At 36.8% G+C, this 144,179-nt stretch overlaps 1 pseudogene; it reads right to left on the reverse strand.

Moving 5' to 3' along the window:
* Window positions 1-22,143: 22,143 nt before the first annotated feature.
* Window positions 22,144-114,261, reverse strand: LOC101114074 (actin-related protein 6-like; annotated as a pseudogene).
* Between the last annotated feature and the right edge of the window lie 29,918 nt (window positions 114,262-144,179).

A 144,179-nucleotide genomic window follows, 5' to 3' on the forward strand; every position in this document is an offset into this window, starting at 1 on the left:
TATGTGCCATTATATCTTACCCTTATATTACTGCTACATGTATGGCTATGCTATTTCTACTTCATTCTCTCTCATCTTCTAGGATTATAAATGCAAATAAGCAAAACTTTTTTGCTACATTCTAAATCCATTTTATGCTATATTTACCCAATTTTCTCTTTATTTTTCATTTTAATATTACCTTCTAGTTCATTAATTATCTCTTCAGTTGTCTCTAATTTATTGTTAAATATATTTCCTAAGATTGTATTTTCAATTATTATATTTTATAGTTTTAAGATTTTAAAATTTTGTTAAATTTTCAGTTATCTGAAGAATATTCTCCATCTTTTTTAGAACAGGGACAGATATTTTAAAAGTCAGAGCTAAATAACCCCAAATCTAGAGCATTTGATAAGGCTTTAATATAGTTTTTTTTTCTGAATAAAATGTTTACATTTTACTCTTCTTCAAATAAGTCTTACTGTGTTTAACTGTATGCTGGAGATGGCATTAGTAAACATATTTACAGATATAGTAACATTTAGAATGATGTTTCTCTCCAAAAGTTACTTTTCCCCCTGTTAGGTAGCTGGATCCACTAGAAATCCACTAAAGAAAATTTTAATTTCCTTTAGTCTGAAGGGCAAGTTTGCTGATTTAGAATGCTGGGTTGGAATTTTTTTTTTTATAATACTTTAAAGATATTTCATAATATTTTTGGCCTTCTTGGTCCAATTGGAGGAAGAATGGCACATGAAACTTAACTGCAATCTTTAAAAGGAAGTTTCTACTTTTGAAGTTCATAATTATTTTTCAATGGTACTCATTTGTGGTATCCCAAAGACAGGGAATCACACCTTCCTTAGGATGCCATGGATATCAATATTTATATCTGTAACTTCTCTGAATTGTTGAAAGTGCTCTTCTATCTCCTAGGTTCCATCTCTGGAAACTAAAATTCCCTATAGGAAAAGCAGACACAAGTTTTTCATTTCTTCCAATCTGCTCTCATTTTATGTTGGGAATTTTTCAGTTTTGTTAGCTTTTTGTTGCTTTGTGCTTTACACACAAACACACACACATATGCATGTACATACAAATGCAGACACCACATACAGATGTCAAATTTTGTCTGTATTTCTAGTTACAGTCACTTGGAATATTGGTATGAGTTATGCAGTCTACTCTCACTAGAAAGGAAAATTTCCCTTCCCCATTTTTCCAAAGTCTATTATCTGACACATTGCACTTCCTCAAATCAGAAACTCAATATAAATTCTATAAGCAGTCCAAAGTAAATATCACAAAGTGTGCACACACATTTCTTTTATTCATAGTAGGTTAACCTCAGACCATGATGTGATTCACATATTTTATTATATCCACTCTACTATTACACACACATGTAACAATTATGCAAACTAATTTTCAAATCTATGAAACAGATTGACAAATTCAGTAAAGAAGATGATAAGTAGAGTGATCTTGCTAGAGGTAAACATAATAACTGCATCTTGAAGTAATGGCTGTCAGGAAGAATTAGTCAAAATTTAAAAGAATAGTCAAAATTCAAACATGCAGCAGTGAAAGACAAATCATTTGTTTCTACTTCAATACCATGCAAAAGCATTAATGTGCAATACTGAAAATTATAATAGTGTCTCCATGTTATATAAAGAAATACCAAAACTTACTTAGTAAGATCTATCTTTAAAATACAGTAAGCTTTGTGATGAACTGATTATGAACTTTATTATGAATTTCTAAACATAGATTGGTAAATTTCAATTGTACTCACCTATATAATTCTTTTTATGATTAGTATCAAAATAAATTTCCTTTCCTTTCATTATCTTCCATCCTTTTCATTACTTTCTTACATTTCCAGTAGTAACTAATCCTTCAGAATCCATGTTTCTTTATTAGTTGCAATAAAATAATGTAATTTCAGTTTACCGTGGCTATATTTTAAATATTTTATGATTCTTGAAGTTGGAATACATGTTTTAAGGCCTTTTTTTTCACTTTATAACACTAACACTGAGCTGTTTTCAGTGCAGAGAGAAGAAGCAAAACATTGCTGACACAGCAAATCTCTTTTTCTGCTGAGCTTTTTATCCATTTTGGCCAGTGGTATATATTGGAGTCTTTAAATTATTTCTTTTCTGTTCATATAACCCTGATGTATAACAAATTGAACATCAAGCTGAATGAGTATTCTTACTTACTGAATTTATTTATTTATTTAGATCACTAAACTAAACCAATTTGGTACCTTATCTGACCTCAGCTAAACTTCTGGGGAACTGGATATATATCTAAACAGATGGGAATTTAGCCAAGAAAAAGTCTTTGGTTTGCTCTACCAAGCAAATATATAAATGGAAATGTAAAAAAAGGAAAAAGAAAAAAAGGAAGGCAAGAATATTTGCAAGCTCAGTATATTTTGATGGCATAGACCAATAGTCATTCATGATTCAAGAAGTTAGCCTCTGCAATGATTTGTCACCTTTTCCTCCTAAAAATAAAGGCCATTTTATATGTGAGATTACCTAAAAACTGTTGCACTAGTGCTGGAAATAATATTTTATAATATAAATGCAATACTTGAGACAGATATGAGAGATTTTTAAATTTTCTTCCTCTATTTTACTGAGGTTAAAAAAAACATTATTTTGAGAAACTTGAGCAAGTCTACAATTTCAAAGTTATGCATTTTAAAATGGCTAATTAAATGCATCTAATTCCCATCTTCAACTCCTAACCATTTCAGCATCTTTAAACACACCTGCATTTCAAATTGGAAGGATAGACAACAAGCCTGAGGATTGTTTCTGGTGTTTAGTGCTCATGCATCAAGGATGCTAGTCACTTTGCAATGTGTGCAATACTATATATTGTGCAATACTATAAAATACAGTAAAGTAGTCACTTATAAGAAAGTACCAAAAAAACCCAAATTGCTAGGTGATGGGACAAGACTTTTGAAAGAAAGGAAAAAATTAAAGGAATTCAAGAACATGGAATCTATAGGAGAAAATTATGGGCACTGAAATATTTTGAACACTTAGGAAACAGAACAAGTGTTTCTGGGAATACAAAAATAGAGCAAAAGTCTTGGCAATAGAACCCTGAGCTGCAAGGGCACTGAAAACAAAATTTTTGCCCAGGACTGACTTCACTTCCTAAAACTTAAAAGAAGCTTAAAATTTTGGATTTCAAAAATTTATTTTTTCTGGCAAAAACAGAATTAAAGTGAGAGTGTCTGAGATCCAAGTAGAATTACTACTTACTGACAATGACTGTGAAAGTAAATTCTAATTCTGAATAGACTCAGGGGAGTTTCTGTATTCAGATACTTAATTTTCTCTTAGTGCCACAAATTCTGTTATTTCAAAGGTAGGATACCCTTATCCTGAAGCACTGAATTTAGTCCTTGGAACTCTTGGCACCAGAATTCTAGGAAATTCAAGGACTTAAAACATCATCTGGTGAATATCTCTCCCAGTAACAGGAGACTAGATGTTTAGGACTGCTATCTCTTTGAGAGCAACTAGAAATGTTAAACAAAATATTAAGAGTAAATCTGTAGCAAAACAATAGGGACTATGCAAAGTATTGACGGTCTGGGTTAATTTTAGCTTGGAGAAAAGTAAAACCCAGAAAAGTGAGCCCAGATTTTGGCGTTCAGTTTTCTCTTCAGTGATTTTCTTCTTCCTAAATTTATTGCTGAGCAACCAAGGAAGTTGAACAGTGTTTTCTGTAGACTTCTGGGGACAAAAATTGAAATTTGAGACTTCCAATAAGTTATTTTTTGAAATAATCTATCACACTTCCTGATAATGTTTGAAAATTTCCCTTTCAGTTGGATTAAAAGTATGTGAAATTATTGAAAAAATATAGCTTTTTTTTCATACTCCTCTATTTAAAACCTATTCCCATGTAAATCCCCAAGAGTACAGGCTCTTTCTCAGACTAAGAAACTATTCTTCTTCATGATTTCATAGTTTGAATATTACCTAATTTTTTACTTAATTTCTACTGTAATTTAGGGTAACTGACATCTGGTCCAGTGTCCTCATGATATTTCTGAAAGTATTCCTTATTTCCTCTAAATGTTAAGCTAATAAAAGCTTGTGATATTGTGTTATTGTTTCTTAATGGGCCTAGTGACTTGTACAGGGCTGAGGACAGCATATGTCATCAATAAATGTTTCTTTAATTTTTAATTAGTTGATCCTTTGATCCTCTCATATATCAGTTATTGTCTCTACCATTTATTCTAGGGTGAGATCACATAGTTTCCTGAATTCTCTTATGTAGGGAGAGAGCAAATTAGCCAAGATGGCATATTGTCTTTCCCACCCCATGTTTTGTAAATAATGACTGTGTAACAGCTGAGATCATTTATATCACTGCACATGCACATCACAAGCCACTTTGTGCTGTAGGGATATGATAGCTTCACCTAGAAAGCAGCGGTATTTAATCCTGTGTCATGACTGTATCCGCTGTGTCAGTCATGAGAGCAGAGAATATAGTGTGTCTACTCCTACAGCTGCTGCATCAGCCAGAAGAGAATGATGTGTCTATAGTTCCCATGGCTTTTCAAGTTTTCTTCCAGCCTCTTTGCTTGCACCTTGCTTACCATGGGTCAGTGAACAGGGCGCACAGTGAGATACAGCAGTACAATTGGCGTCATGAACAGGATCAGTAATACATCTTATCCAACACATGTATTGAATTCTTACTGTATTCCTGACACTGTTCAAAAATCTTGAATGTTAAAAAAAAATCATAAAACAAAACAAAAAACAGTAAAAGACTCTAAGCATTTCATTGGAAGAATAAACCATATAAGTACGACCCAGGAATACAATTTTGAATTGCCCTTGAGCCAAATGAATATAAAAGTATTTTTTAATAATATGGTAGAAATCAATATATGGTGATCTCTTAGGAACAGAATATAAAATTTAAAAAAATGAGATAGACAACTTGTGAAGATATAGTGCCCATATCAGACCCCAAACAGAATAAATCATCAAATTCATGGTATTTTGAAATGTGATTGTTTAAACTGGTAAATGATTAAGAATTATAGAACATCCATATAATATGTTTTTGTCTTTGAAATGTTTGGTGAGTGTATTTAATGGGCAGCAAAATGTTAGGTTTCGAACCTAACTCCCAAAAAATCATATGACGTAACCACTATTGGGTTTATTCTTTGGAAGAAATGTAGATAATTACTTTAAAATGGTTCAAGATGCACTAAGCCCTTTGTGATGTCATTTTTGCCTACAACCATGCAACACTTCACTTAGTAGTTATATTGTGCCTCTAAAAGCTTTTTGAACACTACATTCTGTCTCATATCCCATGATTTTTACTTCTGCTCCTTCTTTTGTTTGAAATACTTTCTCCTCTTCATCCCACTCCCAACTCCTTTTCTCAGCTCTCTCCACATATCAGTCAAAACTCAGACAGCACCTCCAGGAATTTTTTAGTCCACTCATACTAGGCACATATATAAGAATTTCCTCTGTTTGGATCATAGAGTGAGGAAAGAGAGATAGGTAAGAGATAATCCTAGAGTAAGAAGGAGAATGGCATTGAAATGTATATTATCATACATGAAATGAATTGCCAGTCCAGGTTCAATGCATGATACAGGATGCTCAGGGCTGGTGCACTGGGATGACCCAGAGGAATGATATGGGAAGGGAGGGAGGAGGGGTATTCAAGATGGGGAACACATGGACACCCAGGGCGGATTCATGTCAATGTATGGCAAAACCAATACAATATTGTAAAGTAATTAGCCTCCAATTAAAATAAATAAATAAATAAGGCTATATAATGGGTAGTCTTGTATATCATTGAAACAAATTTGAACCCTATTTTGCAAGTAATAGTAAGACTCAATAGTTTTCCACAAGGCAGGGATATATTCCAGCCAATTATACCCTGCTCTTACATTGTCACGATCAAGTTAATATTTTCCAAATATTCCAATGAGAATATTTTGAGGATTAGAATCCAAAGCATATTTAAAATAACCTCAAATATATTACTATTTCTAATTTATGTTTTCTGTTCTTTTTAACTTCTGTTGAAATGTAGTTGATTTACAGCATGGTGCTAGTTTCAGGTATATAGCAAAGTGATTCAAACATATATAAACATATATATATATATATATATATATATATATATATATGTACATTTGAATATGTGAGTGTGTGAGTGTGTGCTCAGTTGTTCAGTATGTCCAGCTCTTTGCAACCCCATTGACTCATAACCCACCAGACTCCTCTGTCCATGGAATTTTCCAGGCAAAAATACTGGTGCTAGTTGTCATTTCCTCCTCCAGGGGATCCTCTCAACCCAGGGATTGAATCCATGTGTCCTGCATTGTCAGGCAGATTCTTTACCATTGAGTCATCTGGGAAGCCTATGTGTGTGTGTGTGTGTGTGTGCACGTGTGTATTTTTTAGATTGTCTTCTGTGTTTTAATCTCTCATTTATATCTGTTTATTTATGGGAAAATTCTACTTAAATATTGTTTCACATCAAGATAAGACTGTGTTATATAAGCACATTAATTCTGTCTTTGTATGGACAGTTAAAAGTGGCTCTCTCTTCCTACTATCCCAGGATTGAATTTGTTGTTGCAGTTGTTAAAGTTTAGAAAAATCATGAACTGAAAAGCAGAAAACCTACCTAAAATTGTTGTGATGCTATCCAGGCATCATTGTTATCATCTAATGAAGACTTGAAATAGAAGACTGATACCATGGCTACCAAGAGAGACATTTTTGGTTCTATAACTACTGCACTATTCCTTCATCATCCTCATTCAGTTCTCAATTTTTTTTCAGTTCTATTTATATCTAGGGATTTGCTGGTGGCTCCATCGTGGTTTAGATGGTAAAGAATCTGCCTGCAATGTAGGAGACCTAGGTTAGATCCCTTGGTTAGGAAGAGCACCTGCAGGAGGACAAGGCAGCCCACTCCACTATTCTCGCCTGGAGAATCCCATAGACAGAGGAGCCTGTTCGGCTACAGTCCACAGGGTCACACAGAGTTGGACATGACTGAGTGGCTAAGCATACCCATTTATAGCTAGTCAAATCTCTTCCATTCTCATTGCAATTGTTCCCTGTCTACAGCCCTCACTCCCTATAAAATTAGAGTTATTATTATCCCATCCTTGGGCAATTACACTAGCTTCCACACTGGATCTCTGGGTTCTTTTTAACCGCTCTCTATTTCAAACAAACTTGTGTATCTTATGTCATTATTCTTGTCAGAAGTATTTCCTTGTTTATAGAATAATATTAAAATCTGTACTTTGGATTCAAATCCTTCTAAGAAGCATTGTTTCTCTTTATATTTTCCAAAATGCTTCTTATACATATCTTTATACCAACCTCAGAGAAACCCAGATGCTTTTACTTTCTGTGAAAATATTCTCAATTCCTTCCTTGGGCTGTTTGAAGTCCTTTCTGTAGACTAACGGCTCTGGTGATTACAAGTCTCCACTGATGAGGAATCCCATCCAGAAAAGCTCTTTCACTCCTTTGTATGCTTATGATGGCATTTCTCTCTTTTCCTAGTTTCACTTTGCTAGTTTAAAAGAAACACTTGATATCCAGTATTATCTTCAAACATATAATGCTGACAGTGGGTTTTGAGGGTAAATACAGGACAAAACAATTAGTAAATATTTATCTTCTGTGACAATTCCCGACCTCTTACTGTTTTACAGATTACAAAAGTATAGATATCAATTAAACAATACACATGACCCAATGGTAAGAGGTTGCTAGATGAGGAAACTGAGCTTCAGAGAATTATGTGGTTTGCACAAAGATTCACAGTTAATAAAGCAGAGGCAACATTTGAACCCTGATCTCCTAACATGGAAGTTTAGGGCTTTTGTGGTAACCAGGATACATACATATTAAATAACTTGTCATTTGGCATGAGAAGACTCTTTGAGGGCAGTGATTATGACTTAGTCCTTATATCAGTTCAGTTCAGTCACTCAGTCATGTCCGACTCTTTGTGACCCCATGAATCGCAGCATGCCAGGCCTCCCTGTCCATTGCTCCCGGAGTTCACTCAGATTCATGTCCATCGATTCAGTGATGCCATCCAGCCATCTCATCCTCTGTCGTCCCCTTCTCCTCCTGCCCCAAATCCTTCCCAGCATCAGAGTCTTTTCCAATGAGTCAACTCTTCACATGAGGTGGCCAAAGTACTGGAGTTTCAGCTTAGCATCATTCCTTCCAAAGAAATCCCAGAGCTGATCTCCTTCAGAATGGACTGGTTGGATCTCTTTGCAATCCAAGGGACTCTCAAGAGTCTTCTCCAACACCACAGTTCAAAAGCATCAATTCTTTGGTGCTCAGCCTTCTTCACAGTTCAACTCTCACATCCATACATGACCACAGGAAAAACCATAGCCTTGACTAGACGGACCTTAGTCGGCAAAGTAACGTCTCTGCTTTTGAATATGCTATCTAGGTTGGTCATAACTTTTCTTCCAAGTAGTAAGTGTCTTTTAATTTCTACTCAGGCACAATCACAGTGTCCAAAAATATTTCCAATTGTTCTCTGTTATAATCATTGTCTTGGTGCCTCTTCTTCCTTGAGACCCCAATGTCTTTCCTTAAATACTCAAAATTGTAAAACTAAATCCAAGATGTCATTGGATATGATCTCTTGTCTTAAACCTTAAACCCAATACTTGTCTTAAACCTCTCATTATCTTCTCTTTTTAAGTCATATCTCCCCTGTTGACTTCCTTTTTGAGAAAGCCAATATTAATAATGGAAAATAACTTAATCTCAATCACATTGCATTAATCGTTGGTTTGGTTTACTGTTTTCAATTTCAATTTAACTAGAAATAGTCCTGTAAGTTGAAGGAAACAATTTCTTATAAAACGACACTAGATGATTTAGTGAAGAGACAGGGGAGATGTTTTTGAGTGAGATTCCTTTAAATCACATTTGTAGTGATTACCCATTTGGCCTTAATCTAAAGTCAGACATAATTTTAAAGTTAATGTTTTCTTTTCTGCTTTCAAACATTTGTCTACATTTTATGCACAGTGATAAAGCAATTGGGATTTTAAGAGCTTAAAGAGACAGGCTTACTATATTTTTAGATGGTTTATTTATTCTTGCACAATTTCACTTCAACAGGAGTAGTCACGATGTCCACTAACCTTGCATCTACAGAATGAGGGGGCTGTTTTTCTCCCCCCTAGCCTGCACCATGCCAGAATACCATCCTCTAAACTTTCTTCCATGTCCTCTCTTAAAGTACATAATGCTTTGGGGATGCTTGCATGTGTATTTGCTGGTGAATAATGTTTAGGCTTATACTGTCCACATTTCAAGTGAAAACTTACCAATTACTTATACACAAATACAAATAAATAGCATACATTTTAATAAACAGTAAATTTTGAGAAAGAAGGCACAAAGCATTAATAGAGGCAGAAATAAGTGGCTTGATGGAATTGAGTAAAGTATTTAGGCAGGAAAAGAAAGTGAGAAATCCTGGAAGAGAATATTTGCTTAGCCTTGAGCTGGCAAAATTGCATACATGGATAAAACAAGATGGTGCCATGAAATCAAGAGGGTGACCGAGAAAAGTCTTCTTGTCAAGTAGTATGTTTTCCCTGTTTAATACATCATCTTTTGTTCTTTGTTTTCTCTCAAATAAATTCTCTTTGAGAGAACACACATTCTAGAAAATAAAATGTTCAGGCTACAAAATGACATCTCAATTACTTACACATTCAATCATTCTTACAAGTAAAACAAAACTGATCAATAATGTTTGCTGTAGTGTGCCCCATTAAGCTGCTTTCCTTCCTACTATATCTTCATAAAGCTTTCTATGCTCAGAAGGATAAGGACTGAAAAAAACAAATATCAGCTAATATATATCAAGGAGAAGCTGGGTATATGATATTCTAGATCTCTTAATGCTAATCCTAATTTATCTCCTTCAAAATCAATAAAATGAAATTCTGAGAACATGTACATCTTTTTCATATCCTTAATTTCTACTCTGGAAGTTGTCTTCTCTGGGATGCATTTGGAAGAGACAACAATTACTGTCAATATACCGAATGTTCAATTTGCTCTTGATTTCTGTGATATTTTTATATTAATTTTGAGTAGTCATTCTAACTGTTTCTTAATGTATGTTATATACAATTTCCATTTCTCTTGCTTTTTCCCCATTATCCTTTGATGTAAATTTAGCTATGGTTTTGCATACATATCAAGAAATAAATTTAAACTTGATGAAAAAATATTTTTTCATTTCCCATTTTCCCTTCCCTCTGCTCTTCTGTTTACATGCTATATATTCTTTAATACAACTGTAAAATGAAAATAGTAATAGCAAAGGATAATCTTTTGATTGACTTTATAACTCTAGTAAATGAGAAGAATAATATTATCTATCATATTTATTTTTGTTTCATTACTTTTCTGTTCTTTCTTCTTTCCATTTTTCTTTACTCTTTCTCTTTTATTCTTTTGTGACTATGAGTTTCTAAAGGTCACTAATCCTAGTACCAGGTATATAGTATGTTCTCAATAACTGATTGTTTGCTGGGAGGTTTTTTTTTTATTATTATTATTACAAATTCAATTTCACTATCAGTGATTGGTCTGTTGAATTGTTGAATCCCAGAATGAACTCTATATTATAACACTCCATAGGCTGCTTTGCCATTGGTTTCTAACCTTTATTAACCTCTTCTTATCCTTTCTGAATTCTATAAGGTCTATGATAACATTATAGTCAACATGATTTATACTAATTGAGCACTTAATAATGTGCTGGGTATTTAGGGTATAGCAATTAACAAAACAGTAATCTTTCCTATTTTGATGTTTTCTTTGCAGTGAGGAAAGAAAAAAAAAACCTGATTAACAAGTAAAACATAAAGTATGTAAATTGAATATAAATTTAAAGAGAAAAGCACGGAAAACAGACAGAGGATATTGAAGATGGAGGCAATCTAAAATGGTCAGTGAAGTCTTCACTAGCTAGGTGTCATTTATAAAATAGCTTGAAGAGGTGAGGCGTGAGCTGTGCTGGTTTTGGGGACAGAGCAAACCCAGTGGTGTGTCACATGTTTTGGCCTGGCACATATAATCAGCATGGCTAGAGTGGAGACATCAAAGGGGAGTTTAGTCAAAGAATAGATCATGCCCTTAGGTTCTTTTCAGTGATAAAGCCTATTTTAGTCAGGTAGGGGTGCCATAACAAAATACCACAGACTGAGAGGAGGCTAAACAGCAGAAATGTATTTTCTTAAAATTCTGGAGGCTGGCACGTCTGAGTCAAGCTACTGGCTGGTGCAGGTCCTGAGGAGCACTCTCCTCCTGCTTTGCCATCTTCTATCTGTGTCCTCACTTGGCAGAGAGAAGAGAGAGCTCTCCGGTATCTCTCCTTAGAAGGGCACCATTCCAATCAAAGCAGGGCTGCACCATGATGATTTAATTTAAATTTAATTACCTATCTCCCAAAACAGGCCCACTGGAGCTTTTACCTATGACTATTGGAGATACACAATTCCACCCATAGCAAAGTCCAAAGAAGGAACACAAGCTGCTCTGAAAAACCCTGGGCCAGTGTTACTCTGAAATTCTCTGTGCACTGAATAAATAGCCACTGAATTGTTGCTGAAACTCCAAAGGTCAGGAAGCTGAAGGGCAATTCGTGAAGGGCCTCAGTGATTTGTCTGGAGCTGCTTTATACATGTGCATAATCAGTAACATGTGCAGAATTGGCTATTCTATGTTACTAAGTAAAACACTCATAGTGCCCTATTGAGTATGTACACACGTATTTCTTATATGTATATCTTGATTCTCTGCTCAAGTGCTCAGTCCTTAAGACTCATCTTCTATTATTTTTCTAACCACAACAGTACCCAGGCCAGGGATAAGTTCACAATAGAAAATCTTTAAGTGACTTCAATATAGGGATATTTTATCTTTATATTCTTTATTAAGAAAGCTTTCATAGCCAGGATATAGTGAAAGATTCATGAAATACAATCAGAGCTGTAAACGTGCTTTTAATCTCATATGTCCATATCCACATGTGTATCTGTGTGTATATATAGCACAGCAGCTATGAAAGAAGCAAACATTTACACATATGATAATTTTGCTGCCTTAGATATTATGATGATTGTCCCAAATTTGTGTTTTCCAAGGATACGTTTGGTTAAATAAAAACGCTCCATGAATATTCAGCTGCACTTTTGAATTGAAATGTCTACTGTTCTGAAAACATTTCAAGAGTATTTCTACATTTAATGTTCTATTACATCTTGAAAGTCTAGCTCACTGTAGGGAAGAGAGTTTGATTTGCTGATTCTTTTAAGACAGGCCTGTGAGGTGAGTCAAAAATATCAGCTGGAGAAATAGTTGTGATACAGGCTTGTTTTATTCTTTTGAGCATTTCAACAGAGTTAAATCTTTTTACTTTATAGATATGGGGAAATGATTCTTACCATTACTTTCTAGCGATCAAGCAGTTATGGCATGAGCTAATAAATAAATTTTATAATTCATAAAGGGAATATCACTTGCTAGATCCCCAATAACAGTTTTGGAGCTAATAAACTGACTCCCAGAAGAAAATTATAATAAATGATGACCCATTAACACAGCTAAAATTACAGCTGAGATCAAACACAGCTTGAGATCATTCCTATTGAAAATATGAAACAGACTTGGATTCCACTCCTGTTAAAATTTAGTTGAGTGGCTTTGGCCAGGTCATTTCTGTTTCTTTGAGGTGCTTCATCTGGAAAAGAAATAGAAAATGATATTTACCTGAAGATAATCTCAGTAAGATTCAGTATAATAATGTAATGTGCAAAAAGCATTTAGTAAGCTGAACAACAGTATTCAGCTATTTTAAAAATCATCTAAAGTAAGAATCTCACCTTCCATATCTTTGCAAATGTTCAACCTCTTACTTCTGAGAAGAGAGAGAATTCAAATCTATAAGTTAAATACAGATCCTGAAAATGGAAGGTAATGTAAAATAAAGGTTCACTTAACTCTTTCTCTCTTTCAAAATTGACTCTTTATCTCTTTCTCTTTCTTTTTCAGAAAGCCATCCCTCATTTAAAAAATTCCATGTAAACTTTCCTTTTGTAAATTTCTGAACTTCTCTTGTGCAGTAGGAATGGGATTGGACAGACATCTGGAATCACCCATTATCTTGGCTATAATTTGGCATCTCCCAAGATAGTTCATATTAACATATTCCTAGATGGCATGAGTTTTCATATGCCTTCATAGCATAACTTGCGTATTTTGGAAGGCATTTCTGAGAACAGATTTTTTCGACAATGAACATGCCAAAGGCTTGACATGAAAAGTACTTATGCTAATGTCTGTCATTCTCTCTCTGCCAGTTCATCTTTCCTGGGCTGGCCCTCTGCCATACTGGCACCTGAAATGCAGCAAACAATGTCGTTGGATGCTGAAGGTGTGGCCGTAAGTTGTGGGTATCTTCCAAGCAATTACCATATGGTGTGCAATTCAGCTCTTCATCTCCTTGTTCGATGAGAGAATAATTACAATGACAATAATACCATTTAATAATGTATTTTATCTTTATAGACTATTTAATTCCCATATTTCTGTGCTTTTAAATAAACTGGTGTGGGGGACCTAAGGCAACAATTAAAGTTTAGTCACCTCTCCTGAGTGGGAGGCTATTCTATATGAAACAATCCTAAAGCAGGCTTAATGAAGAAACCAGGGAGATTAGCATATTGAAACAGAATTAGGGAGGAACTTAAAGGAAAGTAAATTATCAAGTGAAGCATGCCTTCTTGCAAAGCAGACCCTCTGTCCAAATTTCTTTTTGTCAATATCATTCACGAGAAATATTTTGTGAAGTATCGATAGAACAAACTAGAGAAAGAAAAGCTTTCTGGAGGTAAGATGCCCTCAAAAATATAAATATGCATTGGGCTCTCTATGAGACCCCAGATCCAAGGTCCACTAGCATCAATTTTATGAAACTGGACCACAGTTTTCACAATATTGTAAACTAGGACATTACTGTATGCATCTCATAAAGTGAAGGCTAAAAGATCATTCAAAGCTTATTTAGCTGATAAATATTTAGTGAATACCAATGTGTTGAAGATATAAAGGTTATGTAAGTTGTGGTCCCCACAATCAAGGATTTTGCATCATCATAATGGAGACTGAAAATTAAATAAAGAATTTTGATCCATCACAATAAAAGGCTATGGTAGAGGAAACGGCAACCCACTTTAGTACTCTTGCCTGGGAAATCCTATGGACAGAGGAACCTGGGAGGCTACAGTCTATGGGGTCTCAGGAGTCCAACACAACTTAGTGACTAAATCACCAGAGCATATAACAACTGTGGGTATCTGGAAGTCTTCCTGGATAAGATAATCACTGTGCTGCATTCTATAAAGAAAATTAGAGTTAATCATATAAAAGAGGAGAACAGATTTATATACGTAGAAAACAACAAACTCATAGTTAATAGAGAATTAATCTCCACTACATATTCAAGAAAAAGATGGAATAAAATTTATGATTCGTTTTAAAATATTTTATCTCTCTCTGTGTGTGCCCAGTTGCTTCAGTCACGTCTGCCTTTTTGTGACCCCATGGACTTGTAGCCCACCAGGCTTCTCTGTCCATGGGATTTTCCAGGAAAGACTACTGGAGTGGGTTGCCATGCCCTCCTCCAGGGCATCTTTCTGACCCAGGGATGAATCCTTATCTCCTGCATCTTCTGCACTGGCAGGCAGATTCTTTACCACTGAACCACCAAGGAAGTCTATTTCTCTCTATTGATTTGTAAAAGAACCTTCTCAATGGAAAGCATAGACATTTGTCTTTTCCTTTTTATGAAGAGGATGTGGTAAATAAAGAGGTTAAGTTAGCTGTCCAATTTAAACTCTAATGGAGAGGAGGACCTGGTCCTAGAAGAGTGGTCTTCTGATTTCCCATGTAGTACTCTGTGTATGCACCACCTGCATGAGGAAAATGGGCTTTGATATAGGTATCCAGGATGATTAGTTTATAAATTAGGAATAAGCTTTAAAAAATCTCCCTGAGAAAGCTACATTTGCCTCTCCCTATTGCAATCTATTGAGAATTTCTTCCTTGCTCCCATAGATAGTTTATTTAAATTTTCCTACTTATGGCATAAAATTTCAATCTCAATGAAACCATTCATATATTTAAGTACTGTTAAGTAACAACATAGCCTTCTCTATCAAGCGACTAGAATTAGGCATTGAATAACATTTCACAGGGTACTATTGAAAAACTTGTATGTACAAAACACTTTGGAGTTACAAGGGAAAGTGTATGAGAAAATAGCAAATATTAGCATAGGATTATCCTTTCTGTAGTAGCTGGTAATATAGTAAGAAACAGTGACTGACAAGGAGTTCTAAGTGAAGACAGAAAAGGTACAAAAAAACATCAAAATACTCTCAGGATTTAAAGAAAGATGATTCTAGGTTCATTGTGAGGATGCATGAAAGATTTCTTAGAGGATGGAGAGTTTGTGTTGGAATCTAAAGGGTAGCCTTGACTTTAATAGATATGAGCTCAGAATAGTTGCAGACAAAAGCCACAAAATGAAGAAAGACTAGGTATCAAGAAAGCCTAGATTATATTGTATAAATAGAGTAAATAGGATTATATGGTGGTAAATCCACCTGGAAAAGTTAGATGTTATAAAAATGTTTATATTCCAGATAATTATTAGGACTAACATCTGTAGCTTTGTGTTAGAAATTTAATAACTTTCCTTCAAAAGATGTGTATGTAGGTAGGTAGGTCATATACACATAAAGCATAGAGTTTTAACCTGTATTCCATCATTTATAGATATCTAAACTGAGGCTAGAATAAGTAACAGGCTCATACACATTTATACAGGTTGTGAGGAACAAAAACAGTCTATAAACCAAGTGTGAATTATCCAGCCTCTGGATTTGCATTGTTCTCAGGATAAAGTTCTTACAGTAGCATAGAAACTTATCCTTCTCAAACTTATCTCAATTTGCATTCCAGTTCTCATCATCCCTCAGTGCACTCAGCCTTCTCCTTATGTTGTACTCTTGGTGTAACAGCTCCCAGGCCTCTTTTCAAAACCGTTAAGCCACTGAACATCGTGTTCCTTCTTCCAGAAAGTTCTTCTTTTGCCTGGATATTTACACATATCACTCAGTTTTGTGAAGGAGAGAAGCCTTTATGTGAAGGAAGCTCTGACCCTAACTATGCAGGATGAGATGGGGGTGGGGTGGGTAAACCTTGAACTGGGTGATTTATTTATTTATGTAGTCATAATTTATAACTTGCTTACTTCCAGAAAGGATTTGAGTCAGCTAGCTAAAAGTTAAGATACTGGCAAAAATCCTGTTTTGAAATTCTTTGATGTGAAAATTATACTGCACAAGTTGGCGTACCAAGAGTTTCTCGTCTGACTTCTGCCTCCATGTCTGATCCATTTCAGCAGTGCAATTGCTTGATGATTTTTTTTTTTAAGCAAATTTAACTGAACAACTCACACTCTCAGAAATGCTTTGATTTTACTTTGGTTTGTGCTCAAGGCAAAGATTTTGGCTCTGGTTTTATCGTCCACAATTGAGAATTCACTTTAAATGAAATGCAAGGAGAAATCAATGTCCAAAGTCTTTCCTGAAAATTAAATGAAACCAAACACTCAGGATACACTAAGCATCCAGGTTTTTGTAAGTAAACTTGATCAAAAGGTGAGGAACCTGAGGGAGTCTATTTTTCTCCATTAGGAAAAGCCCAAGGGCTAGTAATTAAAGAGCTAAGATACTCTTCCTCTCTAGTGCCAGCCCTAATACTTTGTGCATGAGTGAGAGATTGTAAATTGTCCTAAAAGTGATTCTGTGAATATTGGACGTTTTGTCAAGCTTTCAAGCTCTCTTTTCACATTTCTCCTTCTCCCCTTACTCTCTAATTTGGTTTAAGGTTATTGAAAAACACTCCTGATGTAATAAATATATTGTTCCAGGGAGGGGCTTTATAGTGAAGAAAATTAAAACCTGCATTAATTTTTGCACTAAATTCTGTAACAGTTTAGTTATATAACATAAAATGTACTTTTGTGAAGTCTTAAAAAGCATGGTTTTCAGGTGTGCATCTTGTAGCTATTGTATTTAAAAAGAAAGGTATTCAATGAGAAGGAAGATCCCCTCAGAGTAACACTCACCCTAAAGAAAAATAACAAATCACTATTGAAAAGTTAGAGAAAAACGGAATTTTTGAGCATGTCATAGAAAGAGGTGAGGATTCAGAAGAAGATCTGAGGGAAAGAAATGAGAATCTGGACAACAGAGGCTGGAAGACTGAAAAGAGCTATACATCTATATTGTCTGTGAAGTTCTGTCAATCAGAGGGAAATGCTCATGGAACAGGTTAAGGAGTGTTGGTTCCCCCTATCCCTAACATATTTTGCTCTCTGTCTTATTTATTGCCCATGCAGACAGAAAGATTTGAAAATATAAAGACAGAACATCCTGATTCAAATTTTTGATTCTTATATTTACTCCCAGGCTTAAAACAACTACTTTAGTACATAATATTAATTATCACTTATATTTGTCCACTGCTGTTAACTAAACTAGCCATAGCATTGGAAAAAGAGTAATATATAAAAATATCCCTGTTACCTATACGAATTCTGTATTTGTCTGTTCCATTAGCTATGGCCTGATTTTGACAATCATGTTCTCAGTTAGCCACTATACGCTCCATTATTAGGAAAATGGCATGATACGAATAGCAGTGTATAGCACAAAGCACTTACTATGCGTCAAGCCCTGTTATGAACATTTTAAATATATTAACTCATTAAATTATCCCAATAACCCTATGAGAGGTTTGTTGTCATCATTTTACAGGTGGGGAAAATGAGGCAAAAAAAAAAAAAAAGCCTAAATAACTTGCATATAGGTGTACAGCTAAAGAGAAAGCTAGAACTCAAACCCAGGCTTTTATGAATCTGGATTGTTATTTATGGTTGAATTCATTCTCTTATTAATGTATCAGTTGACACTGGGATCACCTTCCTGTTCTAAGAGGACAGACAGTCAGTCAGATTGATATCTGCTAATGTGTTTAATGGGAAATTCTGTTTATGGCCAGTCCCCTTCTCCTAAACAATCATTTCTCCTCTCTTTACATTTTAATAATGGACTCTTGGAGACCATATTAGGTTCAGCGTTGATAACAGCATCTCAGTGTAATTTTCTCATTTGAATCCTTCTCACCATCAGCTAGTGAGGTGGGTACCATTAACCCTTCAGGTCAGTGATGAAGCCTAAATATCAGAACAATTATGTGATACCTTTGGTCAAGGAGCTGGTCTGTGCTATAGCCCAGTATCAGAAGGCATCTTTAAATTCCTGAGCTCTGTGGTGGCATGAATATTTGTGTCCCCCAAATTTATATGTTGAAATCTTGACCCGCAAGGTGATCGAATTTGGAAGTGGGATATTTGGGAGGTGATTGGGTCATGACAGTGAAATCCCATGAGTGGGATTAATACTCTTGTAAAGAAGTGTCAAAGAGTTCTCTTGCCCCTTCCACCAAATGAAGGTAGAGCAAATAGACAGCTTTCTAGGAAGTGCAGTCTTGCCAGCTACCAGACCCACTGCTGCCTTAATCTTGGACTTCAGAACTAGAAGCAATAAATTTCTGTTGTTTACAAGCCATCCAGTTTGTAGTATTTTGTCAGAGCAGCCCAAATGAACTTAGACAGTTTCTTTCTTCTATATTATGTGAGTAGCTTAATATCTGATAAATATCCTAATTAAAATCCTAGCAGAAGACACAAATAATAACTAAATGTGAGGCAAACATTGTTGGCAAAATGTAACTTTTTTTTTAGTGCAGCCCCAAATATTTAGCTATAAAGTTAGGATAGGTCTCAATATGACAGTGAGTTTTATCTTCATAAGGGAAATTGGATACACTAATAAAATTAAGTACAAATTATTTCAAGATGATTGCTTGAATCAAGTTATAGTAATGTGGTGGCAATAAGTTGATAGGACTGAGTAAAGAAAATTTTACTAAGAATACTACCAGCAAAAATTTCAGGCCTAATTAGTAAAATATAAGCAGAAGGCAACTTCCATGAACAACAAGCAAGAAACAAAAATAAACTTTTCTCTTTTTCTTTTATTTTTTTGAACTCTTTATTTTACATTGGAATATAGCCAATTATGCAGAAGGAAATGGCAACCCACTCCAGCACTCTTGCCTGGAAAATCCCATGGATGGAGGAGCCTGGTAGGCTATAGTCCATGGGGTCGCAAAGAGCTGGACACAACTGAACGTCTTCACTTGCTTCATACTTTATCACTGGAGAAGAAAATCACAACCCACTCCAGTATTCTTACCCGGAGAATCCCATGGACAGGGGAGCAGGGCGGGCTGTGGTCCATGGGGTCGCAGAAAGTCAAACACGACTGAAGTGACTAAGCAAGGAGCAATAGCCAATTAACACTATTTTGATAGTTTCATGTGAACAGCAAGAGGACTCAACTATACATATACATATATCCATTCTCCCTCAGACTCCCCTTTCATCCAGGTTGTTACATAACATTGAGCGGAGTTCCATGTGCTATACAGTATGTCCTTGTTGGCTATCGATTTCAAATATAGCCGTATGTACATGACTACCCCAAACTCCCCAGCTATCCCTTCCTCCAAACCACCCCAACCCCCATCCACTGAAACCATAAGTTTGTATTCTAAGTCTCTGAGTCCATTTCTGTTTTGCAAGTTCATTTGTATCATTTCTTTGTAGATTCCATTTATAAAGGATGCCCAACGATATTTCTCCTTCTCTACATGACTTACTTCACTCAGTAACAAAATCTCTAGATCCATCCATGTTGCTGAAAGTGGTATAATTTCATTCTTTTTAATGTGAAAGCCATTCCAAAGGCCTTTTTCTCTGTGCAATTGCTTATGTGCTAAAAAGGTTTTTAAACATAAAAAAAAAAAAAAACAGAAGCTTGCTGTTGCAAATCAACTCTGTCACTTAACATATTTGAAAAGTGAAAGTGTTAGTCACTCAGTCGTGTCCAACTCTTTGCAACCCCTTGTTCGGTAGCCTGCCAGTTTCATCTATCCATGGAATTCGCCAGGCAAGAATATTGGAGTGGGTAGCCCTCCCCTTCTCCAGGGGATCTTCCTGATCCAGGGATCAAACTTAGGTCTCCTGTATTGCAGGCACATTCTTTACCATCTGAGCCATGGCTGTGATAATTCAACTTTATGTCAACACTCCACTTGTGGCTGGTGCCAGCCATACATATCGTGCATAACCATTCATAAACCAGGTCTGAATTTTTTCTCTTTGGTCAGAAGTGGGTTAAGGGAAAGGTAAACAGTGTGAAAGTGAAAGTCGCTTAGTTGTGTCAGACTTTTTGAGACCCCATGGACTACAGAGGCCATGGAATTCTCCAGGCCAGAATACTGGAGGGGTAGCCTTTCCCTCCTCCAAGAAATCTTCCCAACCCAGGGATAGAATCCAGGTCTCCCATATTGCAGGTGGATTCTTTATTAGCTGAGCCACAAGGGAAGCCCAAGAATACTGGAATGGGTAGTCTATCCCTTCTTTGGGGGATCTTCCCGACCTAGGAATCAAACTGGGGTCTCCTGAATTTGCAAGCAGATTCTTTACCAACTGAGCTATGAGGAAAGTCCAATAGCTTATGAAGGAAGAGTAAATGCTCTAAGTGTTAGTTCATGTGACTAACGTGTCTCTCCTGAGTCCAGTCTTGTACAGACCACTTACACTTGACACAGCAAGCTACTGGGCAAGCCTAACCTGCACTGGGGAAGGGAAATGATGCAAGGGAAGAACCGAGTCAGCGTTTCTGCTTGTTCAATTTGCATGAATATATGGTTGGAGAAGGAAATGGCAGCCCACTCCAGTATTCCTGTCTAGAGAATCCTGTGGACAGAGGAGCCTGGTGGACTGCTGTCTATGGGGTTGCACAGAGTCAGACACGACTGAACTAACTCACCAGCAGCAGCAGCAGCATGGCTGGAGATGATGGCTAATGTTCAGAAATGTGAAAACTATGAGATAAGATTCTGAAAGATTGAATATCAATGTGCCCAAACACTGCCCAGCATCACAAGAAAGTAGCATATCACATTATTTGCCTGGAAGAATATCAAAATTTGAAGAACAGTTTCTACTAAATGCATACTGCTTTTGCACCATTGTAGAGTCAAAAAATCATTAAGTGGAACCATTGTTAAGTCAGGGACCATCCGTAGAAACCAAACGTAATTGTAGTGGATAGCTCTTTCACCCATCTGTCTCTTCATCTTAATTTTCCTTTGGGAAACTATGTTCTTTCACTGTAGGCTATCTTAGTAGGACTGTTAAAATATCTGAAGCCATGGGGCATGCACATGATTCTAGTTAAAGGACTGCTAGTAATTTGATACATGAGCCCAATGACACAAGAATTTCATCCTAAAAATGGTATAGAATTTTTATGAGTGAAATAATGCATTTCTGAAACACAGTAATGAACAAAATCACTTTATTAAATTGGCTTTGATCTTCACCCTTTCAAACTTATGCCAACTAAAAAATAAACATTACACAAACATAGATTACTTTTTCCAACTTTAGTAAGTAAAAACTGCAATTTAAAAATAAACTGGTTAATTCTAAAAGAGAGATGTCATATCAGCCTCAACACAACTCTGGTCAATTCCGAGCCAGTCACGCAAAATGATCTTCTAAGGGAATCTGACCAGTGGGACAGTTAAGTTTGTGCTTTTGGCTATAAAGAATTAAACTTAAATTGCACTCACTCTTTCCTCTTTTAATAAAAGATAACTTTCTCTTAGAAATGGTAAAATCATTGTTATAGTAAGTCTAGCTCTTAAATGAAAATATGGGCCGAGTAACAGTTTACTTACTAACCTAGCTAAGAAACCTTTGAAAATTAACCATGGATCAAAGTATTTATCTAAATTCAAGATGTTATCTTAGGATGAGCAGTAACACAGGTCCTTAACTTCCTTTAAAAAGAACACTTAAACTTTTATCACAATCAGTCAGCACTTTAAGAAACGGTTCTTCAATACAAAGTTTCTCTTCACAGATGCTATGTCCATTTTCTTCATAATATTTTCTTATTACCACTGTATCTTCAAAATCATCATTCCCTGATACCAATTTTCCACCTTCCCAGGCATAAATAATAGGGTTGTCAGGCACCACAACAGAAACGTCGGAGTCTGTTGGACTGAACCATGGAACTTCTGAGAAAATCCTGGGAAAAGAGACCAGACTTTCCTCCTGTCAAACAATGTTTTTTTAAAAAATAAGACAGCATTACTTTTGTTCTGAATTGAATAGGACAGAATCTCCATTTCTTGAATGCCTATATCAGAAGAATTAAAAAGTATTTCTGGAACAGCAAATCTCTCATTGGCCCGAATAATTTTTTCCCCAGATTCATATTTTCCACTTAACACCATCTCTTCTCTTGGCTTACAGAAGCCCTTTAAAATTGCAATAAAGTCAGGTAAAACATAGTCACTGTTAAGACATTTTCTTCTTTCAACTTGGCAATACCTATCTCTCTACAAAAATTCTGAGACAAAAAGTATATATCTTCTTTCCCTTGGTCAGTCCCGTGTTTCGTTCATAACATGTAACTGCCTGTAAGGTATGATCTCTTTTAGATGATTTAATATTTATCTTATTACTTATTTTTTCTTTTTACTTCTAAAATAAGGAAATACATGTCTAAAGGAATATCCATTCCTACGATGATACAGCGTACTTTGGAACAATTATCTTGGAAATAACTATGTGCACAGAGAGCCCCCCAAATCTACTTTTAATACTGCTAGAAACTTGCATTCTTCAAATAAGATTGCATTCAATGATTTTTGAAGTGAAGTTAAAATATGATTCTATGCTAATAATGTTAATAGCTAAAAGACAAAGAGACATTTTCATGACTATAACCGATTTTGGCTATGTAAGCTCTGATATCCAGCACTAAGATTGTCATTTTAGCAAAAACCTAGCCGCTGTTGCTTTCTTTTCTGATTTTTCCACTCACATTAGAAACAAAATTTTATTGCATACATTTTCAGCTTACCAAACAAATTAGCATTTATTGTATGATAATCTTCATCTGTGACCTTTTTACAGAACCCAAATGCTTTCTGACTAAGACCATAATCTTGATCTTGAGATGTAAAAGGTACATTTTATGCTCAGGTTTAACTGAAACAAGCATGAGATTAAATTAATTCTCTCTCTTTCTCTTTTTTTGAAGGTGTATGTGTATGTATGCATGATTATAGAAATAATAATGCAATTTGCTTTGTGGTTTAGCATTTTCAAAGGATTTTATTTGAGAGATAGTTTGCAAAAGTAAAGGTAAAAGAAAATTACAGTAACTGAGTCAAGCAAATCTACTTAAGCAGCTATGATACAAGTTAAAATTAAATGATTTGCTTATAAAAAATTGCAAGCAGTAAGGTAAAACTAGGTTATATTCCTGAGTTGGAAAGATCCCCTGAAGAAGGGAAAGGCTACCCACTCCAGTGTTCTGGCCTGGAGAATTCCATGGACTGTATTGTCCATGGGGTCACAAAGAATTAGACATGACTCCAAAATCACTGTAGATGGTGATTGCAGCCATGAAATTAAAAGATGCCTACTCCTTGGAAGGAAAGTTATGACCAACCTAGATAGCGTATTCAAAAGCAGAGACATTACTTTGCCAACAAAGGTCCGTCTAGTCAAGGCTATGGTTTTTCCAGTGGTCATGTATGGATGTGAGAGTTGGACTGTGAAGAAGGCTGAGCACTGAAGAATTGATGCTTTTGAACTGTGGTGTTGGAGAAGACTCTTGAGAATCCCTTGGACTGCAAGGAGATCCAATCAGTCCATCCTAAAAGAGATCAGTCCTGGGTGTTCATTGGAAAGAATGATGCTGAAGCTGAAACTCCAAAACTTTGGCCAGCTCATGTGAAGAGTTGACTCATTGGAAAAGACCCTGATGCTGGGAGAGATTGGGGGTAGGAGGAGAAGGGGATGACAGAGGATGAGATGGCTGGATGGCATCACCGACTCAATGGACATGAGTTTGGGTAAACTCTGGGAGTTGGTGATAGACAGGGAGGCCTGGCGTGCTGCGATTCATGGGATCTCAAAGGATTGGACACGACTGAGCGACTGAACTGAACTGAAAGGAACTGAGAAACTTTCAATTTCACTTTCTGTCCACCAAAGATCATAACTCATAAATTAATGATTGATTTAGATAGCATATTCAAAAGCAGAGACATTACTTTGCTGACTAAGGTCCGTCTAGTCAAGGCTATGGTTTTTGCAGTAGTCATGAATGGATGTGAGAGTTGGACTGTGAAGAAGGCTGAGCACTGAAGAATTGATGCTTTTTAACTGTGGTGTTGGAGAGACTCTTGAGAGTCCCTTGGACTGCAGGGAGATCCAATCAGTCCATTCTGAAGGAGATCAGCCCTGGGATTTCTTTGGAAGGAATGATGCTAAAGCTGAAACTCCAGTACTTTGGCCACCTCATGCGAAGTGTTGACTCATTGGAAAAGACTTTGATGCTGAGAGGGATTGGGGGCAGGAAGAGAAGGGGACGACCGAGGATGAGATGGCTGGATGGCATCACTGACTCTATGGATGCGAGTCTGAGTGAACTCCAGGAGTTGGTGATGGACAGGGAGGCCTGGCGTGTTGCAATTCATGGGGTCACAAAGAGTGGGACATGACAGAGCGACTGAACTGATCTGAACTGAAAGTCAGAAGGATGCTCTTTTGAAAAAATGAGGACTAAACATAGATTAGAATGATTATTAAAAGTATGATTACAAGTAAACATAGGTTACAAATGAATTTTTAGCACATTTTGTAGTTTGAAAAAGAAGAAATTTCTGTTTTGGACCATAGAGATTGACTTGCGTGATTGAAACACAAAATAGTTCAGAGATATGATGAAGTTAGCAAAAAATTATTTTTAAAAAAGAGAAGACAGAAAAGAAAACAAAGTTAGATTTGTATAATGCTGCTGCTGCTGCTGCTAAGTCATTTCAGTCGTGTCGGAGTCTGTGACCCCATAAGATGGCAGCCCACTAGGCTCCCCATCCCTGGGATGAATACTGAAGTGGGTTGCCATTTCCTTCTCCAATGCATAAAAGTGAAAAGTGAAAGTGAAATAGCTCAGTCATGTTCGACAGGTAACGACCCTATGGACTGCAGCCTACCAGGCTCCTCTGTCCATGGGATTTTCCAGGCAAGAGTACTGGAATGTGGTGCCATTGCCTTCTCCAGATTTGTATAACAGAAGCTACTATTTTTCTTAAAATATAAGATGTTTAAAGCTGAATAATTTTAAAATAAAATTTAAAATTGAACAGTTTTTAAAAATAAAATATCAGTGATATTCAGAGATATTAAGTAATCAACACATCTCCACTTCATCTCACATTGAATAAGCCTGGCTTCAAAGGCAATATTACATTGGAAATTAACCTTGCTATAGGAAAATAACTGGTCAAATCTGACATTTGGCATTTCAACAAGAAAGGAGGTGGGGGATAATTGCGTAAGCAGATTTCCTCTACTCTGTCCCATGCTGAATAAAAGGAACACTGGCCACTGTCATTTGTGGCTATATGGAATGCATATTTTAATTTTATCATGAATTTCCAATCTGTCATATAGTTCATTCTGGTGAGACTGGAGAATTTAGTGTAGAGGTGTGTGTGTGTGTGTGTGTGTGTGTGTGCGCGCGCATGCACGCATGAGTGTGTGCATATGTGTGTGTGTATGTTACCTGAAAGAGGTGGTGTGGGAGTAACTAATATGAGGGTTGGATGTAGCGATTTGATGTGTCAATAAATAAAATAGAAAAAAAAAAGTGAGAGTAAAGAGGATCTCTAGTTTGTGAGATAAGAGAAAAAGCAGAGCCTTCAAGGTCTCCTGTGAAATTAGAAACAGCCTTGCAGGATGAGAGAGGGAGGAACTTAATCTTATGGAAAGGCTGGTGAGGAAACAGTCCCTTCCCCCTGTTCCTCTTTTCGGTGCAGAGCCATTGCAACAGCTGAGGATCTCACGAACTTTAGAAAACAAAGGATTACTAGATCAGCCATTTTAATTGCACTGGTCAGTAAATTCAGTATAACAGTGTCTGATCTAACTTTTAACAACTGTCTTTCTTAATCAACAAATGTTTTAGGTGGAGTGGCTGGTCATGTCTGTTAAAATTGTTGAAATAAGCAGCAATTTTTCAGATATAGATAGCTTAAGATGGCAAATGAAAGAGTTGAGAGTCTTGTTAAAGAGATGAGACTCATCTCATTAGTTGTTGTTCAGTTGCTAAATTGTGTCCAATTCTTTGCAACCCCATGGACTGCAGTATGCCAGGCTTTCTTGTCTTTCACTATCCTGGAATTTTTTCAAACTCATGTCCATTGAGTGGGTGATGCTATTTCATAATATTCTTGCCTGGAGAATCCCAAGGATGGGGGAACCTGGTGGGCTGCCATCTATGGGGTCGCACAGAGTAGAACATGACTGAAGCAATGCAGCAGCAGCAGCAGCAGCAGCAGCAGCAGCAGCAGCAGCAGCAGCAGCAGCAGCAGCAGCTTCTATTACTAACTGTGTCGGGACTGGGGAGGTAGGTAGAAAGGAGACTGAATGACTCTTTGCAGAAAACTGAAATAAAATCTTTTGTCTTGTCAAAAAAAAAAAAAAGACTCTATCATGATTAGAGTTTGTTTTTATAGTCAGTGATATAAAGAAATGCCCAGGTTGTCAGTTAACCATGTTAGATCAGGTTGCATTTTCAGGAACATAGTTTGCCTGGCTGGAAAAGCAGAGTTACAGGATGAGCTATCTAAAATGAAAAGAAAAATTCAACTCACAATTATTTACAAATAAAGATCAAAGTGAAGAACTTTTTTTTCAAAGTTATGAGCAAGACCTTAATTGCAAAAGGGCCTCTGACTCTGTTTAGTGTTCTACTGTTGTCATTTCAAAAGTCTTAATACTTTCTGAAAAGGGGACTCCACATTTTCATTTTACACTGGGCTCCGCAAATTTTATAACCAGTTTTGAAGTTGTAAGATGTGTAAGAAAAAAGATCTTGATATTGAAATCATGCTTAATTTTTATTTTTTAAACATTTTTTATTGATATGTAGTTGATTTATAACTTTGTGTTAGTGCTGGGTGTACAGCAATGTCATTCAGTTATGCATATGTGTGTGTGTGTGTGTGTGTGTGTGTGTGTATTCTTTTTCTATTATAGGTTATTATAAGATATTTAGCATAGTTTCCTGTGCTCTACAAAAGGTCCTTGTTGATTATCTATTTTATATATAATAGTGTGTGTGTGATAATCCCAAAACTCCTACCTTTTTCCTTCATTTCCCTTTCAGTAACCATAAATTTATTTTCTATGTCTGAAACTATGCTTAATTTCAAATTATCATTTTTCAAAATGTTGGAATTGCTTCAAAAATACCACTCCTTCCCATACCTAACCATTTATTTCTACTTATAAAATTAAGGAATTCCTTGGGCTTATTTTTGAAATGGTATTCTGATGTGTTGAGGGGAAAATAAGACAAGAATTATGACTGTAAAATTTCATTAAAATATCCTCCTTATACATAGTAGCATTTCATTGCTTGACAGAATACCAGAGATAAAGTTGTATGACCTGGACTCTTCACATTCACTTTCCTTGTACCAAGCAGGGAAATTGGTTATTGCATTTTCCAGGAGATTGAATTGTTATAATTATATTGCATGTTATAATAATATTTGAACAGCTCCCAGTGTCTGGCAGGTGTTTATCTATTTTTTTTTTTCCCCCTCAAGGGTTTGTGAATGTTGTTCTACCCAAGAACACTTTGGTAGCAAATTGTGGGAATGTTTAGGAGTCTTTGGGAAGGGTGGTTCCTTGACCTACTGAACACAAAAAAAATTCAATTAAAATAACAAGTGGGATGATGTTCATTTTCATGACTAAGAAAGCCACTTTTATTATCATATAGATTTTGTTTTTATAAAATTTAGAGACTAACTATTGGCATTTTTCTCTGTGATTGAAGGTAAAAACTAGAAAGTGACATTTTTGTTAACTGGGGGGAGTTGAAATTAACTTCTTCTTTATTTGAAGATCCACACTTGCTTCTCATTCTCACATTAAAGAAAAAAAAATCCCCAAAACTATATTCTGTTGATTTCATTTCTGAAGCATCCTTTGATCTTTCTGTTCCTTATTCCAGCCACCATCATCTTGATCCAAACCAGATCCACATCTAAGCTAGACTACTGGTTAACACTGGTGTCATTTTCTTTCAATCTCTTCTCTCTAATGTATTCACAACACAGCTGACGAGATCTTCTTAAGCCACAGATCTGATCAGTTGGCTTCCCTACTAAAGTAAAACAACCAATGTGTTTTTTATTCTGCTTGTAACAAAATCCAACCACTGCAGTTCTGTATCTAACCCCTGTTTCATGCCTCTCATCTTTCATCATTAATATTTTCACATTCTATTTTCTTTGTTCACTGAAAATTATAGTTTCCCAAATGTACTATACATTGTTTCCTTATTTAAAAAATATAAAAGACTTTTTGTCAATTCTGCTTCCTTTTTTCACCTCACATCCACCCAAGTGTGGCTGACTGATACATTCTCATCATAAATCCATTCAACTAATATTAATAAGTTTTTCAACTTCTAGAACTTTAGAGGCACTCAGAAATGAGAAATAAAATCCTTTGTTGTATGAAACTTATGTTTTAGTGATTAAGATATTAATAAAATAGAAAAAAATATATAATGATGTCTGGTAGTGATTTGTTGTATGACACGTAGGACAATCAAAATAGGTGATATTTTCGACTGATAATGAAGATGGATTTTCTGAGATGTTTACATTTGAATCTGAATGTACAAAATATGCCAATTAAAATAACAAATACATGAGCATTCCTGGGATAGGGAACAAGAAAAGAGACAGAAACTGCAAGAGTTACTGTGTGATCAGAATGAAATAAAAACAGGTAAGAAGGGTTAAGGAATGTAACTCAGCATCAGACTTTGTAGAAACTGATAGGCCAAGGAAAATACTTTAATTTTAGTCAAATGTAATGGGGAACTGCTGATAGGATGAGATTGGGATCATCACATGACGTTTTTAGGTTTTGGAAACTGCCTCTGACTCCTCTGAAGAGAATATACTGTAAAGAAAAACTGATAGAAGGAAAGCCAACTAGAAATTAGGAGTTCATTGCAGGAGTCCAGGGCAGAGATTCGTGTGGCTGACACATGAGGAAGGTAATTAGATTTGCAACAGAATCCACTGATAGAGTTGAAATTTAAGAGAACCAGGCATTACGAGTGACCATAGGGTTTTTGACTGATAAATAGTAAATGATTGTAACACTTACTGAGAAAGAGATTAAAGAAAAAAGGAAAGATTTGTGGGTGGTGAGGGAAGTATTACATACTTCAGTTTAGAACACAGGAAGTTTAATATTTTGTTGCAGAGGCTGGCTACTTACTTATCAAGCCAATATTTTCTTCCTGGGAATAATATAGTAATACTCTACTAGCTTACTTGCATCTAGGTTGGTGCCTAAAGTGTGGGAAGAAGTCGCATAATCCACTGCTGAGCTATTTATTTTTGTCTCTGTGTTCCTCTGTCTCTCTTCTGAAGACCTGGAAGTAAAAAACCACATATTGAAGAGGAAAACTATGGAAGGGGTAAGGAAAGCTATTGTGGATGGGGGAGGGTCTTGAGTATGTGCTATAGTATATCAACCAGGGTTAATAACACTACCAAAAATACAGCAATATGAACAGGTAAAATTAGATATAAAGAATTGTTAGATTAAAACAGAGAATCAGAGAAACAAAAGTTTGGTTAGGAAGAATTCAGAGAATTGTAAAGCAAATATAGAAAGTAGTGCTTATCCCTAGGCTGAGATAAAACAAGAAAGGAAGCGCCTTCATCCTAGGACTAACACCCAGATTTATTGGAGATGCCATGACTTTGGCTCGTTGAATGTAAGAGAATAGAAATGGTCCTGCTTTGGCAGAATGTGATGAAAATCCACTATTTGGACCTTTCTAGGAATATGGCCTCTAGGGTGTCAGAAAAGGTTGCTCACAGTAATATAGCTCACTGAGGATATTTTGCTATTAAATCTTCCAACAGAGTTGTCAGGGAAATCTCCAAGCTTCCTGATGTTGCTCGCCAAATAATTGATGCTTTTGAATTGTGGTGTTGGAGAAGACTCTTGAGAGTCCCTTGGACTGAAAGGAGATCCAACCAGTGCATTCTAAAGGAGATCAGTCCTGGGTGTTCTTTGGAAGGAACGATGCTCAAGCTGAAACTCCAGTACTTTGGCCACCTCATGTGAAGAGTTGACTCATTGGAAAAGACTCTGATGCTGGGAGGGATTAGGGTGCGAGGAAAAGGGGACGACAGAGGATGAGATGGCTGGATGGCATCACTGACTCGATGGACGTGAGTTTGAGTGAACTCTGGGATTTGGTGATGGACAGGGAGGCCTGGCATGCTACAATTCATAGTGGGGTCACAGAGAGCTGGACATGACTGAGCGACTGAACGGAACTGAACTGATGACTGTTCAAATCAGTAAGCATATGCAGGAGAAGCCATCCACATTCTAGGTAAGCACAGGAAAAGCCATGGGCACTCCAAGAACCTATTTGGAACTCACTGGAGTCCCCAAATCATTTCCTTATAAAATGTCTCTCTGATGCCTTTTGAGAACAAAGTTTAGCATCATACCTACAAGCCAAGGAAATATAAAAGGCCAGTACAGTTTTCAAAGATCAAGATATTGGGGATCAATTTGGAACTGAGGGAAAATAAATTGATGACAGAATTGTCTTCTAGCTTACTGGGTTTCTGACAAGAATCTGGCTGTTAGTCCTGTCTTGTTCTCTGATTAAATTGTTCATTTTTCTTCCCTCTGATTGTCTTCAAAATACTCTCTTTGGGGTGAGGCTGGGGTGATATTTATTTTATCCTGCTTGGTGTTCTTTGAGCATTTGTGGTTCGGTGTCCATTGTTAAATGTGAAATATTCTCAGACATTATACCTTCAAATATTTTTGGTCTCTTTTCATTCTGAGAATATAATCACATATATACTAGGGTATCTGATATTGTCCAACAATTCTTAGATGCTCTTTTTTCTTTTTAAAATATTTTCCACTCTTTTTATCACTTTACATTTCAGTTAGGGTAATTTCTATTGATCTATAGAGGTCAGGAAGCAGCAGTTAGTACTGGACATGGAACAACAGGCAGGTTCCAACTAGGAAGAGGAGTACGTCAAGGCTATATATTTTTACCCTGCTTATTTAATTGATATGCAGAGTACATCATGAGAAACGCTGAGCTGGAAGAAGCACAAGCTGGAATCAAGATAGCCGGGATAAATATAAATAACCTCAGATATGCAGATGACACCACCCTTATGGCAGAAAGTGAAGAGGAACTAAGAAGTCTCTTGATGAAAGTGAAAGTGGAGAGTGAAAAAGTTGGCTTAAAGCTCAACATTCAGAAAACGAATATCATGGCATCTGGTCCCATCACTTGATGGGAAATAGATGGGGAAACAATGGAAATAATGTCAGACTTTATTTTTTGGGGCTCCAAAATCACTGCAGATGGTGACTGCAGCCATGAAATTAAAAGACGCTTACTCCTTGGAAGAAAAGTTATGACCAACCTAGACAGCAATTCAAAAGCAGAGACATTACTGTGCCGACTAAGGTCCATCTAGTCAAGGCTATGGTTTTCCCAGTGGTCATGTATGGATGTGAGAGTTGGACTGTGAAGAAGGCTGAGTGCCAAAGAATTGATGCTTTTGAACTGTGGTGTTGAAGAAGACTCTTGAGAGTCCCTTGGACTGCAAGGAGATCCAACCAGTCCATTCTGAAGGAGATCAGCCCTGGGATTTCTTTGGAAGGAATGATGCTAAAGCTGAAACTCCAGTTCTTTGGCCACCTCATGCGAAGCGTTGACTCATTGGAAAAGACTCTGATGCTGGGAAGGATTGGGGGCAGGAGGAGAAGGGGACGACAGAGGATGAGATGGCTGGATGGCATCACTGACTCAATGGACGTGAGTCTGAGTGAACTCCGGGAGTTGGTGATGGACAGGGAGGCCTGGCGTGCTGCGATTCATGGGGTCTCAAAGAGTCAGACATGACTGAGCGACTGAACTGAACTGATAGAGGTCAATAGATCTCTTATTGATCTATTGATCAAGTTCTTTGATTCTCTCTTCCATTGTGTCGAGTCTACTGATCCCATGAATAGCATTTTTCATCTCTGATAATGTGATTTTTTAATTGTAGCACTTCCATCTGTCTCTTTTCAATAGTTTCTATCTTTTCTACTGAAACTAACTCTTTGATTTCATGTTCTCCTGTATTTCCATGAAAATCTTTAACACAGTGGTCATAGTTACTTTAAATTTCTTGTCTGGCAATTCCAACATCTTGGCATACCTGAGTTCAGTTTTTATGATTGTTTTGCTTTTTCTGAGTATGTTTCTGAAAATGGGACCCTCTCCAGTATTCATGCCTGCAAAATCCTATGGACCAAGGAGCCTGGTGGGCTAGCCCATGGGGTCACAAAGAGTTGGACATGACTAAACAACTTCATTTCACTTATACCTTGTGTTAATATTATATTTTTGAAATTTAGACATTATATAAATCAGTAGAGGCTGATATAAAGGCGTTGTAAGCCTGGAAATAAGCATAAGTTCTGCTAGTCTTCTGATGGAGGCTTTGAGTTAGTTTAGATAGGAATTGAGCTGGGTTTAAAATTTGTCATTTTTGTTGTTGCTGTCGTTCACCTTTGCATGCTGTCATAGGCTTCAGTTAGTGTAAGTATTGGTTTGGAAGAATAAAGTATGCTCAGTTTTTAATTTTAAGTCTTCTTTTGGCTCTGTGCCTTGGAGTGGATCTCTTTGTTCATTCTTTTACCTCTCTTGCCTTTTTTCTTTTTGTTAGCAGTACTTATTGTCTTGAAGATTGTTAGCTTGGTGGTAGAGGCTCTGAGGGAGTGTATACCCTGTTATTCAGATTCAACCTCTGACAGAGAAGCATCATGTTCCTGAATCTTGGGGGTTGAGCCGTCTCAGTTCTCCTGCCCATCCCTCATCTGTAGCTATAGGACCAGCTTACAATCTTGTTCTTCTGTTTTTCCCCTCTTGTTCTTTTCTCCTTTCTCCCAGCTACAATGACTTTTCATCAAGACTTTATGATAGTAAGGCTTGTGGTCTTTTCCCTCTCCATATAAGGCTTTGTTCTATTATGGAGTTAGGGAAGAAGAGTCTAGACAAAATTTCCTGCCACTTCTGCATGACTGCCATTCCCAAATTACATCTGTACCACAATAGGTACCTTTTAAGATTGCTACAAACTTTCTATCTGGTGGCATTTGTGGATAAAGAGCCTGTTATTCCCCAAATTCTGTTGCTCTCATGTTTTCATGCTGTCTTGTTAACTCACCCTTGCCTTTAATCAAATTATCAACTCTTATAACTTGACTCTTTTCCAGTGTCTATTGCTTCTTCCCAGGATAAGAACAAGCTTGTGTCAATTCTGTTCCCACAGCTACCAACTCTAGATTTTGGGGACAGTTGTTTGCTCTCCAAATTTGAGTCTCTAATTGGTTCAAAAAAGTGCATGGATTTGAAGTTAGTTTGACTCTTTTCCCCTGTGTTATAGTGAATCTTCTTCTGTTTCTGCAACCTGGGCCAGAAGCCCAAAATCCACATGATAGGCTTTAAACTAAATACTAAATATATACATAAGATAGACAGAATGGATTTCTAAACATTAAGAAATTCAGCATGTAAGTAGTATGACAAATTATATAATTTTAAAACACACTGAGCAATGTAAGATAATGTTTATATATGTATTCATATATAAAGTGTAAAAACAGATGGAAGAGTCCACAGCAAATTTATGGTAGTGATTATCCCTAAGGAGAAGGTAATAAAAGAATTTTTAACTTTATTTTCAGTATTATATTTCTTTTATTTAAGAAAAATCACTTTAATGTCCAACTACCATATGAAACAAAGTATCCCTAAGGCCAAAAGCATCATCTATTCCTTATGATGTGCCACTATGAGCTTAATTAGTAGTTCAGCTATAGTAGCCATTCTGCAAACAGTCAACAGACAATTGTTTTTAATACTCTGTAGTGTTGAATGTATTCCAATTTTATCAGCGTAGACCGTACAATAATTTCATATTTCTATTTAATGCTCAAGCTTAACATTATCCCAATAAACTTTGTTTTTTGGTTTTTTTTTTTTTTTTGATTCTAGAAAGGGAGCACTTTTTTTTTTTTTCCTGAGAGCATACCATAAGTACAGTGAGTCTTCTACATATGAACATTCAAGTCACACATTTTCAAGGATGCAAAAATGCATTCACATGTCCAATCACATGAGTTAGTTAATTCACATATCTGACTTACATTGTCATATGCATGCAACTTCTATAAGGGTTTGTGCTTTTGTGTACTTTACTGTACAGTACTGTATACAGTACAGTCTCTTTATTTGAAACAGGATGTTCAGAAGCAAGCATAAAAGTAGTGGTCATGTAGCTCGTACTGCTAAGAAATATTGTTGTTTAGTCATGTCTGACTCTTTGCGACCCCATTGACTGTAGCATGCCAGGCTCCTCTGTCCTCCACTATTTCCTGGAGTTTGCTCAGTTTCAAGTCCATTGAGATGGTAATGCTATCTAACTGTCTCATCCTCTACTTCACCCTTCTACTTTTGCCTACAATTTTTCCCAGCATCAGGGTTTTTTTCCAGTGAGTTGGCTCTTTGCTTCAAGTGGCCAAAGTATTGGAGTTTCAGCTTCAGCATCAGTCCTTCTAATGATAATTCAGGGCTGATTTCCTTAGAACTGATTGGTCTGATCTCCTTGTAGTCCAAGGGAAGCAGTCTTACAGGACTAAATCTTTAACCTGTGGGATCTGATGCTGTCTCTGGGTAGATAGTGTCAGAATTGAGTTGACTTGTAGGACCATCTGATAGCATGTGGAGAACTACTGGTGTGGGGGAAACTGTCTTGCTCAACAGGGAAACTGGGTCCTAGAATCACCTTTCAAACAGGTACCAAGACAGAACAATAATGGGAAAAAATATATTAAAACAGTTTTTATATTTTATCTAAGACATAAATAGTTTTTCTCACAAGTCTCTAAATGTCTTGTAAATTTCTAGGCATGCTTTTTTTCTCACTTTGAAGCCTACATGGTATAGATCCACAGACCCTAGACCTACAGAGAGTGCTCCACATGAAAACTGCCTCCTTTTTTTAAAGCTACTGCTTTCCTATCAGCATCCTGCACTTCCGCTATTTGTAACCATTCTAACTCCCTGAAAATGCTTCTTTCTTTTTCTCATCATTGGAGGATGGTTCCTCAGGTTCAATTAGGTTTCCAGGTTTCTGTGGGTCTTATAAACTCCATGCTATCTGTTGCCAGAATAAATGGTTGAGCTGAGTTTGGGCACTAGTCGAGTCAGGTAAAATGCCAGACAGGGCCTCCATACTAGGTCACTGTTTAAAGTCAGATATTCTTCAGATAAATAGGATTAATTTCCTTTTTAAAACTCATATAAGAGTAAACTCCGTGAGATGGTGATGGACAGGGAGGCCTGGCGTGCTGCGATTCATGGGGTCACAAAGAGTTGGACACGACTGAGCGACTGAACTGAACTGAACTGAATGCCTTCATAAGATATTATTTCTTCTTTAAATTTTAACTCACATTAATTAATTAATCCACATCTCAATGTTGGCTTTACTTGAATTAATTTGATGAGAAAGGCTATCATGCCCACTAACTACTCACTGCTAAGAGTCTGCATTCTTTCTGGGGAGAAATACAGCCACATGAGAAAAAATTAGAAGTACATTGAAAAGAGTGTGTTATTCAGTAAGTAGTAAAAATACCACCATTTTAATCCAAAAGCTCAAGAAGTTAGAAGAGGGATGAATGTAGACAAGCAATGCTCTTCAGAGAGTCTTCAAAAGGTGAAATGTAGCACCAGCAGTTTTCCTCAGCATCTCCACAAAAGAAAGATATAACATTTCCCTATAATTTTAACTCCAGTCTTTATCAGTGGTATATAGTTAAAGATATTAAAGAATGGTTGATGGTTATAAAAAATAAAATATTAGTAGGAAATTTAAATAATAACTGTTTTCTTTACTCAATGTATTTTTATCTAGGAATATTGGAATTATATAATCATAGAATAAATGAAATTATTAAAATGTAATAAAATAAAGATTCATTTTATCTAAATCAGCAAGTTTTGTCATTGAAGACTTACTATTTGCAGTGGTGGAAAGGAAAGTGCATAATTACATCTATAATAAACTAAACAAATTACTGTATTTTAAAGTACTTTGAAAGTTTTTAAAATAAGACATTAATTAAGTAACAGTGAAAGCAACTCTGCTTTTCTGTGTGTTATGAAGCAGATACCAAGGACTTTCAGAAATGAGAGGATGGACAAGCTTAACCAAGGAAAGCCAAAAGAATTTGAGTTCTTTAAACTTTTAGAAACACTAACAAAAATGAGGTGGAGGGAAACAATAGTGAAGACTTTGCCTCCCTTTCTCTTTTTATCCTCTCTTATCCAGCAATTCATGGGCCATAACAGGACTTAGATGTCCAGTTTTATACTGTTAATTATCTTGTTTTGGAACTTGCTCTTTATAACTATGCTCTTCAAAAATAAGAGTAATAAATAAAAGCGAGAAAAATAAGAAAAACTTCCAAAATCTATTCCCTTCTCTTCACTGTACTTCTAGTGGGGCATTTGTATTCATTCATGTCATCCTTGGTTCCTATCAACTCTCTTCCTTGCTAGAGTGTCCATTAAGGATAGGACAGATAGGATAACACATTAAGCGCTAAAATGGGAGATGTCTCACATCTGAGATAATTATTTTGCCCTTATTACTAGGAAGCATAGTCAGTAAGAATAAAATACTGATAATTTGCCTCTTCCACATAAGCCTGCCTTGCCCTCTGCCTGAAAGAATTCACTGATTCAGCTGCCTGTAGTACTTGCCATGGGCCAATGCTGAGAGTGATGACTGTGTTCTGTCCTGTTGTAAGGACTGAACTCCTATCTACAGTCAAGAACATTAATGTCTCAAGAGTTTTATATTTCTAGACAGCAAAGAATAAAATATAATTATAAAATCATTTTACAGTAAGCCTGAAATCCACGCTGCAATCTATGGAAGAAATACACAATTAAGAAGAAACCAAAGAAATAAAAATAACAAGAAAAGTTTATTGTTCCTTAAATATGAGAAACTGACAACAAAAAAACACAATGTGGTCAGTCAATTCAATTAATTGTCAATAATGTAGTGAGAAGGTTCCTAACTGGCCATAATAGATTGAATCTGCATTCTCTAGTGACCAAATAAGTTAAAGGGAAGGAAACTTTATAATCAACTTAAAGTTATGTTATTATTGTTGAATTGTATGGATAAAAGATAACTTAAAGCTAATTAACTATAACATCCTCATCCTTGTCTCAATTAGTCAGGTAAGAGTAATGAGATATCACCTTGGTTTGCATGATAATTATGTTGGTAGGTGACATGATATGTATGACATCCTTCATGATCTCCCACAAAATTGTTACTTGGATTTGACACATCAGTAATTAAAATGCTTTTCTATCAACATTGAAGTCAGAACTTTTTATTTCAGTTCAGTTCAGTTTAGTTGCACAGTCGTGTCCATCATCAACTCCCAGAGTCCATCCAAACACATGTCCATAGTGTAGATGATTTGCCATCCAACCATTTCATCCTCTGTCGTTCCCTTCTCCTCTTGCCCTCAATATTTCCCAGCATCAGGGTCTTTTTAAATGAGTCAGTTCTTCGCATCAGGTGGCCAAAGTACTGGAATTTCAGCTTCAACATCAGTCCTTTCAATGAACACCCAGGACTGATCTCCCTTAGGATGGACTGGCTAGATCTCCTTGCAGTCCAAGGGACTCTCAAGAATCTTCTCTGATACCACAGTTGAAAAGCATCAATTCTTCGGCTCTCAGCTATCTTTATAGTCCAACTCTCATATCCATACAAAAGTGAAAGTGAAACTGAAGTCACTTAGTCCTGTCCGACTCTGCAACCCCATGGACTGTAGCCTACCAGGCTCCTCCCTCCATGGGATTCTCCAGGCAAGAGTACTGGAGTGGGTTGCCATTTTCCTTCTCCAGGGGATCTTCCCGACCCAGGGATCAATCCTGGGTCTCCCGCATTCCAGGCAGACGTTTAAACCTCTGAGCCACCAGAACTTACATGACTCACATCCATGCATGACTATTGGAAAAACTAGCCTTGACTAGACGGACTTTTGTTGGCAAAGTAATGTTTCTACTTTTTAATATGCTGTCTAGGTTGGTCATAACTTTACTTCCAAAGAGTAATTGTCTTTTAATGTCATGGCTACAGTCACCATCTACAGTGATTTTGAAGCCCCCCAAAATGAAGTCTGCCATTGTTTCCATTGTTTCCCCATCTATTTGCCATGAATTGATGGGACCAAATTCCATGACCTTAGTTTTCTGAATGTTGAGATTTAAGCCAACTTTTTAACTTTCCTCTTTCACTTTCATCAAGAGGCTCTTTAGTTTTTCTTCACTTTCTGCCATAAGGGTGGTGTCATCTGCATCAGTTCAGTTCAGTTCAGTTCAGTTCAGTTGCTCAGTCGTCTCTGACTCTTTGCGACCCCATGAAAAGCAGCACGCCAGGCCTTCCTGTCCATCACCATCTCCCGGAGTTCACTCAGACTCAAGTCCATCGAGTCCGTGATGCCATCCACCCATCTCATCTTGGGTCGTCCCCTTTTCCTCCTGCCCCCAGTCTCTCCCAGCATCAGAGTCTTTTCCAACGAGTCAACTCTTCGCATGAGGTGTCCAAAGTCATCTGCATATCTGAGGTTATTGATATTTCTCCCAGCAACCTTGATTTCAGCTTATGCTTCTTCCAGCCCAGAGTTTCTCATGATGTACTCTGCATATAAATTAAATAAGCAGAGTGGCAATATACAGCCTTGATGTACTCCTTTTCCTAGTAACTTGGAAAAAAATATGTAATATCTCATATGTGGATTTAAAGAAAGATACAATAAACTTATTGACAAAACAGAAATAGACCCACATGAATAGGAAGCAAACTTACGGTTACCAAAGGGGAAAGAAGAGTTTGTGATTAACACATGCACACTACTGTATATAAAATACATAACTAATTTGGCCACCTCATGCGAAGAGTTGACTCATTGGAAAAGACTCTGATGCTGGGAGGGATTGGGGGCAGCAGGAGAAGCGGACAACACAGGATGAGATGGCTGGATGGCATCACTGACTCGACGGACGTGAGTCTGAGTGAACTCCGGGAGCTGGTGATGGACAGGGAGGCCTGGCATGCTGCGATTCATGGGGTCACAAAGAGCTGGAGACGACTGAGCAACTGAACTGAACTGAATTAGGTTCTACTATATTGCACATGGAATTATGCTCAATATTTTGTAATAACATAAAAAGAAAAAGTTTAAAAGAGAATATAAATATGTTATACATATATTTCCTGACATGGGACAATGGACTGGTTGATAACTGGGAAAGGAGTACATCAAAGATATATGTTGTCACCCTGCTTATTTACCTTATATGAAGAGCACATCATGCAAAATGCTGGGATGGATGAAACACAAGCTGAAATCAATATTGCTGGGAGAAATATGAACAACCTCAGATATGCCAAAGACACCACCCTAATGGCAGAAAGCAAAGAGGAACTAAAGAGCCTTTTGATGAAGGTGAAAGAGGAGAGTAAAAAGATGGTTTAAAGTTCAACATTCAAGATATTAAGATCATGGCATCCAGTCCCACCACTTCATGGCAAACAGATGAGGAAACAATGAAAACAGTGATAGACTTTCTTTTCTTGGAATCCAAAGTCACTACAATTGGTGGCTGTAGCCTTGAGATTAAAAGACGCTTGATCCTGGGAAGAAAAGCTATGATGAACTTCCATCACTTTGCCAACACAGGTTCATCTAGTCAAAGCTGTGGTTTTATCAGTAGTCGTGTATAGATGTGAGAGGTGGGACCATAGAGGAGACTGAGAGTTGAAGATTTGATGCTTTCAAACTGCTGGAGAAGACTCTTGAGAGTTTATTGGACAGCACGGAGATCAAACCAATCAATTGTAAGGTAAATGAACCCTGAATATTCACTGGGAGGACTGATGCTGAAGGTGAAGTCCCAATACTTTGGCCACATGATGTGAAGAGCAGACTCACTGGAAAAAATACTAATGCTGGGAAAGACTGAAGGCAAGAGGAGAAGGGGAAGGAGATGACAGAGGATGAGAAGGTAGCATGGCATCATTGACTCAACTGACACAAGTTTGAGTAAACTCTTAGATATGGGGAAGGACAGGGCATTTTTTTATGCAGCAATCCATGAGGTCACAAAGAGTCAGACACGACTGACAACAATGGATACATATACATATTATTTTCTTTGCTCATGTATTTGTCGTTTAGAAGAAGAATCACTTTGCTGTGCATCTGAAACTAACACCGTGCTGTAAATCAACTGTACTTCATGGAGCAAAAGGGACTAGATTCAAATTTCCATATGACATAACAGAAAATGAAAGAAGAAGAAGAAAAAAGAAAGTCAGTTTCCAAGATATTAGACTTCAATTAGAAGGACTGAGATATTTGAGAGATGAGGGCAGGCAAAAAAAGTTGAACCTTATGATTATTCCAGCTTACTGCCTGACAAACATTTCTAGATTATAGTGCTCGCAGGAGAAACCCAGACAATGGCTAGTTGTCTCTCAGAGCTTAGGAGACAGGCCTGGGAATTTGGAGAGGTCAGTGTGTCCAGAGTATAAAAAGCACATTTCCAGAGATGATAAAATGGCATAGGAGACAATTCTGGACATCTTAAAGGAATTTACCATGAGTAATAGACAGAGTGGTGATCAGAATATGTATGTGAAGAAATTATGTAGAGCCAGGAAAAATAAGAAAGACCAGTAAGATTAAAGGAAACAACAATCAAAGCACACATATGGTTAGGCATAATTTCTGTTCTCTGTAGTCAGAGTGGTAAATCTTGTAATTCATGGAACTTCTTGGAGCACTAAGAAGTTCTTGCCAAAAACTGGGGGAAATTTTAGCCTAAACCAAATGCAGCTCGAGCACTACCCAACAAAGCTTAAAAGGTGTGATCAAAAATGATAAAACAATTCATCCAATCACTAAGCACAGGCAGTGGTGGTGGCTGGCGCACCAAGTGCAGGCGAGAGCTATCCCATGTCCGACGTCAGGGGCAGCGGCCTAGAGTGCCAGGCTGCAACGGTGCAGGAATGGCCAAGAGGAGCCACCCCGCGTCCAAAGCCAGGGGCGGCGGCTGGGAGGAGCCACGCCAAGTCCAAGGCCACGGGTGGTGCCTGAGGCCAGGGGCGGCGGCCGGAAGGACCAACCCCACATCGAAGGAGTGGTGGCTGCCTGGGCGCAGTAGGGCCTAGAGGAGCCATCCTACGTTGAAGGTCAGGAAGGGCGGTGGGAAGAGATACCCCTAATCCAAGGTAAAGAGCAGCGGCTGTGCTTTGCTGGAGCAGCTGTGAAGAGATAGCCCCATGCCCAAGGTAAGAGAAACCCAAGTAAGATGTAGGTCTTGCAAGAGGCCATCAGAGGGCAGACAAACTGAAACCATACTCGCAGAAATCTAGTCAATCTAATCACCCTAGGACCACAGCCTTTTCTAACTCAATGAAACTAAGCCATGCCTGTGGGGCAACCCAAGACAGGCAGGGCATTGTGGAGAGGTCTGACAGAATGTGGTCCACTGGAGAAGGGAATGGCGAACCGCTTCAGTATTCTTGCCTTGAGAACCCCATGAACAGTATGAAAAGGCAAAATGATAGGATACTGAAAGAGGTGCTCCCCAGGTCAGTAGGTGCCCAATATGCTGCTGGAGATCAGTGGAGAAATAACTCCAGAAAGAATGAAGGGATGGAGCCAAAGCAAAAACAATACCCAGTTGTGGATGTGACTGGTGATAGAAGCTGTAAGGAGCAATATTGCATAGGAACCTGGAATGTCAGGTCCATGAATCAAGGCAAATTGGAAGTGGTCAAACAGGAGATGGCAAGGGTGAACATCGACATTCTAGGAATCAGAGAACTAAAATGGACTAGAATGGGTGAATTTAACTCAGATGACCAGTATATCTACTGCTGCGGGCAGGAATCCCTCAGAAGAAATGGAGTAGCCATCACGGTCAACAAAAGAGTCCAAAATGCAGTACTTAGATGCAATCTCAAAAATGACAGAATGATCTCTGTTCGTCTCCAAGGCAAACCATTCAATATCACAGTTATCCAAGTCTATGCCCCAACCAGGAATGCTGAAGAAGCTGAAGTTGAACGGTTCTATGAAGACCTACAAGACCTTTTAGAAACAACACACAAAAAAGATGTCCTTTTCATTATAGGGGACTGGAATGCAAAAGTAGGAAGTCAAGAAACACCTGGAGTAACAGGCAAATTTGGCCTTGGAATGTAGAATGAAGTAGGACAAAGACTAATAGCGTTTTGCCAAAAGAATGCACTGGTCATAGAAAACACCCTCTTCCAACAACACAAGAGAAGACTCTACACATGGACATCACCAGATGGTCAACACCAAAATCAGACTGATTATATTCTATGCAGCAAAAAATGGAGAAGCTCTATACAGTCAAAAAAAAACAAGATAAGGAACTGACTGTGACTCAGACCATGAACTCCTTATTACCAAATACCAACTTAAATTGAAGAAAGTACGGGAAACTGCTAGACCATTCAGTTATGACCTAAATCAGATCCCTTATGATTATACAGTGGAAGTGAGAAACAGATTTAAGGGACTAGATCTGATAGGTAGAGTGCCTGGTGAACTATGAGATGAAGTTTGTGACATCGTACAGGAGACAGGGATCAACACCAATCCCCATGGAAAAGAAATGCAAAAAAGCAAAATGGCTGATTGGGGAAGTCTTACAAATATCTGTGAAAAGAAGAGAAGCTAAAAGCCGAGGAGAAAAGGAAAGATATTAGCATGTGAATGCAGAGTCCCAAAGAATAGCAAGAAGAGATAAGAAAGTCTTCTTCAGTGATCAATGCAAAGAAATAGAGGAAAATAGCAGAATGGGAAAGACTAGAGATCTCTTCAAGAAAATTAGAGATACCAAGGGAACATTTCATGCAAAGATGGGCTTGATAAAGGACAGAAATGGTCTGGACCTAACAGAAGCAGAAGATATTAAGAAGAGGTGGCAAGAATACACAGAAGAACTGTAAAAAAAGGATCTTCATGACCCGGACAATGACGATGGTGTGATCACTCATCTAGAGCCAGACATCCTGGAATGTGAATTCAAGTGGGCCTTAGATAGCATCACTACGAACAAAGCTAGTGGAGGTGATGGAATTCAAGTAGAGCTATTTCAAATCCTGAAAGATGATGCTGTGAAAGTGCTGTACTCAATATGCCAGTAAATTTGGAAAACTCAGCAGTGGTCACAGGACTGCAAAAGGTCAGTTTTCATTCCAAACCCAAAGAAAAGCAATGCCAAAGAATGCTCAGCTACTGCACAATTGCACTCATCTCACACACTAGCAAAGTAATGCTCAAAATTCTCCAAGCCAGGCTTCAGCAATACGTGAACCGTGAACTTCCTGATGTTCAAGCTGGTTTTTGAAAAGGCAGAGGAACAAGAGATCAAATTGCCAACATTTGCTAGATCATGGAAAAAGCAAGAGAGTTCCAAAAAACCATCTATTTCTGCTTTATTGACTATGCCAAAGCCTTTGACTGTGTGGATCACAATAAACTGTGGGAAATTCTGAAAGAGATGGGAATAGCAGAACCCCTGACCTGCCTCTTGAGAAATCTGTATGCAGGCCAGGATCAACAGTTAGAACTGGACATGGAACAACCGACTGGTTTCAAATAGGGAAAGAAGTACATCAAGGCTGTATACTGTTACCCTGCTTATTTAACTTATCTGCAGAGCACATCATGAGAAACGCTGGACTGGAAGAAACACAAGCTGTATTCAAGACTGCTGGGATAAATATCAATAACCTAAGATATGCAGATGACACTACCCTTATGGCAGAAAATGAAGAGGAACTAAAAGCCTCTTGATGAAAGTGAAAGAGGAGAGTGAAAAAGTTGGCTTAAAGCTCAACACTCAGAAAACGAATATCATGGCACCCGGTCCCATCACTCCAAGGGAAATAGATGGAGAAACAGTGGAAACAGTGTCAGACTTTATTTTTTGGGAGCTCCAAAATCACTGCAGATGGTGACTATAGCCATGAAATTAAAAGACCCTTACTCCTTGGAAGAAAAGTTATGACCAACCTAGGTAGCATATTCAAAAGCAGAGACATTACTTTGCCAACTAGGGTCTGTCTAGTCAAGGCTATGCCTTTTCAAGTGGTCATGTATGGATGTGAGAGTTGCACTGTGAAGAAGGCAGAGCTCCAGAGAATTGATGCTTTTGAACAGTGGTGTTGGAGAAGACTCTTGAGAGTTTTTTGGACTGCAAGGAGATCCAACCAGTCCATTCTGAAGGAGATCAACCCTGGGATTTCTTTGGAAGGAATGATGCTAAAGCTGAAACTCCAGTACTTTGTCCACCTCATGAGAAGAGTTCACTAATTGAAAAATACTTTGATGCTGGGATGGATTGGGGGCAGGAGAAGAAGGGGACGACCAAGGATGAGATGGCTGAATGGCATCACGGACTTGATGAACGCGAGTTTGAGTGAACTCCGGTAGTTGGTGATGGACAGGGAGGCCTGGCGTGCTGCGATCATGGGTCGCAAAGCGTCGGACACAATTGAGTGACTGAACTGATACAAAAATATGTATAAACTGGAAAAATATCCTGCCATTGACAAGGTAAAATTCACATATTTTGGCATGGAATAAAAAATTATTGGGCATGCAAACTGGGAAATAAAATCCATAAGGAGGGAAAGTGTAATCCATCAAAACTGAGTCATATATTAAACAGTTGACAAAACTGATAGAAAATAACCTAGAATGGTTATTATAAGTGTAATCTATATGTTCAAGAAGATAGAGAGAAATTTGAACATATTCAGTAGAGTCCAGGAAAATATAAAAAGACACAAATCAAATACTAAGAGATGAAAAATATGTTTCTGAGATAAAAATACAATAGATAGGATTTTCAACAGATTAGATAATCAGAAAAAAGTGGTGTATTTGAAGACAACAATAGGAACAATGCAAAATATAAAGAAATAAGTGGTTACTAGTGGGCAAGAGCAATATACAGGCCAAAATACTATGTATAAAATAAAAGAGAAGGGCATAAAATACAGCACAGGGAATAGAGCCAGTATTTAATAATAACCATAAATGGAGTATAATCTATAAAAATTTTGAATCATTATATTGTCCATCTGAAACTAATATAATATTGTCAATGAACTACACCTCAATAAAAAAGGAAAAGAAAAAGAACTGGAAAACTAAAAAGTACAAGTAGCCAGAACAATCAAGAATATAAATATTTTGATTAATGTTATTAATCAGTTTGACCTAATTGACATTTATAAACTACTTCACTTCAAAACAGCAGAAGTCTCAAATGCTGAGGTAATGTTTACTAAAAAAGTTCATATTCTTTGCCATAAACAATTCTGAATAATCTAAAAAGATTTAAGTCATGCAAAGTGAATTTTTGTACTACAATGCCAGTCAGTTAGATATGAATAACAGAAAGAAAATGGGGAAATACAAATCATTTTAAACTAAATAACACATTTATAAACAATCCAAGATTAAAGAATAAAGTAAAAAATAAAATCAGAATTTAGTTACTTCTAAAATGCTAGTTAGAATTTACTTAAAATTAGTTCCTTAAGCTGATAAATAAAAAAAAAAAAACTCAATATTTCACAATTTGTGGTGTACAACTAAGGAAATATTTAGAGGGAAATTTAAAATAAGTAACTATTTTACAGAAGAAAATGATAGTGATAATCTCTCAGTCCTGTCTGACTCTTTGTGACTAGTGGACTGTAAGCCACCAGGCTCCTCTGCTCATAGAATTCTCTAGGCAAGAACTCTGGAGTAGGTTGCCATTTAGAGGAGAAGAAACCCTCAAATCACTAGCTTCAACTTCACAAATAAAACTTTTTAGAATCATATGGCAAAGTCTCTTTACAATGAAGGACAACCTATTCATAGGTTCTGTGGATTCCCTTGTGGATATCTTTGGGAGTCATTTTTCAGTTAGCTGCAAACAATCACTTTCATATATTGTACTAGGACTTGATTAAATATATTTCATCATTGATAAAAAAATACTAAAGGTCAATCTAGCCATGGTTTCAAGTTCTCAATGAACCACTTCATGAACCAATAAAATTACACTTATCAAAATATAAACAAAATGTAAGATTAAAAAAACACTTTCAGACATATAAAAAGTGAGATTCTTTTTCATGGACTTTCTTAAAAACTTGTAGCATTTGCAGGAAAAAAAAAATGTTAAAAAATCCAAAGAATAAAGTTATATAGAAATCACACACACATGAAAAAAATAATATGCCAAAGTACAATAAATGAAATCCTGTGAAACTGAGCATATACCTAAAATGTAATTGAAATGCATTAGAACAGAAAGTGAGGGTTCTGGAAATGATGAATTTAGGAGTGAATTGTACACAATACATAGTGAATATGGTGGAGGATGGACCAACTCAGTGATCTAATAGAGAATAAGTGTGTGTGTGTGTGTGTGTGTGTGTGTGTGTGTGTGCTACATAATTTCAGTCAGGTCTGACTCTTTGCAACCCTATGGGCTGTAGCTTGCCAGGTTCCTGTGTTCATGGGATTCTCCAAGCAAGAATACTGGAGTGAGTTGCCATGCCCTCCTCCAAAGGATCTTCCCAACCCGACAGGACTACATGTCTCTTAAGTCTCCCGCATTGGCAGATGTATTTTTACCCCTAGCATCATCTGGGAAACCCGATATAATATTTTAGAATGAGAGCATTGAAATTAATGTTCTGAATATAAATGTTATCAATAAACTTGATCTGTATATATACAGTGAAAGTGAAAGTCTCTTAATTGTGTCCAACTCTTTGCGACCCCATTTCTGGAATTCCCCAGGCCAGAATACTGGAGTGGGTAGACTTTTCCTTCTCCAGGGGATCTTTCCAACCCAAGTATTGAACCCATCGCTCCCGCATTGCAGGTGGATTTTTTACCAACTGAGCCGTAAATGAATCCCAAGAATGCTGGAGTGGGTAAACTATCCCTTCTCCAGGGGATCTTCCTGACCCAGGAATTGAGTCGGGGTCTCTTGCAATGCAGGTGGATTCTTTACCAACTGAGCTATCAGGGAAGCCAATGTATGTATATATATACATATATAAACACACACATATATATGTAACATGTATTTTCACGAATGAGAGTACTTTGATGCATCTCAAATACTCATGTATTAATTACCAAAAGTCAAGATAATAGGCTATAAAGAAAGCTTCAATAGTTCAAATCATCAATATCATTATTATTATGTATTTTAATCACAATTAAATTAAATAAAATAAACAGATAAAAAGATCTCATATATTGAGGAAACTAAATAACATATAATTAAATAACTCATATTTAAAATAAATTAAAATAAGAATTAAGAAATATATAAAAATAAATGGCAATGATTTATTTGTGAAGTGAAGAATAAGATTTACTTAGTTGGAAAAGCATAATAACAAGAAAATGTAAAAAAAAGAAAGAAAAACTGACACTCAAGTCAAAAAAATTAAGGAAAACAATAATGTGAGCCCAAAGAATAAAAAATAAGGAGAAAGAAAATAACAAAGAAGGAGAGGGATAAATTAACAAGGTAAAGAATAACAGAAACAAAACTAACAAAATAAAATTCTGGTTTTTGAAAAATTTTTCAAGATAAGAAAAACTCTCATAAGACTGAAAAAACAGTGAAAAAGACAGTTTTTATGCCTTTTGCTCAGAATTAATTGATTATAAGTAGATAAAGTCAATGAAACAAAGTAGGATACAGTTTTATTATCTATGAAGAAAATGGAAGTTATACTAAATAAGAGAACTCAACAGTATATTAAAATTATATTTCATAATTAAGCTTGGTTTATACAAGGAATAAAAAGATAATCCAATAAAGAAAATCTATCAGCATAATTTGCCTTAAGAGAAGAATAAAATATTGAAAAGTCATATGATTAGCTCAAAAATTATAGAATAAGCTTTTGAAGAACTTTAGCATCTCTCAGTAGTAACAGGTATTCTCAGGCCTGAGATCTTGATTTTGAAATGCTATCCTATAATTAAAGGAAGGAGAAACATTTGGGAAAATGCTTATTTTAAAATTTAGGCAAAGAAAAACACAAGATGAACTGGAACAATTAGTTCTGAACTAGGACCAGAAAGTAAAGAAGTAATAAAACTAAATAAAAGAATAATGCATGTGGAAAGGATCCAAGAACCAACCTGAAAGAGTTCCTGAAGGCCACAGCTCAGTTTGAGCTAGAGCAACCACAAAAAAAAAATCAATTTTCTATATCACATAAAGCATCAAATAAATATTCATGTGGCCAGTAATTAAAGGAATGAATAAATAAGTGAATGAAAAGAAGGGATTAATTTTTCTTACAAAAGAATTCCAAATGATACATGTAGGCACTGTCCCTCCAGATGGCGACTCTGATAATTTCCTCACCTCCCCCACCCCTCTGACTGTAGGATGAGATTAGTGTTTTCCTTACATAGAATAGAATACAAACAAGAGAGATAGGAAAGGGAAGATGCGACTTTACAATGGAAAAACCTGGCAACATAACCTTATCCAAGTAATCAAAGTTAATATCACAAAGTTAATGACAATCTGTAGTTATTATATACACCCATATATAATAACCCACCCACTCATGAGAAAATAAATCAGACAAATCCCAAATAGGAAAAATTCTACAAAATATCTGATCAATACTTCTCAAAATCATGAAAAAGAAGGCATGAATGACAAACTATCACCAACCAGAGGATACCAAGTAGACAAAGTAACTGAAAAAATGTTGCATCCTATACTGAATCCTGAAACAGGAGAATAATATTAATGGAAATCTGTTGATACTTGAATAAAAGTTGAAGTCTAAACAATAGTTATGCAACACTGGGTTTTAATTTTGAGAAATATACCATGATAATTAAAATCTTAAAATTAGAGAAAATCTGAAAATCCTCTGTACTATATTTGTAACTTTTCTATAAGCCTAAGTTTTTTAATTTAAAACTAAAATATTTTATTGACATACTGTTGTTCATAGCAGTTTCTTATGATTCTTTGTATTTCTGTGATATTGATTGTAACTTCTCTTTTTACATCTTCAATTTTATTGATTTAGGCCACCTCCTTTTTTTTTTTTTTTTTTCAAGTTTGCTACTGTTTTCTTTGCTATGACCAGTGCATTTTCTTGGCAAAACTCTATTAGTCTTTGCCCTGCTTCATCCGCATTCCAAGGCCAAATTTGCCTGTTACTCCAGGTGTTTCTTGACTTCCTACTTTTGCATTCCAGTCCACTATAATGAAAAGGATATCTTTTGGGGATGTTAGTTCTAAAAGGTCTTGTAGGTCTTCATAGAACCGTTCAACCTCAGCTTCTTTAGCATTACTGGTTGGGGCATAGACGTGGATTACTGTGATACTGAATGTGGTTTGCCTTGGAAACGAACAGAGATCATTCTGTCGTTTTTGAGATTGCATCCAAGTACTGCATTTTGGACTCTTTTGTTGACCATGATGACTACTCCACTTCTTCTAAGGGATTCCTGCCCGCAGCAGTAGATATAATGGTCATCTGAGTTAAATTCACCTATTCCAGTCCATTTTAGTTCACTGATTCCTAGAATGTTGACGTTCACTCTTGCCATCTCCTGTTTGACCACTTCCAATTTGCCTTGATTCATGGACCTGACATTTCAGGTTCCTATGCAATATTGCTCTTTACAGCATCAGACCTTTTTGTACCAAGGGAACATTTCATGCAAAGATGGGTTCGATAAAGGACAGAAATGATATGGACCTAACAGAAGCAGAAGATATTAAGAAGAGGTGGTAAGAATACACAGAAGAACTGTACAAAAAAGATCTTCACGACCAAGATAATCACAATAGTATGATCACTCACGTAGAGGCAGACATCCTGGAATGTGAAGTGAAGTGGGGCTTAGAAAGCATCACTATGAACAAAGCTAGTGGAGGGGATGGAATTCCAGTTGAGCTGTTTCAAAACCTGAGATGATGCTGTGAAAGTGCTGCACTCAATATGCCAGCAAATTTGGAAAACTCAGCAGTGGCCACAGGACTGGAAAAGGTCAGTTTTCATTCCAATCCCAAAGAAAGGCAATGCCAAAGAATGCTCAAACTACTGCACAATTGCACTCATCTCACGTGTTAGCAAAATGCTCAAAATTCTCCAAGCCAGGGTTCAAGAATACGTGAACCGTGAACTTCCTGATGTTCAAGCTAGTTTTAGAAAAGGCATAGGAACAAGAGATCAAATTGCCCACATCTGCTGGATAATGGAAAAAGCAAGAGAGTTCCAGAAAAACATCTATTTCTGCTTTATGGACTATGCCAAAGCCTTTGATTGTGTGGATTACAATAAACTGTGGACAATTCTGAAAGAGATGGGACTGGTGGATCACCTGACCTGCCTCTTGAGAAACCTGTATGCAGGTCAGGAAGCAACAGTTAGAACTGGACATGGAACAACAGACTGGTTTCAAATAGGAAAAGGAGTATGTCAAGGCTGTATACTGTCACTCTGCTTATTTAACTTATCTGCAGAGTACATTATGAGAAATTCTGGGCTGGAAGAAGCACAATCTGGATTCAAGATTGCCGGGAGAAATATCAATAACCTCAGATATGAAGATTACCCTACCGTTATGGCAGAAAGTGAAGAGGAACTAAAAGCCTCTTGATGAAAGTGAAAGAGGAGAGTGAAAAAGCTGGCTTAAAGCTCAACATTCAGAAAAACCAAGATCATGGCATCCAGTCCCATCACTTCATGGGGAATAGATGGGGAAACAGTGGAAACAGTGTCAGACTTTATTTTTTGGGAGCTCCAAAGTCACTGCAGATGATGACCACAGCCATGAAATTAAAAGATGCTTTCTCCTTGTAAGAAAAGTTATGACCAACCTTGATAACATATTGAAAAGCAGAGACATTACTTTGCCAACAAAGGTCCGTCTAGTCAAGGCTATGCCTTTTCAAGTGGTCATGTATGGATGCGAGATTTGGACTACGAAGAAAGCTGAGCACTGAAGAATTGATGCTTTTGAACTGTGGTGCTGGAGAAGACTCTTGAGAGTCTCTTGGACTGCAAGGAGATCCAACCTATCACCCTAAAAGAGATCAGCCCTGGATGTTCTTTGGAAGGAATGATGCTAAGGCTGAAACTCCAGTACTTTGGCCACCTCATGAGAAGAGTTGACTCATTGGAAAAGACTCTGATGCTGGGAGAGATTGGAGGCCCAAGGAAAAGGGGACAACAGAGAATGAGATGGCAGGATAGTACCACTGACTTGATGGATGTGAATTTGAGTGAACTTCGGGAGATGGTGATCGACAGGGAGGCCTGGCCTGCTGCAGTTCATAGGGTCTCAAAGAGTTGGACACGACTGAGCAACTGAACTGAACTGAAAGTTTGTTTCTGTGCCTCATTATATTGAGATAAATAAATTTAGATAACTAATAATGACCATTTACAAATGAACTCCAAGTGAATTAAAGACATATATGGGAAGTTGGTAATAACTTCTTCCAAGGAGTAAGCATCTTTTAATTCCATGGCTGCAGTCACTGATGCTGTAAAGAGCAATATTGCATAGGAACCTGGAATGTCAGGTCCAAGAATCAAGGCAAATTGGAAGTAGTCAAACATGAGATGGCAAGAGAGTGAACGTCGAAATTCTATGAGTCGGCGAACTAAAATGGACTGGAATGGGTGAATTTAACTCAGATGACCATTATATCTACTACTGTGGGCAGGAATCCCTGAGAAGAAATGGAGTAGCCATCATGGTCAACAAAAGAGTCCAAAATGCAGTACTTGGATGCAGTCTCAAAAACGACAGAATTGTCTCTTTTCATCTCCAAGGCAAACCATTCAATATCACAGTTATCCAAGTCTATGCCCCAACCAGTAATGCTGAGGAAGCTGAAGTTGAATGGTTCTATGAAGACCTATAAGATCTTTTAGAACTAACACCCAAAAAAGAGGTCATCTTCATTACAGGGGACTGGAATGCAAAAGTAGGAAGTCAAGAAACACCTGGAGTACCAGGCAAATTTGGCCTTGGAATGCATTATGAAACAGGGTAAACACTAATAGAGTTTTGCCAAGAAAATGCACTGGTCATAGCAAACACCTTCTTCCAACAACACAAGAGAAGACTCTATACATGGACATCACCAGATGGTCAACACCGAAATCAGATTGATTATATTCTTGGCAGCCAAAGATGTTGAAGCTCTATACAGCCAACAAAAACAAGACCAGGAGCTGTGGCTCAGATCATGAACTCCTTATTGCCAAATTCAGACTTAAATTGAAGAAAGTAGGGAAACCACTAGACCATTCAAGTATGACCTCAATCAAATCCCTTATGATTATACAGTGGAAGTGAGAAATAGATTTAAGGGCCTAGATCTGAGAGATAGAGTGCCTGATGAACTGTGAACAGAGGTTTATTACATTGTACAGGAGGAAGATATCAAGACCTTCCCCATGGAAAAGAAAGTGACCGTAGGATGTGACATATAGCATGGGAAGAGGAAACATTAAGCATATGAAGAAATGCTCAAACTCATCACACATTGCACGTGTTATAGGTATCGGTGTTTGGGGATTTCTTTTCTTTTCTTTTTATTTGTTTAGTTTTTCCTCAGTGACTTCAAGTTTAATTGAGAGAGCAGAGGTGCTGCATTGCTGCTCAAAGAAAGACCCATGGCAGCCTAGGCTCCAAGCTAAACAACTTTTTTTTTTTTTCCCAATTGAATAAAAATCCGTGGCATAGCCAATAGCAACTTAATGGCCTCTTGCCCTAGTCTTGGACTTGGGGAACAGAGAGAGTGGCTTGGCCTTCTCTTTGGAACAGGTCACTCTCGGCCTTGGGTCTGGGAGTCTTGGGTGTCAATCCCTGAATGGGGATGGGATTATGTCTGGGACACCTCCAACCAGTGATGGGCATGGAGCTTGGATCCCAGACTCCCCCAGTGGTGAAGAACCCCATTTCTAGCCATTTTGGAAACAAGTGAAGCAAGAATGAGGTAATATTAGAGTAGACATGGGCACAAATGCAATTGTTCCAAACAGCATCGTGGCAGAAATTTGTCAATTAGTTGGACACTTTATGAGCTAGTAGTTTTCTTCCAAGATATGTATTTCAAAGTAATTTTCACACATTGCTAAAGAGAATATGAAAGTAGTTTTTCACCACAACATTATTGTACAAGGTAATAGAAGGTCAGGGAGTATCCATAGCCTGGGGAGTGACTGGGGAGTAGAATGTGATGGAGGACCACATGCAGTTAGATGTAGCAGATGAGATATTCACAAGCAACATGAGTGCCTAGCAATATAAGTAACAGACTGAGATCTATAATAGAATATAAAATGCATTCATGTTTATGGAACAATAATAAATATTTCATAAAAGAATTTACCAACAAAATATATATAGTTTAGTTAATAGAATGATTGTCCATGAGGAAAAAAAGTGGGAGAAGGTAATGGTAATAACAGGGAAAATTAAATTACAGAAGTCCTCCCCCTTAGCTATTGAAAATAAGTTCCAAGACACTTGGTGGATAGCTGAAACCAAATGTAGTACAAGCTATGTATTTACTATGTTTTTTTCCCATACCTACATCATTATGATAAAGTTTAATTTATAAATGGGGCACAGGAAAATGAACAAAAAGAATAATTAGAGCAATTATAACAGCACACTGTAATAAAAATTACATGAATGTGGTCTCTCCACCTCAAAATAGCTTATTGTACAAAACTTAAAGACTTTTTCATCTTTACTAAGTATGCGTCATGAACTGGGGTAACTGGGGCCATAATTTTTGCAACCTGAGGTGTGACAGAAAAACTACTCATATTTATTTCTCCTTCACAATTTTTTAAAAGATTTTTTGATGTGGACCATTTTTAAAGTCTTTGTTGAATCTGTTGAAATATTGCTTCTGTTTTATGCTTTGTTTTGTTTTGCTTGGCTGTGAGGCATGTAAAATCTGAGTTTCATGACCAGAGACTGTACCCACTGCAGTGGAAGACAAAGTCTTCACCATTGGACTGCCAGAGAAGTCCTCCCTTCTTCACAATTTTTGATCGGTTATTCATTCTTACTCTACATCTTAGCAACTTCAATATACAATTGTTTTTTTCTTTATCCTTTTTTCACTAAAAGATAACATTTTGAGTCTTCTCTTTGATATATTCAAGTTGTGAGCATTACCACTCTTGCACTTTGTGTTCATTATTAAGTAAAATAAGGGTTATTGGAACACAAGTGCTGGCTACAGGAGGGTAGTACCTATGGGTTGGGCAGATCGAAGACACATCTGGGTCTTCAGGGAATAGGATGGCATGACAGTTTATCTCCCTACTCAGAAGAGAGGGCAAATTAAAAGTTATGAAATGTTTACTTCTGGAGTTTTTCATTTAATCTTTTCAGACCAATGTTGATTACAGAAAGCAAAACTATAGACAAAGGGTACTATGGGAGAAAAAAAAGATATCTGAAGGAAGAAAATGTTAATAAGAAGGGCAGTTCTCTCTCAGAGAGCAGTGATGATATTTGTCAATGCTTCTATATTTTATTGTAATATAGGCATATCTCATACTTCACTTTTTAAAAAATTGTGCTTCAAAGATACTGCTTTTTTTTTTTTTTAACAAGTTGAAGGTCTGTGGCAGTCCTGCATTGTCAAATGATGGCTAGCATTTTTTTTAGCATTAAAGAGTGTGTGAAATGTCTTTCTTTCTTTATTCCTGGTCTTAGTTGCACACAGGGGATCTTAGATCTTCCTTGTATCATGCAGAATCTTTAGTTGAGGCATGGAAGATCTTTTAGTTGTGGCATGTGGAATCTAGCTCCCTGACTAGGGATCTAATTCCCTGACCCCTGGTCCCCTGCGTTGGGAGTGCAGAGTCTCAGCCACTGGACCACCAGGGAGGTCTCAATAATGTGTTTTGTTTTAATTTTAAATTTACTTATTTTTTTCACTGAAGGATAATTGCTTTACAGTGTTGTGTTGGTTTCTGCCAAACATCAATATGACTCAGTCATAGCTATACATATGTCCCCTCCCTCTTCAACCTCCCTCCTATCTCCCTCCCCACCCCGCCCTTCTAGGTTTTTGCAGAGCCCCTGTTTGAGTTCCCTGCGTCATATAACAGATTCGCATTGGCTATCTGTTTTATGTATGGTGATGTAAGTTCCAATTTTGAGGTATATGCATTGTTTTTTAAAAGACATATGATATTGCATACTCAATATACTATAATATAGTATATATAAAACTTTTATATGCAGTTGGGAAATCAAATAAACTCATGTGTCTTGCTTTATTGTGATATCCACTTTATTGAGGTAGTCTGAAGCAGAACCCAGAATATCTCCAAGGTGTGCATGTATAATAGAAAAGAACTAATCTAACTCCATATTGAATCTGCTTCTTTTACTTTAATCTTTGTGTTCTACTGCTTTTTTTTTGCTACAAGTTAATCACTAAAGGGATGTTTCTCATAGCCATGTATAGTGGCCTACCTCCAGAAACCTTACCTTCCATGTCTGAGTGTGAAGTTAAAATACCTTTGTTTAAGCTCACAGGAAGCATCCTGACAGGGTTCACCTGTGAATGGCTGTAGGAAAAGTGAAAGTGAAAGTCACTCAGTCCTGTCTGACTCTTTGCGACCCTGTGGACTATACAGTCTATGGAATTCACTGTAGTAAAAAAGATATCAACACATCCCTTCTGGAGTCTAACTGAAATTAAGATATATTTACAAAAGCTTATCACATTTTTTTTTTTTTTACTTTACTTCTTTACCTTCCTCTGTTTGTTCTATAAAATAAACTAGCATCCAAACCCAGGCACAATGGTTCTTGGACACAAGTCCACCATCTTCTCAGTTGGCTAGCTTTCTGAATAGAGTCTCTGTTCCTTGCCCCAACATTAGGATTTATTGGCCTATCATGCTCCAAGCAGTGTGATTTTGGACTCAGTAACACTGTACATAATAATGTTGGAGTTGTTTACACTCTCATAGAACTGTAAGGATATATTCTGCCAGTTATTTGCTTACTTCATCCTTAAATCCTTGAAAACCCCTGACCAGTCCATGATTCATGATGCAACTCTTCATTAAGCTGTTTAAAAAAAAAAAAAAAGACTTTGAATTAGGTTGTTCAATAAAAATTCTGCCTCATAATGGATTATGTAAGCTTTCTCTTCTGCCATAATTTCAACTATTAAGTGAATCCTTTGAGATCAGCTCTCCCTGATAGCTCAATAAATAAGCACATGCATCAGAGAAACACTTCCTTTATCCACTCCTCTAATTCATTTACCCAAACATGAAAACTTTGTGAACAGTTTTGCAAAAGCTTGTCAAGTGCTTATTTATCTCCCTTTGATACTATTTTAAGGATATAGTAGGTATTTCCTCACCTATCTGTGTATGAGTCTAAAATTTCTAATTTTCTTTGTTTTTTAAATTTGAATTCCTAGAATTATCTTTCATATAACATCTGTTACATGTTTTGCGAACATTGTATGCTTTCTATAAAGAATTTAATGTATACATGTAAAAGGCGTAAACTGAACTTATATAAATGACAGTGGGCAAAGTTTTTTGTTTGTTTTTCTATAAATTTTCTACTCATCTCTTTGGATAAGCAAAATGTTCTGTTTCATTTCAGAGTATGTATTTTATACAGAAATGATATTTTTTTCCTAGCAAAACTTAAATATCCTAGTCATTGGCATGTTTAAAATTCAGTTATTTGGTTTAAATATTGTTTCAGGTTTTATCTACTCTCCCCCAGCCTAAATTTGGCCCCAAATCTTAAATGTTTTCTCTTTGTTCTACTTTCCAGGGTAATGTTAGGCTGAAGTCCCCATGAAGTTCTGTGGAAATAAGTATCCCAATCCATACTTTTCTTGTCCCAGCTGTACTTATGCCAAATCTTTCAGAGGGTTTTTCCATATCATATATATATGTGAACCTTGTAAGTTTATAATACTGCTTAAGGTGCAGTACTAAAAAGTTCTTTTTTCCAAACTATCTTTACCCACTAATCCTACCATATGAATTTTATAATCATTTTCCAAAATGATCCTTTTTAATTTGTTTTGAAATTTCATTGTGCTTATAACTTCATTTGTGAGACTGATATCTTTACAATTTTTATTGTAAATTTATTTAGGACAATTTTTTATCCTTCAGGCAAGTATAGTATTTTCTTATATAACTTCAAATTGATTTTTTGTTAACTTTTTTCTGTGTGTGTGTGTGTGTACACACTTTCAAATATAATTTTATTATATTTCTGAATCAGTTATTCTTAATTACTATAAATGCAATTATTTTTATATATTTTCTGCACTGGTCCACCACAGTATGGTTTTTCAATAGTTTATTCAGCTTTTTGAAAGATAATTTTACCATCTAAAAGGTGACAATTTTTCCTCTCTGTTATATGTCAATATTTTTCTTATCATATATACTAGAGCTTCCAAAAATTTCCAAAAATGCTAGTAGATGAAATATTTTGATCATAAATGTTTTAATGCAAATGGATCTAGAGATTTACAATTACAGATAATATTGGTGGTAAATCTGAGTGGTGATTCTTAATCACATCACCCAATTATTAGAGGTATCCTTATTTAATTTCCCCAAAGTCTTGGGAGTTACTGGGGTTTTATGGGAAGCAAGTTCTGGACATGAGAATGTATTCATAAGCCTATTTTTGTTTGCTTTGTTTTAAAGAGGAGACCCCTAATCAGAATTGTGCTTCTTTCTTTTCAGAACCATTAACAAATAGGCACAAAGATATATTTGCTTTGCTTAACTACCTCTACAGTTTGCTACAGAAAGAGTGAAGCTTACTAAATAAATCTGCATAAACTATTCATTGGGAATAAAAAGATAAAATATAACTATTTATGAAAAATTAACTATGGGCCAGATATTATAATAAAAAATATAGCTGTCATCAGACATTTGAAAAGTTAGTGTTGACATTTTTCTTTATTATTTCCTCCCCTTATGTACACTTACACATACACACACACACACACATGTTCTTGAGAGGTAATTACTGTTACTTTTTTATAGGAAACTGAGACAATAAAGCACTAAAGTAGCTTGTACATAGTTGCTGCTACTGCTAAGTTGCTTCAGTCGTGTCCGACTGTGTGAGACCCCATAGACGGCAGCCCATCAGGCTCCACTGTCCCTGGGATTCTTCAGCCAAGAATACTGAAGTGGGTTGCCATTTCCTTCTCCAATGCATGAAAGTGAAAAATGAAAGTAAAGTTGCTCAGTCGTGTCCCACTCTTAGCGACCCCATGGACTGCAGCCTACCAGGCTCCTCCGTCCATGGGATTTTCCAGGCAAGAGTATTGGAGTGGGGTGCCATTGCCTTCTCCTGTACATAGTTACTTAACTATTAATGCTGATAGTTGGATGCAAAATTCTGTTATTTTCACTTTAAGATGATGTTCCTGCCACTGCACCATGTTTGCCTTACACAATAATGCATTATGGAGATATATGGGAGAAAGAGAAATATTTCAACCGAGGATGTTCAAGAAGGCTTCCCATATACAATCTGGGATGTCAAAAATGACTTCAGCAATGGATATAATTGGATCATAATCAAGGATAGTCTTCTTTTTAAATCTTTGTAATGTTAGAATTTCATCAATATACACTGAGATAGAGAAAGTTCATCTAAAAGTTTGAGAAGCCCCATGCAGCATCTATAAAATCTGATAAGTAGATCCAGCCTGATAATCATCATTCATGCGTGCATGCCTGCTAAGTCGCTTCAGTCATGTCCAACTCTGTGTGATCCTATGGATTGTAGCCCTCCAGGCTCTTCTCTCCATAGGATTCTCCAGGCAAGAATACTCGAGTGGATTGCCATGCCCTCCTCCAGGGGAATCTTCCTGATCCAGGAATTGAACCCAGATTTGCTCTATCTCCTGCATTGGCAGGCAGGTTCTTTTACCGCTAGCACCACCTGGCAAGCCCTGATAATCACCATAGATCTCTGTAATTTCACTTAGCAACTGTAAATTTCTAAAACATCTAGGCTGATTTGTTTCAAATATTGTTAGACTAAGTAGTGAACCGTTATAACACTGTAGTAAATTCAAGACAGTATTTACTGTGAATCTGAGCCTGCAGACTCAAGATATATATTTATATATACATATATATATACACACATATATATTTATATATACATATATATGTAGATGTATACAAGATATACATATGTATGTGTATCTATGTATGCATATATATGTATACTATATATATATACACATACTCATATATGCTTCATCATTCACTATCAGTTTCTAATTACTGAATATCCACTTTAGGTCTACATAATATCCTAGAAGCGGTCTCCAATGCCATATGCTATATAAAATGTTCATGTCCCTTTTCTTATATATGTACTATGCATGTGTTGATAATAGAGGTATTTGGAAAAAAAAATTAGATTGCATAAATAGAAATACAATGTCCAGGATAAAGTTTGCATTTGCTCAACTCTATGAGTTGATTGGCACAAATGTGGTTAGCACATTTAGATTATCTTATTTAACTCTGGATGATAAAGTTAATGAGTCATATTGACAAACATTGGTACATAGGGAGGATTTCCTTAGTTTTGGATAGACATAAAACCTTGCTATATGAGTGGTTTAACAAATTTGGTACTTTATACTTTGAGAACATGAGAATCAGGGATGCAACATAGCAGTCTTCAAACTTTTAAAGGGTTTCACGGAGCAGGCAATGGCACCCCACTCCAGTACTCTTGTCTGGAAAATCCCACGGATGGAGGAGCCTGGTGGGCTGCAGTCCATGGGGTCGCTAAGCGTCGGACACGACTGAGCGACTTTACTTTCACTTTTCACTTTCAGGCATTGGAGAAGGAAATGGCAACCCACTTCAGTATTCTTGCCTGGAGAATCCCAGGGACGGGGGAGCCTAGTGGGCTGCCGTCTATGGGGTCGCACAGAGTCGGACACGACTGAAGTTGACTTAGCAGCTGCAGTATGTAGCAGTAGTAAAACATGGAATTTCCCGGGGCCCGGCAAGGACTGGAAGGCTACGGGTCACAAAGTTAGACACAACTGAAGCTACAAAGGGTGCAGGAAAGTTTATCAAAACAAAAGGGTAGAAGTTATCATAAAGAGAGAGAATTATTGGAATAGGTCATGAGAGAGAGGAATTCTGGGAACACAAAGTGAGAGGGGGATGATTTCATCAGTTGGAGAGATGAAAAAAATGTTACAGTGGTAAAGAATTCAAGTTTATCCCTCCTGATTTTTTGAGAAAAAAAGATATGCTGATCTTGGCAGGCAGAATTTCTTGTTATCAGAGGTATTCACACTATGAAATGACATGCTGGAGGAATTCAACCCTTCAGTGGAGGATGGAGTTAGATAATCCATGATATCTTCAGACATTGCATCCATGATTATATGAAAAAATCCACTCACTATCAGTTTCATTATTTCCATGATAATAGTTCCAATCATGCTCAACGCTGATTCAAACTTCAAGGCTTTTGCAACCAGAATCTACACCTTTTTCAAAATTCAAGGGTTTTCTCCTCCCCTCTCCTGTTGGCTAACATAACTTTCTGTTTTGAAAAGCAGGAAAAAGCCCAAAGGTATCATACATATCAAAGAGCTTTTGAAATATAACATTTTGATGAGTTAAAAAGTAAAGCAGTAAGAAATAAGTATGGATTAAATGTCTCCTAAAAAAATGGGTGGTAAAAATTGATAGAACAGCACCTGGCAAACCATACTGCGGACTTTGCCAGGCCCGAATGTTTGAAATATTCTTTGTTACACTTGACAAAGTCAACCCTGCTGAGTGTCTCAAAAGATATTGCCATTACAGGTTGGCAAAGCAACCCATAAATACACAGTGCAAGTTTTCAAACAGTTTCTTCAATCCAGAAACAAAATACAGTCCAATTCCTTTTAAGTGAAAGAAGATTTCCTGGGCTGTTTCCAATTGGGGGAAATAAATTTGGAAGAACACAGCTTTTGAAAATAGCATTGCTGATATAATCATTGCCCTTCCAATCAATGAAAAACTCATACTTCAGTTTTATATAGTACATTGTGTATTTTTTTTTAGTCCAAAGGGAATATTTTGCTTCATATATATATAGCTCCTTCTAAAATCATGTCATTACTGATGTGGCTACTACCTCACTCTTTCACTCACTTCCTTCTTTTTGTCTTCTTTCTTGCATCTTCTATGTTCTCCTCTCCCCATCCACTGACCCCTCTCCTATATTCTATATTGTAACCATTATTCCCATTTATCCTTTTCATTTTCTGTTGCTTTAACTACAAGCATGACAGTAAGTTCTTTAGCAGCCATACTGTGCTCCAAAGTGAATTTTAATTATGAAAGTCAAGCACCGAGAATAACAGAAAAGGATTCCTGGGCATTACTGACTATGGAGCCACCATATCAGTTGTAGACTCACTGTTTCATTTTCATTTATGAGAAATATAACATTTCTTTGTTTAAAGTACTGTTGAGTTTCCAGTTGAATATAGCCAAATTGTATTCTAATTGTTTTATCAATAGAATCAGAGAATAAGCTAGAAATAATCCCAAAGTATAAAATTCAACCCATGTGAATCCTGCTCTGGGAAACATTCATTGTTCTCAGAAAACAAGTAGCATTACTCTTGCTCTGTTTTCTCATATCACACTTTATAGAAATATTATGATGACTGGATTATCTTTCTCTCTCTCACTCATTTACTGTAGAGGACTGGTATACCCAGAGAACTGAAAAAAGTGACAGAGAGCCTGCAATACAGGGATAATAAATATGCTCTAAATTAGTTTATTATTGAAAAGGTCCAAGAAGGACTTCTCTGGTGGCTCATGAGTAAAAGAATCTCCCTGCAGTGCAGGAGACATGGGTTCCATCCCAAGGCTGGGAAGATCCACTGGAGAAGAAAATGGCAACTCATTTCCCAGTATTCTTGCCTGGGAAATGCCATAGACAGAAGAACCTGGTGGGCTACAGTCCAGGGGATCACAAAATAGTCAGACACCACTTAGCGACTAAACCACCACCAAACGACCACTATCACTGAGAAGGCAGGTAAGCCAATGGTCTTATAACAGGAAAATGTGGTAGTCAATGTGGCTTACTCACAATGCTGGCAAGACAGTTCCAGCAAAGAAAACAAGGGCCTGGGAGGGAGAAATAGAATATCAAGGAGGCTAACAAGTCAGCTCTTAGGCAAAGGAGAAAGGCTGAGACTCAGGCATGGGAAATGACATCTGAAAGGACACCTGGTTACAGAATCACTGCAGCAGGACATTGATGACAATCAGAGTAGAAGGTTATACAGAATTGATGCAGATTTAGTTAGGGATTCTTTAAGACTTCCAAGGGTTAATATGTTGTAATTTTGTTGGCATGAAAAGGGAGCAATGAAGATAAGAAAGATCAAAACATTTTCATAGCAGTTTGGTATTTGCCTCCTGTAATTCTACTCTGCTTATAGCAATGATAGATGAATTGATAGCAAATGACTCTTTCCTAATCCATTTCTAGCCCATCAGAAACCAGTATTTTTAAGCTTCTAAAATATTAGGGGACTTTGGAATTCTGCCTTAATTCTTTTTCACTTTCATTTTATATATACATAATTCTATATATCCCACTGCATCAAATACTATCCAATTAGGAAAAATGAATGCTGCAAATATTTTTCAATTCCCACTCCTGTCTGTATGCATACCAGTCCTCACTAATCAGGAAACACATTTTTACCACTATGAAAGAATTTCACCCCAAAGTTCTTTCAAATCAGTACTCTAGAAAAATGCCACACTATTTCAGGATAGAAATTCAGTATGCAATATTTTTTCCATTCCTGTGCCATATATTAAAAGTCACCAAATTTTCATGTCCATTAGATCTCCTTCCTTAGCTTGAGAGACACAGAGCCAACTGTTTGTGCACCCAGAATTAATGCCTGAAACTCAATTCAGTCTTCTCCCTCCACTGCAACATTCCTCCAACATTCTTTCTCTTGTCACCACTAAATGGTACCATGTTCTTTCCTGTTGTTCAGTGAAAAATTTCAACTTTAACTTTGTCTCATCTTTCCCTTCTTCCCTGCCTATAATCAATTGTAGAATTGTGTTAGTTACATTTTCTAAATATATACTTACTCTTTTCCCTACTCTGTGAAGTGAAGTGAAGTCACTCAGTCATGTCCAACTCTTTGCGACCCCATGGACTGTAGCCCACCAGGCTCCTCCATCCATGAGATTCTCCAGGCAAGAATAGTGGAGTAGGTTGCCATTTCCTTCTCCAGGGGATCTTCCCAACCCAGGGATCAAACCCTGGTCTCTTGCATTGCAGGCAGACACTTTAACTTCTGAGTGAGGGTTGTATGATTTTGTTTTTTTTGTTGTTGCTGTTCAGTGACTGAATAGTATCTTTTCATCCTCATGAACTGTAGCACGCCAGGCCCCTCTGTCCTTCACAAGTTTCTATGATTGCTTGCCTAGATTATTAAAGCAGATCAAAGTTTGTTATTTCCAATTCATCCTCCATGTTGAAGCCATAGTGATGTTTATAAAATAAACTTCTCTGCTTTTCGTTCTATTTTTCCACTGACCTTAGAATAAAGTCTAGCTTCATGAAAATGTTTATAAGTATCTTCATTATCCTCTTACCTCTCTACATTTCCTCTTTTTCCCATCTCATTCAACAGTATGCTACAGAGACTTTCAATATTTTGTGCATTCTATTTCTTCTACCTACTACCTTTTCTTCATATTTTGATGCATAGCTGATGTCATAGAACACTTTGACATCTATACATTGCTCATTAATTTATCAGCAAACATATATTCAGCTTATATTATGTGCTTGAGCATTGTTCTTATTGTACAAGGGTAAGAATACCACTCTTCCTGCATACAGTTATTATTTACTGAAAAGGCATTTAACAATCAATAATTGTAGAGCTATTTATAACAACTACTGGATCAAACATATGTTAAACATTACTTTTAATTTACTAATTGGAATTCTTTTATCTACTAATCTTGGAGCAGATGATCCTTGATAGAATAAAAAGCAAAAACACATACTTACCTAGATTCCCATAAGTATATAATAAGCCCAGTGTCAGTTGGCACCCCCTTACATGAAGAAAGGATATAAATGGATTCTGTCTATGTGTGTCCCTATAAAAGATTCCTGATCTTGGTATTTAGAGCTCAATGGATGTGTTGAAACTACTTTTTTTTTCTGTAGAACTGGGACATTGGTGATAAAAAATGAAACTTTATCACCCTCGTCTATTTGGGGATGAAAAGTCAAGAAACTTTTCAGTGTTCTTTGGATGATCTTGTCTAGAAAGTGGGGAGCCAGAGATTTGCTTGAGCAAAGGATTGTTGTGATTAGGCTTGCATGTAAGGTACATAATTCTGTGCATTTAGGATGGAATTGCAAAGAATAAATCATGGGAACATCCAGCATGAATATGGGAGGCTTATCCCTGCAGTGACAAAGTAAGATGGTTTGTGTCATCTATTGTACTGCCCTATTAAGAAAATCACCTCTTCTCTCTGTAAATCTAATATACGTCTAATATATAAGGAAGTGATAAAAACTGGACAAACAAAAAGATTAAACAAGTGATAAAGAAAGAACAAAACCAAAACACATCTTGTATGACTTAAGTATGAAAATCATCCTAGAGTTTATCCCTCTACTTCCCTCTGTTCTCATTCAATCTCAAAAAGAATAGCTATGAAGAAGTTTATCCAGAGATAAATAAAGAGTATAAATTAAAGACTGATAAAGTTCAACAAAATCCCCAAGATCATTTTCAAAATGAGAGAGACTCAGGATAAAATTGACAGATCTGAAAGCCGAATAGAAATCTTTTGCTTTTCCACAAAACAATTTTGAAAGGGATATTTTGGAGAAGGCAGAGTGAACCTTTGTAGATGATGCTCAGAGAAAGTGCTGACCTTTTGCTTTCTCAGGGGCCAGGCTCCATAAACTGTAATTGGGCAGATCTGGAACTGCTCTCAATCTTTCTCTTGCAGCTACAGGGCTACTCTGTTGACACTGATGATCAGGACACTAGTAGAGGGCAGCAAGAGGCAGTTCTCTACACTTCTCCTGAGACAAAGCATAACAGGCCTTCCTGGGCACAAGGAAGAAAATCCAGCTCATTAAAGAAAGAAAGTTTTCTCTGACATATTGCCCTCCTCCTCGCACATTTCCCCTCTTGTCTTCATTTCTAAGCCTGACCCCCTTATCTCACCTTTGCCCAGAGGGTCAACAAAACTTCATGGTTGACACTGATTTTCTAACAGCAGCAATTTTAACCCAGTAAAAAGTATCCCCAAAGCACAAAAGGTATCAAATTAAAGTGCCTCTCCAATAACTTGATACTGTGACTAATTCACAAAGGTATAAAGTGAGGGAGGTGTTGTTTAGTTCTTGGGTTTTGTAATCAAGTGGATGTTCACCTGCCCTTGTCTCACCTCTTAGTTGTTGTGAACAACCTTTTTTTAATGGGATGTTTCTGTATCTGAGATCCACATCTATGCATTTGTTCTATAGGCTAATATTTGTCTTCATAGTTTTGCTGCTATGATTATCTTTCTAGACAATGCGATAAGTTCAGTTGCACTCAAGAATCCACTTCCTTGCCTTATCTTTAACTTAATTTATCATGGAAAGTTTCAAACCTAATCAAACTTTCAGAAAATATTATAATTAATAACCATAAATATTTCATCTATGTTCAACTTTCATCAACTCTTATCCAGTCCTTTCATATCTATACTGCTCTGTCTTTTCCCTCATTCTATACTATTTTAAAGCAAAACTCAAGTATCATATCTTTTCTTCTGTAGATATTTTAATAGGGGATATTGAAAAGATGACAAATCTTAAAAAAACAAATTGTCATACATCTAGGCTACCTAAAGGATTAATAAGTGCTTCTTATGATCATATATGTCAATTATCTCAATAAATGCCTAGAGGTATATTTGTTTAGTACAAATTCAAGGTCTATTCACTATGATATGTCTTTAGTTCTCTTCCAATTTATAAATTGTATCTTCACTATTTTTTTCTTGAACATTACAAAACTGAATCTTTGGCTTATAGAGTTTCCCACAGTTTCAGTTTTGGTAATCATACTTTTCATATCTTTTTCATAACATTGTTTCATATTTTCTGTTTCCTTCATTTTCTAAAAATTGATCAAGTTTTAATCATATTTAGATTTGATTTTTTTGAAAAATTTTCTTGTTTAGGTGATATTGTGTGTTTCCATGAGGAAGTATACAAATACTTGTGTTTCTTTTTGAAACTATGTTTTTTTCACAATTATTGAATTTTTCTACAATTTACATTATTTAAATTGCATCAATTTATGCTAAAATTTCTTATTACAATACATAACAGCTTATTTTACACATGGATTATACTGCTAAACCTCTCTGGCAACAATCAAAGAGATGTAAATGATGGTGAATGGACAGGCAGAACTGATAAGGTAGAAATGGAACAGGTATCTTTTTTTAAAATATAAATTATTTATTTTAATTGGGGGCGGATTACTTTACAATATTGTATTGGTTTTGCCATACATCAACATGAATCCGCCACGGGTGTACACGTGTTCGCCATTCTGAAGCCCCTTCCCACCTCCCTCCTCATACCATCCCTCTGGGTCATCCCAGTTCACCAGCCCCGAGCATCCTGTATCATGCATCGAATCTGGATTGGTGATTTGTTTAGCATATGATATTATACATGTACAATGCCATTCTCTCAAATCATCCCACAGAGTCCATAAGACTGTTCCATACATCTGTGTCATTTTTGGTGTTTCGCATACAGGTTTATCATTACCATCTTTCTAAATTTCATATATATATGTTAGTATACTGTATTGGGACACTTATCTTGAAGAAACTGATTTCATATTCTAACCCTTGAAAAATAATTATGCAAATATAGATGGTACTAGTAACTCTGAGGTCAGCATTGAAAGTATCTGCATAGACCATACTCATTGATCTAACCATAGTTCAGTTTACACTTTAATTTATGTCCCAAAGGAAAACAGGTAAATAATGGAGATAAATGATGTCCAGTGTCCAATAATGCATACTTTGGAATACCTGGAAAAATACATACATGTACATGCACGTGATAAATTAATGTATGCTTTTAATTAAAATATGCATGAACAAAAGTACACAAATTATATCAGAGCTTGATGAATTTTTTCTGAATTTGAAGATGTCATATAACCAACACTTAAGTAAAAAAAAGAAAAAAAGAAAACCACAATATCAATATCTTCCTAGGTGACTCCTCTTGTCCCCTGATAATCACCATTCTCCTTTCAAGGATGAACACTATTTGCACTTCTAATATCTACATTGTTTTACTTGTTTTGGAAAGTTATATAATCCAAAAGCAATGTTATATGCTTTTTGTGTCTGCTCAACATTTTGGTTGTGGAAATAATCTACAATGTTACATGTAGCTGTGTAGCATTTCTATGTATACAATGTTCTGTTGTGTAATTATAGCAAATTTATGCATTCTACCATTTGTGGATAATTCTGAATTGTCTTTTTTTTTTCTTATTACAAATAGTATTGTAGCAAACATTTTTTATATATCATTTGGTGAAAAAATATATAGATTTCATATATATATACATATATGTGTATATGTGTATATATATCTCACTCAGAAGTGAGATTTGTGGACTGCAAGATAAGCATAAGTTCAGGTTTACTATATATTGCCAAAGAATTTTCTGAATGAGTTATATCAACTTAAACTTCTACCGTTCATGTATGAGAATGCAATTTGATTTATATCTTTGCTCATATTTTGTGTACTTATTTTATATTCTTGGCATTCTGGCAAATTTTTACTGGTATCACATTATGGTTTTTCTTTTTCTTTTTTTTTTCTAGTAAAGTTAAATCCTTATGTTTACCTCTCTTGCTAACTGCTTATTCAAATCTTTTGCCATTTTACATTGCGTTGTCTTTTGTTTTTATAAATTCTAAAGACCCTCTGTATTTGACATTACTTTCTAATCTGGAGGAAAATAAATATGAGATACAAGAAAGAGCAAGAATACTAATTTTTGTAAATTTTATAAGTTTTTGCATTGCCAAATTTAGCTAAGTATATTAGTTGTAATTCTAAAATATACTTGAAGCTTTATTCCTCAGTGAAAAGGGTATTTTCTCTTCACCAATGTAATATATTACACTGATGTGCTATTGTAGAGATTTGATAGAAGAAAATAAAATGACAAATATAGATACGACAGTGGCAAGAACAGTTCAGGCAGAAGGAGACTTATTTATTACAAAAATAATCTATGTAAATATTGTGAGATTCTAGTGAATGCTTACCACCAAAATATATACAGAAACATCCATCCCTGAAAATGAGCTTTCTATCAGCAAGATTGAATAGAGATAAGGAGAAGGGGGGCAGCTAGCAATGAGGGTATCTCTCTTTCTCCATTGTAGTCCCTCAGGGAGGAGAAAGGATCACAAGGGAAGTGCCACTGTGATACAATTTTCCCATCAACTGGTTATGTAACTATTTTGCCATCATTTATATATGGGTTTAATTTAACTTTTAACCACTGGCATATTGCTTGTTTTGTATGTTTTTTTTTTTTTTTGGCTTTTTTTTTGATTCAGCTCCTTGGGTTCACATTTACTACTTAAAATTTCCCATTCAAATATGAATACAGTTACCATATATTGGCTACCCATGTGTCTGCCAAAATACAAATTAAAAGATAGCTAAATGGAATATCCAAAATGGTCAGCTGTTTTCAATAGTACAAGGTAGTTATCCTCCTTTCCTTCCTCCATAAAACACAGCTCTCAATAGGTGAGCCCTCTTATATTAGTATATTATAATCATCTCTTAATAGGATATAAATCTTTTGGTTCTAAAATACCATTTTAAAGTTGTCATTAAAATGTGACTGATTACCAGTTCTTAAGACATTTAATGACTCAGTGTGAAATTGACCCAGTTGCTGGGTTGGTAAGGGAGCAACTTATTTATATCTCCTTAATGAACATTAAATGTCTTTCTGGAGTGATGAAGCAGGGGATAGTAAAACAAGAGGTACAAAGATTGTAAAGTAAAGTGGGCATTCCTGAAAGTTTCATGCCCTCTTCTGGGCTCGCACAGCCCTCTGTGTGCTATGAGCAGGACTTAATATCTTAGTCATCTTTTCAGGGAAGTTTATGCATTCAGGAGAACAGGTAAATTATCCCTAATTTAAACTAGTGTATGCCAGCCCTTCATCACGAGAATTAGAAATCTGAGCAATATTTTAATACATCTCCAACTTAATGCCCATATGCAATGAGGCATTAAGTTCTGTCCATAATCCTGTGATGGTATTATTCATTTTACTTTTCTTTTAATTACCACCGCACCTGCCATAGTGCAGCCATTTACCTCTGTCCTATACCATTTTTGAAATCTTCTTTTTAAATAGTCTATTTCATGCCTCTCCCCTATCTTACCCATTTACAATAAAGCAAGTCTAATGCCTGACTTTGACATTGATCACATAAATCTCTGTGCAAAAGCTTTACTTAACTCCTTGTTGTCTGTAGAGTGAATTCAAATTCTTGACTATGCATTCTATCTTCTATCACCATTGCTCCATTCACTCTAGGATCCAAATCAGCATATCCAACTTTTTGGTGGTGTTATTCAAGCATGATGTCTGTAAAGATTTCACACCAAGGTAACAATTCACTATCAGAGAAGAAATGAGCAAAGAAGATCCAGTTTCTAGATGTATCACTTCTTCACATGGAACAGATCCCTCTTTTCCTTTCCCCCTACCTTTATCTCTTTCTTCAGACTTCCTCTTTTTCTGCAGCCTACAATGACCTTCCATCCTTTTCTCCACATTCAAATGTGAGGCTCACTTCAAAGGCCTCATTGAAAGATAAAATAAGAAATATAAAATGAAAGTGACTTAATATAAATGTAATTTTACAAATATTGTCCTACAGATCACATTGCTAAAAATTTTGGCAGAAGCTACTAGCTGTTTACCAAAACCTACTTTCTATATAAGTGCTGTTTCTCTGCTTCCCAAGCATTTAGGCATAACCAGGTGACTAAGTATTTGACAAAAGAGTACAAACATAATATTTGTCACTTCCAGATTTTTGCACATTCTTTCTGTTTTTTCTTCTCTTCCAGTGAGAAGAGGAAGAGCTACCTCTTCCTCTTTCATGGAAGAGCCATGAAAATGGCAGAGCTACCAGGTGGAAGGAATTGGAGAGTCTATATTAAAGTTCTCCAAAGAAACAGAAGAAAAAAATATGTATATATGTATATGTATATATGTATGTATGTCATTCACATAAAATATAAACATATATAAAGTGATTTATTTCAAGAATTTAGCCTGAGCCATTGTGGGAACTGACAAGTGCAGAATTAGTAGGGCAGGCTAGAAATTTGGGAACAGATGCTACAGTCTTGAAGCAGAATATTTTCTCCTTCTGGGGATACTCAGGTTGTCCTTAAGGCCTTTCCACTGATTAGATGAAACTCAATAAATTACAGAAGATAATCTCCTTTACTTAAAATTAACTGATTGTATATATTATCGACATTTACAAAATGCTTTCATATCAGCACATGAATTAGTGTTGGACTGAATAACTGAACACTACATCATAGCCGAGATGACACATAAAATTATTCCAGAGTTTCTACACGATTACATGGAAGTGGGCTTCCTTGATAATCTGGGCATGCACACAGAAATTTTATGTAAGTAAAACTGAAAGGTTTTATTGTTTTAAGCCATTGACACTTTGAGATTTGTTTTCCTAAACTAAATCTACTTCAAATAATATAAGAAATATGCTAGACAGAGATCTTTCCAGTCCTACTTCAAAGAATAGATGAAAGTAGCCTTAATTAGGCATTAAATGTTGATATGCTAGTAAATTTGTCTCTGAGGTTTGCAGTAGGTTTATTATCTTTAGCAAGCTAACCATTTGTTAATATGTGGATGATACTTTAATTTGCCCAAGATGAACACATTTTTCATGGTACTATTTAAAGGTGAATATCTACCAACTTTCATTTTAGATTATCGCCTCTTTGAAATTAGTGGAGTGAATTTTACTGTGGTTTTAAAAATGTTGTGATTTTGGGTTAAATGTTTCCAGAAGAGAGATAACTATTAGCTTGGCTCTAAACTCTTGATATAGTCCTCAAATAGCTAAAGGGGCAAAGATGCAGTAGTCATGTGGCTTTAGGATGTAAACCTCAAAATTGTAGAGGCAATTGCTTGCTTGATTTGGTTGATATTCAGCCAAAATCTATGAGCTCATATTCACTGGCATTAACTATATTTACTACTACCAGAATGAAATTCCAATCATTGTGTGTAGCCCTAATAATAATCCTATATGACTAAGGGCTGCTTCTTCAACATTATTTCCACCTAATTTATAATCAAGATGTTCAATTAATAATTTTAGCACTTTATGCAGTATTAAGTCAGCTGAAAAATATGTGATTTTTCCACTTTTCATTTTTCATAATGCTGAGGAATGCATAATAACCTGACAAATGATTTTTTTTTTTTTTTTGGTCAGGACTGCAATGATTATTAACAGACTAATGGGAAAAGGAAAGGGTTTTAAGAGAAAAGCTGAAACGTTGATTGAGTTCTGTAAAAATTAAAAGCAAAAACTATTGCAAAAATAAAGCAGCTCTGTCTACAACACTTTTTTAAAATTATTAAAGGTTTGGAAAAGAAAATTGATCCAGGTAGGAAAGATGATCATCTCTTTGGGTGCTTTTTCCATGAAATCTGCCAGAGATGTGCTGAATCCCTTCATTTATCTTGACTAAGTTTGTGCTTATTTAGACTATTAGTGTTACTTTCTCCATCCCCTTCTTGGGTGTTATTTTTCAATATTTTTAAGTTAACCAATTAACAAGTGTTAATTTAGGTTAATTCAATTCCTTATTAATTTTACTTATGTAAAATATTTCTCTCAGTGCTAAAAGAATGAAAAGAGAAAATATAGCAAGCAATGAAACAATCGTTATCACTTCACTGTGCTAACTGCTTTACATTGAATTATCATAATCCTATGAAGTAGATATAAATAAAATTCTGTGAAAGTGAGGATTCAAAAAACTTAAATTTAAACTGTTTTTAAAATCTAAATATGTGGGAGAACCAATAGCTATTCTTGGGAGCAGGAATGAATCTAGTGGGTATAGACTGGAGGGTACAGACAGTGTACAGAGGTTTAAGAGATAAACTTGGAATTGGAGGGTCATATATCATATATGCTACCACAAGACAAACCAACACTTGACTCAAAATAATATATCAACCACCCTGTTAGGTCTTTTAACAGCTGAATCATTTGAGCTAAGATGATATACAGCTGCCATTTTAGCATTTGAGGGAGAGAAAATAAGACATTTCAATTTATTCCATCTTATAAATTCCATTTATATATTATTAGAAATTTGTTTTCACTTCCCTGCTGCTGCTGCTAAGTCACTTCAGTCGTGTACGATTCTGTGTGACCCCATAGACGGCAGCCCACCAGGCTCCCCCGTCCCTGGGATTCTCCAGTCAAGAACACTGGAGTGGGTTGCCATTTCCTTCTCCAATGCATGAAAGTGAAAAGTGAAAGTGAAGTCACTCAGTCGTGTCTGACTCTTAGCGACCACATGGGCTGCAGCCTGCCAAGCTCCTTCATCCATGAGATTTTCCAGGCAAGAGTACTGGAGTGGGGTGCCATTGCCTTCTCCGTTTCACTTCCCTAGAATAATTAATAAGGGTTCTTGAGTGAATGGAATACAGAGACAGTTCACTTAAGGAATCATTCATGTCCTGGCAGACCTAGATGAAGCCTTGTATGTGGAAGACACAGGAATGGTGGTGAGAATTTGGGATCACAGAAGGAGAAGCCTCCAATGCACTAGATACTTGGCAGAGGGGTGGTAATAAGGAGATAAAGGTCATTGGAACAAGTAAGACATAAAAGATTTACCCCAGTACAAGCACATTCCATTTTGCTTTCTTGTAGACATAAAGGTCTGTGTCAGAAAAAGAAGGCCACTTCAAAAAAGAGTAAATTAGGAACAGTATCCTTAAGATCTAAGCTGGCATGGGTGATTAAGAAGTCATTTTCTTTTTCTGGATCTAGATTTACAATCACTGCTTGAACAAAAGATTAATAGAAAAATAGGATAATGGCATGAAATTACCAGGATGAAAAAAAAATTATTTCTTGCTTGCTTGCTTTCTTTTTTTAAGAGGGAGAATTATTAGAACTGCTAGAGTCCAGAAACGTGATATATCCATATCCATGTGGACAGAAGAGAATTTTTGAAATCATTGTCCAACTCTTCATTTGTTTGTATATTGAATACAATTGTATACTTTTGTTTGTATATTGAATACAATTGTATACTTATAAACGAGGAAATTGAGGCCTAGACAAACTTAGTGATCTCCATAAAGTAACATCAAATTAGCAACAGTTTTTCAAACAAATACCTTATTATGCTAGTTATGATGATATATTACCTCCAAAATAACTCTAAGGAAGGAATTTTGTTATTTTTCAAAAGATGTGAAGACAACATGAGGGTTTTATGTTAAAGGTGTAAAACTTTCTGCTGATGTTGCATCAATCTTGCACATGATTGGTTCTAACTGATGAAGCAGAAAATTCATGATGGAAATTTATCCCATAGGTATCTAAGAAATGAGGAACTCTTTGGAAGGTAAACAAGAGATATCATTGATTTTGTTCAATATATTCCAATGCTTAATGTACTGAAACAAGTCCAAATCTTTTACTAATGAGGGAGTGCTATGGATTTTTACTTTATTTGAAAGAATTTTTTTTTTTGCTAGTTATCTCCAGAGATTGAAATTACTTTTTATGTAAACTCAGCTAAGCTGTTGGGAGTTAGTCATTGAAAGATAACCTCAATCATTTTCAAGGTCAAGTGAGAGTGAAATATAGTTCCCCAAATATTAATAATTTCTGGCATCCCAGGTGGCGCTGGTGGTAAAGAACCCACCTGCCAATGCAGGAAATGTAAGAGACACAGGTTCAAGCCCTGGGTTAGGAAGATTCCCTGAAGAGGGACATGACAACCCACTCCAATTATTTTTTGCCTGGAGAATCCAATGGACAGAAGAGTCTGTCCGGTTACAGTCCATGGGGTTGCAAAGAGTCAGACATGACTGAAAAGACTTAGTTTGCATGAATGACTGTTAGGGAAACTTAGAAGACCTATAAGGTGTGATATGGAATTGCCAAATGTCTTTACCATTTCCAAATCTCTTTCCCACTATTGCTAACCATGTTTGAAATTAAAGTTTGTACATCTCCCCTTTGGATCTCAAAGTTTAGTCTCCCTGAGTTCCTTTTTGAAATGCAAATATCCTCTATGAGCTAATACTTTAAACCTTTATCAACCAAAAATCCCCTAGAATTACTTAAGCATTAGGTGGGAGCACATAGATACCTAAGGGTAAAAATATGGAAAGGGGATCAAAGATTGGAAGGGAAATACTGAAAACTGGGAGATAGGACTATACAAAATGAACCTTCAGAACTACAGTATTTTAACCAGGCTTATTCTGACCTAAGAAAGGACAATATGGGTTAATAGGTGTATCAGAGTGTTAGAATTTTTTCATAACTGTTCTTTGTGTTATTCAATGTCACAAGAGTTTTAAAAAATATTTAACAATTGCTTATATGATCCATGCTTTGATATCTTGAGGGATTATTCAAAATCTTTTTATATCAGGTTAACGACTTCCAAAGCACTTACCATCTTGTGTCAGTCAAATAAAAACACTTTTTCATCACTGCGGGGGTATTAAGTATTGAATATATAAGAAAATATAGGTAAGTGGTGACACAAAATGAAGAAAAATTTTAATATTTAGAATTCAATAACCCCAATCTCTGTTTCTAATGACTCCTAAGTGGCTAGATATCCTGAATTTTAAGTGAGATCCTATTCTTTTCTTAATTTTTATGAGGCTATCAGTTGTTGACTAAAAGAGATGCATAACTTAAGAGTTGTGAGATAAGTTTAATTTGGGCAAAATGAGGATTGCAGACTTCAGTTATTTCTGAGAAACTGCTCCCAAGAGTTATTGGGGGAAGATCAATATATAAGATTTTAGTGAAGGAAGAGTTAAATGAAATCAAGCATTTACTTTGTAAAAGATTTTCTACTAGTCATGAGGATCTGATGTCATCATGAAAGGATTTAGTGCTTTCCTAAATATTAGGAGATGCAAGGATTGGGATCATGAATTCAGCTCCTGAAAATATCTAACTATCTAAAGACCTGTCAATAAAGCAGAAATAGATGTTTTTCTGGAACTCTTTTGCTTTTTCCATGATCCAGTGGATGTTGGCAATTTGACCTCTGGTTCCTCTGCTTTTCTAAAACGAGCTTGAACATCAGGGAGTTCACGGTTCATGCATTGCTGAGGCCTGGCTTGGAGCATTTTGAGCATTACTTTACTAGCATGTGAGATGAGTGCAATTGTCTGGTAGTTTGAGCATTCTTTGGCATTGCCTTTCTTTGGAATTGGAATGAAAACTGACCTTTTCCAGTCCTGTGGCCACTGCTGAGTTTTCCAAATTTGCTGGCATATTGAGTGCAGCACTTTCACAGCATCATCTTTCAGGATTTGAAACAGCTCAACTGAGATTTCATCACTTCCATTAGCTTTGTTCATAGTGACGCTTTCTAAGGCCCAACTGACTTCACTTTCAAAGATGTCTGGCTCTAGATTAGTGATCACATCATCATGATTATCTGGGTCATGAAGATCTTTTTTTGTACAGTTCTTCCGTGTATTCTTGCCACCTCTTCTTAATATCTTCTGCTTCTGTTAGGTCCAGACCATTTCTGTCCTTTGTCGAGCCCATCTTTGCATGAAATATTCCCTTGGTATCTCTAATTTTCTTGAAGAGATCTCTAGTCTGTCCAGTTCTGTTGTTTTCCTCTATTTCTTTGCATTGATTGCTGAAGAAGGCTTTCTTATCTCTTCTTGCTATTCTCTGGAACTCTGCAGTCAGATGCTTATATCTTTCCTTTTCTCCTTTGCTTTTCACTTCTCTTCTTTTCACAGCTATTTGTAAGGCCTCCCCAGACAGCTATTGTGCTTTTTTGCATTTCTTTTCCATGAGGATGGTCTTGATCCCTGTCTCCTGTACAATGTCATGAACTTCATTCCATCGTTCATCAGGCACTCTATCTATCAGATCTAGGCCCTTAAACCTATTTCTCACTTCCACTGTATAATCATAAGGGATTTGATTTAGGTCATACCTCAATGGTCTAGCGGTTTTCCCTACTTTCTTCAATTTAAGTCTGAATTTGGCAATAAGGAGTTCATGATCTGAGCCACAGTCAGCTCCTGGTCTTGTTTTTGTTGACTGTATAGAGCTTCTCCATATTTGGCTGCAAAGAATATAATCAATCTGATTTCGGTGTTGACCATCTGGTGATGTCCATGTGTAGAGTCTTCTCTTGTGTTGTTGGAAGAGGGTGTTTGCTATGACCAGTGCATTTTCTTGGCAAAACTCTATTAGTCTTTGCCCTGCTTCATCTGCATTCCAAGGCCAAATTTACCTGTTACTCCAGGTGTTTCTTGACTTCCTACTTTTGCATTCCAGTCCCCTGTAATGAAGACGACCTCTTTTTTGGGTGTTAGTTCTAAAAGGTCTTGTATGTCTTCATAAAACCGTTCAACTTCAGCTTCTTCAGCATTCCTGGTTGGAGCATAGACTTCGATAACTGTGATATTGAATGGTTTGCCTTGGAGACGAAGAGAGATCATTCTGTCGTTTTTGAGATTGCATCCAAGTACTGCATTTTGGACTCTTTTGTTGATCATGATGGCTATTCCATTTCTTCTGAGGGATTCCTGCCCACAGTAGTAGATATAATGGTCATCTGAGTGAAATTCACCCATTCCAGTCCATTTTAGTTCACTGATTCCTAGAACGTCGACGTTCACCCTTGCCATCTCTTGTTTGACCACTTCCAATTTGCCTTGATTCATGGACCTGACATTCCAGGTTCCTATGCAATATTGCTCTTTACAGCATCGGATCTTGCTGCTATCATCAGTCACATCCACAACAGGGTATTGTTTTTGCTTTGGCTCCATCCCTTCATTCTCTCTGGAGTTATTTCTCCACTGATCTCCAGTAGCATATTGGTCACCTAATGACCTGGGGAGTTCCTCTTCCAGTATCCTATCATTTTGCCATTTCATACCGTTCATAGGGTTCTCAAGGCAAGAATACTGTAGTGGCTTGCCATTCCCTTCTCAGGTGGACCACACTCTGTCAGATCAAATTGCCAACCTCCACTGGATCATGGAAAAAACGAGAGAGTTCCAGAAAAACATCTATTTCTGCTTTATTGACTATGCCAAAGCCTTTGACTGTGTGGATCACAATACACTGTGGAAAATTTTGAAGGAGATGGGAATACCAGACCACCTAACCTGCCTCTTGAGAAATCTGTATGCAGGTCAGGAAGCAACACTTAGAACTGGACATGGAACAACAGACTGGTTCCAAATAGGAAAAGGAGTACGTCAAGGCTGTATATTATCACCCTGCCTATTTAACTTATATGCAGAGTACATCATGAGAAACACTTAACTGGAAGAAACACAAGCTGGAATCAAGATTTCTGGAAGAAATATCAATAACCTCAGATATGCAGATGACAACACTGTTATGGCAGAAAGTGAAGAGGAGCTATAAAGCTTCTTGATGAAAGTGAAAGAGGAGAGCGAAAAAGTTGGCTTAAAGTTCAACATTCAGAAAACGAAGATCATGGCATCCGGTCCCATCACTTCATGGGAAATAGATGGGAAACAGTGGAAACAGTGTCAGACTTTATTTTATGGGGCTCCAAAATCACTGTTGATGGTGACTGCAGCCATGAAATTAAAAGACGCTTACTCCTTGGAAGGAAAGTTATGACCAACCTAGATAGTACAGTCAAAAGCAGAAACATTACTTGCCGACTAAGGTCCATCTAGTCAAGGCTATGGTTTTTCCGGTAGTCATGTATGGATGTGAGAGTTGGACTGTGAAGAAGGCTGAGTGCCGAAGAATTGATGCTTTTGAACCATGGTGTTGGAGAAGACTCTTGAGAATCCCTTGGACTGCAATGCGATCCAGCCAGTCCATTCTGAAGGAGATCAACCCTGGGATTTCTTTGGAAGGAATGATGCTAAAGCTGAAACTCCAGTACTTTAGCCACCTCATGTGAAGAGTTGACTTACTGGAAAAGACTCTGCTGTTGGGAGGGATTGGGGGCAGGAGGAGAAGGGGATGACCGAGGATGAGATGGCTGGATGGCATCACGGACTCGATGGTCATGAGTCTGAGTGATCTCCGGGAGTTTGTGATGGACAGGGAGGCCTGGCGTGCTGCGATTCACGGGGTCGCAAAGAGTCAGACACGACTGAGCGACTGAACTGAACTGAACTGAAAGGCCTGTCCCACCAGATTCCCTTGATCACAGACTGCCTCACTCCACTCTGAACTCCCTCAGGGCATGTTGAAGGTCAGTAGCAACAGCAGCACAGGTTTAATCTCCACAAAGGCAGATGGCAAATGCTCTTGTTGTTCAGTTGCTGGCAGTGCTCTTGGCAAGTGCCAATTTGCAGTTGACACTGTTATCTATCTATCTATCTCATCATGGCTTTTGAAGTCACTCAGTCGCATCTGTTTCCTTGAGACTCCATGGACTGTAGCCTGCCAGGGTCCTCTATCTATGAAATTCTTTAGACAAGAATACTGGAGTGGATTGTCATTTCCTTATCCAAGTGATCTTCCCGACCCAGGGATTCAAGTTGGGTCTCCCACATTACAGGTAGATTCTTTACTGTTTGAGCCACACAGTGGTAGATGCAGGCAAGGCAAACAAGATGATTAATGAGGATTCTCACATCCTACTGTATGTTCCATTGCACCCTGGGGTCTGATTTTGTACCCATAATTGGATTGTTAATGATTTCACAAAGATCAGTTGTGATTTTTTTAGCCACCTAATTGTCTGAGGCCTGATTTTGCTCTTCACATTCCTTGGTCCCTGGCGTTTATACTCTCAATCATCTTCCATTTCTGTAAACTTGCTTCTTGGCTCTACTTGTATCAAAGCATTCTGATATATTTACATCCCCCTCCTTTCCTTAATCTCCTTCTCTTCTCTCTGTGTCTTCTGTATACGGTTTAGTTCACAAAATTTGAGTCCTGTATCTTCCACTTTTATGAGAAATCATAAAGTCTTAATTATAAATTTTTATGTTTGGAATGTATTATTTTGTAAATGCAATCGAAGTCAAGGAGGAGAAATGACTTTTTGGAAGTGAAAGAAGAGTAATTTTCAACTGGTTATGTACTGTTAGGTAGGTAGAACAGGGAAAAGGAGTCCAAAATGGCAGTGGCTACAGAAAAGGAAGGGAAAAGTGCACAAAAATGAAACAAAAGAAGGTCCGAGGACCGGAGTGTGGACCTCAGGTAAAACAAACAACACTCCTGGCTGGCCCAATTTACATCGGACAGGCCCAGGGAGAGATAAACATATAAATAGAGGAGCCAGAGCCAGCTCTCTCTCTCTCTCTCCTGCGCTGGGGCACTCTTCTGCTCATGTCTTTAGATCGACGTGCCCTCACGCCTCAAAGATGGATTTTCCTGCTATCTTCTAAATAAAATAGAGTTGTAACACTGAGCTGTAACACTGATTTGTCTAAGAGCTATAACACGGTCCATTTGAGACCTGAGAGCTATAACATGGTCTATCCAAGACCTGAGAGCTGTGACTTGCCAAGGGGGCTTTAATGTCCATCACTCCAAATCTTTGTTGTGACGAGACAGAGAATTGAGGAACATACACTTGTGTGACAGTACCATTCAACCTCATGATTTCAACCACTATGTTTATAATCTGTAATCCCCCAAATGTCTCATCTTTCTAGATTTCCTTTCCAATCATATCCATGGAACTTTCATCTTAGATGAAACACTCAAAATTTTGGTTAACGTAAGCATGCTGTGTTCATGATTCTCCATCTGTCTCAAACCATTGAAATGTTCCTTTCTTTCTTTATTTCCCACATTCATTCACTGAATCTTTGCAATAATTAATCTGTGAGGTCTCTCTTTTTTATTTTACTTTATCTTTTATTAATTAATTAATTAATTAATTTTAATTAGAGGCTAATAATTTTACAATATTGTGGTGGGTTTTGCCATACATCACCAGGACATAGAAACAACCTAGATGCCCATCAGCAGATGAATGGATAAGAAAGCTGTGGTACATATACACAATGGAGTATTACTCAGCCATTAAAAAGAATTCATTTGAATCAGTTCTGATGAGATGGATGAAACTGGAGCCGATTACATAGAGTGAAGTAAGCCAGAAAGAAAAACACCAATACAGTATACTAACACATATATATGGAATTTAGGAAGATGGCAATGACGACCCTATATGCAAGACAGGAAAAAAGACACAGATGTGTATAACGGACTTTTGGACTCAGAGGGAGAGGGAGAGGTGGGATGATTTGGGAGAATGGCATTCTAACATGTATACTATCATGTAAGAATTGAATCGCCAGTCTATGTCTGACGCAGGATACAGCATGCTTGGGGCTGGTGCATGGGGATGACCCAGAGAGATGTTATGGGGAGGGAGGTGGGAGGGGGGGTTCATGTTTGGGAACGCATGTAAGATTTAAAGATTTTAAAATTAAAAAAAAAAATAAAAATAAAAATGTGAAAAAAATAAAATAAAATAAAGAATCCCCTAACCAAAAAAATAAAAAATTAAAAAAAATAAAAAAAAAAAAACATACATCAACATGAATCAGCCATGAGTGTACATGTGTCCCATCATCCTGAAACTCCACCCCCACCTTCCTCCCTACTCCATCCCTCTGAATTGTCCCAGAGCACCAGCTTTGGGTGCCCTGCTTCATGCATTGAATTTGCCCTAGTCATCTATTTTACATATGATAATATACATGTTTCAATGCTATTCTCTCAAGTCACCCGATCCTCACCTTCTCCCACATAGTCCAAAAGTCTGTTCTTTACATCTGTGTTTCTTTTGCTATCTTGCATATAGGGTCATCATTATCATCTTTCTAAATTCCACATATATGCATTATGTAAGGTCTCTTATAGATGTACTTTGTTCAATGCCAGAATACTAGTTTCAGCCCTTACATCTTTGTATCTAGATAAATTTTTTTCAAAGAAGTTTGTGGAAAACTGAAAACCTATGCCATAATTCTAGATGATATTAACTTGAACATAGTCGCAGATCCTACACTCTAAGAAGCTTGTAGTTTAATAAACTCTGTTAGAAAATTGACTCCTTTTTCCACCTACCATCTTTTAATATGTTTTGTCTACTACTTCCTTATTTAAATGACTAATGCACTACGTGAATCTTGTTCCTTGTATGTTTTAAACATCTTCAGTATTTACCTATTTCAGAGACATGGACTGTCATTTATGTTTTGAAGTCTTCTTCTCCAATATATCTGGGGCTTCCCAGGTGGCGCTAGTGGTAAAGAACCCACATGCCAGTGCAGGTTCTGTTTCTAGGTCAGGAAGATCCCCTAGAGGAGAGCATGGCAGTCCATTCCACTATTCTTTCCTGGACAACTCCATGGACAGGGAAACTTGGTGTGCTACAGTCCATAGGGCCACAAAGAGTTGAACATGACTGAGGTGACATAGCACACATGCCCTCTAATATATCTAACTTTACCCATATAAGTAAAAAGAGAAAATAATGATGTTATTTTCTCTTTTTACTTGCATAAAATCTGAACTCAGACTTTTTTACTCCTGTTCCTCAAAAATCCTCACCTGCGCTTTGTTCTCTACAGTCCTTGCTGACTATTTCTACATCACTATTTTGAATCTAAAACTCTTGCCTCTTCCATGGATACCTCCCATCCTACCCTATATAACCTTAATAGTCTTCTTACCAGTAAGTTTTTCTTGTTCATCCTCCACACACTACCCAACACTGAGCCTTCTCTTTTATTTATGTATTTATTTCACTAAACAAGTCACCATTTAAAAATCTATGCATTTCAATTACTTATCATCTTTATGGTGTTTCTTTTCATAAACAAGAAGAATAGGATGTGAGCTTAATAGGATGTGAGCTTAAGGAAGGTAAGAAGTTTTTGCTCACTTCTAATCACCAAAGCATGAAATAGTTGTTATCACATACTTCAGTTCAGTTAAGTTGCTCACTCGTGTCCGACTCTTTGCAACTCCATGAACTGCAGTATGCAGGCCTCCCTATCCATCACCAACTCCTGGAGGATGCTCAAACTCATGTCCATTGAGTCCGTGATGCCATCCATCCATCTCATTCTCTGTCATCCCCTTCTCCTGCCTTCAATCTTTCCCACCATCAGGGTCTTTTCCAAAAAGTCAGTTATTCTCATCAGGTCACCAAAGTATTGGAGCTTCAGCTTCAGCGTTAGTCCTCCCAATTCAGGATTGATTTCCTTTAGGACTGACTGGTTGAATATCCTTGCAGTCCAAGAGACTCTCAAGAGTCTTCTTCAACACCACAGTTCAAAAACATCAATTCTTCACTGCTCATCTTTCTTTATGATCCAATTTTCACATCAGTACATGACTACTGGAAAAGTCATAGCTTTGACTATATGGAACTTGTTGGTAAAGCTTTGTCTCTTCTTTTTAATATGTTGTCTAGGTTGGTCATAGCTATTCTTCCAAAGAACAAGTGTCTCTTAATTTTATGGCTGCAGTCACCATCTACAGTGATTTTGGAGGCCAAAAAAATAAAGTCTGTCACTGTTTCCATATCTATTTGCCATGAAGTGATGGGACCAGATGCCATGAGCTTAATGTTTTGAATGTTGAGTTTTAAACCAGCTTTTTCACTCTCCTCTTTCACTTTCAAGAGGCTCTTTAGTTCCTCTTTGCTTTCTGCCATAATGTTGGTGTCATCTACATATCTGAGGTTATTGATACTTCTCCTGGAAATTTTGATTCTAACTTGTGCTTCATCCAGTGGGTCATTTCACATGAGGTACATGGCATGTAAGTTACATAAGCAGGGTGACAATATACAGCCTTGATCTACTTCTTTCCCAGTTTGGAACCAGTCTGTTGCTCCATGTCCAGTTCTAAATGTTGTTTCCTGACCTGCATACAGATTTCTCAGGAGGCAGGTCAGGTGGTCTGTATTCCCATCTCTTTCAGAATTTTCCACAGTTCATTGTGATCCACATAGTCAAAGGCATTGGCATAGTCAATAATGCAGAAGTAGATGTTTTTCTGTAACTCTCCTGCGTTTTCTATGATCCAACAGATATAGGCAATTTGATCTCTGGTTCCTTTTCTAAATCTAGCTTGAACGTCTGGAATTTCACGTTTCATGTACTGTTGATGTCTCACTTAGATAATTTTGAGCATTATTTTACTAGTGTATGAGATGAGTGCAATTGTGCAGTAGTTTGAACATTCTTTGGCATTTCCTTTCTTTGGAATTGGAATGAAAACTGACCTTTTCCAGTCCTGTGGCCACTGCTGAGTTTTCCAGATTTGCTGGCATGTTGAGTGTAGTACTTTCACAGCATCATCTTTTAGTATTTGATGTAGCTCAGCTGAAATTCCATCATTTCCACTAGCTTTGTCCACAGTGATGTTTCCTAAGGCCCACTTGACTTTGTACTCCAGGATGTCTGGTTCTAGGTGAGTGATCATCCTTCGTAGTTATCTGGATTATCAAGATCTTTTTTGTGTAGTTTTTCTGTGCATTCTTGCCACTTTTTAATATCTTCTACTTCTGTTAGGCCTATACCATTTCAGTCAAATAGCTGAGAAAAGAAGAGAAGCTAAAGAAGAAAAGGAAATATATACCCATCGGAATGCAGAGTTCCAAGCAATAGCAAGGAGAGATAAGAAAGCCTTTCTTATCAATGCAAAGAAATAGAAGAAAATAATAGAATGGCAAAGACTAGAGATCTCCTCAAGAAAATTAGAGATACCAAGGGAACATTTCAGGCTAAAATGGGCACAATAAAGGACAGGTTAGTGATGAAATTAACTTAAATTATTGGGTTTTCTTAGATTAGAAGTTCTCAGTTATTTTTTTCCTTATTGACCTCTTGAGGAGAATTTTTATTATATATTTTTTTTTCTATTTGTCTGTTTCACTCATAATACTTTAATGCCACAAATATACTACTTCTGTTTGTGCACTGTGGCCCTTAGAGGGCAATATCTGTTGCAAAATCTAAGATTTTTCCTATCCTCCTTTCCCCTTCAAAACAACTTTCTCTTCTTAGGGACAACATCTCATTTTGTTGAAAGTGTATACCCAGATAGTACAATAAATGTACATTTTAAAGTGAAAGCAAACATAAATTAAGTCCTGTTGCTAAAAAATCCCTATGCTGCAGATAAATGGTTCTCATACCTTGAGTGTTTCACCTGGAATGTTTGCTAAAGCCCAGTTTGCTGGGCTCAATTTCTAGAATTTGCAATTCAGTGGGTCTTCATTGGGACTAAGAACTTGGATTTCTCAGTTTCCCAAGAAATGCTGATTCTACTTAAGAAATCATATTCTGAAAACCAATTATGTAGTTAATTGTTGTCAGGGAAAACTCTGTTACTAAGTTTATGTTTAAAATTCTCTGCTGTTATAACTAAAATTTCTTTGAGGTTTTAAGTAGGTTACTAATGTGCTCATGTGTGTGCCAAGTCGCTTCAGTCATGTCTGACTCTTTGCAACTCTATGGAACTCAGGCTCCTCTGTCCATGGGATTTTCCAGGCAAGAATACTAGAGTGGATTGCCATGTCTTTCTCCAAGGAATCTTCCACACCCAGGGATCAAACCTGGGTCTCTTATGTTTCCTGCATTGGCAGGCAGTTTCTTTATCGCTAGCACCAAGAATCATAGATAAATCTTTTTCTTCAAGACACTTGAATATCACACTAGTGATTACACAGAGGTGATGGCAGATCAGAAGCCAGAATGGAGTTTGTTGCCTAATGACTCAGTGACTTCATATGTAAGAGACTCTTGTGTTGGTATTTCAGGCCCAAAGGGCCATTCTGAAGACCTTCCACTTTTAAGAGTAGCAACCTCTTTTGTATATTCAATACTTACTCTGCTTCTCTGTACCTCCTTAAATGAACTAATTACTATTTCTCAAAGATTTAGAGGAGTCTGTGTAAAGAAATGCAAAGTATCTTGGTTTCTTCTAAGTGGCTTCGATCCTAGGAATGCAAACAGATGACTACAGATCACAAGTGGTGTGATCTGCCTTGATGAAACTGCAAAGAATCTTGAGAAGAATAAGAATTCTAAGATAAGAGATGCATTGAAACACATCGGTTAATTGGAGAATGAGAGCATGGTATAAATATAGTTCTTCTTTTTAGGATAGTACCCAAAAGAAAGGTGGATTCTAGAAGTTACAAGAGAAATATTTCCAGTCCAAGCACATCTCCAAATAATAGAAAAAAAGTAAGCTCCTATCTGATACTTAAGTGCCTAACAACTCAGTTCATCTCAAATTGCACTTTTGTATCTAAAAAAACCCAGCTACAAATTGCCTCTATTAGGCTGAAGGGTATTTAGCCCAAACTAGAATGCACATTCTTCTACCAAAATGAACACCTTTAGGAAGCAAGACAAAGTGAAATTTTAAAAATAGAGCTTCTTGCCTGACTTCAGGCTCTACTACAAAGCCACAGTCATCAAGACAGTATGGTACTGGCACAAAGACAGACATATAGATCAATGGAACAAAATAGAAAGCCCAGAGATAAATCCACACACATATGGACACCTTATCTTTGACAAAGGAGGCAAGAATATACAATGGAGTAAAGACAATCTCTTTAACAAGTGGTGCTGGGAAAACTGGTCAACCACTTGTAAAAGAATGAAACTAGATCACTTTCTAACACCGCACACAAAAATAAACTCAAAATGGATTAAAGATCTAAATGTAAGATCAGAAACTATAAAACTCCTAGAGGAGAACATAGGCAAAACACTCTCAGACATAAATCACAGCAGGATCCTCTATGATCCACCTCCCAGAATTCTGGAAATAAAAGCAAAAATAAACAAATGGGATCTAATTAAAATTAAAAGCTTCTGCACAACAAAGGAAACTATAAGCAAGGTGAAAAGACAGCCTTCTGAATGGGAGAAAATAATAGCAAATGAAGCAACTGACAAACAACTAATCTCAAAAATATACAAGCAACTTATGCAGCTCAATTCCAGAGAAAATAAACGACCCAATCAAAAAATGGGCCGAAGAACTAAATAGACATTTCTCCAAAGAAGACATACGGATGGCTAACAAACACATGAAAAGATGCTCAACATCACTCATTATTAGAGAAATGCAAATCAAAACCACAATGAGGTACCACTTCACACCAGTCAGAATGGCTGCGATCCAAAAATCTGCAAGCAATAAATGCTGGAGAGGGTGTGGAGAAAAGGGAACCCTCCTACACTGTTGGTGGGAATGCAAACTAGTACAGCCACTATGGAGAACGGTGTGGAGATTCCTTAAAAAATTGCAAATAGAACTACCTTATGACCCAGCAATCCCACTTCTGGGCATACACACTGAGGAAACCAGAATTGAAAGAGACACATGTACCCCAATGTTCATCGCAGCACTGTTTATCATAGCCAGGACATGGAAACAACCTAGATGTCCATCAGCAGATGAATGGATAAGAAAGCTGTGGTACATATACACAATGGAGTATTACTCAGCCGTTAAAAAGAATTCATTTGAATCAGTTCTGATGAGATGGATGAAACTGGAGCCGATTATACAGAGTGAAGTCAGCCAGAAAGAAAAACACCAATACAGTATACTAACACATATATATGGAATTTAGGAAGATGGCAATGACGACCCTGTATGCAAGACAGGGAAAGAGACACAGATGTGTATAACGGACTTTTGGACTCAGAGGGAGAGGGAGAGGGTGGGATGATTTGGGAGAATGACATTCTAACATGTATACTATCATGTGAATTGAATCGCCAGTCTATGTCTGACGCAGGATGCAGCATGCTTGGGGCTGGTGCATGGGGATGACCCAGAAAATTGTTATGGGGAGGGAGGTGGGAGGGGGGTTCATGTTTGGGAATGCATGTAAGAATTAAAGATTTTAAAATTTAAAAAATAAAAAACTAAAATTAAAAAAAAAAAATAAAAAAAAATAAAAATAGAGCTTCAAAGTCTAAATTTGATTTGGTCAGTTTTCTATCTTCAGGATCATGTAATTGATCTACTGCACACAGATTAACTCTGATGCACTACCACTTATTGTCTAGATAATCTTGTATCTGCCTGCACAGCACTCCACTTGGATAACAATAGTCAGGAAATGAGAGAAGCTGTGGCAAAGCCCTGGATAAAGCGAGACAGGGCTTTTTGTTTCTCATACCTCATTGTCTTCTCAGGTTTTCCTCTCTCCGCCTTTCAGTTTTATGTTTGCCAAAGAAAATTAATAGAGTGGAAGTCTGAGATGTGAGGCAAGGTTCAGTGGTGTTGACGCTTTTTTGCGACCAACTCTTAGCTGAGTGGCAGGTCGCTAGAAATCTGTCTAAAAGCAAAGTTGCTCTCAGTGGAAGGTTTTTCTGAGAGGGTAATTATTATTTGCCAACTGCTTGAAAGCAGACATTTTGCATGTCTTTACTTTAGAAATATTTTTCATATATTTATTCTCCTGTTTGGACTGAACAATGATTTTAAATAAACAGAAAAAATAAGTCATTCTCTGAACTTATACAGCAAGTGTCATTCATTATATGCTCTGATCTTCAGCATGTTTTCAGCCTCTCTCTTCTTTGGGCCTGTAGAATAGCTTCCAGGAGGATGCATCACTATTCTTAATACATTGTGTGAATGGTTAAAGTGTTATTATAGCTGTGCAATTCTATTTGAAATGTAGCTGGAAATTCTCATTGGTGGCCTCCTCAGTAGACCCTGGACTTTGGTTTCCCAAGTCTTAAGTGAGTAGTTAGGTGAGCAAATAAACACAACTCTGTTGAGACTGCAAATGCAATTTGAACAGCTACATAAAGTAGAAAACAAGAGATTTGTCATACCCAACTATTCACAAGGCACAGCTTCACATTTTTCAATAATCCAAGATTTTAGCTCTTGTCATTGTTCAACAATCAATCGCTCCTGATCCCTACCTTCCTCATATCTTGTAAACTCAGACTCTCAATCTCCCATCTGACTATCTCACTTAATATTTAAGCCTTCTTTTCCCCTATGTATTTGAAAATAACAAGTCTTTCATTTTACTCAAAATTCAAGTTTTTAAAAATTATTTGATGGAAAAGAATATTTTCTACTTACTTTTATTTGGCCTGTCTATACATATGTTTTATGCGAGATAAACTTACTATTTGTTTGGATAAATATCATATATATAGTTGAATAATTTTATAGCTGTTACTATACAGATATATATATATATATGTGATGCATATTCTTAGGTATCATATACATGTGTGTATATAGAATAGATTACATGTATGTACGTTTACACAGTTTTTAAAATAATTAAAATATAATTTTGGATCAGTTTCATTTCTTGATGGTACATTTCAAACTTAAGTGCAATCAAGTTCAGAGTTTTAGGCTGAGATGTGTAAACTCACCATTAGTAATCTGTTAGGTACTCAGGATTAGAAATTAAGAATCGATATCTGGAGATAATAATACATTAAATTCATATGGGAATATTTGACAACTCAGTCTGTGGTAGAGTCTGATCCTCTTCTCTTCATCCTGCTTCCTTTCAGGCCCTTTTCTGCTTCCTTCTAGACTGCTGCTCAGGCCATCATCATTTTTTCTCATGATGATTAACTACCCCTGTTACCTTTGTTATGCTTACAATTTATCATGTCACAATTCAGTGTAAAAAGCTGTGCCTACTTCTTAGTATGTGAGGGTAAGATGAAGGAAACTTAATGTATCACATGATGACTTTCTCAAACTGAGTCTGCATTTTCCAGGCTAATCTACCTCACTCCGTTGCATGGACCCTCTCTTCAGATGACACCGAACACTTTCTTTTTCACAGAAAATGTCAGACTTTCATATCTCCCTGACTTGTCACCTTTGTTTAAAAGTAGTGCTCTACTGTGTTTTCCCCTTTCCCAGGTTAGATGACATTACATATTTCCTGATTTTATACATTTTTTTAATAGCAAACTGTATATTTATTTATCCAGTGCATGTGTTGAACTCAAGCTTACACTTAGTGTAGTAGAAAAGACAAATTCCATGCTCTAAGCGGGTTTATATTCTAGTGAGAGGAGATAGTTACTGGTTAAACAAAACTACAGGAGATAAATTTAAGTAGTGATAAATAATGAGTATGTAGAGTGGCTAGCTTGAGATTACCATTGATTATATACAATCAGAAAGGACATTTGTCAGAAGTAGAGCATTTAAAGTAAAACTAGAATTAGGAGGAAACAAACCTGCAAAATGTCAGGGGAAGAACTTTTCCGGTTGGGGTAAAGAGAAAACATGTGAAATTATCCCCAAATATTATATTTATCTTATGAATAAAGAAAAACCCTAACTTGTCAGTAGAAAGCAAGGATAATAGGTGATCAAATCAAGTAGAAGAGTATTTCCCAGATCATGTTAGATTTTGTATGCTGAATGGTATATGGAAGAACATTTTTATTTTACTGTAATTGAAATAGTAAGCCATTGGTTCATAAGTGCATGTATGTTGGAGAGGGGCTTATGTATTTAGTTGCATTCTCTTGAAAGATTACTCTGGCTTTTGTGTAAAACCAGAAAAGATGATGAAGAGGAGCAGGAGGAGTCAGATAGGAGGCCATTCTAGTTGTCTCAATAGCAGATGGTGGTAGTTGGTGGTAGTTAGGATGAGAAATACAATATGGTAAGAAGTGAACAGATACTGTATGTATTCTACAAATAGGATTGATAAGAATTGGTGATAATGAAGGAAGGATTAAAGAAAACATCCAAAGAGTCCTAGAAGAAGGCTGAATGGCAGTGCCACACACTAAGTTAATAAAAACTGACAGAAAATAAAGAAAGTTTGGTGTAAAAAATTAGAGTTCTGAATTGGATATCTTGATTTTGAGATGCCCATACAGGCCCAAAATGAGGTGACATGGATTCACTGAATACATGAGTGTAAAACTCAAACACCTTGAAATATATTTTTGATGACTCAACATTGTAGAAATAGTATTTACATTTATTTAATTCATTAGGAATATGTACATTTTTTAATTTAGATGACTTCATCTAGGGAGAGACTATTGTTAGAAGAGAAAGCCAAAACTTCAGCTTAGGACATTCTAAAACTAACATGCTGAGCAAAAGATGATGCAGAAATGGAGATTGATAAGAAATGTTGAAAAAAATAGAGCATGAGAGAAAAAAATAGAATGGGCAAACTTATGGAAAAATGTATTCCAGAAAGAGGGAGTGATCAGTTGTGTCAAATATGGATACAAAGTCATCTTGATGTGAATAAAAGATTGCCATTCAGAAATGTCAGGAGGAAGATCACATTGCTAAGAGCTATTTATAGACAAGTGGAGATTTAACTTGAATAACAATGATTTGAGACAGAATCTGAAGTGAAAACATGGAGACTGTGGAGAGAAGAAATACCTTATTAGTTCCACACTTAGAGGAAGCAAAGAAACTAGACGAAGGATAGAAAAAGAATGAGATTGAAAGAGGATTCCATAGAACATTATATTAAAGCATATTTTTATGATTAAGGAAAATATTATGTTTTAAGGGAAGACCTGAAGATGTCAGAGAGGTGGGTGAGGGGAGAATTGTAATCAGTGTTCAGCCTGAGTACTAGGAATGTGATAAGGGTTCATGCCCATCTGGGAAGCTTAGCTTTAGATAGAAGCATCAACATTTGCTTCATTATAATGCAGGAGAAGGCAAAGCAATTTGGGCTGAGATGTATGTAATATGATGGACAACTTGTTGGATAGTCAAGTCGTTTTTTCTTTTTTTCTATTTTCTTTATAAAAAATGAGATGATGTCATGAATTGTGAGTGATGGACTGAAAGAGGACTTTGGATATTTGAGAGGAACGTAGTGTGTGCAAAATAGTAGTTTTCTAAAATAAAGAAATTTACTAGGAAGGTATAGTAAGACTATTTTGGCATGTTGATAAATTCAAAGTGAAATCACTCAACAGAGTTGTGTGATCTTCTATAACCATATTCAGTTTTTCAGGTATACACATAAAGTAAGCAGTTAGATTTAAAAAGGATTCAACTTTTCAAGGAGAATTTATAGGGCAGGAGTGTGAAAGGTATTTCCAAGTGTGTGTTTATATTACTGAACCACAAAACTTATATAGATTAAGAATGGAGATAAAGACATGACTGGGATGACAGGGAGTAGGAAAGTTGCAAAGTCAACTGACTGTGTGTGGAGCTCTAGAGTGAATAATCTGGGAAGAGAACGGTGATCATTAGAATGTAAGATAATAGGATTCAACATTTCAGAGGTCTGGGTGTTGATAAGGTCAAGATAGTAGTCATGGAAGTGTGTAGCTCATATAAAATAGATGGAAAGTTCATTGGAAGTGAGGAGGCCAAGCTGAGAAGCTGTAATTTTACTTGGGTGAGTGGATTTGGGGCATCTGTGAGGTTAAAGGTAAGCTATATGGACAGGGAGGCCTGGCGTGCTGTGATTCATGGGGTCGCAAAGAGTCGGACACGACTGAGCGACTGAACTGAACTGATATAAGTAGGTAGTTTGAAATCAAGCTTTTTTGTGGCATGTTTAATTTACTCTCTTTCCTTTTCATTTGTCAACATTACTAAGCAGTAAGTTCTCAATGCTGTAAACACTTTACTCTTCAAAATCATCTTCCAAGGCCAGGAAAATAGTTTATGCAAAACAAGCAAAGAGCAAATAAAACATCCTCAATAATTAATAATAAACAAGAATGAATTGACAAACAAATGAGTGGATGGCAATCCTTAGCATTTTTGAGGTAAAAAGAGAAGGGGCAAGCACTTCAATGACTTATTTTGTGGATAAAATAACTGACATCCATAAGAAATATTACTTAGGATTACATGGCTTATTAGTCCATGAAATGAAGCTAGGTCCAGAAAACACCACTGTGTCTTCTAGGAGAAAACTCTTAAATACATGGATAGTACTTAAATTTCAGCATTCTCAAAAGTAGATCAATGGGTAAGAATAGACTTTGAATCATGATTTAAATATCATTGATGAGATAGAGTTCATGTGAAAAGGAAGAGCCAAGCACAACTTTATTCAAGGCTTTTGGAAATCAACAATTTCTGTATTTCTGCCTGCCCACTTGTTTATTTGAAAAACAAAATTTGCATTAGCTATCTTATATAATTTTGTGATTGCTCTAAGCAGCAGACTAGGGAATCTGAGAATTGAATCAAAGTGTTATTTTCACAATGGAATATGAAAATCCCTAGCTAAATGTATTTGCTGGTGGAAATGAGAAAGAAATTGGATACATCAATAAAACATGAGAACAGTGTAAAAGAGCTTATGGTGTCAAGACCTGGGGATTTCACCAGTGGAAGGAGCACAACAGCAGAAAGAGAGAGAGAAAGAGAGAGAGAGAGAGATGGAAATATTTATCATAAATTTGTATTTTCCTCCACCCTATGATGTTGGTTGCCTTTGTGATTTTGTTGATTAGTATCTGAGAACCTGCATCATAGCAAATTGTAACCTTTCAGATTCACAATTCCATTCCCAATTGTTACAGCAAGGTCTAGGCCTTAGCTCTTTCTTCAGTTGGAAAGATGTTTAAATCAACTTTACTTCTTTCCCTGTGCTCTTTAGCTTAAGGGTTCTAAGTGTACTCTCTACTCTACACTTTAAAGGACTAGCCAGCTATCATCATAAACTTGTTTAATTTTGTTTTGTTTTCTGAGTTTTCTTGTTTAGTAATAATTCAAATTGCTTTTGCTACCAGAAAAATGAAAAGATAAACTGAAGAGAGGCTGAGAACCAGAGCAAGTGAAGTGACTGACTCCTTTCTCCTTTCCTCTTTCTTTTCCTAATAGGTGAATTCTATCTGTTTCTGGTGAGTATTCTGGTGAGAGAGTGTGAGTGCACACTTGTGAATATATCCATGTGTATGTTAAAGAAGAGGAAGACAGTGGCATATAAATTTTGTAATTAGCTGTGAAGCAGGACTCAAACTGGCAAAAGAAAGCAACCTAGACAAAATTGTAAAGTTAAAGAGACTTCCAGAAAAACATCTACTTCTGCTTTATTGACTATGCCAAAGCCTTTGACTGTGTGGATCACAATAAACCATGGAAAATTCTGAAAGAGATGGGAATACCAGACCACCTGACCTGCCTCTTGAGAAACCTGTATACAGGTCAGGAAGCAACAGTTAGAACTGGACACGGAACAACAGACTGGTTCCAAATAGGAAAAGGAGTACATCAAGGCTGTATATTGTCACCCTGCTTATCTAACTTGTATGCAGAGTACATCATGAGAAACTGGCTGGAGGAAGCACAAGCTGGATTCAAGATTGCCAGGAGAAATATCAATAACCTCAGATATGCAGATGACACCACCCTTATGGCAGAAAGTGAAGAGGAGCTAAAAAGCCTCTTGATGAAAGTGAAAGAGGAGAGTGAAAAAGTTGGCTTAAATCTCAACATTCAGAAAACAAAGATCATAGCATCCAGTTCCATCAATTCATGGCAAATAGATAGGGAAACAGTGGAAAGAGTGGCTGATTTTATTTCTCTGGGCTCCAAAATCACTGAAGATGGTGATTGCATTCATAAAATTAAAAGACACTTACTCCTTGGAAGGAAAGTTATGACCAACCTAGACAACATATTGAAAAGCAGAGACATTACTTTGCAACAAAGTTCCGTCTAATCAAGGCTATGGTTTTTCCTGTGGTCATGTATGGATGTGAGAGTTGGACTATCAAGAAAACTGAACACCAAGGAATTGGTGCTTTTGAACTGTGGTCTTGGAGAAGGCTTTTGAGAGTCCCTTGGACTGCAAGGAGATCCAACCAGTCCATCCTAACAGAAATCATTTCTGAATATTCATTGGAAAGACTGATGCTGAAGCTGAAACTCCAATACTTTAGCCACCTGATGCAAAGAGCTGACTCATTTGAAAAGACCCTGATGCTGGGAAAGATTGAGGGTAGGAAGAGAAGGGGACGACAGAGGATGAGATGATTCGATGGTGTCAACCAATTCAATGGACATGGGTTTGGGTGAACTCCGGGAGTTGGTGATGGACAGCGAGGCCTGGCATGTTGCGATTCATGGGGTCGCAAAGGGTCAGACGCGACTGAGCAACCAAACTGAACTGAACTCAAGAAGTGTTATTTGTGAAAATAATAATTTATAATAGAAAAAAAATACAGCTGTTAGCATCAGACATTTAGGGGGTAAATTCTGGATCAACTAAATTTTACTCCCTTAAGTTTCCTTCACTATAAAATGGGTACATGATGCCTACCTTACCTGTGTATCTGGCCCAGTAAATGCTAAATAAATGTTGATTGCTCTCGTCCATTCTCTGCACCTGGAAAACTCCTATCATGGAATCAAGTGTTATAAAAAAGCTGATTCTATTGAGGTATCTGTCAATCATCAATCATGGTGCTGAATGAAATAAAAGAGTACATAATACTAAATCTATATTTAAAATATTTAAAATTTTGCTGAGAAAGTAAAATGCTTATAGAAATAATAATTGTAATCATTACAAACAATGAATGCTCCAAAAATTTAATTAGCGTTTCAAACACTGCATCTGAAATGGTAAGATTAGTATTTATATTAATGAATACAAGATTGAGGAAAATAGAGGTTAAAATTATACATACACGTTCTTAGAGTTGAGGCGATCATAGTGATTATTTAGTTTAACACTCCCATTTTAAAATGAGAGATTAAGATATATCATGTCATATGTCCAAGTTAAGTGTTAAGTATCAGAGCAATTGAACAAAGCAAGTACAGAAGGAGGATCTATAGATATAATATCACTAAATTACATGCAGTGCAAGAGTGTATATTCCAAGTGGGCTTATTTCTTTAGTATATACATATATCCCTTTGGTTCAAGTAAAATTACTTTTAAACCTAGTATATTTCATTGTCACAAACATTAAAGTCATTTAAATAAGCAAGAGGCAATATGCTTTGGGTGTTGTATGAGGGAGGGAGAAAGACTCATCTTTAAAACTACCTAAATGAGATATATTAACTGCTGTCTTCTACTTTGGTTGAGATATTCTATAGATTCAAAGGTTCAAAGACACCATTAGTAGTTTCAAAATATTCTTCTAAATTGATGATTGCTTTATACTACAGGGGTCACAGTTTTTTATATCAAAGTTTGGTGTTATGTGATTTCAATTAAACAAAACCTCTTTGGAAAAGGGTGAAAAATAAAAATATTAGTTCTACAAAATAAGTATCCTAGCTATTAAGATTAATTGGAAGCCAATTTTTGTATTTTTATGATTAGCAAAAGTTAATGCTACTGCTAAGTCACTTCAGTTGTGTCCGACTCTGTGTGACCACATAGATGGCAGCCCACCAGGCTTCCCCTGTCCCTGGGATTCTCCAGGCAACAACACTGGAATGGGTTGTAATTTCCTTCTCCAATGCATGAAAGTGAAACGTGAAAGTGGAGTCGCTCAGTCATATCGGACTCTTAGCGACCCCATGGAATGCAGCCTACTAGGCTCCTCCGTCAATGGGATTTTCCAGGCAAGAATACTGGAGTGGGGTGCCATTGCCTTCTCCAAGCAAAAGCTAATATTTTGTGTTAAAAGAAATAAATAAGATAAGCCTTCTAAAATTAGCAATTCTGGTCACTAGTAGGTGCTGTTATGTGAAATACAGAAATCTATGAAAAAACATTTTGTGTAACTCATTTAACTCATTTTCTCCTAGTGAATTCTATTAATACATTTGTAAGTTCTTCCTCTTTTTATCCTTCTGGACCCCAGGCCATATCTTCACACTCTGACAAAATGGAGCTCAATAAAACATTTACAGGAAAAATAAGAAGCTGTAATATCCTTAGTCATTAAAAATATGTCAGCTCCCTATTAACTATATATGTGTGTATATATATATATATATATACACATATAATTTCATCTTTATTTATGACCAAATACAATTGAAAAAAAATCAGATGTTATCCAAAAACAGGCTTTAGGGTTCTATTCAAGCATCTCTGATGGGTTGAATAACTTTGAGTCTCATCAAATATACAACCTTCTTTCTGAAGCCCTCCTGTGATGTTTAAGCATAATTTAGTACTTAATATATAGTATCTTATTATCACTTGTTGTTGAATCACTCAAGAATATTCTGTTTCTTTAATTGGATTTTAAGCTTCTTAATAAAAGAGCTTATATTTTATTGTTCTTTTTTATATGAATTTATTTATTTTAATTGGAGGTTAATTACTTTACAGTATGGTATTGGTTTTGCCATACATCAACATGAATCCGCCACATGTATGCACGTGTTCCCCATCCTGAAACCCCCTCCCTCCTCCCTCCCCGTACCATCCCTCTGGGTTGTCCCAGTGCATCAGCCCCAAGCATCCAGTATCATGCATCAAACCTGGACTGGCCATTCATTTCATATATGATATTATACATGTTTCAATGCTATTCTCCCAAATCATCCCACCCTCTCCCTCTCCCACAGAGTCCAAAAGACTGTTCTATACATCAGTGTCTCTTTTGCTGTCTTGCATACAGGGTTATTGTTACCATCTTTCTACATTCCATATATATGCGTTAGTAGACTGTACTGGTGTTTTTCTTTCTGACTTACTTCACTCTATAATAGGCTCCAATTTCATCCACCTCATTAGAACCGATTCAAATGTATTCTTTTTAATGGCTGAGTAATATTCCATTGTGTACCACAGCTTTCTTATCCATTCATCTGCTGATGGACATCTAGGTTGTTTCCATGTCCTGGCTATTATAAACAGTGCTGCAATGAACATTGGTGTACATGTGTCTCTTTCTGGTTTCCTCTATGTGTATGCCCAGCAGTGGGATTGCTGGGTCATAAGGCAGTTCTATTTCCAGCATTTTAAAGAATAGCCTGACCTGCCTCTTGAGAAATCTGTATGCAGGTCAGGAAGCAACAGTTAGAACTGGACATAGAACAACAGACTGGCTCCAAATAGGAAAAGGAGTACGTCAAGGCTGTATATTGTCACCCTGATTATTTAACTTATCTGCAGAGTACATCATGAGAAATGCTGGACTGGAAGAAACACAAGCTGGAATCAAGCTCACTGGGAGAAATATTAATAACCTCACATATGCAGATGACACCATCCTTATGGCAGAAAGTGAAGAGGAACTCAAAAGCCTCTTGATGAAAGTGATAGAGGAGAGTGAAAAAGTTGGCTTAAGGCTCAACATTCAGAAAACGAAGATCATGGCATCCAGTCCCATCACTTCATGGGAAGTAGGTGGGGAAATAGTGGAAACAGTGTCAGACTTTGTTTTGGGGGGCTCCAAAATTACTGCATATGGTGACTGCAGCCGTGAAATTAAATGACGCTTACTCCTCGGAAGAAAATTTATGACCAACCTAGATTGCATATTAAAAAGCAGAGACATTACTTTGCAGGCTAGGTCCATCTAGTCAAGGCTAAGGTTTTTCCTGTGGTCATGTATGGATGTGAGAGTTGGACTGTGAAGAAGGCTGAGCACCAAAGAATTGATGCTTTTGAACTGTGGTGTTGGAGAGGACTCTTGAGAGTCCCTTGGACTGCAAGGAGATCCAACCAGTCCATTCTGAAGGAGATCAGCCCTGGGATTTCTTCGGAAGGAATGATGCTAAAGCTGAAACTCTAGTACTTTGGCCACCTCCTGCAAAGAGCTGACTCATTGGAAAAGACTTTGATGCTGGGAGTGATTGGGGGCAGGAGGAGAAGGGGACAACAGAGGATGAGATGGCCTCATGGCATCACTGAGTCGATGGACATGAGTCTGAGTGAACTCTGGGAGTTGGTGATGGACAGGGAGGCCTGGCGTGCTGTGCTTCATGGGGTCACAAAGAGTCGGACATGACTGAGCGACTGAACTGAACTGAAGGAATATCCACACTGTTTTCCATAGTGGCTATGCTAGTTTGCATTCCCACTAACAGTGTAAGAGTGTTCCCTTTTTTCCACACCCTCTCCAGCATTTATTCCTTGTAGACTTTTGGATCACAGCCATTCTGACTGGCGTGAAATGGTACCTTATTGTGGTTTTGATTTGCATTTCTCTGATAATGAGTGATGTTGAGCATTTTTTCATGTGTTTTTTTAGCCATCTGTATGTCTTCTTTGGAGAAATGTCTGTTTTGACCTTTGGTCCATTTTTTGATAGGGTCTTTTATTTTTCTGAAATTGAGCTGCAGGAGTTTCTTGTATATTTTTGAGATTAGTTGTTTGTCAGTTGCTTCATTTGCTATTATTTTTTCCCATTCTGAAGGTTGTCTTTTCACCTTGCTTATGGTTTCCTTTGTTGTGCAGAAAACCCTGAAGACTCTACCAGAAAATTACTAGAGCTAATCAATGAATATAGTAAAGTTCCAGGATATAAAATCAACACACAGAAATCCCTTGCATTCCTGTACACTAATAATGAGAAAATAGAAAGAGAAATTAAGGAAACAATTCCATTCACCATTGCATCGAAAAGAATAAAATACTTTGCAATATATCTACATAAAGAAACTAAAGACCTATATATAGAAAAGTATAAAACACTGGTGAAAGAAATCAAAGAGGACACTAATAGATGGGGAAATATACCATGTTCATGGATTGAAAGAATCAATATAGTGAAAATGAGTATATTATGCAAAGCGAGGCCGAGAGGAGCTACCCCATGTCCGAGGTCAGGGGCAGCGGCCTAGAGTGCCGGGCTGTGATGGCGCAGGGATGGCCGAGAGGAGCTACCCTGCGTCCGAGGTCAGGGGTGGCAGCTGGGAAGAGCTAACCCACGTCTGAGGTCAGGGGCGGCGGCCAGGAGGAGACACCCTGCGTCCGAGGTCGGGGCAGCAGCCGAGAGGAGCTACCTCATGTCTGAGGTCAGTGGCAGCAAAGGGGGAGACACCCCATGTCCGAGGTCAGGGAAGTGGCCAGGAGGAACTACCTTGCGTCCGAGGCCAGTGGCGGCCGGGAGGAGACACCCAGCGTCCGAGATCAGGGGCTGCCAGGAGAAGCCACCTAGTGCTTGAGGCCAGGGGCGGTGACCTTGAGGAGCCACCCCGAGCCCGAGGCCAGGGAAGGTGGCTGGGAGAAGCCACCCGAGGAGTGGTGGCTGTGCAGGCACAGGAGGGCCTAGAGGAGCTATCCCACATTGAAGGTCAGGAACGGTGGCGGTAAAGAGATACCCCTCGTCCAAGGTAAGGAACAGTGGCTGTGCTTTGCTGGAGCAGCCGTGAAGAGATAACCCATGCCAAGGTAAGAGAAACCCAAGTAAGACGGTAAGTGTTGCAAGAGGGCATCAGAGGGCAGACACACTGAAACCATACTTACAGAAAATGAGTCAATCTAATCACACTAGGACCACAGCCTTGTCTAACTCAATGAAAGCAAGCCATGCCTGCGGGGCAAAACAAGATGGGTGGGTCATGGTGGATAGACCTGACAGAATGTGGTCCACTGGAGAAGGGAATGGCAAGACACTTCAGTATTCTTGCCTTGAGAAGCCCATGAACAGTATGAAAAGGCAAAATGATAGGATACCAAAAGAGGAACTCCCCACATCATTAGGTGCCAAATATGCTACTGGAGATCAGTGGAGAAATAAGTCCAGAAAGAATGAAGGGATGGAGCCAAAGCAAAAACAATACCCAGTTGTGGATGTGACAGGTGATAGAAGCAAGATCTGATGCAGTAAAGAGCAATATTGCATAGGAACCTGGAATGTCAGGTCCATGAATCAAGGCAAATTGGAAGTGGTCAAACAAGAGATGAAAAGGGTGAACGTCGACATTCTAGGAATCAGCAAACTAAAATGGACTGGAATGGGTGAATTTAACTCAGATAACCATTGCATCTACCACTGTGGGCAGAAATTCCTCAGAAGAAATGGAGTAGCCATCGTGATCAACAAACGAGTCCAAAATGCAGTACTTGGATTCAGTCTCAAAAATGACAGAATGATCTCTGTTCGTCTTCAAGGCAAACCATTCCTGAATAAACTGAAGCTGAACAGTTTAATGAAGATATACAAGATCTTTTAGAAATAACACCCAAAAAAGATGTCCTTTTCATTATAGGGGACTGGAATGCAAAGGTAGGAAGTCAAGAAACAGCTGGAGTAACAGGCAAATTTGGCCTTGGAATGGGGAATGAAGCAGGGCAAAGACTAATAGAGCTTTGCCAAGAAAATGCACTGGTCATAGCAAACACCCTCTTCCAACAACACAAGAGAAGACTCTACACATGGACATCACCAGATGGTCAGCACCGAAATCAGATTGATTATATTCTTTGCAGCCAAAGATGGAGAAGTTCTATACAGTCAACAAAAACAAGACCAGGAGCTGACTGTGGTTCAGACCATGAACTCCTTAATGCCAAATTCAGACTTAAATTGAAGAAAGTAGGGGAAACCGCTAGACCATTCAGGTATGACCTAAATCAAATCCCTTATGATTATACAGTGGAAGTGAGAAATAGATTTAAGGGACTAGATCTGAGAGATAGAGTGCCTGATGAACTATGGAATGAGGTTCATGACATTGTACAGGAGACAGGCATCAAGACCATCCCCATGGAAAAGAAATGCGAAAAAGCAAAATGGCTGTCTGGGGAGGACTTACAAATAGCTGTGAAAAGAAGAGAGGCAAAAAGCAAAGGAAAAAGGAAGGATATAAGCATCTGAATGCAGAGTTCCAAAGAATAGCAAGAAGAGATAAGAAAGCCTTCTTCAGTGATCAATGCAAAGAAATAGAGGAGAACAACAGAATGGGAAAGACTAGAGATCTCTTCAAGAAAATTAGAGATACCAAGGGAACATTTCATGCAAAGATGGGCTTGATAAAGGACAGAAATGGTCTGGACCTAACAGAAGCAGAAGATATTAAGAAGAGATGGCAAGAATGCATGGAAGAACTGTACAAAAAGATCTTCACAACCCAGATAATCATGATGATGTGATCACTAATCTAGAGCCAGACATCCTGGAATGTGAAGTCAAGTGGGCCTTAGAAAGCATCACTACGAACAAAGCTAGTGGAGGTGATGGAATTCCAGTTGAGCTGTTTCAAATCCTGAAAGATGATGCTGTGAAAGCGCTGCACTCAATATGCCAGCAAGTTTGGAAAACTCAGCAGTGGCCACAGGACTGGAAAAGGTCAGTTTTCATTTCAATTCCAAAGAAAGGCAATGGCAAAGAATGCTCAACTACCACACAATTGGACTCATCTCACATGCTAGTAAAGTAATGCTCAAAATTCTCCAAGCCAGGCTTCAGCAATATGTGAAACGTGAACTCCCTGATGTTCAAGCTGGTTTTCGAAAAGGCAGAGGAACCAGAGATCAAATTGCCAACATCTGCTGGATCATGGAAAAAGCAAGAGAGTTCCAGAAAAACATCTCTTTCTACTTTATTGACTATGCCAAAGCCTTTGACTGTGTGGATCACAATACACTGTGGAAAAATCTCAAAGAGATGGGAATACCGGACCACCTAACCTGCCTCTTGAGAAATCTGTATGCAGGTCAGGAAGCAACAGTTAGAACTGGACATGGAACAACAGACTGGTTCCAAATAGGAAAAGGAGTACGTCAAGGCTGTATATTGTCACCCTGCCGATTTAACTTCTATGCAGAGTACATCATGAGAAAGGCTGGACTGGAAGAAACACAAGCTGGAATCAAGATTGCCGGGAGAAATATCAGTAACCTCAGATATGCAGATGACACCACCCTTATGGCAGAAAGTGAAGAGGAACTCAAAAGCCTCTTGCTGAAAGTGAAAGAGGAGAGTGAAAATGTTGGCTTAAAGCTCAACATTCAGAAAACGAAGATCATGGCATCTGGTCCCAGCACTTCATGGGAAATAGATAGGGAAACAATGGAAACAGTGTCAGAATTTATTTTTGGGAGCTCCAAAATCACTCCAGATGGTGACTGCAGCCATGAAATTAAAAGACACTTACTCCTTGGAAGAAAAGTTATGACCAACCTAGATAGTATATTCTAAAGCAGAGACATTACTTTGCTGACTAAGGTCCGTCTAGTCAAGTCTAAGGTTTTTCCTGTCGTCATGTATGGATGTGAGATTTGGATTGTGAAGAAGGCTGAGTGCTGAAGAATTGATGCTTTTGAACTGTGGTGTTGGAGAAGACTCTTGAGAGTCCTTTGGACTGCAAGGAGATCCAACCAATCCATTCTGAAGGAGATCAACCCTGGGATTTCTTTGGAAGGAATGATGCTAAAGCTGACCCTCCAGTACTTTGGACACCTCATGCCAAATGTTGACTCATTGGAAAAGACTCTGATACTGGGAGGGATTGGGGGCTGGAGGAGAAGGGGATGACCCAGGATGAGATGCCTGGATGGCATCACGGACTCGATGGTCGTTAGTCTGAGTGAACTTCGGGAGATAGTGATGGACAGGGAGGCCTGGCGTGCTGCAATTTATGAGGTCACAAAGAGTCGGACACGACTGAGCAACTGAACTGAACTGAACTGAATGCAAAGCAATCTATAGATTCAATGGATTCCCTATCAAGCTACCAACGGTATTTTTCAGAGAACTAGAACACATAATTTCACAATTTGTATGGAAATACAAAAAAAGCTCAAATAGCCATATCAATCTTGAGAAAAAAGAATGAAACTGAAGGAATCAACTTGCCTGACCTCAGGCTCTACTACAAAGCCACAGTCATCAAGAAAGTATGGTACTGGCACAAAGACAGAAATATAGATCAATGGAACAAGATAGAAAGCCTAGAGATAAATCCACGCATCTATGGACACCTCATCTTTGACAAAGGAGGCAAAATTATTCAATGGATTAAAGACAATCTCTTTAACAAGTGGTGCTGGGAAAACTGGTCAACCACTTGTAAAAGAATGAAACTAGAACACTTTCTAACACCATACACAAAAATAAAGTCAAAATGGATGAAAGATCTAAACGTAAGACCAGAAACTATAAAACTCCTAGAGGGGAACATAGGCAAAACACTCTCCATCATAAATCACAGCAGGATCCTCTATGACCCACCTCCCAGAATATTGGAAATAAAAGCAAAAATGAACAAATGGGACCTAATTAAACTTAAAAGCTTCTGCACAACAAAGGAAACTATTATTTTTATTACATGTCGTTCATAGTAACTAAGTCAGACTTTCAAGATATGGTAGGAGCCTGAGAAGATCCTGTATCTCTGAATTGAATAACATAGTCTTGTTTACACTTTTTTATAATTCACAAGAAACAGTTAACTGATGCTTTAGAGAATGGAGAATCTATAATGAAATGTGGGCTTCTGTGGTGACTCAGACAATGAAGAATCTGTCTGCAAGGCAGGGGACATTGGTTCGATCCCTGGGTTGGGAAGACTCCCTGAAGAAGGAAATGTCTGCCCACTTTAGGACTCTTGCCTGTAGAATTTCATGGACAGAGGAGCCTTGTGGGGCTGTAGTCTAGAGGTGACAAGAATTAGACACGACTAAGTGACTAACATTTTCATTTCACTTCACAAATGAATTATATCATCTTCTTTTACAGATGGCTTGTATTAGGTGAAGGCATTTGATTAAAATTCGCCAGTGCACTCCTTCCCTAGCTCACCGACTCCTGTGAGTTTATGTCTTTCTATCTGTGTAGTTCTTGATATTTATTCTGAATGAATTATATGATCCCACATTTAAGAGATCATTATTACTGTAGTTCATGGTCTGTCCAAATAGGCATAAATATAATTGTTGCTGTCTATTTCCTTCTTGATTAAATCAAAGTTATACCAGAAACGAGAACAATTCACAATACAAGTTTTACATCTCTTCTAGGTGGTTCATAACAAAATCCTTACTGAATCTTCTGATTGCAGTCAGAAAATGTACAGAGCATCTTTATGGAATAGAAACCTTACACTATTCTGGTCTTAGAGCTACAGAAGATTTTAGAGCACTTAATTTTAGAGAAGAAAAAGGAGCAGCCCAGAAATGGAAAATAACTTGACTGAGAGCACACAGTCAATTATTCAAAATTACCATGACTATAATAGCATTTGAAGAGATTTATTTGGGTACTCTGGAGCACTGTTTAGACTAGGGATGATTTTGACTACCAAAGGATATTTGGCAATGTCTGGAGACAATTTTCATTTTCACAATTTGGGCAGCAATTTTACTGACAACTAGTGGATAAAAGACAAAAATATTCATAAACATCTTACAACACATAGGACAATTCCCACAATACATAAATATGTTGCCCAGAATATCAACAGTGCAGAGATTAAAATTTCTACAACTGAAAAAAAAAAGTAGCAAAGCAAAAATTCTTTTTGATTTATATGATATCTCTCTGACACTCTCTCAAACTAACTTCTGTGTTTTCTTATTCTGTATCTATGGTCAGGTTCATTTCTGTCAATTTCTTTTGTCCTACAGTTCATTCTCACAGTCTTTAAATGGGGAATGGTGGTAAGGAAGGATGGATTTACTGTCCGGAAGAACAAAGTTGAACTTCATGCCTATATCTATATTCTATTACTTAAAGGAGTTTCAAATAACCCACAAATTCTGTTCGGAACTCTGTTTTCCCTTAGAAACCATAGACTTATAAACCAACTAAATTCTGGAAACACAGAATATTAGGGAATTTTCTATTAAAATAAAACACTATAAACACCAATAAAATCAGTCTTATATGGGAATATCAAAATGCCTTCCTCAGGTTTCATTTTTACCTGTACAATTTTCTGAACCTGTATATAGATATATATATTTGGAGTCCATAGCATTTCATTGTTTTGTTTGTTGTGGATACTATTTGTCCCTAAGTAATAATTCTGGGATCTTAGCAGAATTAATATCTGACAGTTCATAAAACAAAATCATGGTCCTAGACAGTTAAATATAGGGATCCAAATTAAATGTATCTATTTTTTTCCCCTCTGTATGATATTGGTGTTGCTACGTCCTGGAACTGTGTTTGCATTTGTAGCAATATGTGAAGATTCAAGATAAAGATTAAAATTCTGTATTTTAAGTGTCATGCTAAGGTTGAGCCTCATCACTCCCAAGTTCTGTTCTTTGTCTTTTTATTTTTTCTCCCTACTCCTTTTAGATGCATTAATGTTCTGAGATTTTAGACATAGGAAATGAAGATTTAAAGGTACGTGAAAGAGGCATAAGTAGGTCAGAATGTTGTGAAGTTGGATGAAGTGTGAAATAAATTGCCTTTGTTGAGGAAGAAATCACAGGCAGAGCAGTCATATTTCTCTTCCCTTACTATATTTTGTATTTTCTCTAAAAGGTCTTTCTCTCCTTTTCTTCCATTTCCAATTTTCTTCTCTTAAATATCCTCAACTTCTAGAACTGTAATGTAAAGTAGGCACTCAATGAGACTTGTTTGATTGGCTGGTTACTTCTTCCTTTTTCACCTCCATCTAAACATTAGGTTACTTAGCAATGAAAGAACATCTGCATGTACATAAGGTGATCCTGGACAACTTTCAGACATTGTAATTGGATTATCTCTCCAAATTCTTGCTGTCATCAGTAAACACGAAGCAGGTAGACCAGAATCCAAATTCACATGTCTATCCTGGAAGTCAGCAGTCAGGGCTAATCCCAGGAAGAATCAGAGGAAATGGAAATGAGAAAAATTTGACTTTGAACTTTATATTTACTCATACCATCACTCAGATAAGGTTCTAAAGCCTGACTTCTTTAATGACTTGATTTTTTTTTTTTTTTTTTTTGGTAATTCAATCTCCAGTCACCCTGGATAAAATTTTCTTTTTCTTTTTTCTTAAATAGGGTTTTCAACATTTAATCCTTCCAACTTTAGATATAGTGGCTGATTTAATTCAAAAATTGTCATTAGGTGTTTCAAAAATCCTTATTTTAAAAGAGGTACTGTAATAAGAAAAATAACTAAATAATTTAAAAAAAGATGGAATAAGATGGATGTGGTAAGCAAAAATACTATTTGTTCTAAGGGCATATATTTCAATTAGTTGAATTGAAAACTTCAGTGATGAGATATTATGAATACGTAGATAGGAAATTCAAATATAATTTTCTTCATGTTTCCAGTTCTTTATAGTACATTACATCAGTTAATGACAATCTATATAATTTGTGTAATGACATAAATTGCCACAAACCCTCACTCAGTGAAGTGCTGTCAAAGTCATCAATCAGAAGGCAGTGAACATTGGGAAGTACGGTCTTTCAGCCTTAGGGAGAAAGAGGAATGGGTCATGGTGGCAATCATTCAGTGAGTAACTGTGCAGGGTTGAGAAGAAAAATGAATGGAATGGCAGGAGGAAAGCATGACTTAGCCAGACCTTGATGAGCTAATCCTCCACATCAAATGGAATCATGCTTCATGGCTACATGTTGTTTTGCTCAACTTCTAAAATTACTTTCCCTGACTTATGATTACTTCTCTACAGGAGTCTAAGGACAATGTTGAGAGTAAATCTTAAATCCTTTCACCTACTTTCCAACACAGGCTACTTCTTTTAAACTAATATATATATATATATATATATATATATATGCTTTAGCTTGCCACAGTGTTATGGATGTTAGCTGAAGACATGAGAGTTCTGGGTCAGAAACAAAAGACTATGTTACTTAGGGCAAGAGCAGTTGTCAGATTTCCTTGCACCAGTTCCCTAAGACTCAGTTCCCACTGCATGACACAGAGAGCCAGATGACACAAAGATATGCAGCTGAATTACATTACAGAAGAGTCAATTACATTATGGTGAATCTAAATATTTTAAAATGGGCAATAAATATGCCTACATCTCCTTCTAGAGGAGCAAACCTGCCCTTGGCTCTGGAGGGAGACACAATCTCTATTTTCCAAGGCTATTGACTCTATTAACATTCTTATTAAGATAATTGAAAGTAAAGATAATCAGTGTCTCTGCTTGCAAGAAATGAAAAACACAGACATCCATGATAAATGTTTTCCAACACTTTTTAAGTGGATAAATGCTCTGAAGAATCCCACGACTTTGACTCCCCTTGGGATGTGTAAGCTCTCTTACTCCTGGAGGAAAACTTCCCACTTCCACCACTCCCATTCTTGGAACTAATGAACTTGAGCTACCTAGACAGTGGAAATGAAACAAAACATTAACTTTGGTCTTTAAGCATTGGCAGAGGGTCTAAAGTAATAATCCTTGGCATTTATACCTTTACCTTTTATTATCTAAGCACTTTGTGAAATTATCTAGTTAGTTAATCTTCCTAACACCTTTGTGAGTGAGGTTAAATGATGCAGTTTCTAAAATAGATATATACAAATTATAACTTGATAGGTCTAGTGTTATAAGTCTGGACTATAATTGTTCTTGGTGCTTGATGGGATTACAGCCATTTTATGGGCCACTGGCTGTAGTTTCTTCTACATGTCATCTGTTTTTATGGTCTAGCATCTGAAGAAACAATCCAAAATGGCTCAATGAAACCGCTGTCCCTTCTAAGTAAGCCTATATTATAGCACACAATTTTTAAAAATATTTGAGGATTTTTCCCTACTATAGCTCATCTCAATTTTAACTCTATTCCTAATTCTGGAGGTAATTACTTGGACAATAAATTATAGAATTTTAAAATTAGATAAGTTGAAAGATCATGTAAGTTTCCTTTCTTCTATGAGTAAATTTTTCAGAACTGGGAATTTTTTTTTAAATAAAGCATAGATTAAACTTTTTAGTCAATCAAGTAATAATTTGTTTAACTTTTTGTCAATGTAACAATATTTTCAAGAGAAGTAATGACACAGTTTAGTCTTTTGACGGTGAACTGAAATTTTCATAAGACCTGTCTATAATTAGGCCTGATAAATAGTGTTGTTGATTATATCATATAATGCTTTTATGCTTTCTCTCTTCTTTTAACCTCTTTTAAAAATAAAATCATGTAACAAACCCATGTTAACTAGTCATATTCAAATGATTGAATCTACACATAAGTTTTTTATGATCCTTCATGTCAATGATCACAATTGCTTTAGGTAGATTTTTAAAAATTTTATATCAATTTCTTTATATTTGTAGTCTCTTTCACTCTTCTATATCCAGGTAAACAGTGATGATGTGATCAGCTTTATCACCTAAATATAAATGACTTTGATAAAGAGAAAATGTGTCCTTAGAATTAAAAGTTCAGCCTTTTTTTGACATGTGTGTCATGACAATCCAAGAGTTGCCCTTGCTATAGATAATTAGGGAAAACTGTCAAGCTTGCAGCTTAATCTTGTGTACATCTGCTCAAAGTCAGCTCTGAAAACTGTGGAATCTAGGAAGACAATCTTTTGTAATTAGCCAAGGCCACTATAATCCATAACAACATGTGATCAAATTGATTTCTAGTCCATCAAATGGTATCTGTCAACAACAACCTTCCCAATCATCTTGGAGCTGTGAATACCTCATGTAAACCTCTAGATCATTTAAAGTTTCCTTTGCTTTGTAAATATAAAATCATTTTCACTTTTTGACAGACTGTCTGTTCAAGCGGGACAGTTGGTTAGAGGGAAAGTAGGAAAAAGATGGACTGTCAATAGCATTCACAAGCATAAACATTAGAGAGGCAGAAATACACAAAACATCTCCTGTAAGATAAGTGCTATGACTAAGTATCCAACAATATGTGTAACTTTGTATATGAAGGCTGATAATTATAACATGTCCATATTGAATCTGTTGCATAAGAGACTTTGCTCATATGGTATGCATTGCTGAACGGTACACCTATGCCTGTCTTGCTACTTGGAAGCACTACTTTCATGTCCTTATTTCACATCTATTATTCTTTCCAAGCTCTAGTCTCTAGACAGTCTCAAATATAATCCCTAAATCTTTCTTAAACTCAAGTTTTAGGAATGGATTGGATTATGCCACTTTCTTGTCTCTCTCTTGTCTGCCAGGTGCATTCTGATTCTTTTCCCAGACTGGTTGTCCTAGGCACTTCATGTTCTAAACTCAGTGACTTTCCCCTCTTACTTTCTTGATGGTCACATATAGTGCCTCTCATATATAAAATTAAATGACCTTCATTTGCCTCAAAATGCCAAACTCAGATCTGCTTAAAATCTCCCCCACTTCCTCTGGATCCTAATTTGATATGCTTTTAAATACCTTTATACTGGAGAAATAAATGGCAACCTACTCCAGTACCCTTGCCTGAAAACTCCCATGGACAGAGCAGCCTGGTAGGCTACAGTCCCTGTGGATCCAAAGAATCAGACATGACTGAGCAACTTCCAACAGAGGAGCTTGGTGGGCTACAGTCCACGGGGTTGCAAAGAGTTGGACACGACTGAGCGATTCACTTCATTTCACTTCACTTCACTTCACTTTAATTACCTTTCAGTGTGTATAGTTTAATGAAATAGTTGAACACTTTGCTTCACTTTTTTGTCCCTCAACCAGGCTCTCTGACAACTAAGAATGTGCCTCATTCTTTCTTGCAACTTTCCTTTCTTATCCTATGTGCTAAGGCATTTTTCTGCCATCTTTTTCACTTTCTCTTTTCAAAGATCTCTTTGCAAGACTGTGACCTTAGTGAAGCATAACTCTGCAAGAATTCTAACTTCAGTTTTCTGTCCTTCTTTCCACATTTCCCCATGCCTCCTAATGCCTTCTCTAAGTTGATGACTCTTATTTTGTGTCGCCAGCAGCTTGAACTTTTGTCCCATATGTTCTATTGCCTAAAGGCATCTCGACATTAAAAAAATAATAATAAAGACTCACATTTGTGCAAATCTCACCATATTCAAAAGTAAATTAATCTTCTTCTTTCAATTGGATTACTTTTTCAAATTACTTTATTCCAATAAGGCAATTATCTTTGCTGGTCTCCTATCCTTGCTTTATTTCCAATTTATCACAAGTTGTTTCATTTCTTCTCTTAAATTTTGCTGGATAAATGTCATGGCTCATCTTTCTTTTTAATTTCCATCACCCTAGTAAAGGTTTTCATCATGCCCTTCCCCAAATTAAGACATATTAGATTTATTAATGAAATATGATTCATACACCACAAAATTTACCATCTTAAGGTGTTAAAGCGTATGTTTTTTAGTGTATTCACAAAGTCCTGCAACCATCGTTATTTTCTAATTCTAGAAAACTTCATTACCTCCAAAAGAAACCCTGTTCTGGTTAGTAAGCAGCCAATCTCATTTCCATACAGGTTGCCAGAAAAAAAAAAAAAAAGTTTCACCAGAAAATTGTCTGCTATAAGTAGTAGCATACATATTACTAGAAGAAAACTATTTTGGAGCTTTAAATCACATTTCAATAAAATGAGTTTATTGAAACTTTCCAAAGAAAAATCCATACTGAATCATTTAGAACCTAGTTAGAACATATAGAATGATGGTCTCAAGGTTTTCTGAGTTTGACATTAGAAAATCTTTAGGTATCACCTGGTTTGTTGTAAGTGTTGTGAAAGTGTGGAAGTGTTAGTCACTCAGCGGAGTCTGATTCCTTGCTTGGGACACCATGGATTGTAGCCCGCCAGGCTCCTCTGTCCATGGGATTCCCTAGGCAAGAATACTGGAGTGAGTTGCCATCCCCTTCTCCAGTGGATCTTCCTGACCCAGGGATGAAGCTCAAGTCTCATGCATTGTAGGTAGATTCTTTACCATCTGAGCGACTGGTAAAGCCCGGTTCATTGTAAAGTTACAGCAGATACCAAAAACACTTAGTGATTAAAATTTAGACTATATTTTTTTTATGTGGTTCTTTTCATTTCTGAAACTTTGTAATCTTGTTCATTTGGATTTGGAATTTTGGGGACTTCATACTCCAGGATGGGGCAATTATAAAGGTTCTAACATTCACAAATTCTCCTCCAATTTCCAAACCAGTGTGAATATGCTAGGTTAGTACCTAGAGCTTATTGCCCTACCTCCACTACTCAACCAAGGCTCTAATAGTTTATGTTAACACTTTTCAGGAATCCAACTAATTTGTTTAATCACCACTTTATAATTATCAGCATCTTCCTCTCTATTCTCAGTAGACTTGAATTTTCAGTGTATATTTTACCTCTTTGAGCTTTTGTTATGACTATTTTCCATATTTTTTTCCAGACTATAAGTGTAGGATTTCTGCTGATACTCACTCCATCTTTTTTTTTTAATTAATTTTAATTGAAGGATAATTACTTTACAATATTGTAGTGATTTTTGCTATACATTGACATGAATCAGTCATGGGTGCACATGCCCCCACATCATGAAACCCCCTCCCACGTCCCTCCCTATCCCATTCCTTTGGGTTGCCCCAGAGCACTGGCTTACAATGCCCTGCTTCATTCATGGAACTTGCACTGATCATTAATTTTACATATGGTAATGTACCTGTTTCAATGCTATTCTCTCAAATCATCCATCTTTAAGATCCTCTAAATCAAAGCTTAGAACACTTAGTTTGCCAATTCTTTTATTTCCTTGTCTGAGGTCTTTGGTACCACAGACAAATCACTATTAGCAAATATAATCTGAAAGTGTAGGGAACTAAACGGGCAAAAGTTATCAGTAGAAACATGGCCCAATTTCCCTGCCTTCTGAGGGAAGATTCAATGGTATGATCAACAGTTTTTCAGAAGGTCTCTAAAGGTATTTAACATCAGTTAACTTGTACTTTAATGTACATTTTTAATATTATTTCCATTCTTACTATTATCCTCCCCTTTCTTTTTTGTGGTTCCTGGGGTCACCTCCTAATTAAATTATCTGTTCATAATTCCTTGTCATAAAATCAACTTTTGAGGGGTTTCAGTTTAAGATAGTTGTAAAATAGTATATGCTCAATAAATTATTGTTGAGTAAACCAGCAAAACATCATAAGTGACTCAGAAATCATAAATGTCAAAGATCCATGTGAGAATAATGGAAGTATTATTGTCATATTGTGATATAGATAACATTTTTCTTCACTTCTATGTTCTGATTTCTGCTCCCTCTCTTTAGACCCTCAGTACTGTTTTTTACCCAACTGTTCTCTTGAGCCAAGTTCCCTTCTCCTTTAAATTCCCTTTCCTCAAAAATTTCTTATAGTACAACTCCAGGATTAGCCCATCTGTACATTCATGTACAGATCCAAGCGATAACAAGTTATCTCTTCACAGTGATTTGCCGTTTAATAGGGATCTGTGAGAGATTTGTTGCTATGATCAAACCATGAATTATATACAAACATAAATTCTAATTGGAGAAATTTCAGGTACTGTGGTAGGTTAGTAGAACAAGTAGTTTTCAGAAAGGAGGAGATATTTTATATTACTTGCTAACTGTGCTGGATTTGACTTCAGAAAACATTGTCTATTCTAAAATTCTATTCTAACCCATTTAACAATTTCCTTTCCACTATGACCAGTTCTTCTCTTTGTTTCCTCTGCTGCCTCTAGGTGTTAAGTGTGGAGTAAGACTGACTAAGGTGCAAGGTGGTAGAAAGCAACAGGAGAGAGTGTTTACACATTTTACATTCTCTTCCACATTTGATGAGATAGGAACCCATCTCCCCACCCAATAAGTGGGCTCTATAGCTTTTTTACACCAGATACAGAAATTGTGGCATTTTTACTGTTGAGAGTTTTTGGATGCTTATGCTATCACCATTGTTATTTGCCAATTCAGTTTACCTTCAAATTTCACAATGATCTTAATATGACAATACTTTGATGAGAATTTACTTTAAAAATATCTTCACATCTATTTTGTCTTTAAAGTCATTGAGTTTTTCCCCATATAGTAGCAAGGAGAATATTATGTCTTCTATTTTATATTTATAATAAAGATAAATATAATTAATTTATTTGTTATCCCTACCTATAAATTCAGATTATTTGGTTTCCGAAATACCTCACAGGTGACTTAGTCCTCTGGATCAGAGTGGAACTTACAGGTCTTTGGCCTAGTTTCAGCAGTTGCCACATCATATCACACCCAATACTCTCAATGACATCATTAATCAATACATTGCTCTTGTCAACATCTGGACTAGAGTTTTTCAACATGATGATTCATGCCTTCCTACTACTTGGCATTATCATAAATCACAACTCTTGAGATATAATAACTCAAGACATTAGGAAGACAATCTATTGGATATTTATTCAACTCAAACTAGCTTAATTTTATCTATAAGATATTTCTTTAGAGCATCATTTTAATATCCTCTTTCAGAAGATAGTCTAATACAATTTTCAATTTTGTGTTTTATTGTTGAGAAATTTTTACCTTTACTATTTTTCCTAGAGAGTTGCCATTATTTATGATTTATTAGTGCTTATCAGTTTTAAGAATTCCTAAGAAACTTGACACAGAATCCTGGGATCTAATTTTCTGACTTGGGCAATTGAACACCTTAAGAAAGCCAGAAGAGTTAAGAGAATTAGCATCTCTAAATAGAGGCTATGTGTCAAATACCTGCTAAAAATTTTATACTACTTGTTTTACTTTTGTAATATCTAGAATATTTTATGTTTCCTGGGCAAAGAAGCTGCAGACCTGACTTCCAGCAATTAGCGCAAAGCTACAATGGAAGTTAGGATTCTCACTCATGGCTGTTGGACTGACCCAAACCTACACCTTAACACTGAAGCAGTTATCTTCTCACCTCTGGAGTTGACTTCTCTCTCCCCAGGGTCTTTAACTTTTTTTTTTTTTTTCCTTTTATACATATGAGATCAGAAACATCAGAAATTTTACTTCTTCTTAAATGTTAATATACCATCATTCGACTCAAAAATTGAACCAATCACTTTCTTGTACATGTGATAGGGGCAGGAAAAAAATATATGTATATATATATATATATATATATATGTGATTAATATATATATCTTCTTTGTGTCTTTTTTTTTTTTAATTTTACTTTTTTTCTTTTCATTAGTGTTTTTCTGAAATCATGGTTTATTTGGCCTTCCAGGCACAACCTATGAATATATTTTTGGTTTCTTTATTCAACATGTTATAGCATGTATCAACAGTATTGCTTTTACTGCTGCATATTATTTCATTCTACTGAATATATGATATTTGTTTGTCCACTAACTATTATTAGACATTTGTGTTGTGTACAGTTTTATTTTTTTTTCTTGACTGATTTTTTTATAGGATAATTGTTTTACAGAATTTTGTTGTTTTCTGTCAAACATCAACATGAATCAACCATAGGCATACATATCTCTCCTCCCTTTTGAACCTCCATCCCATCTCCATTTCCATCCCACCTATCTAGGTTGATACAGAGCCCCTGTTTGAGTTTCCTGAGCCATACAGCAAATTCCTGTTGGCTATCTATTTTATATATGGTAATGTAAGTTTTCATGTTACTCTTCCCATACATCTCACTCTCTCCTCCCCTCTCCCCATGTCCATAAGTCTATTATCTATGTCTGTTTCTCCATTGTTTCCCTGTAAATTAATTCTTCAGTAACATTTTTCTAGATTCCATATATATGTGTTAGAATGCAATACTTATCTTTCTCTTTTTGATTTACTCCACTCTGAAAAATAGGTTCTCGGTTCATCCACTTCATTAGAACTGACTTAAATGAGTTCCTTTTTGTGGCTGAGTAATATCCCATTATGTATATGTACCACAACTTCTTTATCCATTCATCTGTCAATGGACATCTAGGTTGCTTTCATGTTCTAGCTATTGTAAATAGTGCTGCAGTGAACACTGGGACACATTTGTTTTTTTCATTTTTGGTTTCCTCAGGGTAAATGCCTAGGAGTTGGATTGCTGGGTCATATGGTGGTTTTATTACTAGTTTTTAAAGGAATCTCCATACCATCTTCCATAGTGGTTGTATCAATTTACATTTCCACAAACAATGCAAGAGCATTCCCTTTTCTCTACATCCTCTCCAGCATTTATTGTTTGTAGACTTTTTGATGATAGCCATTCTGACCAGTGTGAGGTGATATCTCATTGTAGTTTTGATTTCCATTTATTTGGTAATGAGTGATGTTGAGCCTCTTTCCATGTGTTTGTTAGCCATCTGTATGTCTTCTTTGGAGAAATGTTGGTTTAGGCTTTTTCCCCAGTTTTTGATTGGGTTGTTTGTTTTCCTGGCATTGAGTTGTACAAGCTACTTATATATTTTGGAACTTAAACCTTTGTCAGTTGTTTCATTTGCTGTAATTTTCTCAAATTCTGAGGGTTGTCTTTTCATCTTGCTTATAATTTCCTCTGCTGGCAAAAGCTTTTAAGTTTAATCAGTTCCCACTTCTTTACTTTTGTTTTTATTTCCATTACTGAAGGAGGTGCGTCATAGAGGATCTTGCTTTGATTTATGTCATCGAGTGTTCTGCCTATGTTTTCCTCTAAGAGTTTTATAGTTTATGATCTTACACTTAGGTCTTTAATCCATTTTGAGTTTATCTTTGTGCATGGTTTTTGGAAGTGTTTTAATTTCATCCTTTTACATGTAGTTGTCCAATTTTTCCAGTACCACTTATTGGAGAGGCTGTTTTTGCCCCATTATATATTCTTGCCTCCTTTGTCAAAAATGCTGTATCCATAGGTGCATGAGTTTTTTTTTTTTCTCTGCTTTCTATCTTGTTTCATTGGTCTATATTTCTGTTTTTGTGCCAGTACCATGCTGTCTCAATGACTGTAGCTTTGTAGTATAATCTGAAGTCAGGAAGGTTGATTCCGTCAGCTCCATTCTTCTTTCTCAAGACTGCTTTGGCTATTCAGGGTCTTTTGTGTTTCCATATGAATCGTGAAATTTTTTGTTCTAGTTCTGTAAAAACTGCCATTAATAAATTGATAGGGATCCCATTGAATCTGTAAGATTGCCTTTGATAGTATAATCAGTTTCACAATACTGCTTTTTCCTACTCAGGAACATGGAATATCTATCTATTTATGTCATCTTTGATTTCGTTCATTAGTGTCTTACAATTTTCTAGGTACAGTTCTTTTGTCTCCTTAGGTAAGTTTATTCCTAGATATTTAATTTTTTTTTGTTGCAATGGAAAATGGGATAGATTCATTAATTTCTCTTTCTGATTTTTCATTGTTTGTGCATAAACATGCAAGTGATTTCTGTGTATTGATTTTGTATCCTGAAACTTTGATAAATTTAATGACTAGCTCTAGTAATTTTCTAATATCTTTATAGTTTTCTATGTATACTATCATGTCATCTGCAGACAGTGAAAACTTTACTTCTTCTTTTCTCATCTGGATTCCTTTTATTTCTTTTCCTTCTCTGATTGCTGTAGCTAGGACTTTCAGAACTATGTTGAATAATAGCGGTGAAAGTGGACATCCTTGTCTTGTTCCTGATATTAGGTGAAATGTTTCCAGTTTTTCAGCATTGAGAATAATGTTTGCAGTAGATTAATCATACATGGCCTTTATTAGGTTGAGGTAGGTTCCTTCTATGTCCATTTTTTGAAGAGTTTCATCACAAATCGGTGCTGAATTTTGTCAAAGGATTTTTCTGCATTTACTGAGATAATCATATGGTTTTGATCTTTCAATTTGTTAATATTGTGTATCACGTTGTTTGATTTGCATGCATTGAAGAATCCTTCCATGTCTTGGAACAAAATGAACTTGATCATAGTGTATGACCTTTTCGATACATTGCTGAATTTTGTTTCCTAAAATTTTGTTGAGGATATTTGCACCTATGTTCATCAGTGATATTGGCATGTAGTTTTCTTTTTTTGTGTTGTGTGAAAAGAAGAGAGGCAAAAAAAAAAAAAAAAGAGAGAGAAAAGGAAAGTTATAAGCATCTGAATGCACAGTTCCAAAGAATAGTAAGAAGAGATAAGAAAGTCTTCTTCAGCGATCAATGAAAAGAAATAGAGGAAAAGAACAGAATGGGAAAGACTAGAGGTCTTTTCAAGAAAATTAGAGATACCAAGGGAACATTTCATGCAAAGACGGGCTTGATAAAGGACAGAAATGGTATGGAACTAACAGAAGCAGAAGATACTAAGAAGAGGTGGCAAGAATACACACAAGAACTGTACAAAAAAGGTCTTCATGTCCCAGATAATCACGATGGGGTGATCACTCACCTAGAGCTAGACACATTCCTGGAATGTAAAGTCAAGTGGGCCTTAGAAAGCATCACTATGAACAAAGCTAGTCGAGGTGATGGAATTCCAGTTGAGCTATTTCAAACCGTGAAAGATGATGCTGTGAAATTGCTGCACTCAATATGCCAGCAAATTTGGAAAACTCAGCAGTGGCCACAGGACTGGGAAAGGTCAGTTTTCATTCCAATTCCAAAGAAAGGCAATGCCAAAGAATGCTCAAACTACTGCACAATTGCACTCATTTCACATGCTAGTAAAGTAATGCTCAAAATTCTCCAAGCCAGGCTTCAGCAATACGTGAACCGTAAACTTCCTGATGTTCAAGCTGGGTTTCGAAAAGGCAGAGGAACCAGAGATCAAATTGCCAACATCCGCTGGATCATGGAAAAAGCAGGAGAGTTCCAGAAAAAACATCTATTTCTTCTTTATTGACCTTGCCAAAGCCTTTGACTGTGTGGATCACAATACACTGTGGAAAATTCTGAAAGAGATGGAAATACCAGACCACCTAATCTGCCTCTTGAGAAATCTGTATGCAGGTCAGGAAGCAACAGTTAGAACTGGACATGGAACAACAGATTGGTTCCAAGTAGGAAACGGTGTATGTCAAGGCTGTATGTCGTCACCCTGCTTATTTAACTTATCTGCAGAATACATCATGAGAAACACCGGACTGGAAGAAACACAAGCTGAAATCAAGATTGCAGGGAGAAATATCAATAACCTCAGATATGCAGATGACACCACCCTTATGGCAGAAAGTGAAGAAGAACTCAAAAGCATCTTGATGAAAGTGAAAGAGGAGAGTGAAAAAGTTGGCTTAAAGCTCAACATTCAGAAAACGAAAATCATGGCATCTGGTCCCATCACTTCATGAGAAACAGATGGGGAAACAGTGGAAACAGTGTCAGACTTTATTTTGGGGGGCTCCAAAATCACTGCAGATGGAGACTGCAGCCATGAAATTAAAAGACGCTTGCTCCTTGAAAGAAAAGTTATGACCAACCTAGATAGTATATTCAAAAGCAGAGACATAACTTTGTCAACTAAGGTCCTTCTAGTCAAGACAGTGGTTTTTCCAGTAGTCATGTATGGATGTGAGAGTTGGACTGTGAAGAAGGCTGAGCGCCCGAAGAATTGATGCTTTTGAACTGTGGTGTTGGAGAAGACTCTTGAGAGTCCCTTGGACTGCAAGGAGATCCAATCAGTCCATTCTGAAGGAGATCAGCCCTGGGATTTCTTTGGAAGGAATGATGCTAAAGCTGAAACTCCAGTACTTTGGCAACCTCATGCAAAGAGTTGACTCATTGGAAAAGACTTTGATGCTGGGAGGGATTGGGTGCAGGAGGAGAAGGGACGACAGAGGATGAGATGGCTGGATGGCATCACTGACTCGGTGGACATGAATCTGAGTGAACTCCGGGAGTTGGTGATGGACAGGGAGGCCTGACGTGCTCCGATTCATAGTGTCGCAAAGAATCGGACATGACTGAGTGACTGAATTGAACTGAACTTGTCTGTTTTTTGGTATCAGGGTGATAATGGCCTCGTAGAATGAGTTTGGAAGTGTTCCTTCCTCTGCCATTTTTTGAAAGTGTTTTAGAAGGATAAGCAGCAGCTCTTCTAAATGTTTGCTAGAATTCTCCTGTGAAGCCATCTGGTCCTGGGCTTTTGTTTTTTTGGGAGTTTTTGATCACAGCTTCAATTTCACAGTGCTTATAATTTGATTGTTCATGATTTCTATTTCTTCCTGGTTAAGTCTTGGAAGATTGAAATTTTCTAAGATTCTGTCCATTTCTTCCAGGTTATCTATTTTATTACCATATAGTTGTTCATAATAGTCTCTTAGAGTTCTTTGCATTTCTACATTGTCTGTTGTAACCTCTCCTTATTCATTTCTATTTTTTTAATTTGATTTTTCTCTCACTTTATCTTAGTGAGTCTGACTAAAGATTTGTCAATTTTGTTTATTTTTGCAAAGAATCAGCTTTTAGTTTTATTAATCTTTACTATTGTTTCATTCATTTCTTTTTCATTTATTTCTGCTTGGATAGTTATGTTTTTTTTTCCTTCTACTAATTTTTGTTGTTGTTGTTGTTGTTCTTTTCCCAGTTCTTTTAGCTGTAAAGTTAGATTGTTTATTCTTGCTTTTCTTGTTTCTTGAGGTAGGGTTGTATTGCTATAAACTTTGCTCCTAGATAGCATATTCAAAATCAGAGACATTACTTTTCCGACTAAGGTCCGTCTAGTCAAAGCTATGGTTTTTCCTGTCGTCATGTATGGATGTGAAACTTGGACTATGATGAAGGCTGAGCACTGAAGAATTGATACTTTTGAACTGTGGTGTTGGAGAAGACTCTTGAGAGTCCCTTGGACTGCAAGGAGATCCAACTAATCCATTCTGAAGGAGATCAGCTCTGGGATTTCTTTGGAAGGAATGATGCTAAAGCTGAAACTCCAATACTTTGGCCACCTCATGCGAAGAGTTGACTGATTGGAAATGACTCTGATGCTGGGAGGGATTGGGGGCAGGAGGAGAAGGGGATGACCGAGGATGAGATGGCTGGATGGCATCACTGTCTCGATGGACGTGAGTCTGAGTGATCTCCGGGAGATGGTGATGGACAGGGAGGCCTGGCGTGCTGCGATTCATGGGGTCACAAAGAGTCGGACACGACTGAGTGAATGAAATGAACTGAAGTGAACTGAGGACTGCTTTTACTGCATCCCATAGATTTGAGTTGTCGTGTTTTCATTGTCATTTGTTTATACAAATTTTTGGTTTCCCTTTTAATTTCTTTAATAACCTGTTGGCTCTTTAGAAACATATTGTTTAATCTCCATGTTTTTGTGTTTCTTATAGATTTTTTTCTTGTAATTGATATCTAGTCACATAGAATTGTATTTGGAGAAGATGCTTAATATTTGAATTTTCTCAAATTTACTGAGGTTTGATTTGTGACCCAAGATGTGGTGTATCCTGGAGAATGTTCCATGTGCACTTCAGAAGAAGGTGCATTCTTCTGAGTTTGAATGGGATATCCTGAAGATATCAATGAAATCCATCTCATCTAAAGTATCATTTAAGACTTGGTTTTCTTTATTAATTTTCTGCTTTGATGATCTGTCCATTGGTGTGAGCAGGTGTTAACTGCTAGTGCTGCTGCTAAGTCGCCTCAGTCGTGTCCGACTCTGTGCGACCCCATAGATGGTGGCCCACCAGGCTCCCCCGTCCCTGGGATTCTCCAGGCAAGAACACTGGAGTTGGTTGCCATTTCCTTCTCCAGTGCATGAAAATGCAAAGTGAAAGTGATGTGGCTCAGTCGTGTCTGACTAGTAGCGACCCCATGGACTGCAGCCTACCAGGCTCCTCTGTCCATGGGATTTTCCAGGCAAGAGTACTGGAGTGGGGTGCCATTGCCTTCTCTGGAGTGGATGTTAAAGTCTCTTACTATTACTATGTTACTGTCAATTTCTCCTTTTATATCTGTTTGTGTTTGTCTTATGTATTGAGATGCTCCTATATTAGGTGCATAGATATTTACAATTGCTATGTCTTCCTCTTGGATTGATCCATTGATCATTATGGAGTATCCTTCTTTATCTCTTGTAATATTTTTTATTTTAAAGTCAATTTTGTCTGATATAAGGATTGCTATTCCAGTTTCTTTTCCTTCCCATTTGTATGGAATATATTTTTTCATCCTCTCATTTTCAGTCCGTATGTGTCTTTAGGTCTGAGGTGGGTTTCTTTTAGACAGCATATATATGGGTCTTGTTTTTTATCCATTCAGCCAGTCTGTGTCTTTCGGTTGGAGTATTTAATCCATTTAAAGAAATATAAATATATATTATTATATTTATTTATATATTATTATATTATATTAATTATATATTATATATAATATATATTATATATTTTATTAATTATATATTATATATATATTTATATAAATATAAATAAACATATATATATATGTTCCTATGGCCATTTTCTTAATTGCTTTGGGTTGATTTTGCAGATTTGTTTTCTTCTCTCATATTTCTTGACTATATAAGTCCTTTTAACATTTGTTATAAAGCTGGTTTTTTGGCACTAAATTCTTCTAAACTTGGCTTGTCTGAAAAGCTTTTTATCTCCATTAATTTTGAATGAGATCCTTGCTGGGTACAGAAATTTTGGTTGTAGAGTTTTCCCTTTCAGTACTTTAAATATATCCTGACATTCCCTTATGATCTGAAGAGTTTTTGCTGAAAGATCAGCTGTTAAGCATATGGGGTTTCCCTTGTATGTTACTTGTTGATGCTCCCTTGCTGCTTTTCATAGCCCAACATAGGCCAGAGGTTTATAACAACAATAAAAATTATGACTGAGAAAAAATTTCAAAAGCTTAATTGGGCTTCATAGTGCCAATAAAATTGACAACTACAACAGAGGAGATGGGGGAAAGAAGGGGAGAAAAATCCAAAAGATTCAACAGAACATGTCAAAGAATAAGAATAATAAATGTTTTTCTTGAGTCACTGCTGTCGGAGTCCTTTTCGTCAGTGGGAGTCACAGTCCACCTTACCTCTCTAGGATGCCCTCCAACACTGTGCTGATCTCTGGACCTGCTCTGGGGGCACCTCAGATTCTAATCTGGTCCTACTCCTATGTGTTCTTGCCTCCAACGTCCACAGCTTTCAGATCTAGTGGTTTTTTTTTTTTTTTTTTTGGGAGCCCTCGATGGCCTTTTATATATTCCATAGACACAGAGTCTGCCTAGTTGATCATGTGGATTTAACCTGCAGCTTGTACAGCTGGTGGGAAGGTTTTAGGTCTCCTTTCTTAGCCAAATTGCCCCTAGGTTTCAATTGTGGTTTTATTTCCACCTCCAAATGTGGGTTGTCCACTGGGGTTTGCTCCTGAGGCTGTACTGGAGGGCTTGGGTTTGCCCCTGTGAGGGCCAGGTGTGGAAGTGGTGCAGCTGCTTGGGTCACAGGGGTTCTGGCAGCACCAGGTATTCATGAGAGTTGATGGCTAGGGCAGCAGGAAATATAGTGCTCTAGAAGGGCATGGCAACCAGTATTGGCCAATACACTCCAGTATTCTTGCCTGGCGAACCCCCCTCCCTGACAAAGAAACCTGGCAGGACACAGTCTACAGTGTTCCAAAGGGTCTGTCACGAAAGAAGCGACCCTGCATGCATAGATGCAAGACATTTTTGCCTGTGTTCAGCTCTGCCCCAATGAAAGTTGAGCATGAAGGTGGCACAGCTGCTTGGCTTATGGGGACCCTGTCAGCGCCCAGTGTATAGGGCCATGGACGGCCTCCGCTGCAGGAATTATGGCCCTATAAGAGTCTTTTTTTGAGTCTCTTGTAGCTGATGATCAGGAGGCCTCTTTAGCCAGTCTTTCTCTGTAGCTCCACCCATTCAGGCACTTAGAGGGCTCCCCAGCTTGGGGTCCTTCTCTGTTTTTTGGTGCATCAGGCACATAGATGGGACTGACACCCTGGCTGGGCGTCAGTCACTTAAAGGAGCAGCCTGGGTGGGGTCCTACTCTGTAGTTCAGTACATCGGGTGTTTGATGGGCCAGCCTCTCTATTGTTCAGATGCTGGCCTGTGGAAAGAGAGAGGTTATGGAGATGGCTCCACCCTCTACATGTGACTCAGAAGTATCACCTTGCTTCCATGGTTGCCCGGCTTTTTCCACAGGCATTTTCCCCCAGTCTTCTACCTCACATCCCCTCAATCTGTCTCTCTGCAGTCAACAGCAGCCCTTGCCCTGAGATTGCTCCATAATCCCTAAACTCCAGCTCCCAGCTGCTGCACCTTCCAGAGGACCAGCGTTCCTGTCCAGGGTATGTATGGCTGTGGCAAGGACTGTCTGATTCTCATTCCATTTAGGCTGTCACAGATCAGCTGTTTCACTCTCAGCCTTAAATGTTTCTCTTCTGACTCATACAGTTGTTCCAATGTTGGGATCAGACCCCTGCTTCAGTTCCCCCACCTGCTGAGAGTAGGTCCAGTCCTACTAACACTCTTGTTTTTCTCCTAGTTCCTTATTCCTACCAAGTTTTGTATGGTTCTATATATTCTTTTCCACTGGTCAGGTACTCCTGTCCGCTCTCAGCTGGTGTTCCATATGCACTTCTGTGTCTGAAGGTGTATTTCTGAGGTATCTGTGGAGAGAGATGTATTCCACATCTACTTACTCCTCCACCATCTTGTTCTCCTGTTTGCAGTTTTGGACAAGTGCAAATCAACCTGCTATGACCACTCATGTTCAAATCTTCAAATCTTTGTATTGATGTAGGTTTTCATTTATTTTTATTAAATATTTAAGTGTGAAATGGCTAGATCATGTATTACATGTATATTTACTTTCCTGGTAGCTCAGATGGTAAAGCGTCTGTCTGCAATGCAGGAGACCCAGGTTCCATCCCTAGGTTGGGAAGATCCCCTGGAGAAGGAAATGGTAGCCCACTCCAGTATGCTTGCCTGGGAAATCTCGTGGATGGCAGAGCCTGGTAGGCTACCAGAGCTTGGTAGGCTACTATCCATGGGGTTGCAAAGAGTCAGACACGACTGAAGGACTTCACTTTCACTTTCACACGTATATTTAGGAATTTAAGAACTCACCAAATATTTTCCATAGGAGTTGCACCACTTTACATTCTTACCATTAGTGCACAACAGCACCATATCTCCACATTCTAGCCTAAACTTATAATTATAGCGTTTGTAACAGGTGTGTAGTGGGTCTCGTGCTTATAATTTAAATTTTCCTCTTGACTATTGACTATATTTTTATGTGCCTTTTGCATCTCTCTTCTGTAAAGTAAAGGAGGGGAGTAACTGTTCAAAAGTTTTGCCCTTTAAAAATGTTGTTTTCTTACTACGTTTTGATAATTGGATTTACTTATTTTGAATACAAATTCATTATCAGATATAAAGTGAAAGTGTTAGTCATTCAGTCATGTCTGAATCTTTGTGACCCCATGGTTTCTCTGTCCGTGAAATTCACCAGGCAAGAATACTGGAGTGTGTAGCCATACCCTTCTCTGGGGGATCATCCCCACCCAGGGATCAAACTTGTGTCTCCCACATTGTGGGCAGATGCTTTAGCATCTGAGTCTCCATGATTTGCAAATATTTTCTCCATGACTGTTACTTATCTTTTCTTTCTTACCATGTGCCTTTTGAACAAAAGTTCCACAGCTTGGAAATCCTCTCAAGATAGTAAGCTAAGCCAATCACAGACCTCACTTCGTCTGGTTACTCTTTTTCAGGCATCATTGTCCCTTATTTTAAGACATTGCTGCTGCTGCTGCTAAGTCACTTTAGTTGTGTCCGACTCTGTGCAGCCCCATAGACGGCGGCCCACCAGGCTCCCCCGTCCCTGGGATTCTCCAGGCAAGAACACTGGAGTGGGTTGCCATTTCCTTCTCCAATGCATGAAAGGGAAAAGTAAAAGTGCAGTCTCTCAGTCGACCCCATGGATTGCAGTCTACCAGGCTCCCCCGTCCATGGGATGTTCCAGGCAAGAATACTGGAGTGGGGTGCCATTGCCTTCTCCGATTTGAAGACATTGAGTGTCTTGAAAACCAACGTTTCATATATTTTATTTACTCCTTTGGTTGTTTCATTGGGAGGGCAAACCTAATCCCTGTTTTCCTTCTTGAATGGAAAATAAATTTTCCTTAATCCACATGAATGTTTTTAGATACTCTTTCTTTTCTCTTAATCAAGAGTATTTTCAAGTATTTTGTCAGAATTTAATCTCAGTAAGATATTGTCTATTTCAATATATCATTATTTTTAGGTCCCCCTCCTCCCTCAAGCTTAGTGTATAACCAAAATTCCAATGTCACTTTATGATCTAAGTGAGACTTTTCCATGTTCCAAAGTGCTATAATACACTGACTTTAGAGAACCATCTATACCAGGAACCTACTGTCTGATACTCAGGATTCACACAGCATCATCAGCTTCTTCCATCTCAGACTCTCTGAAGCATTTAGTATGATTGATCTCTTATAGCATAAAATATTATTTTTCTATCTACCTATATCTAAGTCTCTAAATACTTGTTTTATTTTCATCAGATTTCTACTTTTTCTACATAATGCCTTTGTAAGTTTATGTTATCTAGATTCCACCTCTATGACAGTACTCTAAAATTATTTCTCTCCCTTTGATCTCTCCTTGAGAATCATTCACGTATCTAATACTGACTTAAAATCTCCATTTGGCTGTCTGTATCTCAACTCAGTCTAAATACTTTTCCCTTAACACTTCTCTTTTCTTTCCTCTCCTAACCAATCAACAAACTGATCAGACTCTACTTTTATTTACTATTATAACATCCTTTTATGGATGAGTAATTCCACTGAATGTATGTACCACATTTTCAAAAAAGTCTATTCCTCTTTTGGTGGACAAAATTTCTTTGTGTCCTGGCTATTATAAATAGTGCTACATTTAACACTGGGGTGCATGCATTCTTTAAAAATATTATTCTCTCTAGATAGATGCCCAGAAGGGAAATTGTTGGTCATTGTATTTTTTATTTTTTTAAGAAACCTCTATACTGTTCTCCATCGTGGCTATACCAATTTACAGTCCCACCAATAGCATAGAAGGACTTCATCCCCACACCCTCTCCAGCATTTATTGTTTGTAAACTTTTTGATGATGGCCATTATGATTGTTGTGAGGTGAAAGCTCATTTTAGTTTTGATTTGCAATTCTCTCATAATTTATGATGTTAAACATCTTACTTTCTGGTCATCTTTATGTTTTCTGGCTACTTGTATGTCTTCTTATTTATAAGCCTTCATGAGGTGTTTTATATTTTGGAAATTAGTCCCTTGTTGTTTGCTGTGTTTGCAAATATTTTCCCACATTGCGGAAGAAATGTCTTTTCACTTTGTTTGTGGTTTCTTTTGTTTTGTGGGAGCTTTTAATTTATATGGGCTTCCCAGGTGGTGCTAGTGGTAAAGAACCTGCCTGCCAATGCAAGAGACAGAGATCTGGGTTCTATCCATGGGTTGGGAAGATCCCCTAGAGGAGGGCATGGAAACCCACTCTAGTATTCTTGCCTGGAGAATCCCATGGATAGAGAAGCCTGGTGGACACCTCTCTCCACAGAATCAGACATGACTGAAGAGACGTAGCATGCATGTCCCATTCATTCTGTTTGTTTATTTTTATTTTCATCACTCTAGGAGGTGGATCAAATTTATTATTTTAGTGATTTGTGTCAGACACTGTTCTGCCTTTGTTTTCCCCTAAAAGTTTTATATTATCCAGTCTTACATTTAGTTCTTTAATCCATTTTAAGTTTATTTTTGCATGTGATATTAGATAATATTCTAATTTTATTTTTTTACATGTAGCTGTCCAGTTTTCCCTAGCACCACTTATTGAAGACGCTGTCTTTTCTATTTTCTATTCTTACCTCCTTTGTCATGGGTTAATTGACTGTAGATGTGTGGGTTTATTTTTTGGCTTTCTATTCTGTTCCATTGATCTATGTTTCTGTCCTTGTGCCAGTACCATGCATTTTAATTTCTGTAGCTTTGTAGTATAGTCTTAAGTCTGGCAGTTGGATTCTTCTAGCTCTATTTTTCTTTCTCAGGATTTCTTCAGCTTTTAGATCTTTTGACTTTCCACACAAATTTTATTTATTTATTTTTTTTTGTTCTATTTATGTAAAAAATGTCATTGGTAATTTGATACGGATTGCAATGAATCTGTAGGCTGCCTTGTCTAGTATAGTCATTTTGACAGTATCAATTCTCACATCATATATTATCTTATTTCATGTTATACCCTCTTCTTTTTTCTTTTTTTTTCAAGAAGATGATTTAAAATTCTCATGTTTCATTTACTGATATTGAGATGAACTCTTTAGTTTTTACCCTCTAGTAAACATCTTACCTCTTCTTCAGTTTTGAATGACAAACTTGCTTTGTAGACTATCCTAGGTTGTAGATTTTCCCTTGAAAGTGAAAAGTGAAAGTGAAGTCGCTCAGTCGTGTCTGACTCTTAGTGACCCCATGGACTGCAGCCTACCAGGCTCCTCCTTCATGGAATTTTCTAGGCAGTAGTACTGGAGTGGGGTGCCATTGCCTTCTCCCTTTAGGCTTGTATAATCTCTCCTGAAAAATAAGCTTATAGCCTTATTGTACTTCCGTTTGTGATTCCCTGTGTGTCTTTATTCTTCTCTCCCTGTCTTTAAAATTCTCTATCTTTAACTTTTGCTATTTTAATTATGATGAGTCTTAGTGTGAATCTCTTAGGGTATATTTTGTTTGGGACTCTCTTTTCATCCTGAACCTGGATATCTGTTCCTCTTCAGGTTAAGGATCAACTATAATTTTATCAAACATTTTTCTGCCTGTTTCTTTTCTCTTTCTGGCACCCTGATAATGTGAATGTTAGTACACCTGATATTGCTTCAGAAGTACCTTAAAGTATCCTCATTTTACTTTTTTTTTTTTTACTTTTTACCATTTCTACTGTGTGATTCTCAATAGTCAGTCTTCCATGTCACTTATGCATTCTTCTATATCACTCCTTAATTCATTCTAGTGCACTTTTCATCTCAGTTATCATTTTCTTCAGTTATGATTAATTCTTTTTGCTACACCTTCTCATTCTTTACTAAAGTTTTCACTGTGTTCTATTCTTTTTCTGTGCTCAGTGGCCATTTTTATTGTTACTATTTTGAACATTTTATCAGGTAAATTATCTTTGTTTCATTAGGGTTTTATTTTTTGGTTTCATCATCTTTCATGTGAAATGTATTCCTCTGTCTTTTTGACTTTCTATCTATGAAATTTGGTGAAACTGTTACTTATCTCAGTCATGGAGAAGTGTTTTTGCATGGAGGGAGCATCCCTATATAATCTGTGTATTCCCAGGGGTTCTGATGGAAGAGCTGGATCTGAAGTGAGAAGTGAGTGAAGGCTGCTGCTTTTCCTGGATTATACTGACAGCCATTGCCTTGAAGGGAGATGGAGCTAACATCAGAGCTACTAGAACCAGAGCTGTGTGCAAGCTGAGACTTCTCCCAGGCTCAATGATGGCTGCTATTCTATTAGAGCCTGGGGCCAGAGTCTGAGGAGGTCAAATAGGAGTCTTGAGGGAGTTGGGATTTTTCTTAGTGTGATGGAAGTCTCTGCTTTGGATGAGACATGGCCAGGACCTGAGGGCATGGAGCTACAGTTCTGAGTTGGCTCTTCTTTTCCCATGTTTGCATGTGCAATGGTGATGATGGTTTCTCCATCTTGGTTAGAAATGGGATTGGGTCCTGAAGGGTTGGAGCTTCACTTCTGAGTTGGCTCTGCTTTTTTTCTGGTGTGTGTATGTTTACACATTGGGAATGGCAGTCTCACCTTTAGCAAGGAGGAGTGCTAAAGTGTGTGCTTCAAATGGGCTAGGGGTGCTTTGGGGAAGTACTGGAAGGTGAGCCAGAACATCAAGCATTTTTCAATCTGCTGATTTTGAACTAGGATTGAGAATAAAAATCTACGTATGTGCTCTTTAAGAATGGATACTCAGTTCCTTACAGGGCTTTGGTAAACCCCACTGGCTTTTAAACCAGTTAAGGAGGCTTATCTTCCTCATAATGGATCCTAGGGCTAGAATGCCTAATATGGAACTTGCATCCCTCACTCCATAAGGACGATCCCTGAGGCTGTGATATCATCTTATTTTTCTACGTCAGCCACTAGGGATGTGGGTCATGAGTAGATTGCTTCTTCTCCCCTCCTACCAAACACCATGTGGTTCTTTCTTTACAGATACTGTAGAAAAGCCATTCTGCTAATTGATCTTCAGATTGGTTTCAGTGAGAGTTGTTGTATATGTAGTTGCAGTTTTGATGTATTTGTGCAGGGCCTCCTATTCCATCATCTTGATTCTTCTTTCTCTCTTGCCTTTCTTTCTTTCTCTTTCTTTCCTTCCTTCTTTCTTTCTTGATATGGGATCAGGCTCTTCACTAAATATCATCAGGGTATGCTGAATAGACCAAACAGTTGCTTATGTCCTTTTGTAGTTGACAATTATTTGGAAATTTTAGATTCTTTAGGCTTAGTGATTCCTATTAAATCACAGTACACAGGGATCTACTATTTATTTTTGTGGCTAATTAGAACTACTACTAGTAGTGTAGTAGTGTCAATCATTGAGTCGTGTCTGATTCTTTCTGACCCCACAGACTGTAACCCACTGGCACCTCCATGCATGGGATTCTCCAGACAAGAATATTGGAGTGGGTTGCATTTCCTTCTCCAGAAAATCTTCCCAACCCAGGGATTGAACCTGGGTCTGCTGCATTGCAGGCAGCTTCTTTTCTGTCTGGGCTACAGTGCAGTGCCAGTTATAAATGCACAGGTGAAACAATCTTTGTAAAGAAATTTTGTGGAAATAATACTACATTTTACCACTTTTATGGTTTAACCTTTGAAAATAATTTTATTTGAATTTTTGTTTCATCAACATAGCACTCTGAGAATGCAGGATGTTGTGATGGATTTGCATTGTCATTGTCATCTATATTTCTTGGCTTTTCCTTCTCTATGCAATTCTGGGTCAATGTGAGATCCAAGAGTGTTTGCATTAGATCAAAGTTAGAAGAGAAGCACTAGCCCTATTCCTTTAATTTTCATATGGTTTATACATGGCTCTAGTACTGCTTCAACTTACAAATGATACTTATCTGCTGGCTCATTTCATGGGCATGGAGCATCAGCCAGCCCTGCAGCTCCTTTAACTACTACCAGATTCTACTTCAACATTCTAATTCCTAGATCTGGTGCATATTTAAGTCCATGAAAAAGAGTATCAACTTCTCTTGTACATATCCTGCATCATAAATGTTGGAGGCTTGGAAGTGGTGGTGAGACGTCAACAGGGGATCCATTATATTCTGTATCCCCAGTTTATCCTTGTTGTTTTTCAGTCACTAGGTCGTGTCTGACTGCCGCATCACAGACAGCAGCACACGAGGCTTCCCTGTCCTTCACCACATGATGGAGTTTGCCCAAGCTCACATCTATTAGTTGATGATGTCATTCAATCATCTCATCCTCTGTCATTCCTTTTGCTCTTACCTTCTGTCTTTCACAGTATCAGAGTCTATTCCAATGAATCGGTTCTTCACAAGTGACCAAAGTACTGGAGCATCAGTTCAGCATCAGTCCTTCCAATGAATATTCAGGATTGATTTAGGATTTGTTGGTTTGATCTCCTTGCAGTCCAAGGGACTCACAAGAATCTTCTCCGACACCACAGTTCAAAAGCATCAACATTTCAGCCCTTAGCTTTGTTTATGGTCCAACTCTCACATCCACACATGACTACTGGAAAAACCACAGCTTTGACTATATGGAACTTTGTCAGTAAAGTAATGTCTCTGTTTTTTAATATGCTGTCTGGGTTTGTAATAGCTTTTCTCCCAAGGAGCAAACATCTTTTAATATCATAGCTGCAGCCACCATCTGTAGTGATATTGAGCCCAAGAAAAGAAAGTATGTCACTGTTTCCATTTTTTCCCCATCTATTTGCCATGAAGTAATGAGCCTGGATGCCATGATCTTAATTTTTTGAACGTTGCATTGTAAGCCAGTTTTTTTTTTTTTTTTTTTTTTTACTCTCCTTATTCACCTTCATCTCCTCTTTCACCTTCATCAAGAGGCTCTTCAGTTATTCTACACTTTCTACCATAAGGGTGCTATCATCTGCATATCTGAGGTTATTGATATTTCTCCCAGCAATCATAATTCCAGTTTGTGCTTCATCCAGCCCAGCATTTTGCATGATATACTCTGCATATAAGTTAAATAAGGAGAGTGACAACACAGCCTTGATATACTCTATTCCCAATTTTGAACCAGTCCATTGTTTCACGTACAGTTTTGACTGTTGCCACTTAACCTACATACAGGTTTCTCATGAGGCAGGTAATGTGGTCTGGTATTGCCATCTCTTGAAGAATTTTCCACAGTTTATTGTGATCCACACAGTCAAAGGCTTTAGCACAGTCACTGAAGCAGAGGTAGATGTTTTTCTGGAATTCTCTTGCTTTTTCTATGATCCCAGATATTGACAATTTGAACTCTGGTTCCTCTGTCTTTTCTAAATGCATCTTGAACATCTGGAAGTTCAGTTCACATACTGCTGAAGCCTGGTTTAGAGAATTTTGAGCATTACTTTGCTAGCAAGTGAAATGAGTGTAATTGCACAGTAGTTTGAACATTCTTTAGCGTTGCCCTACTTTGTAACTGGAATGAAAACTGACCTTTTCCAGTCCTGTGGTCACTTCTCAGTTTTCCAAATTTTCTGCCGTATTAAGTGGAGCACTTTAACAGCATCATTGTTTAGGACTGGAAATATTTAATAGTTTAGGATTTGAAATAATTGATATTTCTCCTGGCAATCTTGATTCCAGCTTGTGCTTCATCCAGCCTGGCATTTCACATGATGTACTCTGCATATAAGTTAAGTAAGCAAGATGAAAATATACAACATTGATGTAATCCTTTCCCAATTTTGAACCAGTCTTTTATTCTATGTCCAGTTCTAACTGCTTGTTCTGCCCTTCTTCATTTTGTATCTTTCCTTTGCAATTGCTGGGCCTTTCCTAGTGGCTCAGCTGGTAAAAATCAGCCTGCAATGCAGGAGACCCAGTTTCAATTCCTGGGTCAGGAAGTTCTGCTGGACAAAGGATAGACTACTCACTCCAGTATTCTTGGGCTTCCCTGGTGCCTCAGCTGGTGTAGAATTCCCCCTACAATGTGGGAGACCTGAGTTCGATCCTTGGGTAGGGTAAATCCCTTGGAGAAGGGAATGGCTCCCCACTTCAGTATTTTGGCCTGGAGACCCATGGACTGTATAGTTCATGGGGTTGCAAAGAGTAGGACTCCACTGAGTGACTTTCACTTTCACTTTCCCAATTGTTGACATCAAGCCCCAGAACCGCAGGCACAGATAACAGTGTTATATTGAACGTATAAACTGATCCCAAATTGTGCAAATTTACATTCCTATAATAAATCTTTTATTCTATACCACTTATAGTAGTTCTTCTCTGACTGAAACTTAACTGACAGAGATACGTATTACTAGATGAGGAAATTATCTCAGAAAAAATTACATAGTATGTGACAAACATTAAGCCAAAGAATACTGATGTATTAATTAGTTCATGGACTATAATAATGGAACAGATTTACAGATACAGTAAAATGTAATAATTTCATAAATTTTATGAGGTACTAGAGTCATTATTTATCAAAAGTGGAATGAGAACGTATACATAAAGAAGAATTGGGCTATGAATATAATTTAAACTTTAGAGCTTCCATGTTTAGTATCTCCAAAGAATTCTCTTTTCTTCTCTTAGATTTCTGCTACCATTCTTGCTTTTCTAAACACATTTCAGGTTATTTCTAGATTCTATTAGCCCTTGAATTTGAATTTCTACTTTGAACAGCAATTCTTTAATCAATATCTTCTCAGAAACAACTCATTCCTTTATCACTCTATATTTACTTTTGTGCCAAGTTCTGTATTTGTATAAGCGATATATAAATATAAACATAGAATATATATCTAACGTATATATATATTTACAAAATGAAAGTGTTAGTCACTTAGTCGTGTGCAATTCTTTACCATCCCTATGGACTGTGGTCTGCCACACTCTTCTGTCAATCATTTTACCCTTGTTTTAATTTTTAGATCATTATTTAGGACATGACAATCAAGGATAGGAAGTTTCATTAAACAGGAAATATTAAGAGATTAACTAAGCAATCCCTGTATCACATGTTGATAGACAAGATTTTGCAGTGGAAGATCTCATCTTCATTTTAAATAGTTCACATAGAGACAAAAGCAATTTCTTGAAAAAAAGAGAAAGAAAAATAAATATATTTCTTTGAAAATGGTAGTTTAACTTTTCAATATATTTCCAGTTTAATTTAATCCAAAATTGTTAATCCTGGATGATAATTGTTTCTAAACATATATTTACAGTTTGATATAAAATTTAGGATAACTTGTTCAATATTTCACAATATTCTAGATTTAAATTTAATATTATAAATATCAAAAGTAAAAGTACTGAACAATAACTAATATCCACCACGGGCAAAAAAATTATCAAATGTATTAATCAGAGTTTGGTAACAGAATTTTATAGTGGGTAATCTCTTACCTTTATTGGGCTTCCCAGATGGCTCTAGTGGTAAAGAACCTGCCTGCCAGTACAGGAGATATAAGAGACAGAGAATTAGGTTCGATCCCTGGGTGGGGAAGGTCCCCTGGATGAGGAAATGGCAACTCTCTTCCTCTCTGGCATTCTTGCCTGGAGAATCCTTTGGACAGAATCTCCAAACTGGAGAGTTTGGTCAGATAATTTTATTAATGAGTAATCTCTTGCCTATATTGTGGTATAGAACTATATGTAATTTAAGATTAAAATTAGGACAAATTTTTTCTTAAATAATAAAATATGATTTTCTGAAATCAATTTTTGCAATCAAGTGATTAGCTTTGGAAAGGCAAATAGATATTAATAGAAGGTCTATACTCAGTCACTTCACAAACGTTTTTGAAACCATGTTCTGTGTCAGGAATGTTCTAGCCATCGAGATACAATGATAGGTCATAGTTAGTCCCTGTTCCTTGCCCCTTAAGTAGAAGAGGGTTACCTAAACACTTGTGTTGTTCAGCATGTACAGATTATGATTGATAGATGTGTCCTCAGATACAGTGAACTCAAGGAGAGGCAAATTCACGCATTTCAAATGAACCCAAAAAGGTGAATAGAGAGAAGTTTGTTCTGGGACTTGAAGCAGAGAGGTTAGCCTATGCTTTCAGCCAAATGGGATTACAACATGGAAAAGCCTATCTATGAAGAAAAAGGAAGATGGAAAACTGTAGGCCTTTCCTCTTACCTGAAACACAGAAGTAGATAAGGAAGAAAAGCAGTATTCTTACATTTTACTTTTAGAGAAAAAAGTGAGGGTCAAAATACGGTATATATCTTCAAATAATTGTAGAGTTTCAGAAAAGTAAATCACAGAAAATTCATCTTATCAATTAATTCACATTTCCCTCTTAACTTTTGTGTTCCACTAAGTACACCAGAATACAGGTCTGAAGATGATACCACTGCATTCCCATGAAATGCATTTACTTTATTGAAGAGAAAGCTATGTTTTTAAAAAATATCATTATTAAGTCAAGATATAAGATTAATTTTGCCCTTTGATCTTAAAACTAAAATAATAAGTTTTGCAAAAGGTATAGATTTCCAATCTTTAAGCAATGATTACATGTTTATAAGCAAACCACTAGTCTCAGTTTCTGAGTCTACGGCCATATGTGCTATGTTTAGTCGCTTAGTCATGTCTGACTCTCTTTGACTCTGGACTGTAGCCCACCAGGCTTCTGTGTCCGTGGGATTTTCCAGGCAAGAATACTGGAGTGGATTGCCATTTACTTCTCCAGGGTGTCTTTTCACCCAGGGATTGAACCTGCGTCTCCTGCATTGGTGTGGGGGTTGGGAGTGGGGGGTAGGGGTGTTCTTTACCACTGAGCCACCAGGGAAACCACTGTATGTACTACAAAAATTGTTTAAAGTATTTGTCTTGTCTAACTCTTTGCAATCCCATGGACTTTAGCTGGCCAGGCTCCCTTGTCCAAAAAATTCCCCAGGAAAGAATGCTAGAATGGGTTGCCATTCCCTTTCCCAGGGGATCTTCCTGAGCCAGGAATCAAACCCAGGTCTCTTGCATTGCAGGCAGATTTGTTACAATTTGAGCCATCAGGGAAGCCTCATATGTACTATGGTGAAATATAAATTCTAATTTATAGATGGGTGATAGTTCTGGGCCTGCAAACCTAGCAAGATGCTCTTGGCGAATATTAGCTCACATTTCCAGTTCTTCCCCCTCCCATCTCCTAAAAGCAGAATGCCACAAATCTGTGCTAATTGAGATCCAAGTTACATGAGCAGATCAGAGGGGAGTTGGTATATTCATCAAAAGAGAAGAAATGAAGCCTATATCCCAAAGGATCCTGCCATTCTGGTGGTATGGGTTGTGGGGAAGCATACTGAATAGTAGAGCTCTCTGGTTCACATTGTTACTTGCAAAAAAAAAAAAAAAAAAAAAAAGTGAGAGAGAGCTTTAAAATTCTCTGTTAGAGGCAGCAGAGCCAAATGCACGGAAAATCATTTGAGATTCATTTTTCATCAGTGAGGATTTAGGCAACAGATACAGCACATATCTTTTCAAACTCAAGTATCCATACTCAGTTTCTCCCACCCCAACACACATGGTAGTAACAATGAACCATATATAAATCCTGTGAATTTCACAGTTGAAATAATAAGAAAATGGCACCCAAATCTTTGCCAATAAAATCTTTGGTTAAAAAAAAAAAAAATTCTGGTTAAAAACAGGAGTTTCTTTAAAGAAATTAAATGTGTCTTTTAGATAGTCCCTCAGTCTCCTAGTTTTGCTATAGTATAAGCCTGAGAGAGAGAGGTATTCTCTCTTTTTTGCTGTGTGACCTTGTCAAGTTGCAGAAGTTAAATGGAGCACAGGTTGGGAACATCCATTGTTCTCATTTCAGCTGCTCTGAAGTTTTAGAACACATTGTCGGTGAAAAGAGAAATTAACAGCTCATTTTGTGCAACATGAATTTTCTTTCTCTGTTTCACTCAAGCTTGATAGATGTACTCTCTTTGATAAATTAATCCTCATGTCTTACTGCCATGCAAGAACTGGAAGTAAGAAACATCAACAGCAATCCTCAGCTTCCGTTAGAACTAATCAAATGTTTTATCTGCCAAGATAATTAACTTTTAGGGTTAGGTAGTAGCAGGTAATCCTGCTGAGTAGTATGGTGCTGAGTAGTTAACTTTTATTTGGATGTTCCCGTTTTGGGGGGATTCGGTTTAGAGGACAATTGTGAAGATAACAGAGGACAGATCACTCAAATGCACCAGATTCCAAGGCATTGAAATAGTTACTTGCTCTGTACCTTAAGCAGTGACTGTGGTAAAGGGCTGATTTTGTATGCTATTGTGAGGAGATCGTACCTCACTGCATACCTTTGGCCTTCATGCACACAGAGTTCAATTAGCAGCTAAAGAACAGTTCAAATAGATTTAAAGAATTAGTTCTGTTTGAGACCTTTATTGAGAAATTAACCTGGTTGTATTCTTAGCCAGCAGGAGCTAGCTGAATGTGCAAATGTGGCATCTTTGGAGCTAGAGATGAGGGCAGGCTGAGTATCTGCTGAGTAGCCAGCGGTTCCAGGACAGTAAAGGCTGTTTTAAGGTCACAAAAATCACTATTGAAATGCAGTGCATTGGCAGTAACAAATATTCAGGGAAAATTGGTATCACAAAGACTGAAGGTCAGCATATCAAGGAAATTTTTTAAGTGACTATGTTTCTTTATAAATTTGCATTACATGAATAATGCCTTGAAAAAGGTGACCTCCTCTGGCAACCCTGTATAAGGCCACTATTCTTAATCACTCTCTTCTGGGTCTCCAAGTTCACAGCCTTTAAATGACAAAAAGTGTACAGCTTTTCCACAGCTATGCCAGAATCTGTTCTGGGCCCATTAACAAGAGAGTGAGTATTTGGGAGAAAAATAAATGGACCACTGGTTGGGATGACTCCAGAAACTGAGACATCTGGGATATCATATATTTCACTTATTTTGTACTGGGTGTCAGTTTTGTAGGCCTGGACAGGAGTTTGTTCAGCATCAGCAACATCATAGGCATCATTTGATTCAGTTATAAATTGTATGTGGCAAATGATACAGAGACTAAAATAGAAAATCTGAAGTTAGGCCTTAACACAAAGCCACCAAGAAAGTTTCTTGTACATTTATGCCTCACATTTTTGGCATCCATTATTTTTGCATTTGCAGATTCACAAGATGACAATCATATTCATATTCCAGGCATAAAATAGAAAGTATCCTTTTAAGATGCTAACTTATACTTGAGTCCCACAACTTCTGATTGCAACTCATTAGCCAAAATTTTGTCATATGGCCACACTTAGCTAGAAAATGTGTTATTTTACTAGAGCTCATATGTAATAAAATAAAGGTTTCTGAGACATTAGATATTAGTTAATCAAGTCATAGTTTCTGACATATCATTATTCATTAATCGAAACAAGTGAGAAAAACCAAACAAATAACTGACTATAGAATGGTATGGAGCTATGCACCATGGTAAATACATTTACATAGAACATCATCTGTACATAAAGGCATAAAATATCAGTAATAAGACTGGTATTGAATATTAGCAAATACTTTTGTGCCTAGACTAGTTCTTGACTAGAAGTAAGTGATTGATAATTATTAAGTAAATATATAAATACATGTATCTATTAACTATAGAATATCTACTAAATGCCAAGAGCAGTATTAAGGACTTTTTTGAGATAAAGATTTAAACATTATTATGACAAAGAAGGATATTCATAAGAAAGAAAGTATTCTTTCATAAGGAAACTATAACCATTATAAATGGACATAATTAAAAAGTCTCTAAATATACAGAGGAAAAACATACAGAATTAAAAAGCAAAATAGGCCATTAAATAAAAGTACTTGGAGAATTCAATATGTTTTTTAACAATTGATAGAGCAAAAATAAAGAACATTAGCAGAAACATAAATATTTGAATAATATTATCAATTAGACCTATCTCTTATCTATAAAATACTCCATCACCAAGAGCAAAACACACATTATAATCTCCATGTCTTAGGCCATAACCAGTCTCAACCAATATTTGAACTGAAATCATGTAAAGTAAGTTCTACTATCAAAATTGATCACATTAGAAATCAATAATGGAAACAAATTGAAAATTTCCTGAACATTTGGAAAATAAAGTATCCCTATGTAGCTAATGCGTGAAATTAAAAAAAAAAATCACAAAATAAATTAGAAAATATTTGAAACTTAATGCATATAAGATCAAATTATGTTATAATTTCTGCTGCTGCTGCTGCTAAGTCACTTCAGTCATGTCTGATTCTGTGCGACCCCATAGACGGCAGCTCAACAGGCTCCCCCATCCCTGGGATTCTCCAGGCAAGAACACCGGAGTGGGTTGCCATTTCCTTCTCCAATGCATGAAAGTGAAAAGTGAAAGTGAAGTTTCTCTGTCATGTCCGACTTAGCGACCCTATGGACTGCAGCCTACCAGGCTCCTCCATCCATGGAATTTTCCAGGCAAGAGTACTGGAGTGGGGTGCCATATAATTTCTGAGATACTTTCAAATAAGTTATTAGAAAAAGGTTTAAAAATATACATGTTAATAGTAAAAAAAATATCAAATCAATTCAAAAGTTTTCATCTTATTAAGTCAGAAAAAGGATGAAATAAACCCAGGGGAAAAAGGATGGAAAAGAGAAATGTTAGAAAAGAAATTAATGAACTAGAAAACAGAAAAAGCAAAAGAGAAATTTTGTGAAGTCACAAACTGGTTCTTTATAAAGAAAAAAACTAACAATTTTTTTTTGTTAGCATAAGCAAGAAAAGGGGAAAAGAAGCAAATTATAGATCTTAGTAATAAAAAAGGGAGCATCACTAAGGATCTTACAGAAATTGAAAGTGTTATAAGAAAAGAACATTAACAACTTTATGTCAACAAATAAGACAGTTTGGGTAAAAAGATAATTGCCTAGAGACACATTATAAAATTGACTCAAAAAGAAATAGAAAACTGAAAGAACTAATAACAAGAAAAATATAATTGGAAATTAAACATTTTCCCACAGAGAAAAGCCCAGACCCAAATGCATAATAAATTCTACCAAATATTAAAGAAGGAATGATATTAATTACTCACAAATTCTTCCAGAAGATAGAGAAACATAGATTTTTCAACACATTCTAAAAAGGCAGTATTACCCCAACAAAAGGCTTATCAAGACTTTAAAAGCAAACAACTGATACATATTCCTAATAAATTTAAACATGGAAGAGTTCAACAAAATGTAACAAACATATAAAATAGACTATATACCATGGGGCAACTGTGATTTATACCAGATATGTAAGACTGACTTAATATCTGAAAATCAATGTGATACACTATATTAATAAATACAGCTCAATCACAGTAGATGCATGAAGGACATTTGAGAAAAATCTAGTATCCATTCATGATTAAAACTCTCAAATTACTAGAAATAAAAAGGAACATCCTCAACAGTTGAAAGACACTTATGAAAAAAGACAGATAAATTTATAATTAATGGTAAAAAAATAATTAATTTCATCTAAGATTAGAGAAAATATAAGAATATCTGCTCTTGCCACATTCACTTAATATTTCACTGGCTGTTCTTTCCTGTGCTAGAAAACAAATAATTACAGATTCACAGGACTTTCAAAAATAGAACACAAAGGTACTTGTTACTCAGTGGTAACATCTTACATGTCTATTCTTTTTTAGTCTTTCAGTGTGTCCAAGTTGTTTTCATCCCCATGGACTGTCGCCTGCCAGGCTCCTCTGTCCATGAGATTTTCCAAGCAAGTACATTGGAGTGGGTTGCCATTTCCTTCTCCAAGCACTTACAGGTCTAGAGTAAAATACTGAAAAAAAAAAAAAAAAAAGGAAAATTGATACTTTATAATACACAGAACTTATTCAGATTTTACCATTTGTACATGAACTAATTTGAGTGTGTGCATTTCTATGAAATTTCATCATATGTAGTAACATATAGTAATCATGAGCACTATTAAGATAGACAACTATTTCTTTACCACAAAGATCTCCCTTGTGTTATACTTTTATAGTCAATAGTCTCATATTACTGTTCCAATATCCTTAACCTTTTGTAACCACTAATCTGTTCTCCATTTCCATAATTTTATCATCTGTATAATTTATATAAGTGGAATCATACATTATGTAACCTTTTGAGATTGTCCTTTTTGTTTCATTGTATTCAACATTATTTTTAAGTGTATTCAATTTGTTGTATAATCAGCTGTTCCTTTTTTATTGCTGAGTCTTATTCCATGATATGTATGTAGCAGTTTGTTTAATTGAATGACATTTGGGTCATTTCCAATTTGGCTATTACAGATGAAGTAGTTACATTCATGTGTAGGTTTATATGTGGATATAAGCTTTCATTTCTCTGTGCTAAATGTCCAGGAGTGCAATTGCTAGGTCATATAGTAAACACATGTTTGGCATGGACATGCCAAAGTATTTATAATCTAGATATGTGCCATTTGTCAGTTATAAAGTCTGAGAACATTTCTCCCATTCTGAAGCTGGACTTTTTATTTCCTTAAAGAAAGTTTTGCAAAGTTTTTAATTTTGATGAAGTCTAATTTATTACATTTATTATATCTTATGGCTCACAATTTTTATGTAGTATCTAAGAACTATTTAGCTCTAGATCCCGTCTTTTTTTTTTCTTTCTATGTTTATTGTTTTACATTTTGATATAACTTTATTATCCATTCTGAGTTAAATTTTGTATAAGGTGTGAGGTTTAGGTTCAAATTTAGTTTATTTTTATTTATTTTTTAATCTATTTTTGCTTGTGGATGTCTGATTGTCTAGGTTCCATTTATTGAAAATATTTTGTTTTCTATTTCATAGAACTTTCTGTCATATCTCCACTAATATCACCCTGTCTTAAATATTGCAGTTGTATTGTAAGACTTGAAAATCTGATAGTTGTTCTTTCACTTTTTTTTTCCAACTTTTTTTGGATTGCCATGCCTTCCTCCAGCGGATCTTCCCAATCCAGGGATTGAACCCTGGTCTCCAGAATTATATGTGGATCCTTTACCATCTGAGCCACCAGGGAAGCCCACATTTTTGCTGATATTTTGATAAGAACTATAATAAACATATATCAATTTGTCAAGAATTTCCATATGTATGGTTTAGTTTTCTAATGATATCAAAATACATTTCTATTTGACTTCTTTCTTCAGAGTTTTTTAGTTTTAACCATAAGTACTTATTATAGCAGCAACTGATTAAATTTTGTTAAATTTATTTATGTGTTCTATTTTAAGTAAAGTTGAATTTTATTTTATTTTTATCTCCCTATTTTCAGTTCTAGTTTATAGAAATACAGTTCATTTTTCTATGTTAACCTAATGCTCAGTATTCATTTACTAGTTCTAGAGTTGATATTGATTTTTAAAAATAATTTGGGATGTTCTATACAAACCGTAATGCCAATTGTAAATACTGTAGTTTATTTCTTCCTTTGCAATCTATATGCTTTTATTTGCTTTTCTTGCCTTCTTGCACTAGCTGAGGCTTCTTATATATATTTTTAAATTTAGAGATGACCATTATTTAATTCATGATCTAGATAATTTGTGCTGACTCTTTTGCTAGTCTTGCTAGAATTTTTTCAGTTTTATTGATCATTTCAAAGAACGAGCCTTTTTATTTTATTTATTTTCTATCCTGCTTTTCTGTTTTTAATGTCATTGATTTGTGTTTTTTATTATTTCGTTTCCTTCTGCTTACTCTGAGTTCACAATGTTTTTTTTTTTTAATATCAGTGTAAGAGCTTTTATTACAGATTTAAGCACTGATTTATAAATTTAGCGATGCATTATAAATGTCTTAGCAATGTTTTAGCTGTATTCTACACACCATATTTTCATTTTAATATTGTTTCATGGATTTTTAAAAATTTCTCCTGACTTGTATTCTGCATTGTGTATGATTTTATTAGCTTTACTTTTCTTAATATGCAGTTTAATAAAAGAATAGGTCAGAGACAAAGTTTTAGTCACCTTCACAGATAATTTGAAATCTGGGAAAAATCATGAAAAGATTAGAGAAGGACTTGAGACAATTCATGTCTGAAGGATCCTTAGTTGATGATTTCTTACCAACATATTCCAATTAAACAATTGTCCTGATTTTTGTTGGTTGTTTGGTTGGCTTTTGTTTTCAATTCTTGCTTGATGTTCTTTCAGAATTTTCTGATTCTTAATCATTTCAAAGAATGGACATTCAACTTCCCACATATTTTGTGGAAGTACTCCCATATCAATAATCTCTTACTAAAGTCCGTGTTTAGAGAGAAATGATTTATAATTATCAGAAACAAGACCTGATTGTGATGATAAAAGGATTTTTCTTATTTAGGCTGTGGAGTTGCTAGAAAACTAGCATAAAAAACCTTTCACCTGTTGAAACATACACCTGTGAAATCTTAGGAAAGTTAATTAGCCTTCTCATTTTCCAACTTGGATTATTAATGCTCCCTATTTCAATGAGCTATATTGTGAGAATGAGAAAAACTTAACATTGCTAAAGAGCTTGCAACATTGTCTAACACCTATTAAGCATTTAAAAAATATCAGAAATATATTTTTATCTGTTACTTATAAGAAGCCTCACCAAAAAACCCCCAAATTTTAGAAAATTTTTGAATATAGGAGAGGGTAAAAAACTTCTAATTATTATCTTGGAAGGTGTTCTATATCAAGTCATCAAGAAATTAAATTTATTTCTTAGATGCACATTTAAGAAACTGAGTCAGATTTGAAGGTAATCAGTAAGCCTCTTCAAGTAATCAGAAGACAAGTTCAGTAAATTTTACTCGTGGTGCCAAGGAAATTCCTGAGGAAAATCATAAAATGTTCCACACATCTACCCTTAGTCATCATTCAAAACCAGACTTAAGTCTGACTTCAGTCCAGACCTTTCCCACGTCTCTACCTTCTTCTCAACCTTATGAAGCACAATTAACCTGACTATTCATTATTTCCTGCAAGAAATCTTTGGTGATTTTTGGTTCTTTTCGTCCTC

This window comes from Ovis aries, chromosome 23 (assembly GCF_016772045.2).
Source record: "Ovis aries strain OAR_USU_Benz2616 breed Rambouillet chromosome 23, ARS-UI_Ramb_v3.0, whole genome shotgun sequence".
NCBI lineage: Eukaryota > Metazoa > Chordata > Mammalia > Artiodactyla > Bovidae > Ovis > Ovis aries.